The following is a 144,179-nucleotide window of genomic DNA, read 5'->3' on the forward strand; positions in this document are numbered from 1 at the left end:
TAAATAAATAAATAAATAAATAAATAAATAATTACCACCATAAACATATTGTTTGATTAAAATACACATTATAGTCACAGATACACACAGTATAGTTTTAGTCATTTTAGTACTTAAGGTTTCCTTTGCAACTAGCTGAAATAGTAATATAGTAAGTTTTAGTAATTTCTGTTTGGGTTTATTTTATGTTGAGTAACACACTTATCTTTATACTTTTAGTGTTGTGGACATTTACACTGTTTTCAACTAAAAACGCATAAAAAAACTATGTTTAGTAAAAAAAAAATCATTATGAAAACTTTTTTTTTGTTGTTGTGACATCGCCACCTACTGGCCTGGCATGACTAATTCAGTATTTTTATCAGGTTTCTTTTGTGGATCAGTGTGTACGGGATGGTTTTGTCATGTAAACTCACACTTAGTCACCTATAATAACCCCGCACTGTTAAACACTGCATACAGCAGCAGGTTTTGAAACATTCATGAAAAACGTCACTGTTTTCACCTCATGTCTCTTTCACAGAAAGTTCAGCATTTCCCCACTTCTGACACTTTCACCACTGGCTGAGCACCACCAGCGTCTGTTCATCTGCTCCTGCGAGGCGTACGGTTACAGTACATCACACGGACCGTACACCAGAGCAACCTTAAAGGGACCATTCACACAAACATTATAGTTCTTCATTTACTCAATTTACACATATTTTGAAGAATATTGGGGTCCGAACAACATTGAACTCCTCTGACTCACATGTTATGATCAAAAACACTACTAATTCTTCAAAATATCTTCTTTTGTGTCCACAGAAGAAAGTCGACATAAGGGTGAGTAAATGTAGACAGAATGATCAATCAATTTAATCAATGCCAATCAATTCAATTCATTCACTTTCTTTATTGCAAAGTTATTCTGTGGCATGTTTTGCACATTTGTGGTGACGTGTGAATGATGGCGTTTGAGAGGAGTATGTCAAGGTTTATGGAGTGATAGCTGATGTGTGCTTGGAGAGATGCATGATGGGATGCTCCTGAGTGCAGCTCAGTGTTATTTTATTTTAATTTAATTTTTTCTGTCGGCCTCTTCTTACTTTCGCTATTTCCTGCACAAGTTTTCATTTTTAAGAAATCATTCTAATATGCTGATTTGCTGCTCAAGAAACATCTCTGATTATTATCAATGTTGAAAACGGTTGTGCTGCTCAATATTTTGTGGAAACTGTGATACATTTATTTATTTATTTTTCAGAAATCGCAAATGTTCACAAGAACAGCATTTATTTGAAACAGAAATAATTTCTAACATTATAAATGGCTTTGCTTTCACTTTTGATCAATTTAAAGCATCCTTGATGAATAAAAGTATTAATTTATTTAAAATTAATTTTGTCTCACATTTGTCAAATATCTCTTGATTATCCCCAAGACTTTTGGGCAAAAATGCTGTGGACTGATGAGACAAAGGTTGAACTTTCTGGAAGATGTGTGTCAAGGTTTTGGAGTGGCCAAGTTCAGACGTAAATCTGATTGAGATGCTGTGGCACGACCTTAAACTGTCCATTCAGCTCAAAAACCCTCTAATGTGGCTAAATTAAAACAATTCTGCAAAGAAGAGTAGGTCACAACTCCTCCACAGCGATGTGAAAGACTCATTGCCAGTTATTACAAACACTTGATTGCAGTTGTTGCTGCGAAAGGTGGCATAACCAGTTATTAGATTTAGGAGTCAATTAGTTTTTCACATGGGACAGGCATTTGTGCACTCTTTTGATTTGTAAGCTAAACTGCAAATGCTGTGGGAGTCAAAGCATTTCTCCTTCATCGTTTCTTATATTCGCTGCTTTTAGGATGTTGTAGAGACACAGAATTCAGTCGGTGTGATCACTGGGGTGTTTGTGAGTGAAACTGTGGCCCTGACAGCAGCGTCTCACACAGGACATCAGGACACAAGCATCCGTCATTACAGAAGCTTCCAGCACACGGCAGGAGCTCACAGAGAGAGCCCAGACGCCCCGCTGATGCTCCCCACGACACATACATCACCAGCGCTCAGACACGCATGTATGTGTGTGTGTGTGTGTGTGTGTGTGTTTTACATTTATTTTTTTTATTTTTTTTTACTGTGAAGTTGTGAAAGTGTCTCATAATCCATGTTTACGTTGTAGAACACGTCAATTATTCACATTTGTGTCCTCATAAACCATATATACTTGTACACACACATACACACACACACACACACACACAAAAAAAAAAATATATATATATATATATAAACTAAAACTTACATTTAAACTATTCAATAATATCTTTGTTATAGTTTAAATAAAATAAACATTAAGTAAAAATAACATATTGAATTATTTATAATTTTGTTACATTAAATAATCATTCAAATTAAAAAAAAAAACTAATACTACAAATAACACCATCACAGTATTGTTCTTTTTCCATGGACAAAAAAATACCAGCATGCAAACAACATGAGAATGAATAAATAATGACATTTCTGGGTGAACTATCCCTTTAAACGTGAAACGGATTGTTTGTGTTTTTTTTTATTTTTATTTTATGTAGTTATTTATTTATTTTATGTGCTTCAGATTTTACATCCTGTATTTAACATATTGAGTCTTTGATATAAGCACCTTTACAGCATGTGTGTGTGTGTGTGTGTGTGTGTGCTCTTGTTTATGTGACATATCAGGACACAACTCTGTATAATGACATGGGTATGACACAGTTCTTAAAAGGAGAGGGTGACAAAACACTTATAAATCATACAGACTGAGTTTTTTTGAGAAAGTAAAAATGCACAAAGTTTCCTGTGAGGGTTAGGGTTAGGTGTAGGGTTGGTGAAGGGAGATAGAATATACAGTTTCTACAGTATAAAAACCATTACACCTATGGGATGAACACACTTTACACAAAAAGACATTGGAATGAAGATGTTTCCCTTGATGTGCTTGATCCAGAGAAGCTCAATGCATCTCTAATGTGAGCGATTATCTGGTCAAATCTACATCACATGAATCAGTCTGAGCACGAGAGAAGATCTGTGTGCTGAGTGTGATACAGCAGATGTTTAAGCAGGTGTGACAGGTAAATGAACAGATGGTCTGTAAGGTAAAGCATGTGAGAAATCATTCAGATCATGAACATATGTCGCTGACGGAGCCGATGATATCTGACCTCTACAGTGTTCACTCGTCCTGATTCATACTGAATAAATCCTGATAATCGGCCTCATCAGATTAGACTTCAGCATAAACACAAGCATTTTTATAACCTATCTGTTGAAAAGTTTACTTTATTATTATTATTTTTTTTAATCAAAGGTGCATACAAGTTAATATAAGTTAATATTGTCCATAAGTAATCAGTGTTGTTAACTTAAACTAAAACTATTAAAATGTATCAACAGTCATTGAAATAAGGCTCAATAAATGAGAAATTTAATTTTATAAAATGTAAATCTAAATTCTTAGATGAAAATACAGCTTTATAGTAATATTTAAAAGCAAATAAAAATGACAGACAACAAAAAATATACAACCAAATATATATTTTTTGGTAATTGAAATAAAGATATAATACAATTTAAATACTGGATGTTTTATTTATTTATTTTTTTTAATAATATATACATATATTATATATAAACGGAAGCAACAAAATGACATATATAAATATTTAGGAAACAAATAAATAATGACTAAAGCAAATAACAAAGGTATAAACTCATTTTCAGTAATTTAAATAAAATAAAAAAACTTTATTAAAAAAAAAAGAAAACTTAATGAGAAATGTAATCTAATACAGTTTAAGTAATGTAATAAAATAAATAGGAAAGCTTGAATGTACAAAAAAATTAAATAAAAATTATAATAAACTAAGCTAAAATATAGAAATAAACTTATATGGAAATATTTAAATCTAATAAAAATGTCAAAAGCAGAATCAATTAAAATGAAATGATACAGATAGTACTAAACAGCACTGTAAGCAATACGCACTTTCCAGATGTACAGAAGTGCATGTTTTGCATACACACGTGTTCTCCTTGTTTAAGGAGAAGGTCAAAGAAAGTCTGGATGGATGTGCTTCATAAAGCAGCAAACTGCAGCAGACTGGTTAGCGTTATCTGGTTACAGCTGGAAAACAAAGATCACACACATTTCCAGAGGAGAAGAATAACTCCAGTAATCATTCTTGTCACTTGTGCTGTAATTTTACTCCTGAATGCCTTGTTTTAGACAGGAATTAATAAAAATCGCATTCGCTTCAGGTGCTTTGTGTCTAACCTCACTTTCTCTCTCTTGGTCGCCCCTGGTCATCCCTCTCTCTCTCTCTCTCTCTCTCTCTATTATCAGTTCATAATTCTCTCTCACTCAGGCGAGTGTGGGCCGTCCGCCGGCGATCTTTAGGGCACTCAGAGGTTTAATGGCAGAAACTCGTCTCTGAGCTCCGAGGCACGAGGCTCAACATTGAGTCCAGCACAAAGCTCGTCAGTACCTCTGATCGTGGCTAATTTAATTAGTCTGAGAGTCAGTCCACAGCAGTTCCTCTGATGCAGAAGATTCAGACCAACAGCCATTCAGTGGCCCACTTTAACCAGAACGGAGCCTCGGCTCTTCTCATAACCCTCATTATCTCTTGTTAGTTGAATCATTTCACACTTTCATTTACCCTTATAATGGACCCAAAGCTTCATTAGGGTCAAATGCATATAAATAAATGAATAAAAAACCTGTTTCTACATGATCTGACTCTTAAAAATCAATGAGTTGGAATAATAATTTTAAACACATAATTTTGTACAATGTAAATCCAATATTGGAGATTGTTTTATATTTAAAGTTTTAAGTTTAAATGTAAAACTGCTGGAGCAGAATTATTGTCTGTGGTCATGTCTTTAAGCTGATAAACTCCTTGTGAACACATGGACATTGATTATTGAATTATTACGTTACATTTTAACGCTGTATTCTCATTTTAAAAACAAAATCTAAACTGATGCATCAATCCGCTGACCTTTTAACCTTAAAAGCACGGCTCACAGCAGGTGAGGCCAATCACAGCCCACATCAGAAAAACTTGTGCATGTTTTAATCCCCGCTAAAAATACCAGACTTTACGAAGAAGAGGGTCAGAGCCTTGTCATATCAGGTTATGTCTGCACCGGGATGCTTGTACAAGTGTATCATGATCCATTTTGTGAGAGCATAGCTCATGAATTATAGATGCTGGCAGCTCGGCGGTCTGCGCAGGTTAGTGCCTCGCTTGTTTTCTCCTCGTTCGTTCTGTGTTTTCTCTTCCCCGAGGCCAGATTCCTTTCCTCACCGTGTCTCCTTTTTGTCAGAGGTTGAAGGTGCATTTTCAGCGGCGAGGTAAAAGCAGACCAACACGCTGAATAATTTAACGCGGCGTGTTTGAACAGGTACAAAAATAATCCTGTCTCCGTGTCTCTCTGCTTTGAGAAAGCGCTGCCTGAGAGAAGCTCTCCTCGCAGATCACAGCCAGATATGAAATATTAAAGGTTATTGGTGGGGTGAGAGCGAGTGCTCCTGCGAGAGCAGGTAACTGCGTGCCATCAGATGCCTTTGGGTTATTCATGCCCAGAAACAGAGCGGAGGATACGGACGTTTCTCTTCTCAGAGAGCCACCGAGGTTCAGACACCTGAGGGACCTCGAGTAAAAATAAAGGTGCTTCACGATGCCATGGAAGAACCTTTTTGTCTAAATTGTTTCTTAAAGAACCTTTAAAACCTTTCTGTTTAAACAAAAGCATCTTTGTTGTGAAAGAAAGTTCTTCAGATTATGGAAAAGGCAAGGAAGAGATGGTTCTTCAAAGATCCTGGGCGATCTGGGTCTGTGCTGCGGTCAGTGGGGGTCAAGCACCAGCGGACAGGCCTCGGGTTTGAGGTTAATTAACACAGAGAGCGTCTGAGCTCAGCCTGGCTGCTAACGATGGTGATCTGATAGCAATTAAAGCTGTGACGAGGTCTGCGCCCCTAACCTGCCTGCAGGACCCGGGTCGTGTGTCGCATCTTAAATTATTCTGATTCAGTAGAGTTTGCTGATACGACGCACTAATGACTGGAGCCTGTGTAATCTCTGCCCTGATAACGTCTCTCTGACCGGTGGAAGATTATTTCTGACACCAAATAATACTTTGAAAAAGAGGTAATTGTGGCTTTGTGAGTTTGTATCTCACAACTGCAAGTAATCAGCTCATAATTGAGATGTATCATATTTTTCCCCTATAATACTTTTCAGAATGACATCTGTTTCTGGTACAGAACAAAAATAAAAAAGATAATCGTGATCTCATGTTACAATTCTGACTTTTTTTTTTTATTGTGAGTTTACTCCTTGCATTTCTGACTGTTATCTCCGAATTCAGTATTTGCATCTCACAATTGTATGTTTTTGTTATCCGCTTGGAAAAATTCATTGCACATTTTTAATCTCGCAATTATGTTTTCCGTCACATTCTAGCTTGTAAATAAGAATTACTTAATTATGAATTTTATTGTTGCAACTTTTTTTTTTACATTTCATTTTTTTTTTTACAATTCTGTCAGAATTCTATCAATTCATTTTTTTTTTTTTTTTTTTTTTTTAGCACATAATAAAAATCAAACAAAATGCTAAATGTGATGTGCTGGAAATAGGCTTCCATACAGTACATCACCTCTTTGTGAGCATGAATATTGTAACATTTGGGAGTTTCTGTGTGTCTTTTGAAAGAATTGCAAAGATTTTCTCAGTGAGTGATAATAACTTTGCAACACATTTCTAACACTATTTATTTATCTTATGCATCATTTATTCAAGTACTGTTAGTGTAACATGGCACTTGGAAGAATATCACGGTGCTGCTTTTTCACACTGTTTTATTGGTGCCACATGCATGGAAACACACAGGTTATGTAAGCGTGTCCTGTGTAACTGCTTGTGGTTAGTTCTCTCCCAGGTGTGTCGATTGCGAGCGGTCAGAGTTACTCAAGATCTTCCTGTTGAACTCTCTGCTCGAGTCAGGGCTTTAGTCTCTCCATCATGAGCTGCTTATCTGCTTCTCTTCACGTCTCTCATCTGTCACTCTCCTCCACAGCCGATAAATAACTCTGGTTTTAGGCCGGTGTGTCTATTTGAGCGGGATAGATTGGGCATATTCAAGGTAAAAGACTCCTGATGCCTGTATGTCTTAAAACACACTGATAAACCCAGATAGTTTTCAGACAAACTGCTCTTACTGGATGCCAACTCTCTGTCTATTTTTATTCTTCCTGATGGAATTTCAAGGGACACCTCGTTGATACTTCAATGCACCACCAGCGAGAGCTCCATTAATCTGAGCACTGAAAGTGTTTCCTCTGCAGGTGTGTGAGCTCTGAACGCCGCTCTGTTGCTGGTGCACTTAAAAGAGGCGGATTGATCTAGACCTGTAGTGAAGAGCTCAATAATCTCGTTTCTAAAGGACTGCGTGTGGACGGCTCCAGCAGACAGCCTGTTTGCTGCCGAGCGGCGTCGGGCGTCCCGTGGCAGCCTGATTGGATCCCCGCTGAGGGAACGTGCTCCAAAACCTCTCCGATGCTTCGACACGTTATCGAAATCCTGCCAGAAACTCACCATGAAGACGCGCTGTCCTTTTGCACCGGAAAAGCTCAGAAATAGTAAAAGGGGCTACAAAGAAACCCGTTGAAGAGAGCAGCGGAGTCCAACCGTGTGATAATTGCCCCGCCACGGAGGAACCTGCTCCGCCTGTAGTGAACGCCATCTCCAGACCTCCTCAGAGGTGACACGTCCAATAAAAGAAGGAGGAAATCAGGCCTGAATTGATAATCAAACTTTATTTGGACTTCAATGTGACTAGAGAGCTCAAAGACGTCGGAGCAAAGCAAAAGGTGTTTCTTTTCTCGTGCTTCACTTGCCATAATCATTTAACCTTAACAATTTAGCTTGGCATTGAAAATGGCCAACATGTGACCGAAATGTTAGCCTTGTGTTGTTGTTTTTTTCAGTAAATTGCTTGCACTGGATTCATCTCGCATGTGACTTTTTGATTTGTGTGTAGACTCTTTTAAAGTATTTTACTTCTTGAAACTACATACAAACCCTTGTCAGACCAACAAATTTACCCCCAAATGTTCTCCCAACTAGTCAAACACAGTTGGCCGAACAAAGAATTTCACAGTGATGAAATGTGAAGGCTTTGTGAGTTCCCAGCATGCATTGCAGCATGAATAAATGATGCAGATTCTGTTATAGGATTATTGTTTTGCTGTTTGCTGACTTAGTTTTTTGTTGTTTTATCATTATTGTTAGTAACTTGTTGTACAGCGATGGAAAGCGCTCATCTGCAGTCGTTGATTGCCAGGTCTTTATGTCTAGTTTTGAGGCCGGGAGTATGTTTAACCACTTTTGTCCATTTCTTTGGATATCTTAGTCTTGTTAGTGGCTTTACAAGCAAAGACGATGTTGTCCACTTAGTAGACTAAGTTATTAATTAACATCTGTCATTCGCAAACAAACATACATTTCATAATGTGGTGACTTTTTACATATTATTATTTTTTTTTTTTAAGAAACATGTTGTTTCAGTTGCATACGACAATCAATTTTCTATTAGCAAAATAAGACACTCAGCATTGCATGAACAAACATTTGCACTGGCTTAAAGTAGATTTACTAAGAAGAAAACTCAAAAGCATTTTTCTGCATCAAGTTTAAGTTTCTCAAATATTTGTTATTTACAGTGTGAGAGATCCATGAGTTCTAGCTTCAGAAACGCGTTAGATATTATAAAGCCATCAGAGCTCAGGCCCGAGCTCCCATCAGACTGTTAACGCGCCACAGAACCGTGCGTGAGAGCGTCGGGAGCGTGCGTCTTCACTTCCGCTCGTCCCTGATCATTATCTGATGACACAAATGTGCGCGCATTACGGTTTCTGAGCAACGCGCCAGTGATATTCCAACAATTTCATTAAAGTGTGACACCTCTTAGCAGAGAGCAGATAAACACAGAGGTGCAGCGTCGGCGCTATTTGCCAACATCACAACTGATAACATCAATTCAGCAACGTGTTTACAAGCCTCTGAAATGAGTCGCTGAACCCCAGACGCCCGCTGTCTGTTACCCAAACACACCCGAACTCAGGTAGTGCTGCTATTCAGATGGAAAACACCTGATTTACATCCCAATACATTCACCGCGTCCTGGGACCCCACTGCCTCTGATGTAATGACAGATTCATTCAATTTCATAAAACACTTTTTGCAAAAAAAAAAAAAAAAAACATTTATCTGTGTAACACACAAATCTAACAGAAATTAATATTATGGCAAAGGTGTTTCCTTTTGAGATCTGTTTGTGATATGTTGAATGCAGTGCTTCATTTTGCAAGAGATGAGAGGCATTTTGCATTGTCCAATTCTTAGAATTTTTTTTTTTTTTTTTTTTTTTTTTTTTTTACATTTTAGTGAAGAAAAAAAAAATTACGCTTCATGGTTTAAAATAACTGGACATGCTTTTTTTAGTACTAAAATGTAATTGATTTATAAAATTTAAAAAGTCCATAAAAAGTTAAATGTAAAAGAAATGGAATCTTTGAAAAAAAATTAAATAAAATAAAAAATGAATTTGGAAAAAACTAAAGAAAAACTAAAACAGATTTCATAGTGTTCTATAGTGAGCAAAAGTGCTTAATTATTATGAAAACAACATCATAATGCAGGGGGGGGGGGTATATATATATATATAACTTTTTTTTTTTTTTTGGGGGATTAAGTATGAGCTGGGTGTGTTCTTGACAGATTTCATGAGATTCAGCTGTCTATTTATAGAAGTATCATCTGTCTCTTCCAAACATGTTTCAGGTTTCATCTGCTTACCTGGTGAAAACCTGAGCCGGCCGAATGCACCGGATACATCTGCCAGTGATCTGATGATAAGATGAGATTGTGTCCAGGATCAATAACCAACCTGAAGTTCAACAGGTGTTCCTGTGGGGGGTGATGAAATCTGCCGACCTCTGACCTCAACACGGCTTCTCCCGCACATGAGTCTTTTCTTGTCTTACACCTCCTGTAGTCAGATGGAGGAGAACGCATCCCATGATTCTGTGCTTCAGAGACAAAACAACAAACAAATGTTCAAGCTGCACAGAGAAACACACACACACACACAGAGAGAGAGAGTTTGCTTTGAGTGAAAATAAGCTTGCACTTTAACCACAGAATGGTTTGTGTGGTGTCATTTTCTAAGAGAATATAGTCTCAGAGGATGACAACATGAAATGTTCATTAATAAAAACATGTTTAATTATAAAATACCTCTATCACAGCCACATTATTTAAAGCACAAGTCAATGTTTTGACAACTTCAGTGTTTCACTCTTCAGAATGTGAAGAACATTAAACACACACACACACACACACACACAAACTATTTTAAAGAGCTTATTTCATCAGAGATCAAATTTAAGTTCATTGTAGATTGTACTTATTAAATCTAAACTGCGCAGATGACAAATTATTATAATCTTACCGAGTATTTCTGTCTCACGTTCCAGTGCAAATATCTAAACATTCTTAAATTGAATTAATTTACTTCAGAAGCAAAATGACAAAATGCCTTGTTTTCTAAAAAAATAAATAAATTAAAAAATAAATTAAAAAATAAACTATATGGCAACAGCATACAAAGAAGCATCTTGTTTTCTCTTTGTAATACTTTTTTCTGACCCTATTTGACAATATTAGAAATGCAAAGAACACATCGACATCCTCCTGCAATAGTGCTGATCATGAAATTGCAATGATACAAGACACTTAAATGCAATAAATACCAATCAAAAATGAGTGTTAGAAATCTTCATACAGCATACACTTTTACGTTACATGCTATTCATCTTTGGTTTCCTCCTTTTATGTAATGTTTATGTAAATGTGTGCCTTTTTATCGTTTGAGTCACTTATCAAAAGTGCTAAAAGTTGCCAAATATTTTTTTTTTAATTGCTACAGTTGCATTTTTAAGAAAAAGTCATTGAATCATTTTTTGTCAGTTTGTAACTTTTGTTAATTAAAAGTCTTTCTTTCACAAAATACTAATCAGATTGAAAGTTATGTTGAGAACACTGAAAAAAAGTAAACAAACAAACAAAAAAAAGTAAATATACATAATCAATGGCATATTTCTGATTTTTTTAGTTTTTCATGGTAGAAGTTACTGCAGCAATCGGACGAGACAAAAACAAACAGCCATACACAAATCCATGAATTAAGACTGGTAGAAATGACCATTGTTTTGACATGGAGGCTCAAATAAAGAGATTAAGTTTTCCAAAGAGAGAAACTATCAGGTTTAATTTGATGAATGACATGTTCCTGCCGTGGCATTTTGTCAGTCTGCGCTTTTATCGCATCACATTCATCAAAACATTTCCTCAACACTCCATGACACCATCATTCCCTAGAAGAACATCACTCAGAGAGAAACAGTCGAGTTCCTCTGGGATTCATGGCTGAATTTATGTGAATCATCACTCGTTGCACAGCTGACTCGCACAAACAAATAATTGAATCGCTGCAAGTGCATAAAACACCACAACGGCTGATGTAACGGCATCTAACTGCTTTAACTGAGACCAGGATGGAGCAAACGTAAATCTGAGGTCCTCCTCCTACCCTTTATCTGTTCTAGCTGCGGCTGTTTTCTGTGTCATTGAAAATTAATGTAAAAAAAAACCATTTATATTTTGAAATCGTAAAAATTGTGGCTTTATCTGAACTTGATGAAACTTGGTGACTTTTATGGCATTTGTCACACACACACACACACACACACACACACACACGAACAAATTAGGGCATGATTTAAAAAAAAAAAAAAAGGATAATTGATTGTAATAAAGTTTAACTTGTGGTCTTCCTGGTCAAAAATGACCACCAAAACAAATGAATAGGAAATACCCATGATGCAGAAAAAAGTGCACAGCAAATCTCTTTTAGCCTTATACTGAATTAACAAAAAAAAAAAAAAAAGTAAAATAACATTTTACAATTATTTTCAATGGGGAAAATGGATATTCATTTTTGCATAAATATGGATTGGTCCTATAAAATTATCTAAAAAAAAAAAAAAACCTAAAAAACAACGGGCCTCAGATGCAATCCCAATAAGTCATGCTATTCTAAACCCTCTTTCTTCTTAAGAAGTTCTAAATTAATCTTCCTATATTGTTTCTAAATATTTCAATGAGACAAACTTGATGCTTCAACGAATCAGAGCTGAGAACATTAAGTGTCATGAGGTAGAAACGAGTAACTTCTGAGCAATAAAACATTCCTGTGGTTGTGTTGAGATGTTGTTAGAGAAGTGTTGTAGTTTGCTGTAGCCTTTAGCGGAGCGCCGTGTTCCGCTGGGAAGGATTTTTTCATCGATAACATGCCCATTACTGTGGTAAGGTCAGTAATCAGCTTTCTGATATGAGCCCTGTGTTCTGGGCCATGGTCAGACAGATGTTGACATACTGTTCACAACGGAGTTATGAAATATTAAATATGTGTCAGCTAGACATCATTCATACGTTAATGTCCTCCTGTACAGAGCAGCGCTCTATTATACCATCCATCAATCCAGCGAGGCTAGCGAATGTACGGATATCTGCGCGTATACCTCATACTGTCAAACACGGCCGAGATCCAACAACAGCTACAACACATGATAGATCATTTCCAGTTAATATAATCAGATCATATTTATTCCTGTTACATTGTTTGTGTTTTAAAATATGATGAAAAACCCTGTTTCTTATGTATTTTACTCTTCTACTGCAAATTGCTAAGTGATGCCAAATTAGAAGTAAAATGCATTTTATTAAACTGATCAAAACGCTGATTGGATGAGTTTGAAATTGTGGTAAAAATGCTGATTAACACATTCAATATCAGTGCACCAATTTGCATTGCAAACATTATCATTGCAACACTTTTATCCAAAGATACTTATAATGCAAGAACATTCATTCATTCATTCGTTCATTTTCTGGAAATTAACCATGCAACCTGATTATGCACTATATTGCTTATATTACTGGATTAACTGATCTATTTTAATACAATGTCAATATGTGCATCATCTTTGTACTTTTCTCATGTTGCTGTTGCTGCCATTTTATAAAACCAATAAGCCGTAGGAGGTCACGCCCAACATTGATTTTACCACTTTCTGTAAAAACAACCAGTGGTAAAATCACAGTAATACATGACCTCAGTTGGCTTTTTATCTGTCAATAGGGCATTCTCAAATAATGAATAGCAAGTGTTGTTTATTGCATGCACTGTATGCACTGCATTACCAGCCGATTCACTTAAGAAATTATGCAAATCTGGTAATTCTCGAACACTTGAAAATAAAAACCCTGTGCCAAATGCAATTTGCATGGTGCAATTCCCCATCCAGACACATGAATCAGTTCTTTAAAATGTAGCGTCTGCACCATTAGATTATCATTTGCAGCCACGATTAGTAGAAAATGTTCAAAATTCTGTTTACTGCAATTTTACCAAGTTAAACTACATTCAACCCAGGTTTAGTGCTGAAATATAGCAGAACTTACTTCCAAGTGTTTACTCCAGATGTTTTTTTTTCTGCTGTGCAACCACAGACGTTTGATAAAAAGTTCTAGGACGAAAAAAAAAAAAAAAGACTATGAAGTAACAGAACTGAAAAAAGGGAGAGGAGAGAAAAGCAAGCAAAGTCTTGCTCCTACACTATGACTAATTTACAAGTTTTCTTCCTGGGATAAAAAAGAACAAGGGTGAAAGGAGAAGAGATGAGATGAGAGGGGCGTTTGATATGTGTCTCTCAGGACTGCAGCGATGACAATTACACCAGGTTGAGGCTCGTGTCTGCGGTCAGTTCCAGTGCTCATGCTAACAAGCCCTGTTCCTCCGCTGGCTGCGCTGAGGAAGACTCCACACACAAACAAAAAAACAGAAGAAACACAGCTGAGGCCCTAAAACAAGACCGGTGGAGTTTGCTAAAGAAAATGCATCAATGACAGCCAATGATCAAGGTGAAATATTCCTTCTCTCTCTCATTCCCTGTGCTTTTGTTCGGTAGTAATGACCTGTTTTGATTCATCTTTCGTTTTGCTCCACACCTTTTCTCTTTGGCCTTCAGTCATAAACTCGCCACGGCCCAGTCGCCCCATTTTCTTCACATTATTTCCCCCCCTTTCTTTCCTTTCCCACCATCCCCCTTTTTTCTGCCAGAGCCGTCTTCCAGAAGCTTCATTCCACAATGGGCATCTAAACTCATTAAGTAAATTCTCAGAGAGTCATTAACGAGGCTTTTCTCTGGGCCTGAGATCTCATCCTTAATTAGGTGAGTGTTTTTGACAGGACACAAAAACAAAAGGCGAGCCGCGTTTTTGAAAAGGAGCAGGTCCCGCCAAGGGCCTCACGTTCTCTACCGCTAATGAATGGCTTCTTTAAAAGAAAGAGTGAACGGGGAGGGGAGGAGAGACTCCGAGAGAAGCTGTGCTCCAGACAATGGTCACGCTGCTCTGCTCTCCCTCACCAGGTGACTATGTGCCCTCATTAGAAGACAATGGCTACTCGGTCAGGCCGGGGTAAACAGAGTGGGCAGAGGGGATGTACCTGTGGGTAATCAGGGTCTGTTTAGATGATTCTCTAGGCTTGTGTCTCTGATTAGTTTGTAGGGTGGAGGGTTTTGGTTTGGTGTTGAATTGACAATTAATTTGTAGGGGTCTGATTGGTAGAAAGTCTTTGGTTACTTAAATTGTTAATATTTCATTGGTAATGGGTTAGGTTCAGGACCATAACCACCATAGACAGTGAAGGGGAAAAGTGCCCCCAATAATTAGAAATGGCCAAATTATCCCCAGCAATGACTGCAATTCTTGCACTGATCTGCTGCACTTCCTTATGCTGCGCTCTCTTTGATGTTAGGATGGTTCAAAAGTTACATTTTTAGCCTGGTCTGATTTTGCGCTCTTACAGTGCTCGTCAGTTTCAAAATGACTGAGCTTGCCAGTCAAATGAAAGGAGGTGGGGTTTACTGGTCACATAAGCATAAAAGGATTCCAGCACAAATCGCTGAAAGATAGCAAGGTAAGATGGAAGAAGAAAAACATGTAATATGTTAAATTACTGACAGTAATAGCCAGGGAAACAAAATGCTTATTATTATTTTATTTTATTTTATATTTTTCAAATATGGTCAAATAAAAAATCACTTATGCAATTCAAGTAATTCCTGAATTAAAAATGCATTTAGATTTTTTTGACATTAGGCATAGAACTGAAATGACTTATGTATTTATTTATTTTTTTTATATAACTTGCAATGTGTGTGTGTGTGTGTGTGTGTGTGTGTGTGTGTTTGACCACTAATGTGATTGTATTTGAGTGTTTAGATTAAAGTTGGGATTATTATTTGCAAAGGGGCTTTGTTTGATGTTTTGCTGACATTAAGTTTTGGGTATGTGTAGATGGGTTTGTTGGGTTTTTCAATTAAATTCAATTCAAGTTTATTTGTATAGTGCTTTTTACGATACAAATCATTGCAAAGTAACTTTACTGAAAATTATGTTTCTACAATATTTAGTAGTAGCTTATAAGTGGTGATCATTTTATGTGCAAATGACAGGAATTTTCAGAAAAAAAATTATACAACACATAGTCAACCAGACAATGAACACTTGCAACAGCAATTATAATGTGATTGCAAAGTGAGTAGCAATATTTGTTAGTTCAGGGTTAGCATCATCTGGGGTCCTCTGAGGGTCAGCATCATCTCTTCTCAGGTGTTCTGGATCCAGACTGGAGCTTGTGTAAATCCTTGGCGAAACAGAGAAACAAATAGAGACATAATTAGCATAGCTGATGTTTAAACAAATTACAATTAATTAGTTTAACCCAAGCTAAAGAATAATAATGTGCATTTGATCAGAAACAACTGCAGTAACAAAATATGAGATGCATTATTCCAATGCTTGGCGAAAGAGATGTGTTTTTAATCTAGATTTAAACAGAAAGAGTGTTTCTGAAACCCGAACATTATCAGGAAGGCTATTCCAGAGTTTGGGAGCCAAATGTGAAAAAGCTCTACCTTCTTTAGTGGACTTTGCTATCCTAGGAACTACCAAACGTCCAGCGTTTTGTGACCTTAGGGTGCGTGATGGGTTGTAACGTGGTAGAAGGCTAGTTAGGTATGCAGGAGCTAAACCATTTAGGGCCTTATAGGTAAGTAATGATAATTTGTAACTGATACCGAACTTTATAGGTAGCCAGTGCAGAGACTGTAAAATTGGGGTAATATGATCATATTATCTTGACCTGGTAAGGACTCTAGCTGCTGCATTTTGGACTACCTGTAGCTTATTTATTGAAGAAGCAGGACAACCACCTAGAAGTGCATTACAATAGTCCAGTCTAGAGGTCATGAATGCATGAACTAGCTTTTCTGCATCAGAAACAGATAACATGTTTTGTAGCTTGGCAATGTTTCTAAGATGGAAGAATGCAGTTTTTTTAACATTGGAAATATGATTTTCAAAAGACAAATTGCTGTCTAATATAACAACCAGATTTTTGACTGTAGAGGAAGTAACAGTACATCCGTCTAATTGCAAACTGTAGTCTACTAGATTCTGTGTACTGTTTTTTCGTCAAATAAGTAATATCTCTGTCTTATCCGAATTTAATAGGAGAAAGTTATTGGTCAAACAATCTTTTACATTTTTAACACACTCTGTTAGCTTAGATAATTAAGAAGTTTCATCTGGTCTCGTTGAGATATATAGCTGAGTATCATCAGCATAACAGTGCAAACTAATCCCCTATTTTCTAATACTATTACCAAGGGGCAACATGTATATTGAAAATAGAAGGGGACCTAGGATGGATCCTTGTGGCACTCCATATTTTACTGGTGATAAATGAGATGACTCCCCATTTAAATAAACAAAATGGTAGCGATCGGAAAGGTAGGATCTAAACCATCTTAGAGCCTGCCCTTGAATACCTGTATAGTTTTGTAATTGATCTATGATTATGTCATGATCTATGGTGTCGAACGCAGCACTAACATCAAGTAAAACTAGCAATGATGCAGCCTTGATCTGACACAAGAAGCAGGTCATTTAACAAGTACAGTTTCTGTACAATGGTGGGGCCTAAAACCTGACTGAAATGTTTTGGGGGTTTTATTTGAAATATTGTATGTAGAGGGGTTTGGATTGGTGTTTTATTGACAGATGAATTTTTGGGGTAGGTATGTGTAGTATAAGGGTTTGATAGGGTGATTAGTTGATTAAGGGCTTTGGTTTGGAGTCTGACTGGTAGAGGGGTTTGGCAGATGGGTTTACCTTTGTGTTTTATTGGTTTTAGCTGACTGTTGGACCACTTAAAAGGGTTTAGCTGGGTGTTTAGGGCTTTATTTTGGAGTTGTGTGTGCAGATGGGTTTGGTTTTTGATTGACAGATACATCTGGATATGTCATGTAGAGGGGTTTGATAAGCAGATTGGTTTTGTGTGTTTGACTATTTAAAGTGTTTCAGTTTCAAAGGTGTAAGGGTTTGGTTGGATGGGTAACTGATGGAGGGTTTTGGTATGGCCTTTGACTAGTAGAGATTTTGGCATTTTAATTAAGTATATCCAATCTGATTTCATGAGAATTTATCCACTTTCATGGAACTGTGTTGGTGTTTCATCGGTACAAAACATATGTGTATTGTGTGTAGAGGTTTGGTTGATTGACTGGTAATTGTCTTTGGTTGGGATGGAAAGCATGACATCTCTCTCTTTCTCACCCACATGAACATCTACAGGGCTCAAACAGATGGCAGGTGTATTGTGTGCTTCAGCTGTCTGTTCTTCTCTCTGTCTGTCTGTTTCTCAGGTGTACGGGGGTTTGTAAGGAGGGCTGATGCGACATTCGGTTATTTCTAACTGCTTCAGTGTGTGTGTGTGTGTGTGTGTGTGTGTGTTCCTCTTTGTACCTCAGAGAATTAGCACTTGGTAATTACCAACAGGTGGATTGTTTGAGCTGTGCTGCGTTTCATTCTGTCATCAGGAACAAACCTGTTCCACACACACAGGCCTCCCATAAGCCTCATTATGACTCTGACTTACAGTGTTTTCTTAATTTAGGTAATTAAAGTTGCTGATGCTGAATCTCGCTTTGACTTTATGCATTTTATTTGCTTGTAGACCTCCTCTCTTGTGGAAACATTACATTGGCAAATGGAAACGTTTAGAATTGTGTGTGAGTTGGTTTTGCTGTTACTGTGAGGGACAATTTTCTGTCCTCAAAAGGAGAAGTAAATCCTGATGAACATAGCTTGTGGGAAACAAATAAATAAAAAGTGTCAAAATGTATTATTTTATGTCAAATGCTACCATTAGTTGTTGTTTTTTTGGGGACAGGCAGAAGGTGAAGAATAGAATATGTAAGACAAACAAAATAATTTTAGTTAGGTAAGAGTGAGTTACACTGACAGACTGGTGAAACAAAAGTTCTCTTCCAACATGTAGTTGATCTGCTTATGTAGAAGCATTTTAATGCATTATACGAGTGACAGGAAGTCTGTTCCAAAAGATAGGAAGCACAGTTATGCAGTCTTCTAAGACTTTCATACGGCATTGTATATGTCCTTTATGGAGAGAGTAATCCCAGAATGAATTGCAATAAGCACTGTAAGTAGATGGCAGATAATTTATTTTTTATATAATATTAATACTCTCAATCTGCAAGGATGCATAAAATTAATTAAAAGTGGCAGACATTTATAATCTTACAAAATATTTCCATTTCAAATAAAAATTGTTTTTATTTATCAAATAATCCTAAAAAAAAAAAAAAAACATCTTACAATTTCCAAAAAGATATGAAGCAGCACAACTGTTTTCAGCATTGCTAATAATCAGAAATGCTTCTTGAGCATCAAATCAGTATATTACTGAAGGATCATGTGATACTAAAGACTGGAGTAATGAAATCACATAAATCAATTACAGTTTAACAGATATTCGCATAGAAAATCTTAATAATATTTCACAATTTTACTGTTTTTGCTGTATCTCTTGATGAAATAAATGCAGCTTTTGCGAGTAGAAGGTACTTTCGTTTCCTGTCATTCTGTGTCTCTTCAATAAAGAGGCTCAAGCTCAAGCAGAGTAGTTATAAGAGTCTTATAAAACGTAAATGAGCAGTGTAGCTGAGTTTGCCAGAGACTGAAGCGTCTCTCCTGGAGATTGTTGAAGTCACACTGTGTGCCGAGGCCTGTTAGCGCTGCCAGCTCCAGTGACAGATCCATCACAACTCCTGGAATTAAACCGGAATTACAGAATGCTTGGAGAACCTGACAACAGCAGAAAATACTCCTCGGTCCTGCGTGTGTGTTCGCAGACTTTGCTTTAGTAATACCCCTCAGAGTGAGATTTAGGTGAGCTGTCAGCGAGCAGAGAGAGAAAGAGGCGAGTCTCATCCCCAGACGCTCCACAGGAGACTGTGCCTCGGCTGTATTTTATCCCAGGCATTAGACGGCACGGCTGCCAGTGAAAACCGCGAATAAATAACATATTATTTGCCATGAGAATAGAACACATTTCACTTCATTCTTGCATTTGACTAACAATGTACGGCCTATCCCCTGGTTACGCTGTGAATATCACCATCAGCAGCTGCTAACAATGCATGAATTATGACAGCATTGAAAGCAATCAAGCATTTTACCTTGAGTGCCGAATTGCTTTTTATTGTAAAACTGCAGAATTGGTGAGTTAAATGACTGGTTGAGTTGGTGAACTCTGGGCTTGGTGTTCTGGGTGTTTGTTATGATAGTAAATGAGTGTTATTGTGTGGTCTGTAAAAGCTGTCACAGCTCTTTTTCTCCATGTTATTTGGTTTGTTATAGGTCTGTGTTCCCACTTCTGATTTTTCTGACCTAAATCTGAAAGATACACAATCGGACACAAAACACGACAGTAACTTTCTGTCTCTAACTTAATGTAAGTCACTTTTATATATATATATATATATATATATATATATATATATATATATATATATATATATATATATATATATATATATATATATATATTACCTGAAATGTTCTGTGACTTATATTCTGAAGTGTCTTATATAATAAGTTAACATTCCACAATATTGTTTCCCAAAAGCATCTAAGGTAAAAAGTTCCATCATTACCAACATAGTTCAATGATTTCAAATGAACATTTGCAAACAGCAACACAAACTTACGTGGTTGGAACCACCACTTTCAGAGTTTATTGTTAGTTTTACACATGGACTCGAACAGATCACGCTCTTGGGCACAATAAGCAAGCTAACATGGAGTACATCCTACATCTTTCATTCCAGTCCAGTTAAATATATGTACAGTACGTTTCAATCCATATCTTTTAGCATGTCAGCAATCAGCACCATTTTTGAAAATGTATAAAATGCATAAATGCATTGGGAAGCTGCGAAGAATCAAACATCAAGTAAAGCAAAATGACATAATAATACATTTGCAGCATTTCGGAAATTTCAAATTAGTGAATTAGCAGAAGTTATTACTCCACCACTTCATGTGACGTCAGTAACAAGGGCCCTTTAATGTTGAACCAATATGTTTCAAACGGCAAAGATGTGACACGTGTTCAGGGAATAGTTAGTTTCCATTATACACTGATGCAACTTCTCTCAACAATGCAGTTTTAACCAGGTGTGATTTGTTTTCTGGAAAATATAGTACTATCATCCTCGGCACATTCACTCATGGTCTGATGTATATTGCATGCAAAACATGAAAGCTTGTGAAAATCAGATGCTCCAGTGACCTCGAATCTCAACTTGAGGTTTTTATTAATTCACTGGAAAACAAAATTGTGTTTAAATGATAGCTGCTTGATATTAGATATTATATATGATATTAAATACATATGTTTTGTTTTGCCTTTCGGAAAAAATGCATTTTGAACATACAGAAATTTGCATGAATATCCTAAATTTCTTTAATGTTTTCTGCACTGTTCTCGACACAAGTTTGCAACAGTCTAATCATCAGTTTCTGATGTACCCGACTCTAAAGGACCAGATGGTTTCTTCTTGTATAAGAATAATACATTTACTTTTACTTTTACATTTATTCATTTAGCAAATGCTTTTATCCAAAGTGACTTACAAAAGAGGACCCCCCCCCCACCCCCAAAAAAAAGGAAAGCCAAAGGTTTTTATAATTCAGTTTAGTTCCAAATATAATGGACCAAACTTCATGCCAAAAGTTTGGTTTTATGAAACTCGGACCAAACATTTCCGCCCAGTACCTTCAGCGTATTAATTTTGGAAAGATGTCGACATGTTACACTTGATGGCAAGCGCTGCCAGTAATGGATCTGTGTGTTTGGTCTGATCTGTGAATGAGAGCAGAGGGAGTATCGTGTTGTGTTATATCACAGTCTCCGAGCAGAGTCTTGAATAATACTGTAAGACATGCTCAGCTGACACTGACTCATGAAGCTGAGAGCACACGAATCAGGAGAGAAATACAACATCTACAGGATGTTTAAATAGAACATAATAATATTTCATAATATAAGCCTCCTGTGTGCATTAGCACCTGCACTGGAGTCCAAGAAATCACCTCGTTACCATAGTAATGCCAGTATTAGAATAACGCGGCAATAAAACGAAAGAGGTGCATGTGTGTGTGTGTGTGTGTGTGTTTGTGTGCGTGCTGATATTGCACATTTATACACATCCTCACACAACATAAACATTTAGCTGTGTTGGCAAGCATAATTTTCTGTTTTTGTAAAGTATGAAAAAACACTAAAAATATTTTGAATGGATAGAACACATAACCAATGACTTATAAAGAACATATAGGCTACTCGTATCATGATAACCAATGGATAAACCAATATTGTTACTACAGTAAAACTAGTCAAGTCACCTTTATTTATAGCACTTATATACGTATAGCACACAAAACAGATTGTGTCAAAGCAACTGAACAACATTAATTAGGAAAACAGTGTGTCAATAATGCAAAATTACAGTTAAATGCAGTTCATCTTTGAATTCAGTGATGTCCTTGGTAACTTGGTGTTTGCCACAACTGTCATGAAAAAGCATATGAGATTGCATATTAATTTATTGTGATGTACTTTAGTAATTATAGTATTTTTGGCAGAAACTATATGGTACAGTTTTGCATGGGTCATGTGTGTTTGATATGAAATGTTGATTTAAATGCCTTAAACTACACATAAAACAAGTAAACTAAAATTGCCAATGGGATAAGTCTTAATTCAAATAGTTTTTATCTTATTTTATTTTTCTTGTTTAAAGCCTAAGACCAAACACCATAGTTTCAATTATTTGTACTACAGTAAAACTGGTGTGATTTGTCATGTGAACTGTCATGGAAAAGTTATTGATACAAGTTTTGCATTAGTACATACCATTAAACATGACCAGTCTCGTCACAAATATTGCAAACAATAGTGTATTGACTGTTGAATAATAGTGTCTTGATGTGCATGCTGACATTGGTTTGCAGTGACAAAGGTGCCTAATTTATTTTCATTTATTCAGTTAATTTATTTTTAACAGCCGATGACTATTTTCAGCAAAGAGTGCTACTGGTATTTGGTGGTGTGATGTGGGTGTCAGGATATGCATGGGAGACAAAGGTAGGTGAATTCAGTACAGTGTATTTACTGAATATATTTAAGTGCTCTGTGAATACTTCGTGTCTTCAAGTGCTCTGTGAATACTTTGTGTTTTCAAGTGCAGGTAGTACGACAAACACAGGGGACTGGATCGTAGACAGGTGAGCACGTTTGATTCAGGAGTGTCAAAGCCACAGTCACAGATCGCTCATATATGTTCTCTTCCTTCACAGAGGGCAAAGACAATACCAGCTCGGGATTTACACAGGAGACTACAGAGACCATTGAATCACAGGAAACGATAAGGTGATCCGTGGTCCTGAGGGCAGCAGAGCAAAAGGGTAAGTATATGTTACGTCTGGTTGGCAGTGAAGAGTCAGGAGCTCAGGAGAAGGGTCTGTTCCTGTTGGAGGCTTGACGGAGAACTGAAGTTGTGGTGAGTGTTTTATAGTGCTCTGATTGGATCATTGATGCGGGGCAGGTGTGGCTGGTTAGTACTCAGGGGAGCGTGAGCGTTGTGGATTGGTTGAAACCAGGCTTGCCAGACCCCTGACACTACTCCCCCCCTCAAGGGTCCACGCCAGCGGACCTAGCTCTCCGACGTCGTGGGGGCCTGCCTCGGGGTCGTGAAGAGTGTCTTTACGGATGTTGAGCATGGAACTCTGTGAGCAGATTGGGATCGAGGATATCTTGATGAGGTACCCAACATCTTTATTCTGGTCCATAATCCTCCCAGGGGAGTCTAGACATCGGGAGTCTAGAATCTCTCTTACTGTGTAGATGGGTTCAGCGTCAATGGGCGGTAACGGGCGGTTGTCTTCAGGGACCGGGTCTGCAGAGGGAACAGAAACAGTTAAGTGATGGGGTTTTAACAGGAAAATGTGAAAGGTGGGGTTTATCTGGTATTGAGCGGGTAATTGGAGGTGGTAAGTAACTGGGTTTATTTGTCGCTCCACTGGAAAAGGTCCTATATACTTAAGGCTTAGTTTTTTGCAGTGTTAGTGACAATTTATGGCCTGCTGGAGGTGGTGGTGTGCCTGGTTCCATACCCTCTCACTGTTCTGGAACACGATGTCCTCCGGAATTCTAAAGTTCCGAAACACATGCTCGAATACAAGCTCTGCGGTCTCAAAAGTTCTGGGCAAATCTCTCAAAGGAAATTCATTTGCAGGCTTTAGAAAATCTGTCTATGGCTACTAGGATACAAGTTTTACCATCAGAAACCTAAAGGAATCTCCCCCGATGTGGGACCAAGGGCGATGTGGAACCGGCAAGGGGATTAATTTCCCAGTGGGTAGTTGTCACGGGACTTTTGTCATGGCACGAAAGGCACAGCCCCGGATGAATTTCTGGACGTCCCTTTTGCATTCCTGGCCACCAGTATTTGCACTGTAACGAAGCAAGAGTTTTATTTGCCCCGGGATGACCTGTTCATATGGAGGAGTGTGCAAAAAAAGGGGTCTACGATGGTCTTCGTATACGTACACCTTCCCAGGTGGGCATGCAGGTGGGATGGGCTGGTATTGTGCTTTTTCATCTAGGTCCCACTGGATGGGATTAACAAATAACCTGTTGGGTAAGATGGGTTCTGGTTCCTCAGGGATCTCCTCAAGGGCATGGAATAGGGGACAGAGTATCAGCTATTTTTTTTCTGTTAGCACACAAAATGGTTGTCTGGCCCCCTCCAACCAGTATCTCCACTCTTCAAGTGCAAGCTTTACGGTAATATAGTTTCGTTGAAGCACTTTGGAGATGTGACACTGGTGATCCTTTTCATTGGGAGAGTAAATGAGGATGTCATCTATGTAAACTAGAGCAAACGGTTCAGATACTCACAAAGGACTTAATCCATGAAGCTTTGGAAGACTGAGAGGGCATTTACTAAACCGTACTGCATCACCAAGTATTCGTAGTGCCCAGCGGGGGTGATGAACGCCGTTTCCAACTCATCTCCTTCCCGAATTCTGACCAGGTTGTATGCGCTGCGTAAATCTAGTTTAGTGAAGATAAGGGCATCCCGGAGCTTTTCAAGAAAGGTTGGGATTAGAGGGAGTGGATAACTGAACTTTACCATTATCTAATTTAGAGCTTTGTAGTCACTACATGGTCGTAACCCTCCATCTTTCTTCGGGACGAAGAAGAAATTTGCAGCTGCTGGGGAAGTGGACGGTTAGATGTACCCTTGTTTTAAGGCTTCTTCTACTTATTCCTTCATGGCGTTTTGTTCAGGGATGGACAAGGAGTAAATTCAGCCCTTAGGAATGGTCTCTCCAGGGACCAGGTTGATAGCACAATCCCAGGGGCGATGTGGCGGAAGTTTGGAGGCTGCTAGGGAGTTGAAGACGTCTGCAAAAGAGGCATAACAAGATGGGCCATTGACAGAGGGGAAAGTGAGCATTGTGGGTTGGTTTAAACCGTGCTTGCCAGATCCCTGACAGTGGGTGTGTCCATCAAATGCACTATATAGTAGAAAAGAGTGATTTTTTGAGAAAATTTGAACTTTATGTAAATTAAGTAATGGTGTGATTCACCTTCCGTGAGATTCTGGAGCTGCAAATGTTCCAGAATCAGAGCATTTTAAAGAATCTTTGAATTTAAAGGAAACTGATTCCTTGTCAAGTTGTAAACAATGTCTTATTTTTACTAGCAATACAGCTCATTTGTGATGATACTGTTATCCATTATCCAGCAGTAGAAACACCTGCCATGACTAACAGTACAGTTAGTGGAGATCTCCAGCTGTAAGAGCGGTGTTACTGTGCTGTGATCTGTAGAGCTCTTACAAGAGCCTGAACTACAGAATTGTTATTATGAACTGGATCTTATTAGAGCAGATTCCACAAGCTGATCCAATCATCCACCTCAGCTTCCAAAGACCCGGAGGGAGAGCGGACGTACGTGTGTGTGTGTGTGTGTGTGTGGTAGCAGCTTGTTCCTCCTTGTAACAATAGCAGAGGTGACTGGGCCTACAAGAGCACTGACAGCTTTACGACCCTTGTGCCAAAGCAAGGAAAAGAATTCTGGGAAAAGAGTGCTGGACTCAGTCCCAGACAAGCAGGTAGCTGTGTGTGTGTGTGTGTGTGTGTGTGTGTGTGTGTGTGTGTGTGTGTGTGTGTGCGTGGGTGTGTGTGTGTGTGTGTGTGTGTGTGGTCAGGTAGTGTTTCACACAGGCTTGTTTGAATTTACAGGAAGACACTGAAAGCTGCTATCCAACCTCAGTTTGTTGTTTAGTATGATACCTGTGGGCATTTCATTTGGAAATTGGACAAAACTTTGAGAGCAAAATGCAAGCAATGATAGCAAAGGTCTTTAAAATAAACATAAGTACATTCAACCCAGCCCTTGAATATCTTTCAAAGATTTCATGTCATAAACCTCACAAACTCAATAATATAGTTACTTCTTCATTGGAAGCACTCCTAGGTTTTTCTGGCTTCCATTGGCAGAGAATTTCATTTGGTCCACACTTGAAACATGACAGTGGCTTTGGGTAAATTGTAAGGCCAAACTAGTCTCGTTTGATGCACATTGCACCAAAATCAGGAAGCTGACTACAGCTGCCAAGCGAGGCTTCCAGGAGTCAAGGTTTACTGGTTTTTATTAACATTCTGGGAAACCAGCTTGTGTTTAAACAGTATGTTTATTAATATGAGTGCTTTGATGAAGACCTAGCCACAGAATATGTGAGGTTCCCTAGATTTAATATTTTGGAAAAAAATATTTATAATTCCTTTTCTCATTTGGACAGACACTTTTTTTGCAAAGTTTGGGTTTAATACAAAATGTCTAAAACTATTCTGCATAATAATAATAATAATAATAATAATAATAATAATAATAATAATAATAATAATAATAATAATAATAATAATAAATAAATAAATATTTTCTTACTCAGTAGTGATGTCTTGCTTTCCAGTCTATGTAAATGTTTAATTTACAAGAATAAATACTTAATTCGAAGTTTTTTTTTTTGTTGTTGTTGTTGTTTTTAGTTTAAAGCAAAAAAAATAACTTTCTTTCTTTTTTTTTTTTAATCTGTCAAAGACGTTTTACTTTTTTTTCATTTCACTTCTCAAGTAAATATATGAAGAACAGTCAAGAACAGTAAAATCACTTTCTCACTGAAAGCACTCCTAGCAGTAGTCTAACACCTATACCTATAAGTTAAGTCTGTAAAACCTAAAATCTTGCTACCATATTTTCAACGGTGAAGTTCTGGCAACCACAGCTGCCGGTATTTTACCGTAAATGTCACAGATTTTTTTTTTACAGTGTGGTAAGTTATAAGCACACTGATTTCAGAAGTTGTGTAACAGTCATCCAATGCATTTCAAATGGATGATTTTTGCAGCTTTTGTTATTGTGTTATTTTCCAGGCTTTATTCAGGCAAGCTCCACAGGTGAGCCACATGAGGCTGAGACAACACAAAAACTGCTTTATTAATGACAGCAGATCGGTTTGGCCCTTCACCCCTGTCTGGAGGAGGAATACTAATAATGAAGACAGCTGTGCATTGTTCCCAAAGAGCATTACAGAGAGGAATAAAAAAGCCCTGTTAACATGAAGGATTAACATCCCTTTAAAATGCATTGCCAATGATGACATTTGATGGGATTTAGTTACTGTTTTGTTATGTTACTCTAGTTCTAGACTAAATATGAGCATGCATTTAACTCATCTCACTTCCACGAAAACACATTCACTATATCTCATAATTAATAATAATAATAAATAAAAAAACTCAGAATGATGCGAACCTGCAAAAATTAGATGTTAAATTACACAAATATCCTTCAAACATATCATCCCATTTTATTAACCAGTGTCTGCTGAACTGCGACGATCCAATTTTCATGACTTTAGATGTACCACATTAATTTTTTTTAGGGAGTAATGCAATATTGTAATGCATTACTTCTAAAAGTTACTTTCCCAACACTGATCTGCAAGAGCTCTGCCTACTGTGACTTTGAATGTTTTTTCACCGCTCAACCTTTACTAACCGGGTAATATTTAAGAGCAGATCTCCTCGAACGCACATGAAACGATGCATTGAATAATATAGGAGATGCTAACAGTGTTAATCTTAGAGAATAACTGCGTCTCCTCGAGCTGGCTCTTATGTAATCGTATTTGGGTAAAAACTGAGAGAGTGTGTCAGATTGATGCTTTCTCCTGGAAATTGATTCTTTTCTGAGGTGAAGCTGAATGTTCTTACCTCGAACGTCTGATTCAGAGCGGGGATAAAGAGATCAAACCAGTGTTACAGAACAATACAGACATCAGGAGTAATTGCCAGAGCGAGGATAGCGATCTAACCTGTCTCTCTCTGCTCCACACAGGTGACAGCTGATAGACTCGTAATCTGCATTTCAAAGACGCTCGGAGCGCAGGAACACGAGAGCCGCTTAACTCTGGCACACTTTCACAGCGCTCCACACTGATGCTCCGCAGATATTTATAAAAGCCCTCCTCTGACATTATGCAATCGCTTAAAAGACAAGTTTCTGGGTGGAGAAGAAGGTGAGTGTTTTATTCTGACTGAACTTGCCACACACGCAGATTTGCTGTGATCCTTCTGTGTGTGACGAGGGTTTATTCTGGATGAACACGGATCCGTCTGCACCTGTAGTGCTGGAAAGAGCTAGTTTAAACCTGATAGGAATCTTGGTGGATGTTCACACTGTAGAAAACCTGACCAATCTCAAGTTATATGTCCAGAAACACTCAAAGGTCAGAACATTTGAGCTTCTCAGCTTCCTGTAGTGGACTTATATTGTTTTCTGGATAACTAGGTGTGTTTTAAAATCGTTAAGCTGGCATTCAAAAAAATGTGGTTGTTAAATACCTAAAGTCATTACATCAGACTTGTGTGCCTCTAGAAGCTTGTGTTCTGCAAGTGAATAGTGCATTATTGTTAATTCCAAAAAGGCAAATAATCACTTTCACAGACGTTTACATTAACTGTTCCCTCCTGGTGGAATGACCTGCCCAACTCAATCAGAGCCACTGAGCCATCTTCGAGAATCGGCTAAAAACACATCTCTTCCATCTTTATTTGACCTTCTAACTCTAGCAGTCTCTATTCTAATTCTATACTTTTAGACTTGCACGCTGTTCATTTATTAACTGCTTGTTTTCTTAAAAAAACACTAGCTCCTTTATTCTTTTCTTTAAACTAACTGTGACTTGTTATAGCACATTCTTAGTATTAATCTTTTGTTGATTTTAATGGCTTCCATTGTCCTCATCAAGTCAATCTGGATAAACTGTATTTATGACCAAATAAATGGTGCCTTGTGAGCAGAAAAGACTTCTGAAAAAAATTTAAAAAATAAATAACTTTTATGATTTGAAAACAGATGAACATCAATCATTTGTTTTTTTCTTAAGTTAGAAAAGTCATCTAGAAAGCTGTTTCTGTGGTTTAGAGTCAATAATGCTCTTCATGGACTGTTGAGGAAGATTTGAGTTCTGAAAGTTACAGTGTATTTACATTGTCCAAAGAACTCTGATCTCAAAAGATTTGATTCCTCCCCATTTGACTCCTTTGAATCAGCTCAGCTTGCAGAGCTGTTTAACCGCGGGAGGGCAGGTGATGTATGCGTTCAGGAGTGATTCTGCTCCAGGGATTTCTCTTCACTGGTGTCTGTAAATGTTCTGGACTGATGTTTCTAATTAGAGACGAGTCCAAACGGGGTTCTCTGCCCTCAAGCCTGAAATAAGCACAGGCCTTTCTGAACACCGCCGTCTGCTCCTGCCGAGGTTTCAGCAGGCAGTAATTCAGAGGTGATGTGAGAAATTATAGTTTATGAGGCAGGAGGTCACAGCAGCCAAACACACGGCTAACTGGGACCACCGACAAACACACACTTTTCCACTCTTCTATCACACACTCTTTAGGGCTCCGCCGGGGAGATGTTTAGTGTGAGTGGCTCCTGTCCAGAAAACCATCCCGCTGTGAACAAATCCAGGCGTATTTTAGTCGTATAGTTCACACAGTAATTCTTTAGGGAAGGATGTGCAGATGAATGCTGATTTTTTTTTTTTTTTTTTTTTTTTTTTTTTTACAATGCCTACAGAATCAATAAATGGGCAAATCAGTTCAGAAAAGCTTCTGTGTTGCTGTTAAGATCTATGAGACGTTAAGTTTCAGTGAATGGTCTGTATGGACTTAGAAAGGGTTTTACATTGTAAAAGTTGCAATTAAGTTTATTATGATTTGATCACTTTAATGTTAATGCAGGAGATTGTCCATATGTTGTAAACCACAACACCATTAAAATAAACCATAATTCTGTTCAGTGTTATAACACTCTGAAAATAATAATAAATAAATGCAATTAACACATTTAATTAAACATGAAAGACTGAAATTGTATTTTCTAGTAAAACATACTCAAATAACCATTGTATTATTTACAACTTAGATTTGAATTATTATTATTACTAAATTATTTTATTAATACTTATTACATACATACATATACATTAACTACTATAGTTGTCAATGCATCATTTGTCATTTTAATTAAGTTTAGATTAATTCAGTTGATGTTCTAAAATTACAAAAACTAAAATAAAAAGTATTATAAGATAAGCTGAGATGGATGTGTGTTTAAATGCCTTTGGAGACAATGAATGGAAAAATCATTTACAAACGTAAAAAAAAAAAAAAAAAAACACTGCTATGCTGTTATGGCCTGTACGTTTCAATAAATGGTTGTATGTGTGCATCTGTAATTGTGTAGATACAAAGGACAGCAGAGAGGCAAGTGTGTGTGTGTGTGTGTGTGTGTGTGTGTGTTATAGAAAGTCCAAGTTTGAGTCTGAAGAGTGTGTTCTCCTCGTCCTCAGTGGTCTGAGTTGTGTTTTGGGAGTGAAGTTCATTTCTTTGCTGGAGTTTGAAGGTACTGAGTTTATCTGTGACCTACAGCTGGCGTCCTCGACGGCCAAACACTAACTCACACAAAGCTGAGTGCTCCGATCCCCTCGTGGAGATGAGGAAGCACTGGGCCGACTGCAGCGCTGGTGACAAACGTCCTTCTCCCCCACAGGCCTGTCAGACACAACCTCATTAAACACACAGACTACTTAACCTTCACTAAATCACTAAATCAGGGATTAACTTGCAGTGTCACTTTAATACTGCCATCTGTAATTTCCACAGGAAACAGAGTTAAATCACCTGTTTTCATATTATTGTCTATTTATATTATAAAAAATACTACAATTGTTTACTTATCAGTAAGCTTTTTTTGTTGTTTGTTTTTACTTCAGTATATATATACTAAATATTGTAGAAATGTTATATTCTGTAAAGTTACTTTGCAATGATTTGTATCGTAAAAAGCGCTAGAAAAATATACTTGAATAAAATGTAATACAGTATAATACACTTTACTATAGTATGGTTAAAAAAATGTATAATAAAAAAAAAACGTGTGTGTGTGTGTGTGTTTGTGTGTGTGTGCTTATTACCAATAACACAACATCGGTGAGTTCACACAGTGTGAATACACTCTGACACACATCAAATTGACGAGTTAAAGACACCATGTGACATCGGTTTAATGGTCAATCACAGTCTCTACTGGATCGGGGTTTCATGTCCGTTAAATGTGATCTTTCCACAGTCGCGGCTCTAATGCGCGTTACTTAAGGTGTGTTTCTCACGAGCGCACGGATCTTTAATAATGTCGACTTTAGTTGAATCTGACAGCCGAGAGAGAGAGTACTGTTCGTTAAACCGCGCTCCTCTGGCAGGCTAATCGTAAAGGTCAGAGGTCGTGGTGAGACAGTATAAGGGTCGGTTCTGATGAATCACTTACAGGTTTGTTTTAACCAGTGAACTGAGACTCTGATCTCTTTAGCATGGAGAGCTGGAGTCAGTGTGTGTGTGTGTGTGTGTGTTTAGAGGAGCATGAGGAGATAATGAGATGTCCTCCTCTCGCATCACCTGAAATATAAACCAGCTCTCTGTGAAAGATTTAAAGACCATCTCAGTGTGTGAGTGTGTGTGTGTGTGTCACAGGATGTAAAGCATTAAACCTCCTGCCTTGCTTGGTAAAATATTGCATGACAGAAAAGTACGTTCACAGGTATGAACAATCTCTCACACACACTGAGTTCAACAGGTGCTGAAGTTCACATTTCAACATTACATAAATTTCCCCTGCTCTCTTCACATTCACCATTCGGATCTCTCTGTATTCAGTTGTTGCAAACGTACAAAAGTTCCTGTAAATGAGGAACTGCTGATGACTAACTGACTAGTCAACCAACAACTGACTAGATTATTCAGATGTTAGTACGCATTGTTATTTTTATTTTACATGATCATGCTGACAGAGTGTTGAGCATAAGACACAGTTTTTGTTCGGGAAATTCGTTTCCTGAACCTCATCCCAAAAAATGCAGAATGTTTCCTGTGATAGGAACCTAACAAACCTATGATGGTTAGCTGGAATTACAGCCAAAAGCATCCAGACATATGTTTTGAATGTCCCACCATAAATGTTGTATCTTTTAAATCAAAATGTTTTTTTGTTTGTTTTGTTGTTTTTTTATATTGTGATGTGCATTCGAGTAAAATTGATTATTGAAAAAGTAACAAATTCATAGGTTGTTTAATAGTTGTTGACCTTTCCAATCGGTACCATTTTGTTTATTTAAATGGGGAGTCATCTCAATTATCATCAGTAAAATATGGAGTGCCACAAGGATCCGTCCTAGGTCCCCTTCTATTTTCAATATACATGTTGCCCCTTGGTAATATTATTTGAAAATATGGGATTAGTTTCCACTGTTATGCTGATGATACTCAACTATATATCTCAACGAGGTCAGATTAAACTTCTCAATTATCTAAGCTAACAGAGTGTGTTAAAAATAAAAAAAAATCAGATGAAAAACGATTTTCTCCTATTAAATAAGGCATATATATATATATATATATATATATATATATATATATATATATATATATATATATATATATATATATATATATATATATATACATATATATAATTTAATTTTTAAAATATATATTGGACTAAAAAAAAAAAAAAAACAGTACACAGAATCTAGTAGACTACAGTTTGCAACTAGATGGTTGTACTGTTACTTCCTCTACAGTCAAAAATATAGGTGTTATATTAGACAGCAACTTCTTCTTTTGAAAATAATATTTCTTATGTTACAAAAGCAGCATTCTCCCATCTTACAAAAATTGCTAAGCTACGAAATACGTTACCTGTTTCTGGTGCAGAAAAGCTAATTCATGCATTCATGACCTCTAGACTGGACTATTGTAATGCACTTCTAGTTGGTTGTCCTGCTTCTTCAATACTTCAGCCCACAAACTAGTCCGTTTTTCAAATGAATAGTTGCAAATTCCCACAGTAAAAAAATTTAATAAAAATAAAAAAGTCCTTTGTTTTAAAGTTTGATTTGATCTTCCTCTCAGATGTACAGTAGCAGGAAATTAGCCAATCACGTCTCAGCTCTATAGAGTAATGAATAAATCAGCACTCCGAGCCTGGAGAGGGTGAGTCGGCAGGGGGCGAGTCATGTGACGTTCAGCTCTAACCAATGAAAACTGTGACGGTTTTAGGGATTCGAGCCGATCATCCTGCATCTGTTCCCACTCACTCCTGTCTGTCTGTCTGTTTCTCTCTGACTGTATCTGTCCCTCATACACTGCCAAATCTCACACAACCCTCTGTCTGTCTGTCTCTCACATCTGAAGGTGTTTATCTGCTTATATGGCCACATTTCATAAACTTGTATTGTTTTTGTATTAAGTTAATGTTGTACATTACAGCCTAACTAAATCAAACACCTTAAGAACACTTGTCATAATAACAAAAATATAAAAATCATGCTGTTTTGTATGTCAAGAAACTAATAAAAAATTAATAAATACCAAAAAAAAAAAAAAATAATAATAATAATAATAATTTATTTTAATGTAAATGCTAAACAAAAACAGGGAGGATCTTTCAAATGTGGTTCAGATGGATCAAATCCAAACACAATGTGACATTCTGGCCAATTACAGAGAGAGAGAGAGAGAGAGAGAGAGAGAGAGGGAGAGAGAGAGAGAGAGAGAGAGAGGTTAAACTAGCTCAAGGGTTTAGTTGAACTCCACTGAGCAGTAAACACACACACACACACACACACACACACACACACACACATGCTGCTCTGTATGACAGCCAGTAACTGATGGTTCCTTTTTCTGTGTGTTTCCTCTTTAATAATCATGTGAATACACACAGATATTCCCACAATGCAGGTGTGAAATGAAAGAGTATTAACTTCTGCCGATCTCCACTTCTTCACTCTCCAAGACATGTCAGCAAACGATGGAGGATAAACTGATCAAATAAAAGAAACATCCCAATTATTAGAACTAAGACATTATTACGGTGTGGCAGCCTGATGCCATAAGGAAACGTATTATTTTATGTTTTAGTTTGTGAAAACAAATAATAATAATAATAATAATAATAATAATAATTGAAGGAAATGGACTGTTTAGCTGCAGCTCAAGAACGCTAACGTGCTGAATGTGCTTCATAGAGACAGGTGTGATTTTCTCAGGATGCCCATTTGTTGAATTTCTCAGGTAACAGCAACATGCAATAATAAAAAATAATAAATAAATAAATAAATTAAATAAATGTTTGCTGGAGTATGTAACAGTCCTCCAAAGAGGAAACGTGTGTGTATGTGTGTGTGTGAGAGAGAGAAAAAGAGATGCCCTATAATACTCTCTCTCTCTCTGTCTCTCTCTCTCTCTCTCTCTCTCTCTCTCTCTCTCTGGTTGAGTGTGGACAATAGTCTCAGCAGTGGCCCCTGATTGCCTCTTTTCACATGTTAATGAGCATCTCCGCGTTCCTCCTCTTTCTCAAATCTGCACACATTATACAGCAAACACAGAAAAGGAAAATCCTACGGCTTTTTTTATTCAACAAACTGACATGTAAATGCGAGAGTAAGTGTTGTCCTCCGCTGCTCTGATCGGCAGCTAATTGTAGCCGTCAATTGTATAAGATGCTCTTTTACTTCAACACAAGGCCGGATCAAACACAATCAACTCTCCCGCCTGGTTAAGAGATGGGGGGGGGGGGGGGGGGGGGTGCGTCACACGTTTGAATAGAAATATTTGTTGATTTGCTCATCATCGACAGAGATCTGAACACTATCTGTCTGAACGTGACCGGAGAGAAAGACAGACAGACACCTCACACATATTCACAGTTCATCACTTTATTGCATTTATACTTGACAGTTCTTAATAGATTATTAAGGGCACAAATATTTACTCAGATTCCAATTTATTCAGTATTTATGCAAATATAAGACGAGGCATCCAATTGGTTTCATGCTGTTATATTGTGTATTTTTGAATGACTGATGAGTAATTGACCAATCAGCATCCAGGAGTGGGAGGATCTGTTTTATAATGCACTTTTATATTGTTTACTCATCACATATTATGACATTTGACATTGCATTTGATTGTGAATCATTTGTCGTATCTAATGTAAAGCCATATGCTCTTCCTCACAGCGGATTTTGGAATAGAAACAGAAAAATGTGAAGAATCACTCACACACACGTACACACACACGTACACACACGTACATGCACACACACACACGTCTCTGATCCGGCGTACACTTCCTCAAGAGGGCCGAATCCTGCAGGAGAAACTCACGTTTTATTGAATAGGATAAATTAAATTTCACACCCCTTCGAAGTTTATAGAGTACATAGAGGCAGTTTTTTACAAGATTCTTATGCAAATGTGCGTCGAGATTAGAGATACAACAATTATTCCAGTTTGTGATAAATTATTCATTTAACAACCGTCAATTATTAATTCCACAGAAACAATAAGCTGTTTCTGTAGGCAGAGTTTCCTATTTTAACAGACCTTTACCTTTCTCTCGCTCTCTCTTTTTCTCTCGCTCTGTGAACTCTGTTAATGTCAGAATTAATCATGAATGTTTTCTGTTTCCTTCTCTGTCTCAAAAAGCCAGAGCATCAAAATAGTTAAAAATATGTCGTCGCACTGCTACTCCATCCTCACTGGAGACCTGACCTCTTTACCGAGAGATGCTCAGAATCATCTCTCTTCGCCGAGCGTCTCTCGTTCGATGTGTGCAAATGAAGAGAGTCTGCTAATAATCAGATCACTAGTGTTCAGAGTCCTTCCTCTGCACAGAACAAGTGCTACGTGTGAAAATCAATAGCTATTTGATGCATACGGCATCTGTATCTGCGCAGTCGGTAGCCCAGCGTGCTCCTGTATACAGTAGACAACAGCTCAGTTTATATGTTTGAGAGACTTTGAGATCACTCTCTCTGCTAACTCTGCACTATAACTGTCCATCAATCTGCCGTGCTTCTCCTTTTCTTTTCTTTTGTCTGTGCGTGTGAGATACGCTCGGCCTGTACAGCTGTCACTCACATTAAAATGCATCTGTGAATGGAACAGGTTTGTTGGGTAAATGCATAATTAATAAGTACAGATGAGAAATCACTACCGCATGTAATGCATGTGCATGCTGTGTTTGCACAGAGGTGGATCTGTGAAGAGTCGGACGGGCTTTTTGGCTGGCGATGTACACACACACATGAAGATGTGATAATTATGATAATGAAATACACTGTTGTGTGTGACGCAGTGTGCTTTAAATTGACTACCAAAATTAACTAGCAACACAGGACAGGGACCCCAGCAGTTCATACAGGAAAATGACATGTATACTGATATATACTGATATATGTAGAAAATCTTTTCACTTAGAATTTGCTAGTAAATTTCACAGATTATTTCAAAGAAATAGCAAATAATGCATTGGTTACATGTGAAATATCCAAGTGTTTTTTTTTTTTTTTTTTTACAGTGCACTTGTATTTTTCCCCCCCAAAATAAAAATAATAAATTAACATGTTTTAAAATCCAAACTGCTGCCGTTCATTTTAATTATTTGTATGAATTATTTTTAAATGCATACTGTCATATTCAGTTTTCTCGTATCCTTATCGTTACTCATTTTACAGGGATTTGCTTGAATGATACATTTTTCATTTACAATAATAAGTACATTATAATTATAAGTTAAAATGCACCACTGGCAATGATCATTCAGAGAAACCCCCCCCCCCCCCCCCAAAAATCCTTTAGATGCACAATGTTCTCGAGCTGAACGTGTGACAGGGCAGAACTGAAGGAGAGGGTGTAACAAGAGCGAGCGCAGAGAGGGGGCGTCTGTCTCCTCCACTAAATGAACACATTCATGAACCAGGAGAGTCACTGTCTGTCTCACACAACACTTAACAACATGTCAAATACTGCTTATAAACAGATGCAAAGAACAACATACATGTGCAAATGATAGATAGATAGATAGATAGATAGATAGATAGATAGATAGATAGATAGATAGATAGATAGATAGATAGACAGATAGACAGAATATAATTGTCAAAAAATGCTTTATGTGATGGCATACAAATAAGCTGATTTAGTTTTTAGCCAAAAATATGATTTAATTTGATTGAATCAACCTGATTATATCAGTGGACATCAAATCAAGTAGAAATCACAGTCTAACTGATTGATTCATTATTGTGTGACTGATTTGTGTCACTCACCCCACAGGGATACAGCAGAGAGCACACCCTCACAATTTAATACAATATGACATATTATAATATAATAACAATAATCATCATCATTATTAAATCATTTGTATTTGTATTTTATTTTTTAGTGCACAAATACATACCTGACAGATTGAAGATCGCAGGAGTCTGATGCTGAACAAAAGCATCAATCAGTGCAGATGGCAGGAGACTGATGTCTTCATTATCCTCACAAATACTGAGAGAACAGAAAGTGTCTTCACATAAAGCGCCGTCGTCCTCTGAAGACTTCAGCACTAACGCGTAAAACACAGTAGAAGACAAGTAACAATAACAGTGAAAGAATGCAGAGAGAGAGAGAGAGAGAGAGAGAGACGGGGAGCTCGTTCACGCCCTGAAATGCGTCGGAATCCCTCAGAAATCTAGTCGAAAAAACATTTATTTTTTTTTTTATTTTTTTTGGACTGAGAATTCTGAAAAAAGATCATGACATGCACTAAAACCCCATTGCGCTGCATTGCCTGCCTTAAGTGTATTTTTTTTTAAGTCTGAGATCCGCGTTCTCACCTGTGCACCTGCAGACTCACCTGTCACAGGAGCGCGCGCGCGCTCCCCGCTTCTCCTCCTCAGATTCGTCTTTATGATTGCTCCCTCCTTTATTTCTCCTACAGTCGTGTTTGTCGCCGGCGCTGAAGACAGGGAGCGTAACCGTTCCTGAACTTTCTTCAAACGTTATTCATGTCTTCGCTATAAAGGTGCCTGATGCTCTCTCTCTCTGCATGTGTGTGTGTGTGCGCGCTCATAACACACACACGTTTGGCTCTATTATCCCTCCCTGTGCTGATAGGTGGCGTGTGTTTCTCTCTCTCTCTCGAAAAGAAAGGAGGAAAACAGTGTCATTCGAGGCGTGTGAGCGCGTCAGTCCGAGCGCAGGTTTGAGTCCTGGAGTGTGTGAGAGGATCAGTCAGGAATAACGCGCCTCTGTTTCTCAGGCTTTATTCTGGACCCAGACACTATAACACACACAACACACACTCCTGCAGCCGAGACCACAAGGTAAGACACACTCTTTTACCGAGCGGCATCTTTAAAATAGTCCTAATGCGAGATAAAGCCGCTTTCTCGCTGCTGGAATCAGGATGCTCTTAGATAAAGTCAAACACAAAGGTGTATGTGTTTTTTTCCTCTCACCTTCACGTTTACCTGTGCAGGTGCGCTGAGCGAGGGCACCAACTTATTCGAAACCGACGGTTTATTTTAGAAAAGAAACCAACGCTGTGTTTGCTTCCAATAACCATTTTTTAAATGCAAACATTTTTTTTTTTTTTTCTGTAATGTTGCAATGCGTGAGGTCAGTGATAGAGACAATCATGCCACATCGCTACAAATTCAGCTGTAAATACATCGATTTTATTGAGCTTTTTATAACAAATACAATTTTAGCACGCAGTCACTATATATATATATATATATAAAGTTTGCTCAGAAAATAATAATGCAAAGTAAAGGTATTTATTCATTTTTAATCATGAATTATTATATCTGTATGCGTTTTATTTCATTATCAAACACTGTGTATTTATTTATTCAAACATGCAGATACATATTATAAAGATCAAATATTTTCAAAGTGTTCAAATACTGCGTCTTCGCTAATACTTGAAGATCTCAAACACTCAGAAAGTCAAAGGAAAAAAAAAAAGCAATATATCTCAGATACACGTGTGGTTTATTCCAGATAATAAGCTATTTAAATGTTGATGCTCATTATACCTAATGCGTTAAGTAATGTTTTCTCATTTTATTATTTCACGATTATGTCTTAAAACAAACTACAGAAAAAATTCGGTGATCTATAGCTAATTGGAAGCTCTCCCAAAAATGCATTAGACAAATAAAAAACAACCAGCTATTAAAGTGTCTTTATAGACACGAAACATGTCAAATGTAAATCCAGCCTCTGTTCTTTGAGACTAGCTGTTATTTCTCTTCTCGGGACACACATGCACTGTGAAGCTGCTTCTGTAGATGTCTAAAAGTCATAATGCATGCGTCTCCCGTGCAGTCTCCCCTGATCAGATGCATGGACAGCGGATGATCTGTCTCTTTCACTCATGTCGGTGTTTTTCTGTGTTTCTCTGTTGTGTGCTCGGGCTGATGGGATGCCAGAGGGAGCGGTTCACCCTGCTGCTGTGTTTGCTCGGGTCTGAGTCCATGCAAACTGCCATCTGATCCACGTTTATCAATGCGGGAGCTGATCATGGCGGATGGCCCCCGGTGTAAGAGGCGAAAACAAGCCAACCCGCGGAGGAAAAACGGTAAGAGCGGCTTGGGAAAGTGTCCTGGTGCGGTGCGTAAACGGCGGCGTGACGCGGGACGCAGAGAGAGGAGACCGGACAGATCAGAGTCCAGCTGGGAGCACGTTTAGAAGAGCACAAGTAGAAATCGGACTGAACAGGCGCGATGTAAATAAAGGCCATGTAGCGGAGCTTCTCCTTTCTGTATTTTCGCGCAAGTTTGGAAATTAAAGTTGTGCGTGATTCTCAAGAGCGTCAAACGCGCTGTGAACACGTTAGTTTCCCGTGGATTCGTTTGTTTAAGACGCTGCTGACCGCTCAGAGACACCGACTGGACAGTCCCAGTGCAGTATTTCATTCATTCTCAGATGCATGAATGAGAGGTGCTCGTGCTTGTTGTGTTTTTGTGTGGAGCTCTGTTAGTCGCAATGTCACACAAGTGTCTGGGAAACACAGTTTTGCATTAATGCAGCGCGCCTGCTGATTACGAAGAACAGAAGATTTGATTTTAGAAACTTGTGCTGCTTTCAAGGGTGTTTTAGAACAGTGTTTTGCATTTTAAGGGGAGCTGTTCTGGCGTTTTACACGCACATACACACTATAGTGTTTTATATGAACTAAACACACCAGGCGATGGGTCAGGTTTGCTCTGAAATTGTGCTGGGTTTTGTTGTTTTAATTGTGCCCGAGTGCTGGGTTTGTTGGTTCGGATGCCGCGCGCACGGTTGAGTTTTTAATTCTTCTGCTTCACGAGGATTAAACGCTGAGAGCAGATCAGTTCCATCTTCCTCTTTCCTTTATGAAATGTTTCATATCGATCCGCTAAAAATCAATACGAGTACGAGAGTCTTTTCACCCTCACGAGTGTCTTCTAGCACTAAAGTTTAAAAAGGCGTAATTCTGTCCTCCCACTACTTTTGGGTTTGACTAATAATGCATTTCATAAAATCTAATGAAATGCTGTGTTAGAGTCCATGCATGTGCGTTTTAAATACAACGTGTGAGTGATTTGCATAAAAATAACGGTACTGAAATATTCATATGCAATGTCAGTTTTGTGTTTATTATTTGTGGAGCTCGTGAGCGCGTTTATGTGTGCATGAAAATGCTAAATTAATTGTTTGGGTAGAAAATAAAAATGCACCAGTGAAAAAAAAAAAAAAAAAAAAGCATCTTGATATGAAGTGACAGTCGTTTTAAAATGAGGACACAGATGAAATATTCAGTGATTCTGGAAGACTGTAGATTTGAGCTCAGAGAAATGTGTTAATGTTCTCACACACCTGATGGATTCAGCGTGTCCAGGTGAACTCAGGTGTGCTAAGACATTTACCATTGGTGCATGCTTCCAAAAATATATTTATTAGATAACCATATATTTTTTTTTTTTTTACATGCACCCTCTAGATATGTTTTTGCATATTATATGAAGATAATCAAATCCAGCAAGTGTGGTGTTTTATCACTCTAATTCGTGCTCAGTTTTGCACGGTTTGAAAGTGCTGTATTTTCTGTAGGAAAGGAAACTTTTAGTTGAGTCAGATTCATTGCAAACATTTTGCTTGGGCTCTCTGATGAGCTCAAACCCAAAGCGTGGAGGGACTGTGATGTGTGAAGAGAAGAGTTTGTCTGTGGAATCGCAGAAGAGAACGCTGCTGTCTTTCTCCTTGTGTTAAATGCTTCTGCAGTCTGTGAATGTTCAGTGCAGTTAATCAGAGTGGCTCGTGAGCCTTTATTTTTCATGCACTATTTTTACAAAATATCTGTAGTGTGCGAGGAGCAGATCTGATGTCAGGGGTCACGCGGAAAGTCTTTTCTGTTTGTCGTGCGTGCATGCACAGGAAGTCTTTCACAAATTCACTGCTCTGAAATCACAGGAAGAGCCCTTTTCCTCCCGAGCAGTTGACGGCCGTGGGGTGCCCCGAGATGCAGATTTTCACAGGTTTCCTGCAGCACAAAGACGTGCTCCTCGTGGTGCATTCAGCCAGATTGATTACATCATTTCAGGTTTGGAAAAGCTCCTGCGTGGCGAGGAGAAGCCTCTGTGTTTGATTATGGCAGCTGAGCCGTCGTTGCTGAATTAGGAGGGGGACGATTCTTTCGCTCAGGCTCTTTCATCCCCAACAATGGCAGATTCCGCCCCGTCTAAACTGTTTCTGCGCCCCCATTATGCCGCACGGCCCCTCCTCTGCCTCCTGTGTTTGGGAGGAGCGGGGCCGCTCACAGCTGATTGTCATTCACATGTGCTTCAGGTGAACCCAGCGTGAGCGTGCACCTTCTCTTCCCCTGCGCGGAGGGAAACTCCTGAGCTTCTCAGAGTTTAGGTTACACCGCGACGAGCGAAGAGAGAGTTTTAGAGGAAGAGGAGGATGGCGTTGGTCTCCTGAGACATTTCTGAGCTCGTTTTTGCACTCTCGTGTGTGTGATTTGTACTTGATTATATTATCTATGCTCTTTATATGTTGTGTAAGAGGGACTCTGTGTTGTGGGTCAGTAATTGAAGACCTTTGAGGGTAAAAACCACCAGTTTTTGCTTTTAATCATGTTCAGGGCAGAGTTGGTTGTGGTGCATTAGTCTGTCTCTGTCATTTCAGGATTTTGTATTTTTTTTGCAAGATTATTTTAGCACTGGCTTGAAACGTCTTCAGTGCACGGATGCGTGGAAGTATCTCTCGGGTTGTGTACAACACATCAAGGAATAATTGTTACATTTAATTGTTAATTGTTACAAGTGTCATTTTTAAAGGAGATGGCAATATTTAATCAATTCAGAATGAACAACCTTTAATATCAAAATAATATCCTTTAATAATTTTATTTAAAAAATCCTTAATTAAGATTAATCTTAAATGTGCATTTTTAGCCAGTTTTCTTGTCTCAACCTTTTTTTTTTCTTGAATATGCATCCCTAAAATATACCCACTGATGCGCCTGTCAATCAAAAACATGCTCCGCCCCTTGTGTTTGTTTATGGAATATTTGATCTAATTTGATAATGTGGTCTTCCACCGATACGATCTCTCTGAAAACATTATAAATCCTTTAAACAGAAATATTTCTCCATGCACAAGAAACTGTGGATATCCCATGGATTCTAAATGCATTGGTTTTATTCATGTCAGAGTAATTATTTCATGCGGCTACATTAAGATATGCCGTTGAATGTCATTTTTAAGGTCCTTTCAGTTCCTTGAGGTGTCGAACTCATGATTTCACTTTGCACTGCTCCCAGTTGTATTTTATGGTTGTGTTTCTTCTGCGATCGCGTCTCTGAAGATATTTTGGCCTGTCGGAGCGAGGGGGAGTCAGACCCAGAGCTCTGTGGAAATGCCTTAGGTGTGACTTCACTTTCACTCACATCAGCGCTGACCCGACTGCCTTTCATATCACATCCACCGCGTCTCCACCGGTAAACATCCCCCGAGGGCCGAACAAAGAACACGGCCCTTTCTCCTTAATCACAACCCAGCCCTCTCTCTCTCTCTCTCTCTCTCTCTGCCAGCATGCAGCATTTGCATTCAGCTTCAGAAAGGCGCGCATAAAAAGGGGGAAGAGCGACAGAAGAGAGAGAGAAAAAAAAAAAACAGAGAATAAAGGCAGAAGAGGGTGGGTGTCGAGAGCAAAATAACTGAGGTGTTTGTGAATGTTTGTTGGGCCTCCCCTGGTTACAGCCCTTATATAGACCCACACACACACACTCACACACACACACACACACACACAGAGAGATAGTGTTACGCAGCGACATGTTTGCTCTATTCATGGCTGCACACTTTCACACTTAAGAGAAAATCATCTGTGTGAGCCACGGCTGCTTTAAGACGCAAGAATAGTTTGGAACAGGTGTGTGTGTGTGTGTGTGTTTAGATCATTTAATTTTTGGCATGATCTTTAGTTTAGCAAGCCTGCAGAAATCAGACTGTAAGTGCATTTGTCAAGGCATTTTTTGTTTGTTTCTACAGCTGGATCTCACATGTGCAGTCCATAGAGCTGGACTTACTGAGCATGGGAAATTATTTAATAGATGGCTGATAATAAATAAATAATAATAAAAAAAAAATAATAAAAAAAAATAAAAATAATAATAATATTTTGTTGTGTTTAGTTTATATAAAATTATATTACACATGTCAGTATTTTTGTTTATTTGTATATTTAGTAACATTTTTTTATGTTGCTGGGCAGCTGTTTTTTTTCTAAACATTTTTTTTTTATATATATATATATATATATTCAGACATGAAGAGGATGCACATGCAGATCTTGTGCACACACTGAAGGTGTTGATCTGGATTGGAGCAGATTATTTATTCTCTCAGAGAGAATCCCACAAACTCTTTTCTCCTTCAGAACTTCAGCCGAGAGATTATCAGACGGCTGGATTTATCCCCGTTTACTTCAGCAAACACCTTTGGACTCCGTGAGAGAGAGTTAGCTCACTAAAGAAGTTTGCTAAACCTTTACCGTCTGCTGTCAGAGCATCGTGCTCGCAACGCCAGTGTCACTGGTTCGATTCTGCACACACTGATAAAAAGAATGACTTACATGCAGGATACTTCAGAAAAAGTCTTTGTTGTTGTTAATGTTGTTAATTGTTGTCTGTGATTTCTCTTTTCTGTGCTGCTGAACATATGTAAGCTTCTTCAGGTGTGTATGGATATTATCTCCTAACAGTACAGTAACAACATACAGCTATAAAATGCAGCTCAGATCATTTGATATTTGGAGAATCTGATGAGAAGTGTTTGAGTTTATATCAAGAGCAATGCCTTGGGAAATCCTAACACAGTTTGAGACGTAGCTGAGTGCTTTCTTCTGTTTAGATAGCGATATTTCATCTCTGTGTTGTCTAAAAGGATATTAAACAGATCTCTCTGGTGATTGTTCTTTCATTGTAGTCCGATGTAGATGCTGAAACTGTGCTCATTTTGGAGGAAGTGATGTCGTGTATTTGACTGGTCAGTCTAACCCTCACAGTTTCTCTGTGAGCTCAGGTTTTTTTGCTGGATGAAGTTTCTTTCGACTGTGTTGATCGTGAAGTGTTTGTTTAATGTCCAGTGTGTGTGGGAGTGACATAACTTCATAGTTCACATGCTTATTTTTTAGTTGTGCTGGTTTAATGTGGAGAAAGCGTGCATCCAAGCTGAAGCTGTAGATCTGAATCGCTCAAGTATTGCATCTGCAGTTTCACAGTTTCTAATAAACCTACAAGCTAACAGACAAGTGATCGCTGTTTTATTTGGGCACCAAAGCCAGTTTTACCTTCAGTTTGGAGCCTGGACAACACTATACCCTACAGACACACGTCATATGAAGCTCTCTGTCCGTCCATCGCTCCGGTCGGCCGTGTGTTCGCGTGTGCTTCTGGTTTCCACGTATCGTGTGATGCATCAGACTCGAAGCTCCTGGAGAAATATCACGGCTCATTTCAGATCTCAGACACGCGATCCATCTCCCATTGTCTCTGTTTGTGCGTCATAATAATGTGTGGAAGATTTTGCATGAAAAAGAAAAAAACAGCATCTCAGGTGTCAACATGTTCATTTGCGAGAGGAGTGCTGGTGTGACTGGCACCCGTGTGCTGCTCAGGTGTGAAACACGCGTGTCGTCATCTGGACACGCTGCCGTGCCGAGCTGTATAAATTAGCCTTCTGGAGAAGAAAGAAAGATCCAGATAAAGAAACGGATAACATTTGCATCATTCATTCTCCAAAGATGATTTCAAGAGTCTGATATTTGTGATATTTAAAAAATTAGTCTCACAAATTGCCCTCAGAGGTTTTAAATATGTATATGCATATATTTAACATGTTACATTTCTATAATAATAATATTTAAATAATGAATTAATTCATTTGTTTGTTATATATCAATTTATTTGTTTATATAGATAGATAGATAGATAGATAGATAGATAGATAGATTTGCCTCGTTTACATCCACAAATATAGTATATATTCCTTACATAAACTCTCTCTTTCAAGAATTGACTGTATAAAGACATCACACACACACACACACACACACACACACACACAGACATCTCACACACACATACACAGACATCACACACACACACACACAGACACACACACACACACACACACACACAGGCTGTTCTCTCTTTGATGATTGTCGGTTTTCTTCTGGCAAGGTCAGGCAATCAATAAGAGATGTGAAGATATCTGATCATGACATCAGGAACCCAACACACACACACACACACACACACTCCTCCATATTTCAGTTCATTTATTTTCATAGCAGAGTTGAAGATGATTAAACCATCATATCAGCCCTCATGTGTTTCTGAGTCTTCAGAAAAGCAGAAGTCCGTGTGTGTGAGATGTTTGATGTGTGAGATTTTGACGTCGGTTCTGTATTTAGTGTTTTAATCATCTCACCATCAGCTCGGATCAGGAAATTGTTGAAATTGCCGTGTTGGGTTGTTGCTTTAACCTTAGGTAAAAGTGTGCCAAGGAGACACACACACACACACACACACTGGTTTCCCTCGTCCAGAAGGCTGGCGTGTGTGTTGTGGTTAATGGACTCTGACTGCAGATAAAGCCTCGTTCTTCAGCGTCTCGCCGCTGTCACACACACACGTCAAACAAACACCTCCTCAGGTAGAGCTGAGCTAATCATACAGACAGCGTGTCCTCAGCCTTTCCACAGGACGAGCCCCGCGGCTGCACTTCACCTGCCCCTGCGTGTGTGTGTGTGTGTGTGTGTGTGTGTGTGTGCTTTCAGTCGCTCGGTGCATCACAGAAGTTAACCTGCACTGTTAATGCTTTATAACTCACACCTGGTGTAATGAACTCAGACGAGCTATAAAATGAAGACGGGTTGCAGTTCATTCGGTGTTTGATGAGAAATGTTTGAGCTTCGATCTCTTGCTTGTGTGGAAATGTGAAGCTTCTCTGTTTCTGACAGGAGGAGCGTCAGATGATCGGCTTGATCTCTAGAAACAGTTGAGCCGTATTTGTGCCTTTTCTTTCCTGTGTGAATGAAACGCTCGCTGACGCTGAGATTTGATGGTTTGTGTAAGTTATTGGTGTTTCTGAGTGTCTTTAGCTCTGCTTGGAGCAGTCACACTTCACAAACGTTATCAGTGCTCACGATTAGTGAAGGGACGGCCGGTGAAAGCGTTTCTCTCAGTAATTAAAGTCATGAAATATTCATCTCTGCCTTTTCTGAGAGGAGTGGGCAGTTCTGTTACAATAGCAGACAGTCTCGTTTGCAATTAGCACACACACACACACACACACACACACACACACACATACACACAGTCTTTTTAACCTTGTGTGTGTGTGTGTGTGTGTGTGTGTGTGTGTGTGTGTGTGTGTGAGTTCCCTGTCCGACGCAGAGGTTACCTTTTCCCGACGGTGCCAAATCGACTTGACGTAAGTGTTCATCAGTCGCAGGACTCGGCCCTGGAGGTATTTGCATCAAATCAACTCAGTCAAGCTACGAGAAGCTGACAGCAGAGAGACAGACAGACAGAGTGTGTGTGTGTGTGTGTGTGTGTGTGTGTGCGGGTGTTTGGGGTCAGCGTGTGTGTTCAGAGGTGTGAGAGCTGCACACACGTCAGGTCGCTGGGTGTAAACTGAAGAACACGCACACTTCGTTCTGTGTCTCTATAAAGAGGTTTACTTTCATTTCACACCGGGTCGTGAGAGAGTGTGTGACTGTGGTTTGATTCATGTGTCGTGTGTGTTTCAGGGGTTACTGAGTTTATCATTTGGAGCCAAAATTCAGTTTTCATCAAGGACGCATTCAATTGATCAAAAGTTTTTGAACTTGCAAAATATTTCTATTTCAAATAAATGCTGTTCTTTTCAACTTTCTATTAATCTGTGAATCCTGACAAATAAAATGATTCACCGTTTCCACAAAAATATTGTGCAGCACAACTGTGTTCAACACTGATAATAATCAGAAATGTTTCTCGAGCAGTAAATCATCATATTTTCATGATTTCTGATGATCATGTGACACTGAAGACTGGAGGAATGATGCTGGAAATAATTTATTTTTATATGTACAGTACAATCCTCTTAATTTAAATAATATAGTTATGAAGATGAAACAGTGGGGAATGTTTAGTGGGAAATTATTATTTATGGCATCTTTAGATTTTAATTCTGCAGCACTGTACAATCAATATACAGAACAGTTTATGAGATTTAGATATTGGCTCCAATGGTTAACATAGTTTTTAGTGTGTGTGTGTGTGTGGATATTTACTGTCAGGTATTTCATCTGTCTTGACAAAACACAAACACACACACACACACACACACACAATGCATAGCGCTTACCTTTGTATTGCATTACAGCAGAGAGCTTCTGTTAGGTCTCTTTGGCTCAATGAAAGATGAAAAGGTTTGTGTTTGACATGGAAATACTGCGCAAGTATTTTCTGGAATATTGTTGAGTTCAGCTTCAGAGAGCATAGATATAAGTCCTGAAGTGTTGAACGTTTTAGTGAATATCTGCTCCAGTTCTGTCTCTGGCACACTACAAAGCCCAAATACTCGGCAAGTTCATCGTGAAAATGCTTCAAATCCTCCAAGAGGAGGAAAGAGGAGAGAGAGAAACGGCTTCGTGTGTGGCTGTATTACACTTTTATTCATCTCTCACGTGTGTGTTTCGTCTCAGGTGCAGCTCACCTGAACATTAACCACTTCAAGAGTCACATTACTTCAGCTTAGACGAGTCTAAAGCTCAGACGCAGAGCGTGTGTCCGTGTCGATCACAGTCACACTAATAAAAGAAGAGAAACCTGTTCAATCCTGAAGAACACAGCCGGTGGTGTTTCCAGACAGCAGATCCACTGCGGCACACACAGAGTTAACCCAATTAAACAATTTGCAAACAGATAAAGTCAGTCAGTCAGTCTAAGACTTGTTTTTGATTTTTTGTGCAGTGCAAAACAATTAGTAAATTGCAGTACATAAAAACTGTTCTCTGACGGTATTTATGCAATCAACATAACCAAGAAACAAAACAATTTAATGTGGAAAAATCATCATTCATCTGCAATATAATTGCCGCTTTTCCTCGTGTACACGGCGGTTAATTAAAATTGTGATTAAATCCATCTCTGCCGACTAAGATGTCTTTCCCCAAACAGGTGGTACGGAATTTAAAAGTAAAGAGAAAAGCATAATTAGCATTGGAAATTGAGAAATTGCCTGCAAGAATCGGTGTTAATTTCATTCTCTGATGAGGTGATTTATAACGGCGGCTCAGACGAGACTCATCCGCGCCTTTCCCAGCATGCACTGTGAATGTGTTTGCTAAATATTTGAAGTGTTTTAAGGCAGAGAGCTGCACAGTAGCTCGTCTCTTCTCACACACGTTCAAGAGAATGTTTATCTGCCGTCTTCAGCGAGGAGACCGTAATAAAGCCACCGCGCTTTCTAAGACGAGCAGATCCAGCATGTGTGTCTGGAGAACAGGACGACACACACTGATACACTTTCATCTGAACTCTCTCGGCTCTAATTACTCAAGATCTCGTCAGATGGAAACGCTGATTACACACACACACACTCCGACAGCTCCGTCCAGTTCTTACTTGAGCTGCTGAGTCTGATTTTGTCCAGCAGAAAGTATTCGGACACTTAAAATGCTGAAATGTCATTGTAATAGATGTCAGAATATATCAACTGATGCATTCATGCATTTCTTTACAATAAATAGCCTATAGATAAAAATAAAACTATGTTTTTAAACTATTTTCACTCAGAAATCTCTTGTAAACTGCACAAATAATTATGAAGAATTGGTAATGCATTGAATTAAAAGTGAAATTTAAAAGTAAAAAGACTGACATAGTATTTTCTTTTAAAACCTACTCCAAAAATGCATTAGCACTTCTAACTTGTTTGTTTGTGTTTTACATTGTGCACATATAAAATTATATTAAAATTATTTTTAATTTAAAAATTGCTAGTGATTTTCACTATACAGTGTACATTGGAATACAATGCACTCAAAATCATTATTACATTTGAAAATTAATTGTATCATTGAATTAAATGTGATTTTTAAAGTATGAAAACTGAAATAGCATTTAGTAAAAAATAGTAAAATAAATTTTTTTGTATTGAGTACAGTGACATCATTTTTAAGCATGACTCAAGTGACTGAATACTTTTTGGATTCACTGTAAATCATTTTATATAATGCCTGTATGTTTAGGAATGGATATATACTCATCAGTACAGTTATTTAGTGAGTGAAATTGGTATTGTTTTATTGGTAATACAAAATGTCAGAGTAGAAAGAAAACAACAGTTACACACGTTAGCATTTTCAATCTTTAATTTCTCGCGCAGAGAGTTTCCTAACACACACACACACACACACACACACACGCTCGGCCACAGAAGCGTTTGCAGCCGTGTGACACATTGTTGCAGTTTTCTTCGGGTGTCAGGGTGTGTTTGTAGTGCTGTGTGTTTGCTGTGTTCTGAGAGTCAAGGTGCTGCTTCTGTTCAGCATGTCAAACGTAGCCCACACACACCTCCTTATCTCCAAAGACCCCAAACACACACACACACACTTCCCAGGATTTCCCTTTATTATGATTTCATCCTATTCCTCTTGGAGTCACTCGACTGCTTGGGTTGTGTGTGATCTGACAGGTATTCCAGAGCGTAGTGACCCTTTACAAGCCCAACATACTGCAGCTGTCACACACACACACACACGCACACACACACACACACACACACACTGCACGTTCTGCATCGGTTTAGTTTAGTATTGAGATGATTTGTTGTAGCGTATAATAGGAGCCCTGTGTTTTGCATGTGAAGATGTTTTAATTCAGTGATTATTTAAACAATATTTGTAGATCACTGTCTATCACTGAGATTGCAGGGATGTTTTTTTTATTTTTATTATTGCACAGGTTGCCAGTCATCCAGATCCAGACCATGAATTGGTTTCGTCTGTGAATCACTTCTTATTAATTGATATAATTAGGAACATTTCTCCGTGTGAAATAATTGACTTGTCTTTACAGTGCCAAGGCTTTGCATGACAAGCTGAGGTGAATATATTTACACAATCAATCGCGAGGAAGCTATTTAACTCAATGTGTGGATCCCCATGCATAGAAAATAAGACACTGATTGTCGAGACAATAGTGAAGTGTTTTATATGCACAGAATGTGAATCTGTGTTCTGCTTTAATCTGACGCTGCATTGATTAAATAAATAATAATAATAATACAAATAAAAATAAAAATACTGCATAGATTCTAAAGCAGTAATCTTTAATATTTTTACTATTTATGTATAATATTATTTTTTTTTTTTTGCCTTATTTTCTTTTACAAGGCACTGCTTAATAGTTGTTGTTAATATTATGTCTTCCAAATTAAAACATTTTGATTGTAAGTTCGTAAAACACACATCGCATCTTTAATTTCATAGAACATCAGATCTGCAGGCTTATTTCATTTTATGAAATATAATATTAAGTAATTGGTGACATACTGTTTAAAAAGATTTTTATTCATGTATTTATTTATTTAAGCAGAATGTTAATAATCAGAAATGTTTCTTGATCAGTAAATCTGCCTATTAGTATGATTTATGAAGATCATGTGACACTGAAATCAATTACATTTGAAGAGATATTCAAATAGAAAACCAATATTGTAAATTGTAATATTCCATAATAGTATTTTTTTTTTTTTAGCAGCCTTGGGAAGCAGAAAGAGACCCCAAAATCCTTGAAAAAAAAAAAAAAAACACTTTTTGCCGACCCTTTTACAAACTTTTGATTTGATTGAGCTTTTTCATGTTTCTTTAAGGGTATCTTGACACTTTTTTAAAATGTGATTTTAATCAGAAATATCCCAAATGTTTAGTGCAACAGCGTGCGTTGAACTTTCTGATTCTGTGTGGGTCTGTATATCAGCAAACATACACTATAGAGCCCAAACAAAGAGCAGACACGCTATAAAACAACTATAGCCTGGTGTTGAGTTCATTCTCTGGACATTTTTCAAACGCAGTAAATGTAGGTGAACATAATTCATCCTAATCCTGCATGAGCTCCTGCTCAGTGTGTGATAGACACACACACACACACACACACACCTTGAAGTGTGTGTCTGTGGTGGAGAGACACAGAGAGAGAGAGAGATTTCACAGGTAACTGGATTACGTGGGCACATAATTGATCCATTTGGGGGGAAAATGACGGAGCTCTAAGCTTTGGAAATGGAGTTTATGAAACAGCCATTCGTAAATTCAAAGGAATCAATATGTCAATTTTATTACATCTTCAGGGCAGATGAGTTTTAACAGAGCCCTGTCTTATTTTCCATGTGTGTGTTTCACACTACAGGTCCTGGGTGTTTTATTGCAGACGTGACCGTCTGCAGAAGAGATGTTTGATGCCTCGGCCGTGAGAACGATCTCTATACGCCGGAGCCTTTTAGTGCGTCGAGAAAAGACAATAAAGCATTGCTCGCTCGTCAAGCCATCCATTTATAACGCAGGAAAGTGGAGTAAGAGCATTTCTGCATTTTCATCAGTAAAATATTCACATTTCATTTACACCGTCGCGCAGCCCAACTCGGTTTTATTACTCAGCCAAGCTTCTGCTCTAATTTAAATGAATTATGCAAGCGAAAACTGATGCAAACGGACAGAAATGCAACGTTCGCTGCGGTGTTGCTTTTGTGCTGTCGAATTAAAACAGGGCAGGAGAAAGCAGGATCCTAAAACCTGAAGAAGAAGAAGAGCAGGTGGTAAAGAGGGAGGCATGCAATTACTCGGCCTGGTTTGCTGGCATTTGTCGAGCACTATTCTATTCTACTAGTTCATTTTCCAGCAAGTAAACAAGCAGAAGTTGGTGATGCTTGCATTTTTAATTCTGCGTTCTCTTGCTCGTTCACTGACTGACATCTGCTATCAATGTTTGGCAGATGTGTGTGAGGAACGCCCGATTATCCGCCCCTCGCCCGCAGAACGGATGACTGCTCGGCCAGATCACGTTTATACGCACATGTATGCGTCTGCTGAATTAATTACATATGTTAGCATCGTGTCTTCTCATTCACAGATGAACGTGTCACTCTTTCACAGCGGTCGAGAGCAGATCCTCCAGGCCTGAAACACATCACAACACACAAAGACTCGGATCCTGATCGTATCGCCCAAGATCCGATCCGCCGGCGTTTGGTGTTTCACGTCGGATTGTTCGCTGTCTGTTCTCAGATAGACTTCAGTCGCTGCTTGCCCTCTCTTTCAGACGGCACAAAGACCTTATCGTGGATTATTCTCTGGAAACGAACACATCACACGCTGCGAGACGAGACTCTTCCAGACTCTTGGAAGTTTGACAACAGTCCGAGGCCCGTAGAAAGCCAGCATCCCGCTTGAAATCGCTGTAATGTCTCAGTTGTCGAGTTGCTTTCTTGACAAAAACAAAAAGGCTCCTGTGATGTCATTGATCCTGTGAGGATACAGGACTCGATCTGTGCTCAAGTTAGAAATAACCACATGAACTGAGCTTTGACACTAAAAACATTTGTTGTATATTCACTTTTGAAACGAGACATTCAAAATAGTTTATTAAAACAGTGCTCAGATTTGCTCAATTTCACAATCCAAGTCGGAGACCGCAATATGAAATCTTTCATATAAGAGATCTAAGCTGCACAGAGGAAAAAACAAAACACATATATATTATATTATAATATATTGTTATATTAAATATAGCATTGAATCAGAAAATATGTGAAGACACAGCAAATAAAAGACTGAATTATACATTACAAATTGAAGTAGAAAGACTAAAATAGTATTTTGTTGTACTCTTTGATAATTGTTGTTTGATTAATTCTTTTGATTTTTTTCAGTGTATCCATGTTCATTTTAAAACTCTGTTAAACTCTGTTACTGTCTGACAACTATTGACTCATCTGTCTCTATTTTTGTCTCCTAAAATCCTTGATGCTTATATGAAGCATAACTTACAGCATCAAAGGGAAACCTCTGAGTGATAACATGCACCTCTGTGGGCGGATGGTGAAGTGTGTGTGTGTGTGTGTGTGTTCGACTGTACTCTTGTGAGTCGTCAGTAACACGTTGTACAAACGAAACACTTTTTTTTCTCTCACATGGAGCAGAATGAAGTGTTCCCCTCCCTCCGTCTGTTGACGCTTCAGTAGCCTCATGTCTCTCACAGATCGGTGTGTCTCCTCTCTGCGTCACTATGAGCCGATCCATGACTGACTTTACACTGATAGTACACGCCTGTCATTATAGTACCACTGTGTTACGCTGCCCAGGCCTGGATTCTGCAGTATGTTTCTGTTCTGTTCTAAAAATAAAAATAAAAAAAAAATGCATTTTAAGGAACTGATTTCAAAAGAAAGATTAATGTGTTTAAGTGGCAATTCTGATTTCTTTTCTTTTTTTTTAGCTTTTATTATTATTATTATTTTACATTTGTCTATAGGTTTTATGTTGTACTATTTTATTTTATTTTATTTTTTAGCACTTCAACTTAAACTAAATGAAAATTAAAACTAGCTAAAGTTTAGTTAAAAGTAACTAAAATTTTACTTTAATTTAATTTGCTTTTCTTAAAGTTCAAATAAATTAAAAATAGAAATATGGCCTGGCAACTAACAGGATTTTATTTTATTTTATTTTGTTTTGTTAAAATGTTTTGTTATGATTTTAATTTTAGTTATCAGTAATAAACTTGGTGAAAAATAAAATCATCATCACATCAAATGTGGTGTGTACTGCGTAGACTAAACCAGTGGAGATTATAGTGTGTGTGTGTGTGTGTGTGTGTGTGTGTGTGTGATCTGTGTGTGTGTGAGTGTGTGATCTGTGTGTGTGTGAGTGTGTGATCTGTGTGCGTGTGCGTGTGTGTGTGTGTGTGTGTGTGCGTGCGTGAGCTTGTGTGTGTGTGTGTGTGTGTGTGTGTGCATGCATGGGCATGTTTTTGTATCATATCAGGACACAACTCTGTATAATGACATGGGTATGACACAGGTATAACAAGGAGACGGTGACTTATGAGGACATAACCCATGTCCCCATTTTTCAAAACACTAATAAATCATACAGAATGAGTTTTTTTTGAGAAAGTAAAAATGCACAAAGTTTCCTGTGAGGGTTAGGGTTAGGTGTAGGGTTGGTGAAGGGACATAGAATATACAGTTTGTACAGTATAAAAACCATTACACCTATGGGATGAACACACTTTACACAAAAACAAACATGTGTGTGTGTGTGTGTGTGTGTGTGTGTGTGTGTGTGTGTGTCTCAGGGTGGAGATGCTGTTGACCTCAGATGTGTGTTAAATGCAGATTGAATGAGAATCAGACAGTGATAATAATGGTGTAGTGTCCAGGGGTCAGTGGAGACGCTCTCCTCCCGCTGTCTGTCTCTCTGTCTGACCCTCTACACACCTAAACACTGTTTTGGTAAAACTACCTTTATTTGCATTTCTGTCATCTGCTCATTGCTGTTTCCAGATGCTTTCTAACGGTGCTCGAGTCACTCATCAGTAGTGTAGTGTTGTTAAAGTTGAGTGTGAATGATTCCTCACATCATGCGTGTCGTTCAGGAGATCGTTCTCTATTTTCATCTGCAGGATCATGAACACAGATGCATCTAGCTTTGAGACTTTCTCTCTGGCTCAGAGTTGTGTTGTCCGTCAGTGTTAAATGTGATCTGGCTGTGAGATCTCTGTGAGCTTTTACAACAGATATAGATAACAGAAGACACCAGATTAATCAATACCCCCCCTCTCTCTCTCTCTCTCTCTCTTATATCTCTGGCTGCTGATTGGCTGTGGATCCGTTCTCTTCAAATCAACAGCAGGTAAACTGATTTTAATATTCATCAGCTTCCTTTATATATATATATATATATATATATATATATATATATATATATATATATATATATATATGCACACAAACACATTCAGCAAATGCATGAATGTAAATGCATGACAGTGTTCTCACACACACACACACACACACAGGTTGTGTTTTTATCCATGTGTGTCTGTATCCGGCCGTGTCGAATACCTCTCACTTAATTACTATTTATTGAAGTCCTGCTCATCCTCTTTTATCGCTCCTCTAAATAATTTCCACAAATAAGAGGGATTCGGGCTCCTGCGTCTCAGCTTCCACTCATCAAAGTTTAATCGAAGCCGCATTTTAGTTTTTGAATAAAGAACACTTAAAAAATGTAGATGCAAATGATTCTGCATTATTCATGCTCTCGCGGTCCTTGTAGATTTAAACATTTGCGAGGCCACCTTGATTTGAGTCATTACCTCGACTCGGCTGTTCCGTCATGAATAAGGTATTTCCTACAAGTACAGCACTCGCCTGATGAGCTTTTAAAGTGCCTTTACACTCCGTCTGCGGAGCGCATGAGCGAACCGAGCCAATCCGTCTCAGGTGCTGAATCCTGACAGGAGAGAGAGACTCTTTGCTCTGCGAAGTCTCCGATTTCTCTCCTCTTTTCGGGAACACATGCAACTTTACCTGAAAGCCAGAAGAGATCCTCAGAAATAAGCCAGCTTTGTGTGAGCAAACTGCTCAATTTGTGCTCCCTTTGTAGTGACGAGGGGTGAAGAGCCCTCGAGAGGCACATCTGAACGCCTGGGAGAGAGACAGACAGTTCTTTTTAATTACTCGACACAGATTGTCGCTGCGCTCGCGATCCCAGATTATTGACTGTTACCTGTACGGACTGACATGTGGGATCAATTGTAATTTGCTTTAGCATCTCTTCAGATGTGGCTCGAGGATTCTTGAACACACACACACACACACACACACACACAGAAGATGAAGCGGTGATGATATGATCTGAAACATCCTGGCTCTTAGCATCACTTAAATCTACCTCGCAAGAACAAACCGGAGTCTTTAAATTATTCCTTTTCATCTGCACGCAAACAGCCATAAAATGATGAAATCTGCGGATCCCAGAAGCTTCTGCTATTAAAGTCTTAAGCGCAAATCTGCTGTAATGAAACCGTTGTTTGTTTGTTTGCCGAGAGAGCAAACCTGAGAGAAAGAGAGAGAAAGAGAGCGTTCCTGTGGCCCCTGCAAGAAAAATAAAGTAGTTGACACAGTGTCTCGATCATCTTTACTACCCGCTGGAAGAATTAATATTTAAACATTCTAATAACGCGGCTTGCCTTGCATGCACTTTTAAGCAAAGCAACAATATTTTTCACCTGGGGTAACACAATGATTTTTCATCCTGCTGAGTGCAATTTCCCTTTCTAATGCGTCTGTGGAGCTCCCACCATTGGGCAGGCCGACTTTACTCTTTATTATTTCCCACTGAAAGACAAAAAAATATTCATAGAGGTAAATATATTGAAATGAATTTTCGTGTCCATGAGCAAAGAAGAGCTCAGCCCGCCGTCTCTCCCTCCAAAGCGGTTCTGCATTATGGGAGAAAGGGTGCGGAAAAATCTAAATATACATGCGCTGAAATCGTCTGCTATTTGAATATCCATAAAACCGAATATCTAGCCCTTTCCTTTTATTTATTTATCTTCCCCACAACCGCTCCAGACAACTGGGGTGCCAAAAAAAAAACAATTTTGTTTGAACAAATCCGTATCACCTGGTGCACGATTTCCTCTTTCTCTCTTTTGCCTTAAAACCGAGCTCTTTGATAAGCCACTAAACAGGTGATGCACCTGCGACACGATCACACATCCCAACAAACGATTTTTTTGGAATCCATTCTCCGGACACATCCCAACAAACAAACCCAAAAGAAACGACGTTTAAATATGAGTGTAGATATTCCCGGTGGAGTCGAGCAGAACGGATGCGTGCGGAGAATGGATTCCTGAAGCCTGAAGCCTTTGTAATTGATCACGAAAATGAATTGTTGAGTTGTGCCGGCAAATTGAACGACATAAATAAGAGTTATGATCTCCTCCTTGGTTTATGTGTAGCTGTATAGTTGAAATAGACAGAGGCTGTGTGTATCTCTGACCTGCACTAGTGCTGGACGACATGGTGATATACATTAAGCAACACTATGAGAAAGAGAGCTGGAATACAGATTAAAAGTGAATGCATGAATTAATTAATTTTGTATTTAAACTTCATCTGAAAAAAATGCATTAGATTTGTTTGAATTCATTTTAAATCAGTTTAAGTGAACTGATTCAAAAACACAATTCAGTGATTCATTTGCGTCATGCATAACTGTACATACTTTACATGCAACATTTTCATGTATTCTTTTTGATATATGTGCATAAATAATGATGTTTGTTTTTATGTATCATATTGGTGCGTGCAATGGTTAAATATAATGAAATAGGTTCACTTATGTATCAAGATTTACAGTAGTCAACATCTGGATCAAAACCTTTCATCAAAGTCGTCCTAAAACCTAAATCCAAATGGCATTCTTGTCTTTGATGAACTTTTTTGATCCACTTCAAATGTTGACTAGTGTACATTGAATATCTCCAAAAGTATTAAATGTCAAGTCCTTCTCTGCGATGTGAACGTTTCACTGCAAATGCAGGTGGAAATGTTCCCCGTCAGCCTTTCATGTCAAACCTCCGGTGAGCTTTACTAAAGCACACACATACGAGCTTTTATGCACTTATTGCTCTCTAGAGCTCTTCAAAGAGATGCAGTTTTTCCTGCGACGTCTCACCTGATTGAAATCTAGCAGCTGCTGCGCTTCGTCTCTCATCTGTCGAGGTGGGAAAGAAACAGACGATTAGTTTCCACTTCACTCTGTTTAATACTAAAGGGGCTCTGACAGGGCAAGGGCAACAGCCTCGGGTTCATCTCTACCCCACGGCAAAACAGAGCAGCGCTGCTGGCTACACACACACACACACACACACACACACACAGGTGAAACCAGAGATGGGATGTAACACTAGAAGACAGATTAAAGCAACAGATCACTGAAAAACAAACCTCCTCATGTTGTATGAGACATTAGACTTTCATCTGTGGAAGACGAAAAGAGATGTTTAGCAGAATGTCAGTGCTGCTCTTTTACATATACAAATGATACAATAAAAACCTGTTGAAATTGTGTATATATATATATATATGTATATATATATATATATATATATATATATATATATATATATATATATATATATATAATAAATCCCAGAAACGTTCTGTTTTCTATTCTGCTAAACATTTCCTTTTGTCTTATGGGTTTGCAACATGGTCTCATTTTTGGATGACGTGGCCCTTTAAGGCTTCGGTGTAAGCGCAGAGAGAGACTCAGTCTGTCGTCTCTGGAGGAGTCTGTGTCTCACTCTCTGTTATAGTAATATGGAGAGGCTCTGGAACACCTTTTTAAAACTTAATTGATTCTTTTAAAGCAGCGGCCCGTGGTGACACACTGCATTATGATCAGGAGAGCAGCGGTCGGATGGAGCGGCCTGTCCCTGTGTGTCGCCAGGAATTACTCTGGACTGCTGGGAATGTGGGTTAGACGGATGGGGATTTGCTGTGGGTTGGTCCAGATGACATTCAAACAATTAGATAAACTCATATCTAATTTAAGTCCGACTGACAACAGCGCTGCACTGGAATGCATCACACATGTGTGCGGAATGTTTGTCTACCTTTCTTACATAGTGTGTGTGTGTGTGTGTGTGTGTGTGTGTGTCCATCTGGTGTACATCAGTCAGACTCATCATTGCACACATGCATCATTAATTGAAACTCAAAGCTTGAGTTAGACACTTTAGGAAGGCACTTACATTTTTTTGTGTAACTTTGTTTTGTCATGATAATTACAAAAAGAAAAAAATACATAAATAAATAAATTTCATATAAAAAAATCAATATATATATATATATATAAGATTAATTTTTTTTATATTTTTTTATATGAAATTTATTTATTTATGTATTTTTTTTTTGTTATACTTGATTTCCAGGACATATTATCTAAATTTTTAAATGTCAAGGATGTTGTTTTTGCTTAAAACAAGAAAAAAAAAACATTTTTTCTTTTTTTTTTCAGAACACTTTTTTTCTTTTTCTTTTCTTTTCTTTTTAAATAAATATGGCAGAGCAGCTAAGTTTGGAAACATTTGAGTTCACATTGAGATATCTCAGAATTTCGATTGCAGACTGATCACAGATTTTCAAGAAACATCTTTTTTTTTTGTTTGTTGTCTGTTTTTTTCACTCCAGTAAATGTTCCCCGTGCATCAGGAGATGTCAGTCTAATGTCAAGTGAGTGAGAGGCTGTATTTTTTAGATAGTTGACCTCAGATTGAAGGACTCAAGAAGAGGTATACGTGTACTAATAAAGACACGCTCTCTGAAGCATGCATCTTTCTGATCGTGAGTTTGAGACGCAGCGGACGACGGGATACAAGACGCTCTGAATGAGTGACAGAGAGCCGCACGCTTCAGAAAACACATGAAATAAAACCAGTAGAGGATGAGTCGAGACTGTAAACGCAAAGCCGTCTCTGTCTCTACGTACAGTGACCTTGATAATTGTGATGTCATTAAAATAAGTGCTCATTATTCTTCAAGGTGCGTCTCAGCATTACACTGATCAATGTGTGTCACACACACACACACACACACTAATGAAACCTGTTATTGTGATTGCATCCTGCTCCGTCTTACCCACCAATCAATATTAACAGCTCGTAAAAAAACTGCACTGAAGAGATTAGCCGCAGAAATGAGCAGAGATACTTAAACAAAGTGCATCGAGCACATGGAGAGTTTAAACCTCACGTGATGGAGAGATGCAGTGTCTGACTCGCTCCAGAACAGAGAAACTCACAGATGAGTGTGAGAAGATCACATTAATAAGAGCAAACGAGCTGTTTTCTGTGTGAATCTGTGTTAAAGTGTCATGTATTTCTGTGATGCTCCGCTGTATTTTCAGCATCATTCCTCCAGTCTTCAGTGTCACATGATCTTCAGAAATCAGAATAATATGATGATTTACTGCTCAAGAAACATTTCTGTTTATTATCAATGTTGAACACAATTATTTTTGTGGAAACTGTGAGAAATTGTATTTTTAAAGGTTCACAGATGAATAGAAAGTTGGAGTTGAAATTTGGAAGTTTGGAGTTTCCTTGCAGTAATCAGCGCAGAGTGTCTCAGATAGAGACTGTTCTAAAACAAGGCCTGTAATTGTGCCAGTGACCTGATCTGTGTCTGCGCGCCGGAGAAGCTGTAATTATCGCCTGTTAACCAGGACAGAGCACCTGCTACACTGAGAAAGGTTTGAAGAAACAGAGCTGGCAACCTCTAGAGCTGCCAATCACGAGAGAGAGAGAGAGAGAGAGAGAGAGAGAGAGAGAGGGCACGTCTGAGCAGTCAAACGCGCGCTGTGTTTGCTCTGCTACAATAGAGTGAACATTACCCAGCACAACTCGCATTATTACACACACACACACACACACACACGCACGCACGCACACATGCATGCATGGGCCTCCGATACACACACATTACCGGCTCACATTGTTGGGTTGGAATGGCGCTCCTGCATTTCTGAGATTTGCTCATTATGCGGCGTATTAAAGGCGTGAGTCAGTAATCAACCCGCGCTTCGAGCCAAAGAGCGCCGCCGCTTCACGTCTCCCAGCAACAATGCGCGCTCCCACGATCCGCAGCGACACGAGAAACGGTTTAGTGAATACAGGACGGGTCGTGTTTTATTAAGCGGGTCTGACACCGGAGAGCGCGTGCACCTGCCTGATAATCGCGAGCGTTCAGATGCGTGTCGACACAATGAGAAACACACCGGTATTCATCTTTCTGAAAGAAGAAGAAGACAGAATAAAGAGGTTTAAAATCACTGAACGGAAACAAGATACTACCGAAAACATGACACATCACTCACATATTATCTTTTTTTTTTTTTTTTTTTTTTTTTTTTTTTTTTTTTCTGGCCTGCTTGCTGAAGTTGAAGTCTCTTCTGCTCACCAAGGCTGTATGTATTTGTTTAAAAATAAACATTACAAACAGTAAAACTGTGGAATAATCAGTGATATCAAACGATTAATCTCGATTAATCGCATCCAAAATAAAAGTCTATATAAATACACACACATGCAAGTGTTTTTTTTTTTTTTTTGTTATGTTAATACATTAAAAATATTTATATATGCAATATCAATTATATTAATATAAATATATACATTGAAATATTTCCAAAATATATATACTGTGCGTGTGTATTTATACAGTATGCATAATAAATATACACCATACATGCAATTTTAAATATCTGTTTTCTATGTGAATATATATATATATATATATATTTTAATTTGTAATTTATTCCTTTAATCAAAACTGTATTTCCAGCATCATTCCTCCAGTCTTCAGTGTCACTTAATCCTTCAGAAATAATTCTAATATGCTGATTTGCTGATCAAATAACACTTATTATTATCACCAATGTTGACAACACGTGTGCTGACTGAAAGAACTGAATGGAAACAAGATACACCCGATAACACAGCTCAGATTCTCTCTCTCCACTCGTCTTTGTTCTGTTTTCTCTGGCCTGCTTGCTGAAGTTGAACTGAAGCGTGTCAGACGTGGAGCCGAGAGATGGAGGTTTTAGAGGTTTTGGAGGAGATCGGAGGGCCGTGGGTTCACCTGTCAGATCGCGGTGTGTTTGATGGCTTTACTGGAGGATGATGGGAGAGTTTAACACGCTACACGCTCGTAACTGACAGATAGCGAAGCGTGATCCATGACACAGCCGTGTTTGTTTCTTTAAATGACTGAGCACACTTTACATGGGCTGGACATGATCACCAGCAGGGTCATTACAGTTCACTAAAACTAAAATCAGGAAGCCTAAACCACAAGGCTTTAACCTTACCACCCCCTTCCCCCCACAAAAAAAAAAAAAAAAAAAAAAAAAAAAAATCTTAAGTATATTTTGTTTCAGCAACTTGCCAATGCAGCGTTTCTATTTTTTTTTTTTTTTTTTTTTTTTTTTAGTTTAACTCAAAATACTCAAATAACTTTAACTGAAACACAATTTAATAACTATATGGAAACACACATATATATATATATATATATATATATATATATATATATATATATATATATATATATATATATATATATATATTTTTTTTTTTTTTTTATTTTTTTTTTTAAACAAAAATAGCAATAACAAAAAATAACAAAAACAATGTACTTACTAAAACTTTCAAATGAAAATGCACACAAGTACAGAAATAAAAACTAATTCAAAATATTAAAATATTTAAAATCGAATACAGAAAATCTTAACGTAATTTTATTTCAGCTAGATGCAAAAAGAAACACTTCCCATTTTATTTACTTTGATGCTGATATACTAAAATAACTAAAACTAAACTAAAACAACAAAGTTAACAACATTAGTTAACATGAGCTAGGAATGAACTGGATTATGTGGTTATGTCACTACTGTAGTTACTGCCTGCTTTAGCTCATATTACGCTTTGTGATTTTCTTTAGTATTAATTATAAATGCGATTCAAAGAAGTCCAAGTGAATGCTCCGAGATCAGGACTCGATCCGATCCCCTCGGGAACGCCGCCGCTGTTTAACCGTGTGACATGTTGTCATATTGGAGAGCGGCAAAAGAAAGAAAGAAATCAATTGGCAATTAAATGCTGCTCCTTGTGACGATGACAAAAGACATTTGGTGTGGAGAGAGAGAGAGAGAGAGATAGAGGGAGAGAGAGAGAGAGAGGGAGGAGAAGGTAATGAAACTCTAATGACTATTCATAAGTGATTTGCAGGCCTCTGATCCAGCTGAGTGGAAGTTGTGCCCTCTGGTCTTAGAGTCTGTCAGCTCGGCTCTCCTCAACCCTTCCCTGACATCACCGAATTACCCAGCATGCCCTGGGGCGCGACTCGAGATGCCACTCTCTCACACATCTGCCGCTCTAAAGGTGCCACCTTAGGACAAAACAGCCAGAATCACCAAAGTGTAAATACCTGAAATTGACAAGAGCTGATACCTTTTCCCCCGCGCTCCACATCGCCCGCTTCTCTCGTCTTTTCATTCTCAGAGCGTCTTTTTTTTTCTGCGAGCTATGGTACGCTGGGCTTTCTGCTTGCACGTGTGTGTGTGTGTGTGTGTGTGTGTTGATTTTTTGACCCAATACATTACTTACTTTGAGTTTAAATGTGCCAGGCAGTTAAAATAGACAAGGTAAAAAAACTATTTATTGTGTCTTTGCACATTTTTTGTGTGTACAGTAGGCATGTTTCAAACCCTAGCGAGTGCCCTTAATAGTCTTGTTTTTAATGTGTATGTGTAGCTAGCAAATTAATGTGCCACATATACAGTCCATAAAGCATAAATAAATAAATGTGTTGTTACTGAAAATAAAATGTGAACTGAAAATAAATGTTTTTTTTTTTTTTTTTTGATTTTAAGTAACAATGGTTTAATGACATTTCTAATTTCCGCGTAGTTTAAATAGAGGTACTGAAATATCTAAATTTGCAATTAAAATGTATAAAAACTATATAGGCATATATAGAAACTGACACAAAAATGAGAAAAACACAACAAAACTACTAAAACTTGGATATAAATTATTGCTTTGCTGAATATATTAGTAGTAGTAGGCTAGTATACAGGGGTTTTATTGTTAATTACAGCAAAATGTCATTAAAAGTAGTCACTTAAGTAGTGCACTATAAATACTGTATTTTTAAACAACTCTGCTGGCTGCGCCACCATTTTTTTTTCTTCTTCTTCTTCCATTGAGCTGGTGGCAATGTATTCTGTGTTTGTGTACTCCACGGACTTAGATTTCGGCCAGAAAAGCATGCAAGGCAGCAGGCGTTGTGAAACGCTCACTAGTGTTTGTACGAGAGCTGTAGACTGATCTCATATTCATACAGTATGAATTAATCTAGATAAAAGCTACATCAGAACTAGAGCAGTCTCATTATATTTCCCTGCGTATCGACTGCGGTGTGGGATATTCTGGACTCGTGTCATCAGAACCGGACCTGGACAGATGTGCCGTGACATTTTTCAATCGTACCAGTATAAGTGAGTGTATGTCATGTAAAAGCTGGAGTGAGCTGGAGCGGTTGCTGTTGTTTTTTTTTTCTTTCTGGCAGCTGTGGCCGGTTTGTTCTGACCTCCAGAATCAGGGGAAACTCAGAAGAATAAAACCGTTTCGGCCCAGTTTTCCTTTTCTCCCCAGAGTCCGAATTCATTTCAGCTTTCTGTTTGTCTGCTGGACCGTAAATCTCTTCAAGATCCTGTTTTTAAAAAAGCTCCGCGTTCCTTCTTTTATTCAGGAATAATCGTCTCTTTAAGGAGCTGTCAGTCAAGAGCAGAGATCTGAAACATCAGGACCAGTATGACGCCCACTGCGGCCGCTGACCTCTGACCTCTGACCCATTTCATAGAGGAAAAAACGGTGTGGATGTGCTCTAACTCAAGAGCTTTACAGCCACCATCACTCCAGTGTGTGTGTGTGTGTGTGTGTGTGTGGGACACAACTCTGTATAATGATATGGGTATGACACAGGTATTACAAGGAGAGGGTGACTTATGAGGACATAACCCATGTCCCCATTTTTCAAAACACTTATAAATCATACAGAATGAGTTTTTTTGAGAAAGTAAAAATGCACAAAGTTTCCTGTGAGGGTTAGGGTTAGGTGTAGGGTTGGTGAAGGGCCATAGTTTATACAGTTTCATAATATAAAACACCATATTATAATACTACCTATGTATTGATCAATTGTATTTATTACATGTAAAGTTGGCTTTATATGCACATTTGTTGACCATATCCTATTAAAACAGAATGTTACGAAATCACACACACACACACACACACACACTATTTTTTTCAAAGATGTTTAGTAATTATTTCGATTTGTATGTATATTGTTGGTGGTGATGTTTGATAATAATAATACTAATAAATGATGTAAGGCGTAGTTGTTGCAGTACTGTTAGGACTAGTGCTGGTAATTCGTCATTAGTGCTAATGAAATCTCTGCGGCTGTGGCTGATGAAGGTAATGATGGGACAATGGCATCTATCAGCCACAAGTTTAATTAGAGAACTGAAGCATTACGCTCAAATATTAATGATGCCGACTGTATTTATGAGCCCTGCACTCATATCTGCCACACAGTTTGACCAAATCTCTCTCTCGATGTATCCCACAAGCCCTCGGGGCCAAAAACAGACCCTCACCCCACATCTCACACACTCAAAGATTTGATGTGTGTGTGTGTGTGTGTGTGTGTGTTTCTTGTCTGTGCCTGTAAGAGAATCTAAAGTCTGTCCAGTGTTCATTAGTCCTATGTTTAATTCACAAACTCATTTTCTGGTAGAGACGTTGTGTTATATCGTGCATATAGTCACTCTGCTGTGTGTCGTCTCTAAAAACACTCTTTATCTGTGACTATATCCACAATATCATGTCACTGTGAGCGTCTCGTAGTACTGAACAGGATACAGCACTCCTGGGCCAAATAAACACAAACTAACTGTACTCTATAAACCATAAAACAGACGTTTATATACATGCATCTCATAATAATGAGTTCTTATAACCTTATTTCATGAAGAGCCGTTTCTGAAGGCAACAGGCCACATGTAAACGCGTGTGTGTGTGTGTGTGTGTGTGTGTGTGTGTGTGTGTGTGGGCTGGTCCTCTGCAGAATCCCAGAAGGTTTTGCTCTCTTGTTCTGATCATGGCGTAGGCAGAAGCCTTAGAAACGTGATCTATGCTCACACACACACACACACACACACACACACACACACACAGCGAGAGGGCCGATGCAGGTGGGGGTTTACTGATGTATTGATTTTTATGATGGTCTCTCAGCATATCAGTCTTTGTTTAGCCAACGTGGCCTGTAAATATCCAGCACTAACCTTCACGATGAAAGTTAACACACATTCGACTTCATCTTCTACGTCTCTTCCTCCCCCTCACTCTGTTCATCTCTGCTCGACTTCTTTTCTACCCTGCTAGTATTTTCTCTACGAGTATTTTGCAGTTGTTCTATGATTTCAGAATGAGCGCGTTTAGATGTTCCTGCCAAATACTGTGCAACACACGCACAGATCCGTTCGCTGACCGTTCGACCTCCTTGAGCGCAGAATGCCCAGTGAATCCTACAGGAATTCATGATTGGAGAGGTCATGCAAGGTCAAGTGCAACACCTGTTACATCCCTTCTGTGTTTGCATGGTTTGCGTTTGGCAGATATACAGTACATTCAAGATATACATTTGTTTTTTTGCAGTTATGCAGTAGGAGAACTATTTAGAAGAACCACCTTTCAGTGAACAGCGCTTAATACACTAATTAATTGAATTATATAAAAATAAAAATAAAAAGCTTCTTTGGCAGGTGGTTTCACGAAGAAAGTCTAACATCCATGGAATCACTAAAGGTTTTATTGTAGTGCAAACAGGTTCTTTAGATTATTAAAATGCTTTTCACACTAAAAACATATTGTTAGCTGAAAGGTTCTTTGAGGAGCCAAAAATGGCATCGCTGCATTTCTAAAGCCTTAAAGCCTTTATCAGTGTAGAACCATCTTTTTTTTTTCAATGGATGTTAAAAGTTCTTAAAAATAAAGGTCCTTTATTGGCACATGTGGTTTCCACTGCATACAAGGTTCTTTATAGTGAGGAAATGTTCTTTAGATTATTCAAATCTTATAAAAAATGGTTTCACTGAAAGCTCCTTTGGGGAATCTGGTGTCCATATGAGAAGAAGAAAAAAAAAACTCTAAATTTGGAATCTTTATTTTTGAAAGTGTCAGACTTTCAATGCTGATGAAGACTATTTATTTTTAACAGTGTATGCATGTTCCCAGGAAATCGAACCCACAACCTTGACATTACGAGCATCAAAACTGTGGGACATCATTGTCTTCACTTCCTTTTGCATTTCAGTGCACTTTGATAAAAGCAGGTTTATGTTTTGTTCTCCTGCGATCCGAGGGCCGGCGTTCCCTCGTGGTTTGGTTCAGAGCGCTGACAGGAAGCCGGAGGGGCTGTTGACTCACAAATCCCTGCCGAACGGAGCTCGGAGGAAAACGAATCTGACCTTCTAATGTTACAACACCTCCAATTTCCTCACTTCTGTCTGCCGCACATCTCTTGTTCTCTTAAACGGGCCACACGGGTTCATTCAGCTAATCAGATCTGTTCCTCAATGAGTCTGATCACATCTCTGGGCCAGTCTTAGTGACTTGAGAATGTGTGGATGCTCATGTTTCAGATATAGTGGTAGTGACCCGACTCAAAAAGCATGCATGGATGCACAAAATATATATATATATTGCTTCTTCTGGAGCTTGCAAAATTATTTTATCAGAGTTCCTTTAGTTTTTTGTTGTTGACTACTTATTTGCAGGGTAATTATAGTTAAGATACACTTCTAATTCTAAAATGTTTGTTACTTGAAATAAAATAAGCTGAAATAAAATTCCTTAAAACTTTTCATTTCAGTTAGTGTTATCATTTATATATATTTTTATATTAACTTGATGTGCTAAAATAACTAAAACTAAAATAACATTTAAAGCCAAAAATACAATTTATGTAATATTAAAATAAAATAAATGTGAATTAAAACTATAATAGTATATCAGTCATACTAAAATTACTGCTTAATTGATCAGACTACAATGTTTAATGATGCATTTTTAGACATTATCATTTATGCATTAATTCTAAGTGGCCACTTCAACTTCTGATAAGTGTGTTGACATTGTGAGAAAATCAAGCTCTAAATTAAATCCTGAGTAAGTGAAGTAACACGACATGCAGTATACATGGGCTATGGACATTCAGCAAGCTAGTATTGTATTCTGAACGCAGTCATTGTGAGTGTTAATGAACCGGACACTGCTGTGATCAAGTTCTTGGGTCACTCCCTTTCTAACAGTCTGAGAATTTCCTTCATGAGGAAAAGTAACATTTCTCTGTTCATCTTGTCTAGAAGTTTGAATTATTCAGATATTCAGGAAGTCTTGCTCCTGTTCTCTATCTTTCACCCTCTTTAGTGAGTGTGTGTGTGTGTGTGTAGCTGTACTAGCTAAAATTGCTTCATCATGCTAAAGTGAGGTGAGCGTTAATTATTTAGTTAAACCTGAGGAAATCACTCCTCTCTCTGGGAATTTGTGTCAGTGTAGGCTGCTTAAATTTCAGACAGATGGACACTTTCTCTCCTGCTTCAGGAGCGTGTGTGTTTTCAGTGCAAAATAATGAAATAAGGACAAAAACCGACAGTGAAGATCCAATGTGAGGGAGCGCTGTCAGAATTCACTGTAGTCAGTCTGTAAAACACTTTAAAGCTGAGGGTATTCATTTGCATATGATTTGACACAGATAAACTGCACAGGGCTTGTAAGCGTGCAAACACACGCCGCGGTGGTTGTGAAGTGTCGTGTTCAGATGCTCGTTCATGACGGCTGAATGCATGATTCCACCTGATTTTCCCAGGAACAAAACAGCATGATAAGACGCTCGTACCTCGAACCTCTCTGCCCTCACTCACACTGAATCTGTCGTTCTCTTATCTCTCACCTACAGCTCAATGCCTAATACAATAAACCCCGCAGACCCACCTCCCTCTCTCTCTCTCTCTCTCTCTCTCTATTTGTGTTTTACATTTTTACTCAGGTTAACCACTAAAACTGTAACTCACACTCTTATAACACGTCTAGTTTCTCATGAAGTAAATTATTACATTTATTTGTTTTTAAAAGCACTTTTGTTCAGATAGTGCTAGTTCAGAGGAGTCCAAATATTTGTATATGTGTGTTTCAGATATATATCGTTGCAGTGACCCAATATCCATAGTACTACAGTGCCATAAAATTAAATTTTAATACCACTGAGCCCTTTTTGTTGATAACATAAGTCCAGAAATCATGCACGGGTGCACTCTTAAAATCCCTAACAAAGTAAACTTTAAGAAGCAAGACAGTATGTTTACTTTTATTGGGTGGCAGTAAATCTAAACTCATGCAATAATTATGATGTATTGTTCAACGTTATTCTGAATAGTTTGTTTTTATAATCATCTCCAAGCTTTTCAGTAATCGGTTCCTCTTACGGACCCTTTTCACAAGACAGTGAGGACACATTTAACGCAATCATCAGCCTCATGAATCCTAATTTTATTTATTTTTAATGTACATTTATAATGCTATAATTTGTATTATATCACCTTTGCATCCAAATACATATATGACGTTAACCAACTATGACAACTTCTGCTGCACTGAAACCCGGAAATATGAAAAAAGTCAATTTTTTCAACCACCATTCAATCAATTCATCAGAGATAAATTCAAGTCTCTGCCTACATCCCCATCCTTCTTTATTGCATATTTTGTTTTGGAAATGATAAATTAATATTATTTAGCTCTTGACTTTCAATTGTAATTGTGAATATTTACTATACATTTTATATACTGCATTAGGAAGTCATATTTATAATTATACGTATTGAAATAGGTTTTAAGCCAGCTATAAAATTGCTCAACCCACACATTTTATTCAGACCAAAGTCACTTGAATACATTTTCAACTTCTTAAAACTCATACGCTGGAGGACTTGAAGGCAGCATAAACCTTGTGAACTAGTTAACATGTCACATGAAATAACAGAGTGGAACCCGTGTTTTCCATGTTGGCGTTGGTGAGAGTTTAGGTCACATTTTCATGTGTGTTTACAGAAGGAATGAAGCGCCGGGTGCTTGGCCCAGTGGAGGGAAACAGTTTCTCAGGGCGAGAGATGATTAACTGTTATCTCAGCACGGATTTGACGTGCGCAGCTCCGCTGACTCAGGTAGAGTCTGCGAACGCTGCACAGGAAATGAAATTTCTCCCCCGTCCCACCAGGACAGAGTATAATCCTCTCGACACAACCAGATTAGCACTGCCGCTAATTGGTGACAGCTTCCTCTTTGTCAACCTGTTTACTGTGTGTGCAGGTGTGTGCGTGCATGTCTGATTTATTTTCAAGCCATTAGAGAATAAAGCCACGTTTGTGTAGTGCTAAAAGGAGCTGCTTTTTTATTTACTCTAATATTCAGGTTTTCACTGCTAAAAAATAATAATAAAAATAAAAAAAATTAAAACCCAAAACCATGTATTGTGTTTTGGGACATATTCCATAAGGATTTATTAGTTTTAACAAGCCACCAATAGAAGGAGACCAATTACCAGTAGAGACCCACAGGCATCATTACAGTTTCCATTAAAACCAATACAATTCCCATTATAACCAGTAAAACCATTACAAATTCTGTGATTCTTTCTATAGGTTTTTTTTTATTATTTTTTTTTTACACGGTTGTAAAGACATGCAAATATTTGTTGTTGATTCTATTGACTCTGGTAGAACAGAGGTATTCCAGATCCCCAAACATCCCTGATCAGGAGCAGACAGTGTGTGTTTTACTTGGCGGGGAGGAGCTGTTTTCTTTTTTTCACATGAGACGCAAGGGAAACTCTTGCTTTTGTGCGTCTAATGGTCCATTGGCACCTTGAGTTCTGTAAGAAGCCAATTTGTAGCGGTGACAGAGCTAGCATGTGTGCGGTTAGTGCAAGGCTACCTAACCGCCTCGGTTCAAGCTGTAAAAGGCTGATTAGTTTCTTTGTGCCGTGCCGCAGCTGAGTTCCTGTCACCCACACGGCTTTCATCCTCTCACACCTTACACATACACCAGTACAGATAAGAGCCGCGGTAACAAACAGTTTCACACACACACACACATAAACCAAAAAAAGAAAGAAAGCAGTCACAAATAAAAGCTTTCAGTATCAGCGGCCTTTCTGTGTGTCCTCTCACCTCACGGCTTTATCCTGCTTTTCTTCAGGTCCCCAGGTGGATGTCCGTCTCCGTCCTTTAGCCGAATGATGGAGCTCTGGGTTATTATGGGTGTCAGTAGATGCTCTTTAATAAAGATAAGCTGGTGGGAGGCCTGTGATACTGAAAGAACACTGTCCTTCTGAAAATAGCAAAACAGCCAGTGGAGTCTGACAAATGGTGTACACTTTCTGTTTCAGGGTACATGTTCTCTTCATTTAATCAAATTGATAGATTTGTCTTTGGCCTGAGAAAGTATTTAATGTGGCAGTTACTCTTGAATAATAACAACCACATTCCAGTCATAAAAAAATTACCTAGTACTGATATATATTTCTGCTGCAGGTTTAGCAGTGGAGTAACTTAACTCCTGAATTACCGTGTTGGAAACACCATTATGTGTTTCCTCAGCTCTAATGAACTGTTTTGCATTTGTTAATGGTGATAGCGGGAGTTTATAGTTTGGATGAAAAAGTCTCATATCTACTGCTGAAAGAGAAGAGGTTTCATTATCAGCTCTGTGCTTAAAAGTCTCCGGCACTTGGAAGTTGAGGAAAGCAGGAGAAGATGAAAGGCTTTTGTTAAAAATCTGCATAGTCCAGGTTTCCTGTGACCCAGTGAAACCCCCGGCCCAGACCAAATCATTCCCGTCTTCCTCTCTCTCTATCTTTCTTTGAGACAGAAAAGTAAACCATACCGTCATTTGATTCTGTTCCGAGATGGTGACAGGAATCAGGAGGGGAAAACAAAAGACCTCCAGGGAGAGGGATGGAGTGAGAATTATCAGGTTGGTGATGGAAAGTGCCAGTTTGCCCGACTGCCTTTTTCTCCCCATTTCAGCTAGAAGTCCAAATACAGTTTTTCTTAGCTCCGGCACAATCTGCACCCATTCCACCCCCCCACCCCATCCGTGATGACACAGTCTCGCGTCCTTCAGCGGGCAGAGGGGTGGGGTAATTAAAGCTTTCATTATTGTGTTGCTTATCTCTCTGGAAGGAGAAACGTGAAAATCCCCAAACAAAGAAAAGCGTGTATAAGATGATTATGGTGTGGTCTAAGCGCAGAAATATAGAGAGAAAAAAAATGGTTACTTGCACTTTCTTAAAGCAGGAGGAGTGTGTTTATGGAGTTTGTTGGAGGATTAGATCCCTGTTGGCTTAGTTTGGAAAAAGCAAAAACTTAACAGTTTGGATTTTAGCTGGACTTCCATCTCAAAACTCTGTGGGGTGAATTTACTAAATATTTTGTAGCCCTTTTGATCATTTTTCAGTATGGCACAATCAACTTGAAAATGTATATATTTTTTTTCAATGCAAGTCACTTTAGATAATAATAATAATAATAATAATAATAATAATAATAATAATAATAATAATAATACACTTAGAATGTGACCCTGGAGCACAAAAGCAGTAATAAGTAGCACATGTATATTTGTAGCAATAGCCGACAATACATTGTATCTGTCAAAATCATAGTTTTTTTTTTTTTTTATTTATGCCAAAAATCATTAAGATATTGAGTAAAGATAATGTTCCCTAAAGATATTTTGTAAATTTCCTGCCATACATTTTTGAAACCTTATTTATTCAGCATGTCTCAATCTCAATAATAAATAATAAAAAAAAAAAAAATAAATAAAAAAAAATTGTTTTGTGTTTTGTGGTCCAAGTTCACAAATGCATAAATAGTCATTATCTAAGAATTATCTTCAGCACAAACATGTCTCCATTCTATATGAATACGGATTTTATATTAAAAAGTAAACAACATCATCAATAGGCACATATCAATGTTAGTAAACCCCCACCCCCCATGTGCATTTTCAGGGTTAACAGACCAGAGTGGAAATTCTTTCTGTTAGCACATTTCTTCAGGTTTATTCAGACCGAATAATGAAGGCAGTGCTTAACAAAGACTTCCGGTCTGAATAAAGATCTGAAAGCAGCTGCAGGGAATTCAGTTCAGACAGGAAGTGCATCGAACGGGCAAGGAGAGGGAAACCTCTGACCCAGACACCCGTCAACTGTCTGGGAGAACACACGGATGGCTCGCAGGCGTAGACACAGCCCCGGTGTGTGCGCTTCTGTTTGTGTAGAAGCACTGAGAAAGTGGGAGTCCATAATCACAATAACGTGTTTAACACGTAAACTAGCAAGAGACGAATTATAGCTGTCCGTGGGAACTGCGAGGAGGCGACAATTCAACTGTTCACCTTTTTCTCTCCACATCCGTCCTCATAATGACCTGTCTATTCTTCTGCTGTCTTGCCTTACCTCCATTTCTTCATTGCATTTCCCAATTAGGCTTGTACTCATTGTTAGTTTATTAGCAATGGCAGGGGCTCCACAAATGTGTTTGCTGATATTCACTTGTTAATGACCAAAATCAAACCCTATTGAACGGATACGCAGCTGTGAGAGGCCGCTAATAATAGCCTCTCTGAGACAAAAGATGAAGGAAATGGCATTACTGAGTGTAACAATAGAACTCCATTGGTACTCTAATGGCACGGCCTTTCATTTCGAAATTGTTTCCTTTTCAAATTCTTTGAGATGCCTGCATAAATCCCTGCGCTCATCGGAAGCATTTCTGCAGGTCAAGAGCGTACATGTGGGAGCGCATCTGTGCACGCTCCCTCTGAAAGGTATTTCCACCTGAGGAAAGCCTCCCCCCACTTCTCGCTGTGCATTAGCGTGGTTTTAACGAAGTAGGTACTATTCATTAGGGCAGAGGTAAGGGGGGAGTAAAAGTGAGAAGAACAAACAAGTCGAGGCATTTGTTCACAGTGTAATCTACACATCAATTATCCTGCTGAGCTAATTAGCACCTAGCTGTACCCCAGGTACCTGCATTCTAGCAAGAAACGGCTTTCATGCCTGTGATCAAAAGAGAACGGCTCGGAGGGAAACGCTCAGAGAACTGAGCCAGAGAGGTGGACAGGACATCAAAACTTCCACCTTTACCAACTGAACTGTGCTGCACAACTCTCTGTGGCCCCTCTGTACATCTAAAGAGAACAGGGAACGCTTAGTTATGTAAGGAACACACGTGCATTGTGATGCACCACTGGCAGAAAAACTGGAGCTTTGATGCTACCTTTACACTTAAAAAAAAACAAGAGTATTGTGGCAGAACTTTACTCTTATACATTAGGCAGACTCGTTTTCATTTTGTGATAGATCTTTTATTGCATATTGAGATGTGCATCTGAGTGTAGCAAATTACTGAAAATGAACAAAAGTAGGACAGTAACTTGGTTGCATCAGTTGTTCATTGATATGTGAGAATAAGGGATGTGCATCTCATAGCTGAGGCAGATACGATATGCATCTCGATGCATAGCCAATGATACGATACATTACATTTACATATAAAGAAGTTACCGATGCGATGTGATACAATTTACCCCTGTTACGATGCAGTGTGAAACGATTTCGATTTGATTTAACACTATGCAAATCGATGCAATGGAGAAAAATATGATGTTATGCAATTCAATAAGGAACAAATAGTTCACTTTTATTTCTTTGGTTCATTGAAATTATTTGGTAAACGATGCAGCTCTACCTCTTCCATGTTAATCTATTTTCTATTTGACTCTCAGGACAGGCCTCGGTCTCAGTAGTATTATGATACGTCATATTCAAGTAGCAGTAGTAGTGATGATCGACACAGTTTAGAGAGGAGAAATAAATCTTCATATACAATACTGGTTACAAAATTATTGGTCACTTTCTGAATAAAAAAAAATATTTAATGCATCTACTAATAATTAGGTAGAAATATTATTATTATTATTTTTTACCAATGCTAATATGTTAGAAACGATGCATCGCAATACAATGCCAACTTATTTCACATGCACACTTTTTTAAACTGATGTATCGCATCATTAACTTTTATGCCTATGCACCGATGTGAATCGGTGAATCTTACCATGCTTAGTGAGCATTATATGAGCCTTTCATTTAGTGGAGGCAGATGAGCATGAGCTTGCAGAAAAAATGATTGGAGAAGTCCTGCATACATCACCAGAGAGATGAACAAAGTTATTACACTTTAATTACAGGGTCTTTTTGAAACATATGCATAGATGAAATGTTTCCAATAACATGCATTTTGAAAATAAGTGGAATTTAATTTCATGATGACTTTTTTTTTTTAAATGGTGCTGTAATATAGCCGGTCAGCATGCATGTTGGGTTTTGTAAACTGATGTTGTATACCAGGACGTGTTACTCTGGAAATTTTACTATTTTCGTTACCATAGCATGACTTTATATAGTATATTTAAAACAAAATTACTTGCCTCTTTTGAGTTCAATATTTACTTGATTTCATTGCAATTTCTGTATTAAATATTTGCAATATTATTATTTTTTTTTTCAGATATAATCTATTATGCAGTGTAGGTCATTGTCTCAACATTCAGCATATGAATATAAGCGTCTTTGTCATGCTAACGGCCTCCGTTCTGCAGTAAAGGTGCAGTGTGCTGTTGTGTTTAAGCGGCCCAGCTGAAGATTAGGCTTAAGAGAGGCACATTTAGCATAAGAAAGCTTGGCGGGGGGTCCGCCAGCGTGCCGCGGGGCTGTCTGTCTCAGGTCGTTATTTGGGTTGAGCTGCACGTGAGTCTTGTGTGACAGAGCGTGGGGTGATCGCAGCATCCATCTCTAATTAAACACATCGGTGTGTTTCTCAGGATGGCAGTGAAAAGGCAGGTGAGAGAACTCTAATGTCTTTCTGTGTGTTTATGCCTTGCATTAGTAATGCACAGGGACGTTTACCAAGTCGAACTTGTTTCCAGAGCAAATAGATGATGGAATATCGTGTTGGTGAATGGGTGTAAACCGACTGGTTGAGTTAAACAGCTTGCTGCTGGTGATCTTCAGCGAGCAAGGGTTAATTGGGCTGTGTAACTGTGTCAGGTGTGTGTGGGGCATCAGTGGCCCCGTTGGGCTCTTGGGGGCCCCTGTTGTCAGCAGTGCCTCATTTGCTGATTGGAGAACGGAGGTAACAGGATGAAAAGGGGCTGTTTCCTGCAGCTTGTTTGATACCTGGTGGGGAGCTTTTCAGGTGACAAAGACCCCGAGCGGTAGGGGGGAACAGATGTGTTCTACCCTCTCATTAGCATATGAATGAGCAGCTCAGATTGGGCAAGCCAGGGGGTTTTACCTCTCACCTGGATAGTCCTGCTCTGATCTTTATACCATCTGAGGACCTCTGCCCCCCCACCCCGTTCTCTCTCTCCATCTGACCCCCAGCTGGGTGCTGGCAGAGTTTTATGACAGTAATCGACCTGAGCACAGATGCGTTTCCCATAACCTGCCCTCACACGGATTTCACTCTCTCATTGTGCTCGAAACGCATCAGGAAAATTCGGCCCCACAATGAATTTGACCCCCCCCCCTGCCTGTGACCCCCCTCGCCGAGGCCTGGAAGACGTCCAAGAGGCTGGTTCCACCCCGGCCCTGTGTGCTTTATTATTTTATTAATTTTCCATTCATGCGGACAGAAAGGCCTCCGTATTTTACAGCATCAGGTTGATAAATGGCGTTTCCTTTTCTTCACTTCTGTCAGACCCAGAGAAAACAAAAAAGCCTCTGTTGCTCTTTCTTTGCTCGTGAGATATGTTTCAGTATAAATCTTGTTACCCAAATAGACCCAAATGAATGAGTATTGCATTTGTCATGAGATCTCTGACTTTGGATTGCAGACTCTGAGCACAGTTTGAGACAGATGTGACATTACTGGGACTTTTCTCAGGAGATTGCTCTCCATTTGTTCTCATTGTCATCTAGGAGAAACTCTTGAGATCTCGTTTGTGACTTTTTTCCTGTAAGGAACAATGTTTAGGAATGACTTGGTGTGTGTTCTTGTTCTACAACAGTTTTATTTCAGTGTGTTTGATTTGTAGAAAGTCATGCTGATCTTCAGGTGGGACTCTGTCGGACAGAGATAAAGGTTTTCTTTCTAAAGTTTGGAAAGCGAGCCAGGAATGCAGTACAACCTTGAGTGGTTCAAAACGCTGCTCTCAGCTTGAACTTATCTCAGTGTCCGGCTGAACAGTTTGACACTACAGAATAAGAAGGGAAACATATATGTACGGAACACAGGACAAAGTACTGCTCTATTGTTTCTGCTGTCTGTAAAGACTCACTCTATTTTCTTTGCCTAACAGACGTTTCTGCTCTTATTGTGAATGATTCATCAGCGCAAATTATTCCAAAGAAAAGAAAACACACCTTACCTTTGTCTGCCATATGCTCATTCTTTATTTACATCAAAGCAAATCACAGTCAAATGATCCCGTTACAGAGTATAATTACATCTCAGATTGTGTTTAGCCATTATTAGTCCAAACACACCGTAATCTGCTCTGACAGAGCTATATGTTATTGAAGCGCTCCTATTAATCTTGCACGAGGCGAAATACGTTTGTAAAAGCAGATTGGTGAAGTACTCTATATAGATTTATTGATGTTTTAATCAGCTGTGGCAAAATTAATTTAGCCATGATTGCTTACATTTGAATTTGCATGTACTTACTGGATGCTATTTATTTGTATAGATTCCTGCTTTATTAAAATAGGCCTTACAGTCCTTTATCTGCAAAACATGCCATGTTTCTGTTGAGAATATCTCTTTGTGTACTTTGTTTTTTTTTTTTTTTTCAAGAGCTGTGACATTGTGAACGCGATCGGTTCTCCAGTGTGTCATGAATCTGTGTTTCTTAGTCAGGGTCACAGATTATAATTTTCACAACACAGCTGAAATGAAGGTGCACATATAGAAGGCTCAGTGAAAGAGTGTGAGCGATGCAGAGCAGATCAAATGCCTCACCCTTATTAAATAGTTTGTCTGGAGGATAACACTGCTCTGTGACAGCCGCACCCTTACAACCCCACAACACAACATACTGCACCCATCAGCGCATTCCACTACCTGCCTGTGTGTGTGTGTGTGTGTGGGAGAGAGAGAGAGAGAGAGCAGGGGGCAGGGAAGGAGGCGTCCACCGCTTGAGTGTCTTTGTGTCTGTCTGTTGTAGAAGAGCGTTTGGGGAGGGCAGAGAGGCGTTTACCCCTGGAAGAGACCTCGAGTATTCCACTGAGAGAAGATCAACTGCATTAACACACCTTATTACACGGCTCTCTGGGATGCTCAGTTGTGATTGGTCAAAGTCAAATATTTGAACTGTATTTTGATTCCGCCGAATTGTATCAAGCGATTTCCTTCATAACTTGTTTGAACAGTTTATGTAAATGAATCAGTTCATAAATGATCACCAATTCATTTTCATCATTCAAAGTGTTTTTCTGTAGAAACGTTATACCAGCTAACAAAAATATGTTCTTAGAACATTTTGTTTACAGTAATGTTATGAAAACATCATCTCTGAATATTCTCTCAAAAATCTAAAGTTGTGTGTGTGTGTAATTGCTATATGAACATTAAAAGACCATTTCATATCATTTTGGAAACATTATGGGAATGTTACATTTGAATGTAACAAGTAGTAACATCAAAAAATGTATGAGAAATAAAGCATTCCATGAATTCGGTATACATAATGTTTAAAGTGCTAATGTTTTGAGAACATTATTAAGGACAAAATAACTCTGACCGAATGTTCTATTGATCTTACTTTATGTTGATCTTACTTTATGTTTGTTCATAACATTGGCGGACACATTTCTGAAAACGTTCCTTTTTAGCTGTTGTCTCTGCTGTGATTGTAAAAATAAATTCTAAACTGTTTTACAGTATATGATTAAATAAATAGATATGTATCATTTAAATAGTATCATGTTAATTACCCCTGTATAGTTAATGAACTACTTTTAAAAGGACATTTGACTGCAGTTTAAGATGACTAGCCCCAGAAACCGCAGGTTCGTGTTGCTCTACGGATAATTCTTACCGCATCAGACGTCTGGAAGTGTGTTTTTCAGGTAAACACCAGTGAAAGGCTCCTGTGTCTGTGTGTGTACTTGAATGAATGTTTTAACAGCGCTCAGAGATCAGCTGCAGTCAAATACACACTAAAGCGATCACAGCTGAGGACTTTTTGGAGTTGCATCAATATTTGATGAGCAACCTGGTTGAAAAGAGTCGAGGAGCATTTCCACGTTCCCTCATCCTGTTCATTCACCGCAGCGGTACGTAAACGGCCCCATCTGAACATATTTAGGTGGGAAGACAGCAACAACCCCGAGAGCAGGTGTCGTTCTGTTCCTCTTTTATATTTATACACGTTTATGGAAAATATAAAGCGGCGAGAGAAAAGTGAAGCGTGCTGAACGTTCGCCTCATTCACCACTGAAACGACCGCCGCATAAAAGGCCCTTTCAGATGAGGGAAAATAAGAAATTGTACGTCTTTGTGTGGGAGAAGTGGCGGTGTGCCGGGACTGGGGCAGAAAGTGTTTTATCCCGCTAAAGGTTTTGTGTGTATTTGGTTAGTTACGGCAATTACGGTCACTAACTGACAGCCAAACGCATGCAGGAGAGAGAACGGGCTGCCTCTGTGCACAACACTCACTGTCGAACATCTGCTGAGAGATTTGCATATTAATTAACCCATATTAACTCTAATTATTCTGGGAAATTATCAAATAAATTAAATTTTCTAATTTTAACCTTTCCTTTGCTTGACGGATGTGAGAGCCGGAGATACCCCTGTTACCCCGCGCTCACCTGCACAGATGCCCCCCTTCCGATGTCACTCCTCTCAATTCCCCTTTCACGCCTTGACATGAAGGATTTGGGTCTTTTTTGGGCCAGAATTTCAGATTTGGGCTTGCCCAGACACTATTTCGATCCATTGCCCCCACCACAAACATGATAAACAGATACTTTTAGAAATGCATTTGTATGCATCAACATTTTTAAATATATTTTAAATTTAATGCAGTTATTTTTGTTTTTTATTATTATTTTTACGCTTTTAATGTATACTTGAAGAGTTAATTTGCAAAAGCAGATAACTCTGTATTTAACAATTCTAAGAATCATGTTTTCAATCGTTACAATTTTAAATTCATTAATTATTTTATTTTGAAAATTATTATTAATTTAAGTTATTTATATACTGCTTTTCACAATGCACATTGTTTACAGAAAATGCATTTAATACATAAATACATTTACAAACAATTATATACAAATACTTTATGACTTATTCTGAATTTTGTTTTTACTTTATTTTGAAAATGTTTTTTTTTATTTTAATTTATTTATATAACAATTTTCGCATAGTTTTTATAGTTAAATTTTGCAAAGATAAAAGCAATCAAGCAGTTGAGATTTGCTATATATATATATATATATATATATATATATATATATATATATATATATATATATATATATATATATATATATATATATATATATATATATATATATATATCACTCTATGCAAGTATTCTGTATGTTAATACACGTTTCCAACTATATAAACTATATAAAGAGCTGGGTGAAGATATAGTTACATTTTGCAGCTAAATAAAAAATCATGCAATGAAAAAAAAAAAGAAAAGTAATTTATATCATCCAGGGACTTAAATTGTTTTGGTACAGTTCACCACAAAAGTGTTCAATATATATTAAAAAACAAAAAAACACATAAAAACTTGTTATTTTTCAGATTTGCAGTGATGCGTCTTCGGTCAGTTTGGCCGAATCTCTCTCATGTTGGCTCTGGGTTTTCTGTATTGTTGCCCTGTGCACACATATTCTCTTGCATCATTTACCCGGGGTGGGCGAGAGATCTTTTGTGTGCGTGTGTTTTTTTGGTTGGCTCATGGATCGAGATGGGGCGACCCGGAGCAGCACAGATGGTGGAAGCGAGCGGGTCGGGCCGGTTTCGAGCCGAGCAGCTAAACCTTCAGGCTTTCCAGCCTGTTGCTCCAGCCCCGCAAAATAAATGGGACTTTAATTCAATTAGAATCCAGCTACTGTGGCCTCCTCACGACAGAAATTATTGAACATATCCACCCCCTTCCTGAAACACACCCACTCGGGCCGTCCTGGATCCACACACACACAGACACAGGAGTTGTTTTACACATCGCTGAGTTTCTCCATTCACCGGCCTCTCAAAGCTGCTTCACTCTTTCACTCCTCTTTTGTTCGCTCTCGGCTGCTGCCCTTCTGTCCCTTTCTCTTCACCACACCACCCCCTTTCCTCTTTTACTCCCTTTCTCTTTCTTTAACTCTTCTTCTTTTTTTTTTTCTTGCACGGCTTCCCCCAAACCCCCATATCAGCCTGGAAGAGTTTCATGAACAAACAGATCATGAACGTAAAAGCAAACAACATGCAAGCTTGCAAAACAAATACACATCGTAGTTTCAAATCATGCTTCTCGTAAAAAAAAAAGATCTCTGTAATCTCACGTGTCTCCTCTTTTAAATGAGAGCTCAACTTTGTCTCAAACATTTCTCTCTAAATACTTGTTTGATATATATGGTCTTACAGTATTATATGAAACATGTATGTCTGCTATTTTATTTTTTACTTAGAAATATTAGGTAAAGGAGAGACTAAGTTGAGATGCACAGCTGAGTTCTCATCTTGTGAGACATGAAAGAGCAACAAATTGAACCTTGTTGTAAAAGTGTTATCAAAAAAAAATCATAATTCACATATAGATTCTCATTGGATTTTGCGATCTCTAAAAGCTGAAGTGAAAATGTGAGTGTTTAAATGTGTTGTTGGAGCTCAGAGCCTCGCGGCGGAGGTGTTCAGGTGATCTGCATGTGTGAGGCGGCATGCAGAGGGCCGGTTATCTTCAGCACGGTTCACGTCTCCTCCCATTAGCTCTGACGACTCGAGCGCAGTGTGTAGGTTTACCTGCGGGGAGTCTGTCACCTCCACACACACACACACACACACACACACGGCCACAGGCTCGTCTCTGCTGTGAGACCCTCAGGTTGAGCTTGTGTTGCAGCCAGAGAGAAACCAACCCTGAAGCACTCTGGGAATCTCAGAGACACTAAACTCCTCAGACTCGTGTGGATTATTGGATTCGATGGGGAAAAGAGAGCAGGATACTTTGTTTCATTTGTCTGCCTGTATTTCTGGCTTCATTTTGAGGCCCTTCTGAAGTTGACATGAGAAGCCATTGGGTTTTAAACAGATTCTCCTGCTGATGATGAACTGGAGAAGACTGGAGATCTTTCTTTAGGGACTAAAGGATGGTATTTGTGGTTTGATGAGCACAGATTTCATAACACACTTCCTTTTGAAACAGGAAGTTGAGGTGAGGGATATAAACATGCTTGCCACTTTTTATGTACATAACAGATAGTTTAGTGCATGCCAGATGTTATTGTGTGGACAGCAGTGTTATTTCAGTGTATTAGTTTTTGTTAATATTTTTAATTAGATTGAATATGTATATTTTCAGTTTTCACTTCAATTTTAAAGTTTAATATATTTGTAAGCTTTTTTTTATTTTTATCTGTCTTAGTTTATTTAGTTTATTTCCATTTCAATTAACACTTTGTTTATTTTTTTTTTATTTTTATTTTATTTTACTGATTTTAGTGTTAGTTAACTATAAAACCCCTGAATTCATTTTACGGGAAGTTCCTCTGAACAAAAATGTGGGTGATGTGGCTATTTTGCCAGAAGACAAACACTCTTTTAAATGTGCTATTTTTTTTTTTTTAAAGTTAAGAGTGCAGATGGTTTGTCACACTTTTAAGTCTTTGACTAAGTTCCTCTGGTTTGTAGTTGTATAAGTGTGTGTTTGCGTTGAGAAAGCGGCGATCGAATACCGTCTCGCCTGCGATTATCAGCCGTAGAAATGACAGGCCTGTCTGCGAGCGGCGCGTAGGTTAAGCCCAGCATTAACGGTGACTGGGGCAATTAGGAATGTCATTTTAATTATCTGTGGCATCGGAGTGAGGGATGTTCCTTTTATTTGTTTGAAATCAAAAGCAGAGGAGCAGGTAGCATCGGCGCGAGAATGGCAGCCGTAATCGCCTTTGTTCCCTTTGACACTCGCAGAAGACGCCGACGAATAGAGAGTGTCATCAGAGGAGAACTTAGCCGGCAAGTAAACATTATCGTTTCTTTGTGTCTGCGCTCTGGAAACACAAAAGACTGATTAGAGATGAGGTGAGGAATCACTGTAATGGCTGCCGTGACATTAGCAGGTTGGAATTATTGTGTTGAAGAGCACAATACCGGCGTGTGATAGGCTGTCTGTCAGCCAAACAATGCTCTCGCTCCAGAGTTTTTACTCCATCTGAAGTTCCTCCCAACCCATCATTATGTATCGGCCTTTTCAAGTCTTCCAGCAGCGAGTACAAAGTTGATGGATTTTGTTTTTAACTTCTCAAGATGTCATTTCTACTTTGTAGAAGCGCCGTCTCTCTCTCGTTCTGTCTCTTTCTTTCTCTCTTTCTGTCTGTCGGTACCTGTTCATGAGCACACGGTTATTTATTTTGTGCCATCACAATCTGCTCTGATGTGATGATAGTCAGAAGGTATTTAAATGTCCACTTCCATTCAAAAACTTGAATGTTTTTTTTAAAAGAAGTCTCTTCTGTCTGTCTTTACTTGATTAAAAAAAAAATTAAAATGTTATTTACATTTCAAATAGCTGTTTTCTATGTGAATATATTTTAAAAATTAATAAATGTATGTGATCAAAGCTGAAATTAAATAATTAATATAATGTGTTCTAATATGCAGATTTTCTGATTAAAAAAAAAAAAAAATCGGATTATTATCAGATTATTATGTTGAAAACAGCTGCCCATTATTTTAATGGAAACCATGATACATTTTATGTTTTAGGATACACAGACAAATAGAAACATTTTATAACATCAAATGTACTGTAATTTACTGCTACTTTTGACCGTCCTTGATGAATAAGGATTTCTGGTTTGTGAGCATGCAGTTAAAGCATTCAATGCGAATCTCATACTTTCACTCCAGAACCACCTTTTCTGCGATCAGACTCGTGGAAGTGATGCAGCCAATCCAGAAACATTGTGTTCGGTCACTGGGCGTGTGAAGGGTGTTTTGAATGTAAATGTGTTAAAGGTATATCTGGACCACACATCAAGTCTGAACGTCTCACTTATTCTTTTGGCTTTTCTATTCTTATTTCCTCCCTCCCTCTTTCTCTTGTCTCTTTTCTTGGGTTCTTTCTCTCACAGAGAGCATTACTCAGTCTGAACTTGCCTAAACCCTTGTGGTCACACCTCTTGAAAAGGTTTTGTTTCCCCTGTCAATTGGTATTCAGCCCAGGTCACATACGCACACACATGCACCGTTTTCATTTTAATTTGCACCTGTTGTGCAGTTGTTCGGGAGGCAAGTGCAGACCAGTGGATTAGCCAAAGATCATGTTAGGAACAGATATGCCTAGTGTAATCTTTTTGTCTACAGGGGAATGTTAAGATAGACTGTGCTTTGTGAGTGTGTCTGTGTGTGTGCTGGCATACTCTCGCTCACCAAACAAAAAAATGCACAGATAAAAAAATAATAATAAAATATATATATATATATATATAAATGACAGCAGGCATTCCTTTAATACTCATTCATAGTTTATGTTTCACATACATGCACAAGCTAAGTGATAACTAAATAATCTGTAGTATTGATCATCTGTTTGTATATGTATTTTTTGACAGTGTTGGAATATGAGAACGTTGTAGAAACCGGATCAGAGACGGAAGAAGAGGACAGACTTCTGGTGTCGGAGGAGGACGGATTGCTCAATGGGGCGGGGAGTCCTGTCAGCCTCGTCAATCAAGAGTCTGTGGCTCCGCCCTCTCCGACCCAGGGTCACACACTGCTGAGGAAGACTGTGGATGATGAAGATGATATGAAGGACAGTGGAATAGAGAACGTCTGGCATGAAAACGACTTGCTGAGTGCGTCAGTCGATGGTACCGGTGAGTTATACACACTTCCTTTATGAAAGCACACCCTTTTCCATCAACGACAACTCCCTGTTTTATCTTGGATGCACCCATCTTCACTAAGATACATCCTCTTTTTTCCTAGGCATGCACATCTTCTTTTAAAAACACCCTTTCATCTCTTAGACACACCCGTCTTATCTTAGTCACACCCCATCCTCTCTTAGTAACCTACATGTTCTCTTAGACACACCTTCTCCCCTCTTAGACACACCCTCTCTCCTCTTAGACCCACCCACCCCTCATCTTGTAACCAAACCAATCTTCTTATAGACACACCCTCTCAACTCGTAGACACACCCATATTCCTTTAGACACACTGTCTCTCTTCTAAAACCTTTACACACTGTCATTCTGGAAAATACATGGGTAATGTATCCCGGCAATTGTTCCCGGGTTGCTAGATTTTGCATTTTCACACTGCCAGTGATTACCCGGAATATGTTTTTTTTTCATATTTTGTTCACAAATTGCTTGTTCCAGGACTGAACCCAGCAATGTTACTAAGTCCCTGACCTGGGATCTATCCCCAAATCAATCTCGGGATTGGTGACCCTGCATTGTTCCTGCAATTTTCCGGGTCCGACGTGCAGTGTGAAAGGGGCTTTAGACACTCTCTCTTCTCTTAAAAAAATCCCATCTTCTCTTAGACACACCCCCTCTTTTTTTGGACACAGCCTCTCTTCTCTTAGACATGCCCATCTTATCTTAGACACACCTCGTTTTCTCTTAGTCATGCGCATCTTCTCTTAGACACATTGTCCTCTTAGACCCAGCCCTCATCTTGTAGCCACGCCCATTATATCTCAGACACAGCCTTTCATCCTTAGACACGCCCCTCTCCTCTGTATGTTGTCCCTGATATTTTGTTTAAGCCGGCTCTCACTTCCAGTGCAACTACAGCAGAACGCTTCTCTTTAATTATCACATAAGACCCGTTTCTGCCTGTAATCGTCGTAGGTGCATTTGGCCCGGTTTGCAGAGCATCATTGGTAATTGCAGTAATAGCAGAGTGTCGCGTGTCCTTGTAAACGCGGCTCCCGGTTTCCTCTTGCAAGCATCATTGGTGCGGGAGGCGCAGTCAGAGACGCAGAGAGATAAATACTCTTAATGAGGGAGAGAGGTAATCATTAAGGGAGGCCAGGCTGCTGCTCAAGTCATTAAGAATCTTAAATGAAATTTTTATTTTTATGATAGCCATTTACATGTGTAATAAGAGTCAATGATTCTTAGAAGCGTATGACAGAAACATAGGAGTGTGAGAGCCCATGGAAGACAGACCATCTAAATGAGCACTTCTTCGCTATTCATTTCTGCTAATGAACTAGCTGTGCACAGAGCCGAGAGAAAGAGGGGGCGTTCAGTAGTCTAAAAATTTAATATGCCCCCAAAAAAGCCGGGGTAGTGGAATTAGGAATACTATGAAGTCTGATTTTCCTTCAGGAGAGCTGCTGGCTTCATTATTTACAGCGGTTCGGAGAATCCAAGCATTTTTGGCCGTCTTTAGTCCAGGATTTCTCACACTTCTTTGAACTAAAGACCTCTTTCATGACCCCAACTGTTTGAGATGCCATAGAATATCACAGAAATGGGAATCGTGGCCACCCACTTTCATAAGCCCACATCCACTGTTACATATGAGAGTAAATTAACACTGAATGTCGTCTTACGAAGTGGGGATATGTTACTTTTATTTCATTTTATTTCTTTATTTTGTTAAAGTTAGCATTTTTAATTCAACAAATGTTTATGGTTTTAGTTTAGGAAGTACCTGAAATAAAATAAGTTAATTCGGGTGCAAATGACAAATACATTAATTTTTTTATATACCGTATTTTTTGGACTATAAGTCGCACCTGAGTATAAGTTGCATCAGTCGAAAAATACGTCATGACCATCGCACTGGACAATAAGTCGCATTTATTTAGAACCAAGAACCAAGAGAATACATTACCGTGTCCAGCCACGAGAGGGCGCTAATGTTTTCTCTTCGTTCATTTCTCTCAGTTCATGTCAAGTTAATTCGCACCTGACTATAAGTCGCAGGACCAGCCAAACTATGAAAAAAAATGCGACTTATAGTCCGGAAAATATGGTATTTTATTATAGTTAACAATTGTTTTATTTTAGATAGCGTTTTATTTATTTTTATGTATTTATAGTTAACAATGATAACCCTGCCCCACTAAACCAACTACGGTCCTGTGTTTGCAATTAAGGTTCTTGTATATATTTGAATATTAAGTTAACAAGTTTTTAAAGTATTATTTGATAGCCAGTGATATAGTTGTTGTTATTATTTTCAACATGATGCCACAAATGCTGTTGATAGAGCTTAACTCATATTGAACCCGGAACATTCCTTTAATTTGATAAACCCTTTTGGAGCCAGAATGTCTGTGAATCTGTTGCAATTCCATGATGTGTGTGTGTGTGTGTTTCTGCACTGCTGAGGTGACATTCATTAGCTCTGGAGGAAGACGCCAAAGTTTCTCTCTTTTTCTCTCTTTTGTGCACTCTTTTCAAACTTGTGGGCTCTCCGTCTGCGTCTCTGTGTTTTTGTTTGGTGCCGGAGTGTCTGCACTGGTACCTCAGCACATAGTTCTGTCCTGAGATAAGCCCAGCACGCTCTCCCTCGCTCTTTTCTTCTCTGTTTGCTCCAATCAGTCAGATTGCTGCGTTGGTGTTGTCCTTGACTTGCTCTCATCTCCCATGATGCCCTTCACTAATGTGTGACATTGTTATCACTGACGGAGACTTTAAGTAAATCACCTGCATTCCTCCCCGTCCTTGAATTTCGTTTTTTTCCCATCTTTTCTTGTATTTTGGATCCTTCCAAGGGCCTCAGAGAGTCAGGAGGTTCAGACGGGAGCCGTGTGTTTTCACAGAGCATGCTAACGGCCCTTACAGATGTGAATGTTTTGAGGGTAAACCGAATGGATGGAGTGAAATCATCAGGAGGAATAGATTCAACACGGGTCTCCTTCAGACGCCTGTTTACTCACCCACCACCTCCAAACTGATTTATCAGCCTCAGACGAGAGCACAACTCCCTCGGCTCTCCAAACTGAGGAGGACTAGTTCACCTCCTACTGGAATATTTGCCCCTGTCCCCCCGAAACACTGATAGTAAAACTGAGAGAAACAAGACGGAGAGAAGAAGGTGGATTCCAGTAAAAGCTCTGTGTAGCAGAATAATAAAAAAAATAATAATAAATGTCTGGAAAAGGTCGAACCCCCCCCCCCCCCCCCCCCCAAAAAAAATTTATATATATATATATATATATATATATAGTAGTATTATTATTAATTATAATAATAATGTATAACATATATAATAAATAAAAAAAGGAACATTTAAATATTTATTTGAAATGTATAGCTTTTAAAAATATATTGTAATATAGTTCTACAGCATTTTTTTATTGTTGGAATAAATTACAATATATAAATTATAAACATAAATTCTAAGGTGTTGACATTTAACACATCATATTTTATGTTTTTAGATATATATTTATAGTTTCATTTTATCAATGAATGGTGCATTTATATTTACATAACAGTATATATATATATATATATATATATATATATATATATATATATATATATATATATTTTTTTTTTTTTTTTATTTTTATTTTTATTTTTTTTTTTTAAGCACTTTGATGACAGTGATCACCAGAGAAAATCTCGAGAAGTCAGTGGTTTGATTAGAGACTCAGTGTTTCGTTTGTGTGACAGAGACACGGAGCACTGGAGATCAGAAGACTCATCCTCTCTCTCTCTCTCTCTCTCTCTCTCTGTTTGTCTCTCTCTCTTGCACTCTGTTTGCTTGTTCAGGTGGATGGAACATTCTTGAGCTGATCTCTGAGTTTGCTCTCGCTTGTTTCCCAGCGCGCTCTGCTCTGCTGTGTGTGTGTGTTTGTGTGATTGTGGGTCATTCAGAGTCCTACATGAGGTGCAGAACAAGATGTTTTCTGTCCAGATGCAGTGTGTCAGAAAGCTAATAGACTCTCCTCCTGTCTGTCTCTCGTTCACAGATGAGCTGAAGGGAGACTATGACACTATGGGGCCTGATGCCACTTTAGAGCCGGTTGGGAACAGTACAGGTGAGTCATGTGACCATGTTGATTTGCTGTACTGATGTAGAGTGCATTAGTCTTATTCAGCAGCCCTGGAAGTATTTTCCCATTCATTTTTCCCAAAGGGATTTTAAAAATAAATCTTTAAGCCATGAAGTGTTATAAGGTTTTATTTGAAAGTCAAAGAAAATCTGACAAAAAGACAATGGCTTAAGTGAGAGAATGAAAGTGTCCCACGTCCCACGCATGGAATTAAAAATGGTTTAAAAATCTAAAACTATTAATTTAAAGTTGATTGAATCCATAGAAACAATATAGTTGAAGTTGATTGCAAAATATGTATGGGAATGGTGCACTTTTCAGATTGGTGGAATTTTTCTACCGCTTCATGGGTTAAACAAGGGTACTTAAAAAAAAAAAAAATATTATGACCAGATGGGTTCAATGCAAGCATATATTGTTGATTTACAACCTCAGAGCTCACAACAGGTCTGTCTTTAAAGGTTTATCAGTTTTTGTTAAAAAAACATTTCCCTATGGAGATCGTTGTTCTCTATCATCATGTCTATGATGCAGAATTTCATGCAAACTTAAAAAGGATTCCACTGTGGAGATTTACACAGCAGAAGCACATCGACATTGTTCATATGAATCCACAAACATCCGAGAGATTCCTGCTCTCTGTTTGACATCATCATCACACACACAAGGGTTTGTTTTATGAGAAACAGCGTTATGCTGTGTTTGAGCTGTCATCGCTGATGTAGTTCAGGAGGAAGGATGTGTAGTTTTAATAAAGCTTTCTAATGTTAGACACGCACTCCAGAGATAAACAGCTCCGCTGCGCGGCCCACGATCCTCCTCTGCAGGGAGGGATGTTCTCGGCTCGAGCGTCAGGAGTGGAAGGAAAACATTAGGACGTCGACTTTAGAGTGCTTTCTTCTGTGAGCACCAACTTCCCCAAATCGCATTTCAGGCCAAAATCTAATTTGAGCGCAAACTCGATTTGTTTAGATCATGTAAGCCGCAAAACCCACAGCAGCGAGGAGCTAAATGTGTTCATTTGTCGGGCCGCGGCGTGCACGCGTGTTCACGTGAATGATCGCGAGGCAGGTCTAGTAATGAGAGAGGAGGGAAATCATTTGCTCTGTTAAATAATGTTAAAGGGCTGCTGGCTCTCTGACATTTTCAAGACATTTTTGACAGCGACACAGCCCAGCGGCTCGACCTTTTCACAAATGAGACGATCAAATGTTTACTGTCAGACAAACCTCAGTGCAGAGTTTATACCTTACACAAGCTCGTCCTAATTAAAAGGTAGCTGATAAAACTCAAGCCGAACATGCGTTGTCTTTCTGCTGTAATTTATAACTTGGGTGAGAGCTATTTATTCTCTGTTAGATGATTCTGTTACATAATAACGTAAAACACCTTCGGTTTCTTGTATCTGTTCTTGTAGAGAAATGATGTGGAGAAACAATTATGACGCTGTCTTTCTGTCTATTTTCTACATACACTAATTTTCCATATGAGCAAATTTTATTGCTCAGAGGATGTTTTTTTTCTTTTTTTCACAGCTCAATACTCACTTCTCAATGATGTTTCTTGTTGTTCTCAGATGCTTCTCATAAAATGTGCAAATGAGTGACTAGTTGTCATCCATTAAGAGTACAGAGCAATAAAATGAATGTGGAGCAGCTCAATTATTTGATGAGATTCACACTGAGATCTGCAGCTTCTGATCGTTGAATGATATCTTGGCAAATCTGAGCACATTGTTCTGAACCTTTAGAAGAGACACAAGAGATTGCCTTTATAGTCTTTTTTTTTTTTTTTTTTTTTCCTCAGGAGAAACATCTGAGGAGCAGGAAAACTCTTTATTCAATCTCACTACTGTCTTTAAAGAAACAGTTGGGATTTTAAAGACATCTGATTTGTGATATTTATTTATGTGGGCATTTTCATGATGATTTTCAATTTTCAAGAAACACATAGCTTCAGTCCTGTTGACAAAATTTCCCCTTATTGTTTATGTAATTATCAGAATCCACAAAGTTAGGAGTTCGATTAGAGATCTAGGATTTGATGTTGGGATTACAGCATATGTTTCCACTTCTTGTCTGACTGCCTCAAATACATTTTAAAGTAGAAAAAAGGGTTTATCGTTAAAAGCTTTTCCACAATTCCAACGGTTCTCCTGTTAGATTAACTCATATTTCTTATTTTAGTGGCCGTTAGGTGGCTAGATAAGGCAGTAATTTAGACGTATCCCTCCCTGAACGTTTCTCGTATGTTCCTACATTCTTTTTATCACAGCTGCTGCCGCATGTTTCCATCACCTTCCAGTGCACCATATTTTTCACATGCAAGCAAGAATCCAGGTTATTTAAACTCTCTCTCTCTCTCCCTCTCTCTCTCTCTCTCTCTCCCTCTCTCTCTCTTGCTCTGTGATTCTAGTGAAGAGCGTTCACTGTGCTACTGAGTTTGAGGATTTCTTTGGAAAGCGTAAACTGGTGGACAGTGAAAGTCATGTGGTCAGCATTGCCGAATACCTCCAGAGAGGAGACACAGCCATCATCTACCCCGAGGCACCGGAGGAACTGTCCCGTTCCCGCCTCGCCACGCCTGAAGCCAACGGACACGAGGAGAACGGTGAGAATGCAGGGCAACTGTTGCTGCCGTCTGATTGGCTGCATGCCGGAGTGTTTACCTTTAGAGCGACATGCAGCTGTCCGAGTGGTGAAATCATAAACCCTAAATTTCCCGTCCCGAGGGGGGCAGCCGGGGCACATTACGCCGCATACCTCTCTTATGAAGAACGTGTGAAAAATTAGATGTGCGAGCCACCAGAAGTGATTACAACAGAGAGAACACAACTGGTCCACAAACGCCGTCAGCAATTGCTTTGTGTTCAGGTTTAAACCATTGTAAACAACTGCTTTTATACAGTAAGGGGTTATAGCATTATGATTCAGACACAATCCAAAAAAGCCAAGGCCAATTCTGTGGCTCCCGGACCCGGATTTAATTTTGAATACCAAGTGGCGACCCATAAACAAATACCGTAATGTTACCGTAAGCTGCGTATAACTGACACAAAAACAATGTAAACATTTTACTTGATGCCTTAATGTTTAATGCAAAGTATGTTATAATGTATTATATCTTTTCAGAAATAATGGTAATGAAAATAATTGCAGATATCTTATAGTTTTTATATAAACCAACACATTGTTTTAATGCATTATACTTTCTAAAGGTGTAAAACATAGGTAAGAATTATAATGCATTCTGTCTGTGGTTATAATTATTCATGAGATAATGCAATAAATTATGAGACCCATTATAAGGCATAATAAATGCATATATATATATATATATATATATATATATATATATATATATATATATATATATATATGGCTTCAAGTAAAGTGTTAACAGATGTTTTTATATTAATATTAAATATGTATATACAGAGCAGAGTTAGTGGCTTAAACAATGCTATAACTACAATTATAATATAAATAAGAAGGACACAATTTAGAACATTTATTTTCAGCTTAATGTCATCATCTATTTATTTCAAATTTGTGTATTATTTATATTATCCATTCCCAAAATGCTCGGTGGCTATTGAAATTGACCAGCTTTATAAGTTATTGGCCGATTCCATCATCTTGAGATGGCTAAACATCATCCTTATTATGAGCCTGGCTAGCATATCTGTCTGTCACTAGTATGTTCCAACTTTAGGAGTGGAAAATAGTTTAAAACGTGAATGTGTTATATTTCCTCTGTCACATAAAGCCTATGAGCAAAACTCAGCGAGTTGTGTGAATTCGAACAGACCTACTGTGTGTGTTAATGCATTGGCGTAAGTGCATGTATGGGTGGCATTGCCAACTTTGACGGTGGCACACAGTGGAGCAGATTGTACAGATACATCCTCGTACCACCCTGGGCACAGCGCCCATTGACTGCCAATGATTTGCTGACCTTTTGGCCTGCTGCCCCTCTCTCTCTACTGCAGACCTGCCACCTGGAACTCCAGATGCTTTCGCCCAACTGTTGACCTGCCCCTACTGCGACCGGGGTTACAAACGCTTGACTTCCCTAAAGGAACACATCAAGTACCGGCATGAGAAAAACGAGGAGAACTTCGCCTGCCCTCTGTGCAGCTACACGTTTGGTTACCGCACTCAGCTGGAGAGACATATGGCCACACACAAGCCAGGACGAGATCAGGTGAGCCGCACTTCCTCTCTCGCTCTCTCTCTCCGCCTCGCTCTAGCTCTGTATCTAATGTGCTGTATTCCCTCAGAGAAAAGATATCATTTTGATTGGCAATCATTATTAATTTTTCATGGCATTTTGAAGATGCAGATCTTTTAATGGTTATAGCCTTAATTGAGGTCTAAATGGTTTTTTGATGGCCTGCTCTGATATGATTCTGCAGTCTTATATTCACGATCGAATGACTATGTTAATTTCCAATTTCGAAATTGTATCCGCTCTTTAGGTTTTCTTTTTTATGTTCTTTAAAAATCAGTTTGTCTGTGGTGACAGAGTAACACATCATTTCCATGTGTGTAAATGATAAACCTGAGCCGAGCACTCAGAGTTTTTTCTCTTAACAATCTATCGCAGCATTATTTACACACATTATATAGGTTGTTGTTGCTGTCGTGTCTAATACAAGGCACATTCCCCTGTATAAACAAGCAGATACACTGGTTCTCTACTGGCAAATAAAACAGGTAAAAGCAAAAGTCAACGTGATCTCTCTAGAGACTGAACCACTTAAAACGTATCTTTACTACTCAAAGCACAGTGTGACATCAGAATTTCTCCTGTAATCATCCGATATGAGGTAGAGCAGCTTGTTTATCTCTCAGACATGACGTTCTGACTAGAACAGGCTGATTTGATACTCGACGAGTTGCCAACTTCTTCACCTGATGCCACGGCCTGCTCAAAACATGAACAGATGGCCCATTCTGCACCCGTGACCTCTCTAATCCACAAATTACTTCCTATTTGTTGGTCTTTGTTTGTGTGTTTCATCTAGAAAGACTTTCCTGTTGTAAATTTGCTGTTTTCTAAAAATCCAATGGCCATTGAAATCAGTCTGTGAGTGCTCTACGTGTGTACATGACTCCGGTTCACTGGTATTTCCTAAACCCAATAACTTGCAAATACCCAATCAAATGCCCCGCCCACATCATGCTTGACACACTTAGTGCAAGTGGAAGTGGATCACTCTGGGTGGAAAAATCTGTCTCCTCTCGCTGCTGCCAGTCACAATTAGGCCAACGGAGTGACTGAGGCTGATGGTAGGACTAAAACCTGCCTCTATCCTCAGAGGGAAGGTGGGGGGCGTAAAGCAGCTGTTGCTGTTTGTTTATGCGACTCAGCAACATATGAGCGAGTGGTGGGGTCCCTCCCCACTGTGGGCCGCCCGGCTCCCCGCTTGATGTTTGAAGGTTGCCGCTGTTTGAACAATCCTCCCTGTGTCCTGTGCTTTATGCCATCTGTCTCCAGTGGAATGCGGGCCTCTCTCTCTCGCCACCAGTTGTCGAAGCCGATCATGGGCGGCACTCACAAGCCTTTTGTGTTCCTCTGCCCGTTCGACATACTCACCTCCCACTCTGAATTAATTGTGCTCGCCTGGTGCGCTCTCTGCTTCTCTGCACTGTCGCCCATATTGTTGTTGTTGTTATTGTTATTATATTTTGATTTTCGAGGCTCTGCTTTGAATTGCAAATGCGAGGGGCGCAGCGCTCATGTTCTAACTTTGAACAGCAAATGAAGTGCCTGCCTACGAGCCGCATTCACGCATTATTAAAGAGATGTTTGAAGCCTTTAAACAGTCTACAAATTTGTGTCCAATTATGAAATTGCAACATTTATTCGAGCCCACCTTTTTGCATAATTAACTCTTTGCACAGGTATCTGAAGGATGTGTTGGTTAAATATGCATGATTCATTTGGAACGATTATGCTAAATTAGATGAAGTGGATCATTTCTGCTTCCCTAAAGAGAAAAAAAAAGTCTTAAAAATAGGATTCTTTTTTTTTTTTTTTGCTGCCAATGCAGCGTTTCTGGCTCTAGAGTCAGGAAATGAAAAGGTATGAGATGCTCTGTTATCGCTGCTCAAATGCACCCAACCAAAGCAAGATGCCGCTTTACAACGGGAGCCATTTGGCCCGTCATGAAATTATTCACTGAAATCTTGCCTGTTGTGTGTTTGTGCAAGAGAAACTCATGTGAATATTTTCTCATCCACAGCACCAGATACTCAATCAAGGTTCTGGCAACCGCAAGTTCAAATGCACTGAATGTGGCAAGGCCTTCAAATACAAACACCATCTAAAGGAGCACCTGCGGATACACAGTGGTACGTCCTATTCTGTCTTTCATAACTCGTTGCCTTAGAAAAGAATGTTCTTGATTCAGCATTGAAATGAATAGATTTTTTCTTTGTCATCTCTTCATTAAAGAAGTTTTATTAGATGAAAAGAGGGTACACACTCATTACATTGGAAGAAATTGTCAATATCATTGTCAATAAGAACATATCTCGCTTCTTGATGTGATCAAAATCTTTGTCTGTCTTCTCTGTAGGTGAGAAGCCATACGAATGTCCAAACTGTAAGAAAAGATTCTCACACTCCGGGTCCTACAGTTCACACATAAGCAGTAAGAAATGCATTGGACTGATCGCTATCAATGGCCGGGTAAGGAACAACATGAAGACGGGTTCATCTCCGACCTCTGCATCATCCTCTCCTACGAACACCGCCATTTCACAGCTACGACACAAACTGGAGAATGGCAAACCCCTTGGTCTGCAAGACCAGTCCAACCACCTCAACATCAAATCTGAACCACTTGACTTCAACGACTATAAGCTGATGATGGCCTCTCATGGCTACAGTACAGGCAGCCCCTTCCTGAATGGTGGTGTGAGGGGAGGAAGCCCACTGGCCATTCATAACTCCCACAGTCCCCTTCAACACCTGGGCATGGGGATAGAGGGGCAAATGCTTGGATATCCATCACTGGGAAACAACCTGAGTGAGGTACAGAGGGTCCTGCAGATTGTGGACAACACAGTTTGTCGACAAAAGATGGACTGCAAGCCAGAGGAGATCTCCAAGTTGAAGGCTTACATGAAGGAGTTGGGTTCCCACATAGAGGAACAGAAGCAAGCGCTCACCTCTCCCGGTGGACCCCAGAACACTCTTCCACTCATCAATCACAATGGTGCCACCAAAAGCATCATAGACTATACGCTTGAGAAGGTCAACGAAGCCAAAGCCTGCCTTCAGAGCTTGACTACGGACTCTAAGAGACAAATTAGCAATATCAAAAAAGAGAAGGCAAATCATATGTTAGATATAGGTATAGAGGACAAAACGCATGAGAATAATAATCTAATGTTTACACCCTTCTCCTGCCAGTATTGCAAAGAGACCTTCCCTGGCCCCATTCCCCTGCACCAGCACGAGCGCTACCTTTGCAAGATGAATGAGGAAATCAAGGCTGTGCTTCAGCCCACTCAGAATGCCTCGACCAACAAAACCGGCTTGTTTGATGAGAAACACGGCCTCTTGCACCCCTCCATCATCCCTGAGAAGGGTGTCAATGGCCCTATCAGTCCCTACAAGGACCACATGTCAGTGCTGAAAGCTTATTTCGCCATGAACATGGAGCCCAACTCGGAAGAACTACTGAAAATCTCCATAGCGGTCGGCCTTCCACAGGAGTTTGTGAAAGAGTGGTTTGAACAAAGGAAAGTCTTTCAGTACACAAACTCCAGGACTCCTCCTTTAGACAGGCACCATGTGGAGTCTGTTCATCCAGTCTCCATTCACACACCCTCTAAAGACTCGTTAGGCATCCGGTCTCCAATACCCCTGGTCAAAGGTACTGACCTCATCACATCCCCCTCTATCCCTGAGCTTCATAACAATATTAATAACTTTGACACCCCACTCAGGCTCTCCAAAACCCCTCACTTCTCCAACCACAAGCCGCTGGGGGATAAGCTGGACCACTCCAGAAGCAACACGCCATCTCCTCTAAACTTGTCATCCACCTCGTCCAAAAACTCCCACACTAGCTCTTACACACCCAACAGCTTCACCTCCGAGGACCTGCCGGCTGAACCTCTTGACCTCTCATTGCCAAAGCTCATGAAGGAGCCAAAGCACATCTTGACTGTGAAAAGCCGACCCAAGCTAAACAGCACCCCCACTGACCATAACCACATCTTGACGCCCCGGGAGAATGCAGACGAGCCGCTCAACTTGGCTTATCTGTCCAAGAAGGAGTTTGGCAACCCCAATGCAAACAGCAATCTGGACAAAAGTTCGAGCCCAATGTTTGGTCTGAACCCCTTCGCTTCCAAACCCCTGTACTCCTCCTTGCCACCCCAAAATGCATTTCCACCACCTACGTTTATGCCCCAGGTGCAAGCCAGCCTCCCGGGGCTGAGACCCTACCCGAGCCTCGACCAGATAAGCTTCTTGCCGCACATGGCCTACACGTATGCAGCAGGGGCGGCCAGCTTCGCCGAGATGCAGCAGAGGAGAAAATACCAACGCAAGCCAGGGTTCCAGGTAAATAACGGACTCACTGTTTCATAAACCCTCAGGCCTGTGTTTCTTTTTTCTATCCCTCTGGTGAGTGGTGCTTGGCTTCATTCAGACACTAATTAAAAGCCACTCAGAGTGGGAGAGGGGAGCTCACCTCACGCCCAGCGGCTGATGAGGCGATGAAAGAGAACCGCGGTTCTTCTGGTAGATGTCGATGCCTCTAGTGCCATAAGCTTTTTTTCTTTTTTTAGTGGTGAAGGTTATGTTGCCAGTGGCTCGTCCAAGATACTGAGAGCAGGAAAACGTCAAAGTGTCAGGTGTTCGGCGTTCTAGCGTTGATGCGCCTGTGGCTCCGCTGCTCTTTTTCCCATCTCAGGTGTGAGAAACATCAGAGACAAAGAGAGTCAGTGAACCTTAGACATATCTCTTTATTTCTATCCCTTTTTCATTTTGCCTCTTTTTTCCCCTATATTTCTACAGCGAGAAATACTGAAATGAGCTTGAGCATAAAGATTAATAATGCACACTCCCCATGTTCATTACAGCTCAGCGCTGAGGGCTGTTTAACATCGGGGAAACCATTCTGATAAAAAAGTATTAATAATGTTTCCTATTCTAAGTTATTAAATTAGATTTTAAAAATACAGCTAAGGGCATTTAGCTCAAATTGATTGTGGAACGATAGCACAGAGCTTTTTAAAAGAGAGTGCACAGAAGTATTGTCAGGCCGGAGCCGGCTGTCCTTAATGAGGGCTTCGTCGCTGCAGTTTTGGCCATTTTGTGCCCCTCTTGATTTAATCATTACCATTTGAAATTAGAGGACTGTGGCAATATTCCCTACTAAGACAGTCTCCTTATTGTTATTAGCTTCTAATGTAATAATATTTTTCCCCATTAATTTAAGTTTAAGCCTATCGGTGTAATCTCTGCTCAGATAAATACTGCGCTAACACCCTTTCATGTATGAAATTAAACCAAATTTGAATGCAAATATATGGAATAAGGTGTGATTAAGAAGAGAGAAAGGCCTCATTTGCAATATCCTGCCGTTACATGCTTCTTTTTTTTCAGGTCCCAAACATTTTAATGTTTAATTCGTATATAATTGCTACTCCAGTTTTAGCTGAGAAATGTGTATCTTATTTACATGGTACATTTTAATCTTGTCATGTTTAAAAAAAGTAATAATATATATATATAGAAAATCATGAAATGCATAAATAAATTAAACAAGCAGGTTCTCTGTTGATCCATTCTATCATTTAAAATGTATTGTCTATTTTATCTGTGTGTTTAATAGACTTTCAGAAAAAGAGTTTTCATTACAAATAATCATTAAAATATTAATACATTATATCATTAGATTATGTTGTTTATATTTATGTTAATATATTCGATTGTATCGTAATTGTAAGTAATTGTTTCTGACAACAGAGGTTTTTTATTTTTAATGTTTGTTTTATTCTAATGCTTATTGATTTGTGATTTCTTGTTTTTATTACTGTTGCACAGTAGAATGAGACACTTTGTGTGATGACAATAGAAATGATATTAAGCTGAAGGAGCTAACGATCGGCGTCTCTTTCCAGAGCGAGTTTCTCGACGGGCCGGCAGATTATCTGAGCAGTCTAGATGATATGGCCGACCCTGAGGCCTGTCTGTCCAGGAAGAAGATTAAGAAAACAGAAAGTGGTATGTACGCGTGTGACCTTTGCGACAAAACATTCCAGAAGAGCAGTTCCCTCCTCAGACACAAATATGAACACACAGGTATATATACTGTTCTAGACACCATCATCTAATAACTGTCTGTCTAACTCCAGAATATTCACGCTGCTTCTTGATTTCTTTCTTTCGCTCTGTCTTTTTCCACTACCTTAATCATGTTTTCTTTTTTCCTTTTTTAGTAAAAACTAACATGTGTCTCTCCTGTTGACAGTCAGTGAGAGGATTTGTAAATGTAATTAATGTGGCAAAAAAACATAACACAGACATTGCTCTAAATTAAGAAAATAATTAAGCAAAATTAAACAGTTAGAAAAAACAAACAAACGAAGCTGGACTAAATAATCTCTGGAATTGTCTGGGAGTGAACGGGAGCATGAACCTCTGTCCTTTAAACTGTTAGTAGAGGCTACATTCACACCACACATTTATTTAATTAGACTTAATTTGATGACTGTATGAACAGGAAAATTTGCATTTATACGTGAAAATAAATGGGCAACATTTTTGCTAAATGACTTCAATGTAATAATTTTTAGGTTGTAAATGTGTTTTTTTTTTCATCTTTTTCATGACAGTCTAACTTAACAGTTGTCAAAACTGGATGCTTGATTTACTCTTGAAATTAATATAATAGTGTATTCACTGTGTTAATAATTACACTGAGAAATGCAGCAATATACGTTGTAATTTGTATTAGATCTAAGAATGAAGACAAGTTCTTCTCATTTTATTTTGAAATAAAATAAGATAAAAATTTGATTTGATTTGGGTTGTGCAGTAAATCAGGATTGGACACTTTGTTGTGTGAATGTAGCCTGACACCATGTCTACACTGGATTGTTTTTTTTTAACACATCATTCAATCATTTTAAGAAGAAATCAATTTGTATAAACATTTATTTAAAAATAATAATGCAGAATGTTTGTGCATATACATATAAATCAGCATATACATATGATGTGCAACTCATGCCGGCTGTAGACATGGAGCTTAAGCTCACATTATATTCCAGAGACCAGCCAGTGTGAATAAAGGAGTAAAATAAAAGTGAATTAGAGGAGGAGAGTAACTGCACACACACACACACACACACACACAGTTTCTTTCTCTTGATTGCATCACCGTTTACAGTCAGTCTGGAAGGACATGGGAATTAATCCACTGACGTGAATACAACTATTTCATTTCCCTGTCTCTCTCTTGTCTTTGTGCTCTCTCTCTCTCTCTCTCTCTCTCTCTCTCTCTCTCTCTGCGAGTGGGTGATTGTTTATTATGGCGGTGCGTTCCTGTGCTGTTTGCGCTCAGCTCTTGGCCAGTTACAGTATATGTGTCACACAGTAAATTTCAAGTTCTGACTAGGATTGATATTATAGTTTATCAGTGTAAATGTATTTCTTTTTCAATCAGATAAATTATTTTTTTTTTAACCTAAGGATGTATTTTCAATATTTAATGCAAGCAATACATTTCTGAAAAAAAAAAAAAAAAAAATGCTAAAATAATTAATGCAAGTTTTCTCACCGTAAAAAATAAATAAATAAAGAAGCATATGCATTCACGTTCATTTATACACACAATAACAATTTTTTTTTGTAATACAGCACAGCAGTTACATCATGTCTATCTGATAAATTATTTAATATATGAAAAATGCTACAGGGGTGTTTTGAATCAATTTATTTAAAATAAGTGCAATTCAAATAAATAATGTATATATCATATATTCAAAGAACATTAAATGTCAAATATGACGTGCATTAAAACAAACACAGTATACACAATTTCCTTCAAAATTATCACATATAATCACAACATGCACGTTAATTTTAAGATGTTAATGTAATGTATAGAAATTATAGTTTTTATTAAGTTACTTGTGTCCCGTGCACCTGACCACAGCATCTCCACTCGCTCTTTCCCTCTTTCATTCATGCCATCCCTCTCTTTCAGCTCTTGTCTTTTCTCGTGACGTTAGATCATGACACGTCATCTCACGCATAAAGACAGAGAAAGAGTTACGCAGCAGGAATCCGCCAGTGCATTTCACTCTATTTGTCCCAGCGCTCTGTGTGTTTGTTTGGTTTGCGCTGGTTTATTTATGTTGCAATGTTGTAGCGCTTGGGCCCTGCGCTGCCTCACCGCTTCACGCTTCACTTCTGTGAGGGAATGTTACAGAGTAAATACACAAACCAGACGGCGGCGCGTCAAGCAGAACTGCAACCAGAGAAGGCAAACATTCATAACACTAGATTATTTTGGCGTGTTTTCATCGGAACCCTTTTATTTGGTGTTTATTTTGATCTGCTGTGTGTTTGTGAGAAGTGCATATCCGCTCTCTCACCGCGTGTGCGTCCTGTCGTTGTGTGTTTCCGCAGGTAAACGCCCGCACCAGTGTCAGATCTGCAAGAAAGCGTTTAAACACAAGCATCATCTGATTGAACACAGCCGACTGCACTCCGGAGAGAAGCCGTATCAGTGTGACAAATGTGGCAAGCGCTTCTCGCACTCGGGCTCGTACTCGCAGCACATGAACCACAGATACTCGTACTGCAAGAGAGAGGCGGAGGAGCGCGAGGCGGCCGAGCGAGAAGCCCGAGAGAAGGGTCACCTGGAGCCCACGGAGCTGCTGTTGAACCGGGCGTACCTGCAGGGCATCGCTCCGCCCGGATACCCCGAGCGTACACCAGAGCCTATCCTCAGGGACGGCCTGAACGGGAGCATTCGGGAGCGACTCAAGGAGGTGGAGGGAGCTTTCGGGAAGATGAGCCGGCGAGACGAAGAGTTCGAGGAGGAGGAGGAGGAGAGCGAAAACAAAAGCATGGACACCGACGGAGACACCCTGAGGGACGAGGAGGAAAACGGCGAGCACTCGATGGACGACAGCTCCGTGGACGGCAAAACCGAATCCAAATCGGATCACGAGGACGGCGCGGAGGACGCGGTGTAGCTGCATTATGCAAAAACAAGGACAAAAAAAGGAAACTAAAATAAATGAAGTTTTAAAAATTGTACAGTATTAAGGCCTAAAGTATGTGTGGTGCTACCATCCTAAAATCACGTGTTCCATAGTATTTATAGCACAAACTAGTAACTTGTACAAAAATTGCACTCTGCTTCTATAATCAGTATGAGAATAATGAAATTATTTGCTGATGTATATTTATACAGTGTTAAAGAGGGGATCAGTATTTAATGTGTTTTTCTGCCCTCGCCACACACTCTTTTAGGCCGAATTCATGTGAAGGACCGTAACAGTATTCCGTTTGCGTTGACGATTTCGAGTCTTAAAGAGACTGTTTGGAGAGAGAACGACCGTTCGACCGGGACAGACGCATGGACGGTTGTTGCCTTATATGCAAACCTGTTAATCAGCGCGTTTCTAAAGTGCCAACCCTGTTCAGAAGAAGAGGATAGAGCTGTCTCTCTCCGATCAGCACGTTCTCTCTGTTAGCACAACAGCTCTTTAGTTTACAACGACGTTTGTGCAATTTTGTTCTCAGTATTACACCAAACCGTTTTGCAATGACAGGATTGCATCCTTTTATTTGTAGGTTTAAATAACATCTTATTTATGTGGCCCATTTTGTATCTCCTGATTTTATTTATTTCATACTGTACAGTACAGTATTATAGTTCTTCAATAAATAGATCTATTTTAGTAAAATGGAACCTGGAGTTGATGAGAGCATTTATTGTGTTTTCAAACATTAATTGTGAAATGCATTTTTTTTTTTTTTTTTTTTTTGGGGTTGTTCTTTTATTTTCTTTTTTTCAGTTACTGGAAATTCCAAAATTTGGGAACATTTTATATACAATATTGTGAGAACACTGTATTTTCAACTGAGAAAAAAGAAAAGAAAATAACTGAAAAGAGATCCACTTTCATGTCTTTTGTCGAAGTGGAACAGGGACAGTTGAAATTCAATGTATGATAATATCATGACTGAGAACACACAGATCTTTCCTGAAATGTCTTTGTAAGAGTACTTTTTAATTTGTAATTTCTCTTGGAAATGACCATGCTCAAATAAAAGTAGCCAAATGAAAGAACTCTTCCAGAAGGCGTGTGAATGTGGAGTGAATTATCATGCGTCGTCCGTATATTCATGTGTTTTTGTTTTAGAGGACACTCGCCGCTTCAGTTCTGGCTTTGACTCGATGAGAGCGGTGGAAATCTCACCTTTCAAAGGTGATTCTCAGCCTCCGTCATTAGATATTCCTGCCACTTCACAGCCGATGAAGGCCGAGCAGGTTTTCAATGAACTCTTCAAATAAAGAGCAGAGAACCTGTCGAAAAAAGCCACAGCGAGACAGACAGACAGACAGAGAGACAGCTTAAAGTGTCTTGAGTTTCTACAGCGTATGCATATGAAAGCACAGATCAAACGCTCTCACACACACACACACACACACACTGAAGATGTCCAGCCATCCACGTCTCCTCACCTCACCTGATCAATTGAGTTTGTGCAAAAAAATAAAAATAAAAGGAATAAAAAGTCTGCTGAAGATGCCACATCACAACAGCTTTCATCTTTTCAGTTTCCAGTTTCAAATGTTTATTAAGAGGACAATTATAACAGAATTTAATCAGTTCATTTAAAATTTAATAATAACACTTAGAACTTAATATATATATATATATATATATACACACAATGGCATACAAGTAGACAAATAATAGATTTCAGTCCAGTGAATATTTCTCATGTCAGTTTGTTAAAAAAAAATAAAAATAAAAAAAACTATTCCTGTATGAACACAAACCATGTATATATTTAATGAAAAGCTACTGAAAATTGGTAGCAGAATTATTTCTCATTGAAGCTGAAATTAAATAATAATAATAATAATTAAAATTACAACATAATTTCAAAGAAGGGTGACATTTATCATTAAAAAAAAAAAACAAATATGCTGCATAGTTCTAAAAAATAAAAAATACTGGAGTGTTAGCTTGATGTGACTAAAAACAAACAATCGGTAACACTTTAGTATAGGGTCCAATTCACACTAATAACTAGTTGCTTATTAGCATGTCTATTATTAACATATTGGCTGTTTATTGGTGCTTATAAAGTACATATAATGCATGACATCCATAATCCTACCCAATACCCTAAACTTAACAACTACCTTATAAACTATTAATAAGCAGCAAATTGAGGCAAAAGTCATAGTTAATGGTTAGTTAATACTGAGAATTGGACCCTAAAATAAAGTGTGACCAAACAATCAAAGAGGATACAATAAATAAATAAATAAGACTCAAGTTGTGACCGATTTTGGGCGCTAGTCCTGGTTTTCCCTGTACAGTATATGTGTACTAACATACATAATTAGGATTGAAAGTATTGTGCCTCAGGTTATAGTTCAGTGTGACATTTGGCAGCCAAAGTGCAATTTTAATACATTTTTCATTTGTTCATTATAATAAAAAAGAGGCATAATTCCAGTAGACAGTAATATCAGCCAGTTCCTGTATTTATGTAGAACAGCTTTCAGTGTTGACACTCTTTATTAAATGATGTGTGTTTATGTTGTTTTCAGCTGTTGTTGTTCTTTTTCATGTGTTTAATGTCTCTTAGAATATCAATTTGCTTTTATTTTTTTTATTTTTTTTGTATTAAGATGATTAGTCAGGACTCAAACCCAGTGCTGCCCACGGGGCTATCGGCTCTGACAACCCTTACCTAGAATTGAATATGACTGTACATGCCATTGTGTTATTTATTAATGACAACATGAGTTCAACATTGTCTGATGTGAAGGAGAAACAACATTCATGCATACCAGGGTTAATAAATATTACAAATGAAAGGCCTTAATAATTCTGTGAATCACTTAAACGACTCTGAACAGTCACACGGCTGCTATACTGTTATTGCAGTGTGTGTGGTGTGTGTGTGTGTGTGAGTGTGTGTTGGTATGTTTGGAGTTTCTTCTGTCTAATGATTCACTGCTGCTCTTTCACCAACTGTACAGAGCACTGCGAGACTCTCTCTCTCTCTCTCTCTCTCTCTCTCTCTCTCTCTCTCACTCTCAGTATGTCTCTCTCTCTCATGAGCTCGTATTGCTGTTGGCTCGGTCCTTTTCTCAAACATCTTTCTCCTGCACAGTTTAAATCTTCCTATGCAAAAACAAACATCACTCTTACAGATAATATAACAGCACACACACACACACACACACACACACACACACATACACACACTTAACACACACACACACACACACACACACACACACACACACACACACACACACACACACACACATACACACTTAACACATGCCTCAATATAGACAATATATTTTCAATTTATCAGTATCAGTCTCTATGAATTACATAACAAAACAAAAGATAATATGAATTATTTCTTTAAATAAGTATCAAGTTTCCAAATAAATGTTTTGAAGAAAAAAATGTATTCTTTATATTATTTGTAAAAAATACAATGCATGTAGGTTTTTTTTTTATTATTATTATTATTTATTTATTTTTTTGTTTTTTTTTTAATGAGGCTGAATATGTTAATGAATTTCTAAGTTTTTCAAAATACATTTTAAAACTTTTTTTTGTATATACAATGTTACAAAGGTATTTGTATAAGTGAAATTCATCATCAACATTTATTAATAAATACTATAAAGAAAAAAAGGCAATACACTAAAACCATATTAATGATAATGGAACTATATTAATTAAAACAAATTCAAATTAATAAGTAAACATATTTATGCATGTTACAGAAGTTCTAAAATCTTTAATTTAGAGAAGTTATTTTATATTGAATATATATTTGAATCATATTCATTTACACTGATAATAAATTTAACGTACATACACTGTTCATCAAAGTTTAAACATGCCTGACTACATAAATTGTCTATATATTCTATACATCATCTAAAAACTGTTTTGGTCATTTACATTTTCTGCTGAAATATTTAATATTAAAAGTTTTCATGTGTGTCACATTTCAGTAACTACATAATTCCCATATTTCCATGTATTTATTTTTTTCATGACTTTAATGTTATTTGGACACACTATATATTTATTAAACATTTCATAGATATTTTATTTTCAAATTGTATTAGTATATATATATATATATATATATATATATATATATATATATATATATATATATATATATATATATATATATATCATTATGTATATTAGTACATAACATTATAGAAAATAGTGTTAAAATAACTTTATTTTACATCATATTCAACATAGTTCATAGTGAAAATGTTAGACATATTTCTGACACACATTATTTAACAGTCAACATTTCTGATTCATCCTCAAGTTTTCCTGGACTCAGACTTTTGACCTAACTCAATTATTCATGTCTCCCATATGCTGTCTGTACAGTGTGTGTGTGTGTGTGTGTGTGTGTGTGTGTGTAGGGCCTGGCACTCATAAAGAGAAATGGTTCAATGTCGTACAGTCAGAGAGACAGACATACAGATGAGCAGCGAGAGGTCAACAGCTGCTCTGTCCAGAGAGAAACACACACAGAGAACCTAATCATAAACCCCAAAACTACCACACAATCATAATTACACAAAATGTAAATATATAAACAATGTATAAACTAGAAAGAGAAAGAAACAGAGAGAGAGAGAGAATGCAAAATGTGTGTGTTGCCATTGTTGAACTCTGGACTGCCAGCAGTGTTGTGCTGACCTATACTTACAATACTTAGAATAATTGCATTATTGCATAAAAGAAGATAATGTTTGAGATGCTAATTTTAGGCCAATTAATGATTATTTTTATATTAAATAATTTAGCACTTATATTATTATTATTATTATTACATTTTATAATGTATTAAGATGTTTCCATAAACTTTGACCCCACCAGTAGTTACCTTTTAACCTTTATTTGTCACTGAACACACTAACATGCATACATTCGCATCTGCCTTGAAAACACGCGCACTAAACACACACACACACACACACACACATACCTACAGTAACAGCCTATTTGGGCTATTCGTCTTAAAGAGGAGAAAGGTAATTATAGGTTTTGCCAGCCCGTTTTATGGAGCCTTTGATATGCAGAAACACAGATTTGAGCGGCAGGCAGCAGGTTGTGCGTGTGTGTGTGTGTGTGTGTGTGTGTGCAGCTGAGTGCTGATTAGATGCCTGATCAGGGCTCTGACTGCAGGGTCTCAGCTGGGGACCAGGAACATCCTTCATTACGTGTTTCCAGGGGAGAGGAATTGTGCTCGCGTCGTGGTCTGTCGCATGGGTTATAATCATATCTGTTTAGATTAGTGGTCAGTTATCCTGACATAGATCCCCCTTCATAACGTGTTCACATATACTGACAAACAGTCAAAACAGCGAATCTCACTTGGGCCCAGGACAGAACCCTGATGGACACCGCACCACTGTGTGGTAATGCAGCTGATACAGTCATGTGACTCCACAGCTGTCTGTCATAGTAAATAAGCTACAGTTTAACAGTCAGTAATTTAGACTTAATACCCTCATACTTACTCTTTAACTTGTTCAGCATTTATAGGCCGACTGCTGCCAATTTACTCGACGGGTTGGCATTAACACATGTTTGTTATGACCAGGCTGTTTATAATAGACTCGCCACCGTTGCCCCTCGCAGTCAGATAATTGCATGTTCAGGACTCAAAATGCAAAGCTGAATGTGATCAGACCTGTTTCAGGGACATGGAAACCTATGCCTTTTTTCAGCTTTCCTTCTATATGTAATTTTTTAAGGCAAGCATTCACACACACAGCCGTTGGGGATTAGGCCTAATGACAGAAGTTAATTATATTAAGTGTAATTTTTAAAAACAGTTCATGAACTGCAAATTATAGTTAAGAGCCCCTTTAATGCTCTTTGTGTTAATTACATGTCTTAATATCGCATAAAAAATAAAGGATCCAAGGAAAAAAAAAAGGAGGGGGAGAGAAAAACAATTTGTGAGTACATTAATTTCATTCATCACTCTGTTTAAAATGGTCGAATTGAGTGTTTATATGGTTTTTAGCCAGAGACTTTACTGAGCTTTCGCAGTGCAACTAAATACTAATACAATTATGCAGTTTTAAAATAAAATCGCAGTAATTTTACATAATGCTAAATATTCAGTTCATGATTATATTTTGCATTGCCACAAACACAGAAAACTGCATTATTTAATATATTGTTGGGGCGTCTTTCTGAAATCTTCATAGGACAGTTTGAGATAAAGCAGTAGGAGAGGCATCTTAATGCATGTTCGTGATTTTGTAAATGATTTGATAGTGTATATTATTTTTGCTCAACATCTGAAGTGACTTTCCTTTTCAGCTGACATCATCATTTTGTAGCTACCCCTCATGTAGAGACTCTTTTCGAACAAACACAATAGAACATTGTTTTACTCCGAAAATGTTGCAGTAAAAAAGTGAATGTTCATGCATATGCAGATGCAACACCTTCCTCTTTCTGTAATGTTCAAGTCTCGTCTGCTCAACGTAAAACATTCACAAATGATATTCGGTCAGCATTCGCACTTTGACTCATACACAAGCAAACCTCCATGTCTCTGTCATTCGTGTGGAACAGAAACTGACACTACAAGTCTAGTCGAGTTCATTTGCCTTCTCATAATTATCCTCCAGGCTCTTTGGAGAGATTTCCTTTTTTTACCGATCGGTTATGAAGTTCGGCTCTTGAGAGGCAAAGAGACTCTTGACTCACTCAATTGAAATAAAAGAGGGAGAAAAAGGTCCTGGCCATTTTGTTGCTTTGAAACCTTAATCTAGAAAAATTCAACTTTCCTTTATCCTTTAATACCAGATCAAAGAGCCGAGAGTGAACCCGATTCAAACCCGTCCATTATAGAGGAAACAGCAGCAGAGAGGCTTTGAGAAAGTGTGAAACGTCCTCACACAAAAGAACAGGTTTGGAGGCTCAATTACTCACTTATTCAACGGCCTAATTTTATGCATGCTTCATTTGCATGTCATTTTTGAGGGCGAGGCACAAATTTTGCCCTGGTAATTACCCCACAAATACATTAACGACCCCAAGAGCCACGAAGCAGTCTACACGCGGCCTCCACAGGTCCTGTCGTGGGGGGAAGCGGTCAGGATGCCATGATCTTTTTGAAGTTGGTTTTTCTCTTTGGAATTGCTGCAATCAGTTGAAAGATTTGTGATATGTTAAAAAGACTCCTGGTGAGCTCAACTTCAAATGCCTCGCTTTCAGACCTAACACACCGTCTCCTGTACGGCATCGTCTTTGAAGACCTGTGAAATGTGATGTTTCAGATCTGGACTAAGTCCAGGACTGTTGTTTTTTCTCTGCCTTCGCATTTTTCTTGTGCGACGGTTTTCTTGTGGACATGTTTGTTTGCTCTTGTGTGGCGTCGACTCGTTTAATTATTTCATTTTAGTGCAAACGCAGATTTGGCGAGAAGCCACGTATCGATTATGAAAGAAGGCAGGGTGATTAAAACAGCCAAATTGGTGTGTGAAAAACTGAAAAATAAATAAATAAATTAACAGGAGAAAAGAGAGGAGGAAAAAAAACCAGTAACTTTTCCTCAGGAGTCAGAGACCACCCTCGGCTCGCTCACTTGTAATCATCTCAGAATTTGCTCAGAAACACTTGCGAACTTGTGTGGGAGTTGTTTTTACTTCATTAAAAGCAGAGTCTAGAGCCCACGAGAACTCTCACGCTGCAGAAATGAACCCTTACCATGAGAAAAACAACCGGGAAAAATACAACCACGTCCTGGAGTTCTTTTACAAGTTGACAAAATCTGAATCCGGGGAGGAATCACTGATGAGGGAGGCTGCTGATTGGTTATTTGTGCTTAGAGGACAGACAATTGAATTCAGTTGGTGGTTTAAAGCATTGTGTCTCACCTTTAAAGTCATCTCAAAACTAGCAGAGAGAATCATGGGAAATGTGGGTGAGAGGCCCCTTGCCAATCTACAGAACATTGCTGCTCATATTTTTTAGACATTAATCCTCATCAAATATGTATATATTGAAATACAATATAAACTATTTTTAATTCGAATTTAACCTTTTGATCAGACTATTATTTTTATTTTTTTTCTACCCTAAATGGATTAACATTGCAAAGTAACAGTTTTAGTTCCAATAAGAAAACTGAATGGACTCACCGATTTAAACATGCAACTTGAGATCATGTGACACATGTAGTGAGGTCATGTGACGGTCAACATGCTACTCTCTAAAACAAGTTGGCCTGCTGTTTCACTTACTTTTTTTTTTTTTTTCTGAAGTAGTAAACAGTTTATATTGTATACATTAGCTGTAATGGATTATTAGCAAAGAAAAACACCAAGAAAACCGAAAATAAGAAGATGTCAATCTGCAACAAAAATCCACAGAATGAGAAAAACTGAAAATTCAATTCAATTAATTTCAAGTTTATTTGTATAGCGCTTTTTACGATACAAATCATTACAAAGCAACTTTACAGAAAATTACGTTTCTACAATATTTAGTAGTAGCTTATAAGTGGTGATTGTCAGTTTGTGCGCAAAAATGTAACATTATTAACAGCAATTATTATATGATGCAATCACACTTGTAGCAATATTTATTTCTGTTTGTTGAATCAGGGTTAGCATCATCTGGGGTCCTCTGAGGGTCAGCATCTTCTTTTCTCGGGTGTTCTGGATACAGACTGGAGCATGTGTAAATCCTAGATGTAAATCCTGTGGCAAAACAGAGAAAAAAAGAGAGACTTCATTAGCATACCTGCTGATCCAACAAAGTACAAATAATTAGTTTAATCCAAGCTAAAGAATAAGAATGTGCATTTGATCAGATGCAACTACACTCACAATTTAAGATACATTATTTGAATGCTTGGCAAAAGAGATGTGTTTTTAATCTAGATTTAAACAGAGAGAGTGTGTCTGAACCCCAAACATTATCAGGAAAGATATTCCAGAGTTTGGGAGCCAAATGTGAAAAAGCTCTACATCCATTAATGGACCTTGCTATCCTAGGAACTACCAAAAGTCCAGCGTTTTGTGACCTTAGGGAGCGTGATGGGTTGTAGCGTGGTAGAAGGCTAGTTAGGTACGCAGGAACTAAACCATTTAGGGCCTTATAGGTAAGTAATGATAATTTGTAACTGATACGGAACTTAATAGGTAGCCAGTGCAGAGACTGTAAAATTGGGGTAATATGATGATATTTTCTTGACCTCGTAAGGACTCTAGCTGCTGCATTTTGGACGACCTGTAGCTTGTTTATTGACGAAGCAGGACAACCACCTAGAAGTGCATTACAATAGTCCAGTCTAGAGGTCATGAATGCATGAACTAGCTTTTCTGCATCAGAAACAGGTAACATGTTTCTTAGCTTAGCAATTTTTCTAAAATGGAAGAATGCAGTTTTTGTAACATGAGAAATATTATTTTCAAAAGAAAAGTTGCTGTCTAATATAACACCCAAATTTTTGACTGTAGAGGAAGTAACAGTACAACCATCTAGTTGCAGATTGTAATCTATGAGATTCTGTGTACTGTTTTTTGGTCCAATAATTAATATCTCTGTCTTATCCAAATTTAATAGGAGAAAATTATTGCTCATCCAATATTTTACATTTTTAACACACTCTGTTAGCTTAGATAATTTAGAAGTTTCATCTGGTCTCGTTGAGATATATAGCTGAGTGGAAACTAATCCCATATTTTCTAATAATATTACCAAGGGGCAACATGTATATTGAAAATAGAAGGGGACCTAGGACGGATCCTTGTGGCACTCCATATTTTACTGGTGATAAATGAGATGACTCCCCATTTAAATAAACAAAATGGTAGCGATCGGACAGGTAGGATCTAAACCATCTTAGAGCCTGCTCTTGAATACCTGTATAGTTTTGTAATCGATCTATGAGTATGTCATGATCTATGGTGTCGAACGCAGCACTAAGATCAAGAAAAACTAGAAATGAGATGCAGCCTTGATCTGACGCAAGAAGCAAGTCATTTGTAATTTTAACAAGTGCAGTTTCTGTGCTATGGTGGGGCCTAAAACCTGACTGAAATTCTTCATACAGATCATTTTTATGCAGGAAGGAGCTCAATTGAGCAGACACAACTTTTTCTAAAATTTTAGACATAAATGGAAGATTTGAAATAGGCCTATAATTTGCCAGTACACTAGGATCTAGTTTTGGTTTCTTAATAAGAGGCTTAATAACTGCCAGCATAAATTGTTTTGGGACGTGACCTAAAGATAACGACGAGTTATTGATATTGAGAAGTGGTTCTTCTGCTACAGGTAACAGCTCTTTCAGGAATTTAGTGGGTACAGGATCTAATAGACATGTTGTTGGTTTAGATACAGTGATAAGTTTATTTAGCTCTTCCTGTCCTATAGTTGTAAAGCACTGCAGTTTATATTTGGTGGCGATGGATGAAACTGAAGTGTTAGACGCTGTAGAATCTACATTCGCTATTGCATTTCTGATGTTATCTATTTTATCAGTGAAGAAATTCATAAAGTCATTACTATTAAACGTTGGTGGCATATTTGAATCAGGTGGCATCTGGTAATTTGTTAATTTAGCCACTGTGCTAAATAAAAACCTTGGATTGTTTTGATTATTTTCAATGAGATTGTGAATATGAACACACAAACACAGGTATTTCTCTAAAACTCATGCAAATGTCATAGTCTGGTGCAAAAAAAAAATTGTTTCCAATATTCTATATAAGCAACATGGATTTGTATGAATGGAAGGTTTCTGCATTTGTTAAATAGTGGTTCTTATAAATGGATTTGATGATTGTAAATGAGAGTGACTGAACTGGTATGAGTTCATGAAAATAAATAAAAAAATAACTTTTTAAAATAAATAAATACAAAAATAAAAAATGTTCATGTTTGATTGTTTTTCATATTTATTTGTTTGATAAAAAAGCCCTTTAAATGTAGCAATTACACTAATCAGTATTACCTGTTAACTGCATAGACAGAATAGTAAAATGAAATGAGCAGAACTGATTTAGTGATTTACCAGTTTATCATAACAAACCTGCAACCCAGTTTTTGGATAACAACTAACCAGTTACGATCCAGTAACTAGCAAAATTCACAGCCGAAACTCCATCTTGAGCAGTTTTCCTTTATTTCTTTATTCTTTGTAGCACTTTGTAAAGGACACACAAAATCTTTCTAGTGTCATGTGAAACTTTCTGTACCTGATTAAATAGGTCAGGTCAAATGTGATGGGACTAGACATTTGATGAAAACGATGATGATTTGTTGTTGACCTCAACATTGGTCAGTCTTTCTCCTTCAGATGGTCATGGGTGACTCAAATGTTTGTGCCCAGAGGGACAACCAGTCAAAGTCACAGTGTTTGTACGGGTGGCAGGTCACTTGTGGCCAGAGGGAAGATCTAAGCTTGAATCCATATGGGTCTTTATGAGGTTTATCTGCTCATGTGCTGTTAGAGCAAACCTGACATGACCAGACATGATGTTTCGCTGCACCTGACCAATGGGCATGTCTGATCCGTGTTACATGTCTCATGATTACAGTGCATGACCCGTCTGACATCCGTTAGACCCTTGTAAACCCACAAACTGCCAGCGTAAGATTATCCTGTCTTGTCGAAGTAAAGGCCGACCCATGACACGTGCCAGCTGAAGATGATGAGGGAATTTAACGTCCTGTTACATGAGTATGGATACAGAAAGTGTTTAGAGCAGATTAAAAATTCATTTTATTTTTATTTTCTTTGATCCATCTTAATCTGGTTGGAATATTACTTCTTACCATTCTTCTGTTGTATTCCATCTGTGACTATATGCATTTTAATCTACTGTGAAATCTGATAAGAACAAAAGTTAAGACATCACAAGTCATCTTCTCTATCAGAGGTCACCAAATGCTTTCAGAAGATGAATCCTATAAAATAAATTACTTCTGATCTGCTGTACCTTCATTAAAGGATCACTTCATCATGTCAGTGAAAAACAATACCAGGTGGGCGACTATCCACAAAACTGTTAAGATCATACCTAACAAAATATTAAGTAATATATTATATTTTGCATGAATAAAATGTGTATCAGGACCAGATTTTTTTTTTTTTTTTTAACAATTACGTATTATTATTAAGCCTATTTGCACTTCTGTAATGCAAAAAAAAAAAAAAAAAAAATAAAATAAAAATAGAAAATCATATATTGTTAGTATTTATTTATCATGGTAATAATTGTTTTACTACAATTTTAAGTTATGCATACTTAAATGAAGCATCATGGTCAATGATCTCGAGGTTTAAGGTGTAAAAACACTTTAGTCTCCACATACTCCGCTATGCCCTGCCTTTCTGAAATGCATAGTTTTTTTTTTTTTTTTTTTTTTTTTTTTATAAAGCTCACAGGTCTGAAAAGCAAGGTGTGCTCTTATTGGCCAGCTATTCAGGGCTTTGTGATTGGCCGAATACCTCAAGCGTGTGTCGCATTTGAATCATCTTTGGCAAATCCTTTACATATGTAAACTAAACGTACTTACTGTGAGTCAGAACAGCCAGCACTGTAGTCTTCTCTCCCAGGATCAGGAAACAGTTCTCCTTAAAATGAATATTTGGGTTAAACTGTTCTGGAAACTCTTCGTCTTTTGTAAGGTCAAACAATGTTTTTTCACTTTCACAGTGAAACAGTATCTCAAAAACATGGCGCCAGCGGCAACAGCGATATTAAAAGATTATGCCTCCTTTATTTGAGTGAACATTTGGGCGATGTTATGCAAATCTTCCCACATTGTGACATAGACATGTGAGGGCGTGTTAGAACCAGACGTTTTAGGGGGGTGTGGTTGACTCTTAACTTTAAGAAATAATGTCTCTTTGGGTTTGACACTTTAGTCTTTGAAACGTTACAGATCTTCTTCATGCACTAAGAGTTTGTAACACTCCAAAGAGAAAGAAAAACTTGAAATCGCATCATATGACCCCTTTAATGTTGTCACTATAATAGAGTGAACTAGATTTTGATTTGGGGCTATTTAGGTTTTAGTCTTTGATTCTCTGTGAGACATTTTATTCTGATGTTTGCCTTGATTTATGCCGAGTGTTTTATAGAATATCACTATGAAACAGTCTTTGTAGTGTAAAGAAAAATTTAGATGATTAAATAGATTGCAATTACTATGCAAATAGATTCAGGAAGAAAGTCCAATCAGAATTCAGTATGCAAATGTCATTATTACTGTTACAGCTGAAATATGATAGGTGTAAGTCAATAGGCGATTTTAATCTCACATATAATCTCATATTTCTGAAAAATTGAGTAAAAAGTAAATGCATTTCAGTAATGATTTTGTAAAGATAAATGTGCTTAATTGTCATAAAGCCAGAATGTAAAAAAAAAAAAAAAAAAAAAAAAAAAAAACACCTTTTAATGAGAATCACTCTGGAATTAATTTCTCCTAATGAGTTCAGTTGATAAAACCACTGAAACTTTGACTGTTTGGTTCATTAGTTGTGGGTGATGGAGTTATATGGTGAAGTATCAGAGTAAGCCAGTCTAATAGTCCTGAGAATAACAGACTTTGAAAATATGCTTTTAATTTGTATATTCTCTCTTGACTCTGATGGGAACACACTGAGGACTTCAGAATTCCAGTCAGAGCACAGAGCGTTCAAACCGCGGTGCCCGAATCCACTTAAAGAGCCACTCACGCCTTTAATATGTAAATGAAAGGTATGCAAAGATCTGATGCTTTTATAAAAGAAATCTGCCCCGAGGCTCACAGCCGCCCCACTGCTGCGGAAATGCAGTTACACGTCGAAATAAACAGTTGTTAAAAAGGATCACATGAGTTTGTATCTGGGAAGATGAAAAGCTAATTGACATGAATAATTTATCGTGATGTGATATTTTATATAATTCAGACAGGAGAGAGAGTGAAAGCAAATATGTCTTATATTAGCAGGACCTCCGAATATTCATAAGAAATGATCTGGGTGTTGAGCTGCCGCTCTTTAATCTGCTGTCTGAAGGTCAATGAACTACATCCACTGGCTGACACACGGAGAACTTTCAAGAGCTATTAGAGATCCATAAATGATTCAAGCACAGAGCCGTAACACACCGCTGAATAAAATTGTCTCATTTACCTTCATAAAGGTCTGAGTGCTTCTATTATACCTACACACACACATTGATGGAGGTGAGGATAGACTGATTTAGCCGTCTACATCTTTAAAGACCAGAGAGATAAAATCACATCAGTGAGTAGCAGAGAAAATGATTAGTTTTATCAAATGTGATTTGACAAGATGATAAAATAATCTCTATTCAGGTCTCATCCTGTTGTTGTCAGAGCTGCTTCATATCCGAGATGTGAAGTGAATTCTTCTGTTTCATAATTAATGGCGTGAAGAGTTTCTGGGCTCTTGAGTGTATGGGTAGATTATGGCGCTGGCAATACCAAGGTCATGGGTTTGATTCCTAGAGAATGGATGAACTGGTATAATGTATAGTTTGAATGCAATGTAGCTGTGGATAAAAGCATCTGCTAAATGCATAAACGTAAATGGTCAGTTTGCATTGCCGTTATTTGGTTATTGTTTTCTTTTTATTCAAAAAGAAAATGTCTGATAGGGCGTGTTCCTGGATCAATATCCTCCAAAAACAAAACAATTTTAATCCAACCATTAACTACCATAATATTTGATTGGATGACAGAAATGTTGCTCCAGGATCATCAAGACATGGTCATTCTACAAATTGTGTTAATAAACTCTAAGTCTCTGTGGTGTAGCAAGCAGACTTCATTGGCATCACTGGCATCGCATCTGGGGTTTAAACCTATAACTTTTAGGTTTCTAATCAACCACTCATTTCCACTGTTGTATCATTTGTGCTCATGGGAATCACATGGGAATCACTTCTGAAATTACAACCTTTAGTTTACCAGTCAACCAATTTAATCCTCTCCTTTGTTGAAGCTGAAGTTTGCAAATGCATAATAAACATCATGTAGATTTTGGAGCGTTTTTTTTTTTCTTTGAGTTTTGAATAGTGCTCATGGGAATCACTTCTGAGATTTTCGTTTGCAAGCAAACCCTGTAATTGTGGATTGAGTCACCATGCACATGTCTGGACTTCAGAACATTAGGCTGATGTCAGGAGGAAATGACATGTCCAAATTGTCCATTAGGAGTGTCCATCTCAGATGAAGGAGTCCATTCTTCTTCAGGAGCGATGGCTTGGACAAAGGCGATTCTTGTAGTGCTGAACTTTTGACAGCTCTGTTTCGGTTCTCCAGATGCTTTGGTGGCTGCATTGCAGTGGGTGAATTCCTCGCATTTCTGCGTGTTTTCTGCATTGATGTTCCTCTGTAAGTGTGTCTTTGTTCAAGCCCTCCCATGGTGTGCCCTCCTCAACCCCAGACCCTTGCCCTGCAATGCTTCTACAACTATTCACCTCCGTCCCCCTCGTGAATTAAGCATCTTTGCACTTTTGATGGATGAGGGCCTCCTCTTCACCCACGATGTGGTATGGAAAGCAGTGATGCGTAGTGTAATTTTGCATCACATCTCTTTGGTAAATGCTCAGGGAATGTGTCATTCTGGACTGGCTATTTATGTAGGCGACAGCCGTGTTGAACTATGATGGAGTCCTGTTTGAAATCAGGATCATTTGCAAACGTAGAGCGTGTTTGGTAATGTGGGCATTTGGGGAATCCTTGCAATTCACCATGACGTGATTTGTGAAGTCTCAGGCCACAGGAAACTGACCAACTGCAGCCTGTGGAGACATGGAGAATCTCACTGGACTTGGAAATGGATTCTTATTTAAACATCTGGAGTCTCTGGACTGGAACACCATTAGAGAATGATGAACATTAACACTCTGATAATTACTTCTTCCTTCTTTTTTTCAGAAAAGACATTTTAATTTTGAGTGACTATCAAATTATCCAAGTGTAAGATATTTTGGGAAAGAAAGCGGTCATGTTTTTGAGCCGAGATTCAATGGTGCGGCCCACTCAATTTCCAGCTCCTTTGGTGTATCTCAATGCAACTCTCTTAAAAGAGAATTGAGAGGAATATTATGAGTGAAAACGAATCAAATATGGATCTGTTTATGAGCAATTATAAGACTTCATTAGTCTTTCATAACCCCTTTAACGTATGGACTCATTTTATTGTGCTTTTCTGCGGACTGACTGTATGATTTTTGTGTGGAAAAGAGCAAATTCTCCCTTTTGTTTCTCAGAAAAATAACATCTCTATTTTCCAAGAGAGCGAGAAAACACTGTCGTTGTTGTATGTTGCAAAATGTCCTGGTTCAACGCGTTTGGCCACTTTGCAAGTTTTGCAATCGTTTATTAAGGGTTTTCTTTTTCGTTTATCAGAGCCATTTATAAAATGTTTTTGTGGCTCAGTTTTAATTTTCCCGTGTCTGGCTGCATAGCATTTCATTAACGTCTGGTAATTCGTAAATATGAACATGTGTCTAGTGACGAGGTTCTCAGCTAAACAGAAGTGATCATGTGTGACAGGAAGGAGTCTCAGTCATTCACATGGCCCTTATCCCATCAAATGCTTTTCACATCAAGACAATATTGAAGCTGAGCGATGCGAGCTCTCCGAGGTCTGTGAGCTAATGCAGGGTGAAGCCATGCCATCTCCCCCCTGAGCTCTTTGTGTCCTGTGCCCACCGTGGCACCGTATGGGTCCCGTATGGGCTTTTACAGATGCATGCCCCATCCTCGGAGAAAGGGAGGTGCCGTACGTTCATCTGTGTGTAGACACGGATAATTCAGGGCTGATCTCTCGGCGCTGCGGTAATGAGGGTGATTTAAAGAATGTTCGCACATCCCCGAGCGCTGATAAATGTTATTATTCATGCACAGGTGCTGCTGCGAGCTGCCTCTGAATTATAATTAAGATAATCTGTCTCTTTCTTCCCACTCGCCTTTCACACGGATCACTTTGTTCTGCACTTTCTCTGCTCTCAATAGCAGGCGCTGCGGCGGCCCGTCTCTGGCCCGTTCTATTGTCTCGTGCCTTTTCCAGCACAAAACCTCACCAAACAACTGGGACTAAACGTAGATTTTCCCTCGAGCTCTTCCTCTGCAGAATACGTGCCAAGCTAAATTCAACTCAAATGAAGAAAGTGAGCAGTCCTGTGGGACTAAGACTGTGATATTGTGTGTACACAGCGCTGGGATACGCTTAGATCATTTGTCCTGCGCGTGCATCTGTATTTTACTGTACATTAGCCAGAAACAGAGATTTGAGGGGAGAGACAGAGCCTCTCATGCAGTAGAGCGTGGCATTAGTAATTCTAGCAGGTCATGGGTTCGATTCCCAGGGAATGCATGCACTCATATTTGTACCTTGAATGCGATGCAAGTTGCTTTTGGATAAAAGTGTCTGCCAAATGCATAAAGAGTATGCAAGGCTTAAGAGATCTTAGTTACAGTTCATGCAAACATCAGAATTTGTAGAGTTGTGCGTTTCCCAAAAGCATCGTTAGCTCCTATAACTATGGTCACATGTTCCACTGAATTTCATTGAACTCTTGTTGCTAACAACCAAACTTGAGACCATAGTTGCTTTTGGGAAGCATATCCTAGATCGTTTGGTCCCTGCAAGATTTTGAGATTTGATCTTAGCCTATCAGAGCATATGCAATCTTTTTTCTGAAACCCATACAATTTTGGGGATCAATTTATTGGGAAAAACATCTGAAAAGGAGCTGCCATTTGGTTTCAATTTGCTTTCTAGAAGGATCAACAGCTATATTAATAAGACCTCATTTTTGAGTTTGCTTTCCAGTGGGTTCAAACCTGCAAAAGAACCAAAGGCAGAACGGCATCCTTGCTGTGTACAACACACAAAAAGAGCAAAAGCTAATTGCATGTGTCTGTCTAGAGCCATTTTGTCCAATGCTTGAGTGCATTTAGCTTTAACTAATACCAGTGTGTGTGTGTGTGTGTGTGTGTGTGTGTTTTAAGTTCTAAAGGTTAGAGTATGTGAAGGGTTTGTGTGTAATTACCTGAAGTACAAAGGCTCTTCCCAGAGGCCCAGCGAATGGAAGTGTCTACTGTCAAACACCCTCATTAGAAAGCAGCTCTATATCATTAATCTAAGTGAAAACTCTCCTGCAGACCTCAGCTGAACAGGTTTGTAAACAATTAAATTAAAACTTAATAGACCTGTCAAAGTTGAACAGGGTCATGGCATCTCAGGAAAGCCCCTCTAAGTAGGTTTCTCCATGTGAAATAAAGAACGTTTTCACACCAGACTTCTTGATGAAGTCCATTTGAGTCATTTTGGTTTGCTTGTTCTTTTCTCAGTTATTAATTTATGGATTTTTAAAAATAATTTGGAAATATCAAGGTTTTTTCAATCTTTCAATCAACGTAAGCAGGATACTATGGCTTATGAAGAACTTCTGTGTTTGACCATCCAAATCATTGTTTTGGTCAGGTCTCAAACGTGCTTGTGTTTGCCGTGTGAGCAATGGCGATGTGGTTGTGTTTAAGTGCGACTACAGCTGTGTCGTCTCAACATGACTCCTGTTTACAGGAGCCGCTCTACAGCAGACGGATGCAGTTAATCCTCTCTGCTTTTGTGTGCAAATGAGTTGTTTTGTTTATCTTTGGTTAAGTTTGATTTGCTGTGTCTGTGTGCTGATGTTGAGTTGAGTAACCGTGTGTTCTCTGCTCTCAAGAGGGGAACATGAGCACCAGGAAAAGCTTTTCACAATGTCGCCAGCTGGTTTTCATGTCCCCAAACCTACAGCAGACCGGATAAACTGACAGTGCTACTGTGAGCTAGACACTTAGGAACATCAGCAGACAATCCAAGCTGGAGTTTGCATGAAGAATTGTCAAAGTTAAGCCAGAATGTATGTGAATGTGAACTCGTACAGCAATGCAAGTAGGGTGGCAAAGGGGTGGAAAATTAACAGCAAATTTCCAGAAACTTTCCAAAAATATCGGAACTTTCCAAAAAATAAATAAAACCTACAATAAAGAATAAAATGTATTGTTGTCCACCAACAATAAAATCCTATTTGTTAAATAGTTGTGTATTATTTACCAAACATTTCATAATTAACCTGAGTTTTGTGGCTTTCTGCAGTATTTTGCTTTCAATGTGAACCGAAACGTCGCTGGAAAAAGATGTGTTAGTTAAATAGTACATGGTGTAAGGAAATAAAAACGTTTTATTTGAGAAGTCACAAATATTTCATACATTCCTTGTTGAAAGAGTCGTCTCAGTGTGTCTATTCTTGTAGTGCTCATGATAACTGTAACATTCCTGAATAAAACCCAGATTTCCCTTCTGAAAGCCGGTAAATGACATATATTTAAAGCATACCTCCTGGCTACCGTATGCCCTGAAATGACTTTAATAAGGATGAAAGAGCTACTAGTAAAGCTCTGCTTTTAAATTAGAAATGACCCAACTGCAGTACTGACTTCAAGGAGGTTAGAATTAAACACCACACATCCATCTTTTCTGATGTCTGCAGTTAAAATCCTGATTATAGCAGCTTCAGAAACATTGACTCCCATTAAAACTCTACACAGGTTCTGTGTATAAGATCTTCAGGTCTGCAGTGTCTTGATTCAATCAGTGCTCTAGAACAATCATCATATTCAGAATGGAATATTGCGGTTCTTTTACTAGATATCTCACCCGATATATGAAGCATATATGTAGTACAGTATGTTACATGACTTCACTACATTGCAAGCATTTTTTTGCATTTTCACAATAAGATGTTTTTCAGTCAAAGAACGTGGCTAAACAATTGCACAATTGCATACTTTATGAAGTTAAATTGTCACATTGTAAATTGAAGGTCAAGAGCCTTGCATTGTGGCTTTCGAAAGATTTTTGTCCGGATGTTTGTTTTGGACTTTAGTAACCAGTGTTGGTTTCAAGCAGCCATATTTTCTTCTCTGTTGTGTCGTGCGTCAGGTTAAACACGTGCAAAGTGATGATGATTATATCAGTGTGGTGTGCTGAATACGTCTGTGTGTGATTTTGGTGTTAAATGTGTTAAAACAATCTGAAAGTGTGTGGTTGAGCCGAGTGTTGCCAGGTGTGTGTGTGTGTTTGCATGTGTGTGTAATGCACTCAGAAACCCACTGCACCTACTGTCAACCTGACCACAAACCTCAAAAACGTGCAGAGGCACCTTCTTCAAGCCAACCTTTTATGTTGGTTTGACAAGACTTGCCTGAAAGTAAAAAAAAAAGCTTTGAAGTTTTTGATTTGACTTGTGTACTCATTATGCTATTAATATATGAACATTATCTAGAGCGCTTTATCTAGAGTATGCAGTGTTAGGATGGGTGAATGGATAGATGGATGCTACATTTATTAATTTTGGTTCTGATTTCAACCTAATTATTTTTGCACAGTAATCATTTGTTGATTAACATAGATAGATAGGTATATAGATATATAGATAGGGTTTCCATCCTGAGCGCAGGAGTTTCTAAACACAGAACGGCTCTAATCAGGATCGTTTTCAAAGGCTCCAGAGAGAGGAATGCCTTTGTTTCTGAATGAAATGTGGGGTTCTCCGAGCGTCTCTGCATACAGGATGTCTCCGAGACTATTCTTGGCAGCGCTGGGTTGAAGCAGGGGGGTTCATCTGGTTTAACTCAGGCATCTGCACAGATTCGGGAGTCTCTTTTGTTCTGGAGTTTTGATTGAGACTTAGAGAGTGCAGTAAATGCAGATACTCCTGGATGGGACGATGTGTGCTGACGTGATTGGATCGCCGATGCAGACTCGTGGACTGAACCACATGAAAGCTCTGGAGATGAGGGGGATCTGGGGGCCACTAAAGAGACGCTCAGTCTTCATGTCGCCGGCCGCAGGATGCCTTTTATTAATGGCACTCATTGTCACATTCAGACCCAGTTTCATTCTCTGGTGTGTGTTCTTAAATTGTCTGTTTTCAGCTACATCAGTTTTTGATGAGAAAAACCATAAACTATTTTTTTTATTTTTTATTGAGAAACCATTTAAATGCTAAGTACAGACACTTATTACTTTACTAGCGAGGAGAAGTTGGGTCGCTTTTGTGAAGTTATCACCGCGAGCCGTATATTTGTGGACCTTAACCTTGTATAGAGTTAAATTGGGTTAAAGCGCCATCAGATCTATTTTCAGAGGTTATTCATCAGCGTGGAGGAACTGTCTCGTTTCTCCTTAAATGTCTGGATAATCACAGCTCCGTTTCAAATGTCTCATGGTTGAATTGTTGAAGGTATTAGTCTTTATTAGAGCTAACTGGATCTGTGTCTAATGTACTTAATTGTTTAGAAATGAAACATGCATGAAAACAGCTGTAAAATACAGTGGTTCTTGTATTTCGGTGACATTTTGGGTTCTGTCATACATAGTGAGCTGACTTGCTTTAGTTTAGTAGTAATTTTATATTAGCATGTTGCTAATGCAATGACATTATACTTTTTCATGTTACACTGTTAAAATATGTCATTTTTTACAGAAAAATGTAAAAATGCTACGGTAAAACCCTGTTAATTGGTTAACTGTAAGTAATCATTCCTAAGGCTGTATGATGAGAAACACACTATTTGTAGTTTTACTGAAAAATGCTGTTAAATTAATGCTTGTTGCAAGGAAAACTATGAATTGCCATACAGCTTGTGGTGAAAAATACTAAAAGTCCATCGAAGACATTTCACATGTGATTAGATATGATATAAATCATGCTTGTTTCACATTTTTGTATATACTGTATTAGGCTGTTTTGGAAAACATTTTCTGTTAATATTTCTGTTGATATTTATTACATTATTTTAGTATGATGTGTTACACTGAAAGTTTTTTTGTCTTTGTCTGTACGACCTTGTACAGACACGTTTTATGGAGAGGGCACTTATCATGAACTTTAATTCATCATGCAGCTTTCAGCAATCTGTTTTATTATTATAATAGTTAGCAGTACATTTTAAATTACAATTCAGATTTTGGCAGCTCAATTAGAGATTACCCATTATTGAAAGGAGAAGAATCATCTTTTATGTGATTTTTTTTTTTTTTTTTTTTGTAAGTCTGACTGTAAAACAGGTTTGACATACTTTACTTTAAAATGATAATCAAAGCTTTTACTCAAACAACATTAATGCACATAAAAACAGGAAAAAATATTGTATGTCAATGTATATAATTATTTGATTTATGTTTGTTTTTTTGCTTGTTAAAATAAAAATGGTATACAGTTTTTTGAAGTGTTGTTATCTACGTTTATGCTATTTTAAATGCTATTCTTGAGTTTGAATGTAGCCTTTGATGTTGATATGGTTTGAAATGGTGTATATATATATATATATATATATATATATATATATATATATATATATATATATATATATATATATATATATATATAAATGTCGAGCATGATTTCACCAAGTATAACATGTACCCGGAACAACATTCCAATCAACCAATCAGAATTGAGATATAACTTTTCAGAAAATAACTGTTTCAGGCTTACAATCAGGGTTAGGTGCTTCTACACTCTTCTTAATCAGCTATCATTTCCTACTGATTTTAGGAATAAATTATGGCTAGGGTTAGGTTTAGGGGTATGGATTGGGTTATTGACAATAATATGGATCCAGAAACATGTCTTACTATGTCTTATATATATTTTTTAAATAGATTGGTGTATTAACATTATGTAAGTGAAGTATACAAGATCATAAAATATACAGGCTCAAGCATTTTACCTTTTGCTTTATAAGAGTCTACAATGCTCACTAGGATTTGAAGCCAAGCCTGTGTGTTTGAACACGAAACACGCTCGAACCTCTTCTGCTCTCTTCTTTGGAAATCATCCTGTTTTAACTGTAATGATTTTTTTTTAAGCATGTTTTTGTGTGACTTCCAGCCGTCGAGTCCCGATTGACTCATCTCTCGCCCAGTAAAGCCACTGTCACTTCATATTCAGCCTTCCGTAATATTGAAATAACAAACAGCAAACGCACGGCACAAAGACGCTCTAATGAAAATGCTATGATTGACTCTGTTGTGGGACTTTATCATTAGTTGGGGCTTGATTTGGAGGCATAATCTGCTTTTGCTGGTGGCAGTCTCTGTGCAAGCGGGTGAACGTGCTAATAAAGTAGCAAGCGCTAATGCTCAGCTAATGCACTTGTAATGGTCGTGTTTGAAAACTGGAAGCTTTATCATTGTGTTGCACAAGAGCCAACAAATCTAAAACCTTTAACAAGAAATAATTAGGGTCTATTTAAACTATGCGACGCTGACCATATTCTTAAGACGCGGCTAAGCTTGTTAACCACCGCGGATGCAATTAAAGGCTTTAAGCCTGCTAAACTTATCCAGGAATTGTATTACCTGAAAACGTATTATCGTTGGCAGGATTGTGCTGGTTTGTCGCCCACAAAGCCAAAAAGTTTATATCAAGCGCCTCCATTAGTGACATTAACAAATGCTGCTGCATTATATAATGTTTAACAGATCGTTAGTCGATGTACATCCAAATAGATAGAAATGTCAAGAAACTTTGATTCATATATTTCACATGTATTCATATCGGCATGGACTAGTGATCTGTTAAGCATTAGGCTGCATAATATTTGTTAATGGCTTATTAATGAAAGTTATTATGAAGTGTTACGCAAGTTCTTTGCATAATGGCACATGTTTAAAAAATCTAATTATGAAACAGATCGTTACTCTGAAGCCGCTGTGAAATTCGGATAAACACAAACATGCTATATTGATGCACCAAACAGCTTAGAATATTAAATGATGAACACATTGTTAATTACACAGAGATGTAATGTATTGGACACTGGTGTGTTTTATCATATTAGTTTTATTAAAGCAATAAGCTTCTTGAGGCCGTGCATTACACTGATTTTACCAGAGTGAATTATTGCTGTATTTCTGCATGGCATGAAGTGTTTTGTTTGGTTTCAGTGCGTCTCTGTTATGGGTGACTTTAAAACTCGTCCCGTGCAGACAGAGATTGAGCTAAAATTAGTTCAGTCTGCATATTGTAACGTGTTCTGCCGCACTCTTTAATTTCTTCAGAGTTTAACATTAAAAATCAGGTCAACCTTTAAGATTTCTGAGCAGAAGAAATTAATGGTATGCTATTTTTACGCCGAAGATCGACTGTTAATTTGATATGACCTCAGTCAAAGGCGCCGAAACAACAAACTCTCTTACTTCCAAAGACAAATGCAGGGTCCCCAGCGCCGGCGCGCAAATGAGCCGATCTGAGGGCCCGGCTCTTATCTGCACGTTCACAACACACACACACACACACACACACACACACACACACACACACACACACACACACACACAAAGGCCTTTATGAAAACAACACTACTACTTTCTGTTACAAGCCACACAGGGCTGATTAAAGGAGCATTTGAACTCAATTTTATGGTATTATTCACTCCCCTTATATTGCTCCAAACCTGTGTGCTGCTGTTTTTACATGGAAACACATTCCTGTAGCTCAAAAAAAAAAAAAAAAAAACTTGTTTATGGCACTAGCCATGCCAAGGTCATGGGTTCGATTCCCACGGATTACACAAGTGATTATATGTAGACCTTCAGTACGATGTTATGTGTATGTTAATGTATAGAAGTATTGTTAATGCATTAATTAATCCTTGTAATGCATTTTATGCATTGAATGATCCTATATTAAACTGTAACCACTCTTATAATAGTTTTCAGTTACACTTTATTTGAAGGTGTCATTGTTACGGTGTAATTATACGTTTAAGTACTGTGTGATATTAATTAGCTACATGTACAGTTCTTATTGTATGATTAGGTTTTGGTTAAGGGTTATTTGCATGTGATTATGCATAATATATTGTTATGATAATAGTAAGTACATGTAACATGAACAAAGACGTGTTATAGCAACTTTTTATAACAACAAACTATAATGAATTGACAAACAACCGATTTCAGATGTAAAAAAGGAATCTATATTATAATGCATTTTTTTTTTTTTTTTTGGCTTACAGTTATTTATGAAAAAATACAATGCATTGTGATATAAATTATGATACAATATAATAATGATCTTCATTAATGAACATTAGTTAATGTGTAATATAAACATTAACTAATAATACAATACATAATTGTTACAGAGTTAATTAACCTTTCTTAACAATAAAATGCTGATTGTTATTTCATATTAGTTTGTTTAGGTCCATTGACTAATATTAACAGATACATACTTTGAATAAAATAATGTATTAGTAGCCTAAAGGTATTTTATTTTTTTTAGTTCATAGTCATTCTGTCTAATGCAGTTCTTAATCAAAACAAATGAAACTCATTGTGCAGTGTTACCTTGATATTACATGAAGGCTTTAAGTTTTACCATGTTGTTCATTTTTACTGAACTATTACCAAACACACAAGCCGACAAGTCTGTGAATCAGTGGTGTGTCCTTCACTGCTGTCTCCAAACAAGAGACTTTTTTCTCCTTTATTGCTCTGTTTCTGCTCTTTCTTGGTCCGTCTGCACACTTTTGAGTGGACTCCTTCGACAGATCAGATGTCTCCATCTGAAGCCTGGCAGTGGATGCTCAGCTCCCCGAGGAAGTCTCTCTCTCTCTTTTTCCCATAATTCCTCAATGTTTGATGCAGGTCACCTCAGTCTTGCTCTGCTCCTCTCCATTCTGACTGAACAGGTTGACCTTTGCCCTTTTGCCCTCGACCCGCCGGTGTTTGTCTGAAGAGGTTTCTAGCGCAGTCTGCCATCATGGCTGTAATTACCTCAGATTTATGAGCGATGAGCAGCACTATTTAGCCATACCTCTGTCTCTTAATCACCAAACATTTGTCCAGCATATTCTTCTTCATGTCATATATTGATACATATTCAATGAAAAGCTGTGTCTTCCCATTACAGTCATATCTGACATTTCTTTTAGAAAAATAGTGGATGAGAGTGTTTACTGTGAGAGAGAAACAAAACACACTGGAAATCACAGCAGAAAAAGACATACCTGGAAATAGTGTTTTATTTTTTTTATTTTTTATTTATTTATTTTTTTTTTGGTATTTGATGTGTTTTGGTATTTTTATTATATTATTATTTCTAGAACCCATTTATGTTTTATGAACTCAAACATAATATCATATAATAAGGTTTTATCAGGATGATTTGTTAAATCTCACAAAATCTATCTTATTGACCCCCCCCCCCCATTTATTTATTTTAAATCTATTATTTTATTTATTTATTTAAATTTTTTTAATGTGTAATTTTCCCATTGTTTTCATATGAATAACAAAAATTTTAACAAATAACAAATTATATTTTAATTAAAGAAAATAGTTTATTCTATAAACCCTATTGTCCGTATTTTGGCTCCATTAGTTTCCTAGGAAAATGGTTATCTTGTTATCATTATGTATGAATTTTGCTACTTTTTAAAAAAAATTATTAAATACTCAGAATCACATAATAATTAAGAATCTCTTAAGATTGTCTTTTTTATATTTAAAAATTACTGTAACAAGTCACACAGTTACATATTATTGCCTAAATGTGCATAAATAAAAATATGCAACCATTACTATTTTCAAAAAATAAAATAAAATAAAAATAAAGAAATAAAGAAATTTATATATTATAAATGTAAAACAATATATTTATAATTGTTGTGATACTAATAATGATGAATTTCTTATGATAACGTTTCTAAGTTTCTTGGGGTGACAGTGACGTGACAGGTCTGTGACGTTCAGTCAAATCAAGCTCTCTCTCTTCATCAGAGCAGAATACTCACAGTAAATAACTGCTGATCATTAAATGCACAGAGGTAATCACCGCAGCTCTGTTCTCCTGTTTGCTGAAGATTCGTTACTGGAGGCCACCTAATTATTCACAATAATGCTTAATTAATATGCACAAAAGACGTGTGCTCCACACACAAAAATGTTGTTGATGATTTTTAATTTTCCAAATGATCTTCATCAGTGCGCTGTTAATTATTTGACCGTTTTAGGAACCGGCAGGCCTTTCACTGCTCTGCGGCAAAAGAAAAGGACAGAATTGATTATTAACGCACAACAATAAACCAACAAATCACGCACGTAACCTTATCTGTGCCACAGTTATTGTCATTAAATTGTTTATCTGAAAACATTTGGATGCCAGATTTCTTTAAACAAATGAAGCGGCTGATTCTGCAGCGACACGCGCTCATTAATATTTGAATAATAATTCTGATTGGGTGAATCTGAGCCCTAAATAACTCTGGGATGGTGGCTTCTTCTTTCTTTTTTTTCCCAGAATCCCCTGCTGTGTAAATACACAGCGTTTAATCAGACGGCTGTGGGTTTAAAGCTCACCTCGCTCTGAATCTTCATTCCTTAAGTCTTTAAGTGTGATCCTGAAAGCTGGAGCTGACCAGCGCAGATGAAGACGACTTGAGCAGATTTCCTCCACCTTCCTGTTCACTCTTATAACACTGATCCTATTGAGTTCCCAGAAGCCTCGGTCCTGAGCGCAGCAGAAACAGAGCCACAGAGGAGAGCTACATCAGTACTGACCTCTGTAGAGACATGGAGAGAAAGTCAGTGTTACCAGTTTAACCTCTACATGCATTCAACTCAGTCTCTCCATCATCATACTGAACCTTAACATATTAAATACAACATATAACTCATAATTATTAAACCCTTATATATGAAGGGGTTAATATCAGGACACTATTTGTCTGATTTAAATGTTTCAAACTTGTTTTCTTGGCAATAAGTTCACTGAGTCATTGTACCATTCATATATATTTTGCATTAATATTCTAATAATGTTTTCTATAACATAGATTATTATTCTATGATGTTTAATATTAAAAAATATTTAATGCACTAAAACAAAATTTGATATGAATGATATATAATATTAATTTGTAAATTTCATAATGACAGTTAGTGACATAAATTATTATATACAGCTCTGGAAACAAAATAAGTGATCAGTGACCCTGGAGAGCATTGTTTAGAAAAAAATGTTGAGTCTTTTTTATTTATTTATTTATTTATTTATTTATTACAATTGGTCAAATTAACAAAAAGAGATGCCATATTTTCATATGTTTATATTCAATTTTAGAGGACACAATATCAATTTTTTTTTTTTTTTTTTTTTTTAGAACAGTTAAGAAATAAATATTTTTATAGAATAGAAAAATTTTTAGTCAAAACAAATGGAAACTTTTGATATTTTGGCCAACTGTCATTTTCTGAAAAAAAAAAAAAAAAAAAACTCTAAATGACAATATTTTTATTTGTAATTGAGAAAACATGTTATCAGACTTTTATAGAATAAAATAAATATTAATATTTTACTCAAACCCATACTAAATCGAGTATTATTATTATTATGCAAACACCATTGATTCATTTGTGTTTTCTTCATTAATATTCTTCATATTCCAGAGATTTATCTGCTATAATATACACACAAACATGCATTTAACATACGGAACATATTAAAAGCAGCAGTGACATATTTTCATATATTTTTCATTTACATGAATAACTGAGGTATTCGTCATAACAAAAGTTTGAAATAACAAGAAAATAACAAGTTATTAATTATTCTTGTTGTTGTTTTAAGTGCTTTCATTAATCAGAAGCATTCTGATTTCTTATAAAGTCACAGAGTTGAAGAGCTTGAGTAAATGTGTAGAATCATATCTTTTTTTCCTCTTCTCAGAATTGTGTGTCTATTTTACAACTCTTGACTTTTTTCCCAGTTACTCTGTTTTATATATATATATATATCACACTATTACAGATGAGGCCTGCGCGTTCAAATGTTACCAAATGTTTTCAAGATCATTGCACGCAGAAGTATGGATGAATGGATGGATTTTAGAAACATTTCTGAACTTCAGACTGACAGAAGATTATGTTTCCTGGGACACACACACACACACACACACACACACACATGAACGTGTTGCTGATTCAAACAGGTGCTTTTGGATGGAAACCTCGAGATGGATTTGAAAGTCATCAAATTAGAAAAACACTGCAGATATGATGTTCTATCAAGCACAAAATACATTTAGCAGTTATTCAGGAGCAATATTCAGGAGTGGGATTTTCACATTTTCCATTTCCTTTCTCTCCTCCTCGTCTCGAGAAGAAAAACTGCTACAGAGAGAGAGAGAGAGATGCAAGCTTCTCGCCCAGAGTCCTTTGCAGCTCATTTTCAGATGCTAATTTGCTTTAACCAAAGCAAACTCAGGGAGTGTAAGTAAGTGATTATTTGCTTGGCTGACACTCGTGCAGCGGCCTGTGGCTCTCTGACAACGCTCCGTCCAGTCTTCAGCGAGCCGAGGTGGAAATGTGAGGTGATTTTCAATGCTGCTCTCTTTGAAGTCGGTTAGTGTTTAGACACAAGCGTGAAACACACAGAAAACCTCTGCACGGGCAATATTTAACCCTTATTTGCATCATTCTATGATACGCAGCCAGAGAGGCATGCACGGTCGAACAAATGTTGATCAAATCCTCGAACTGAAGAAGAGAAATGTAAATTCATGCATGCTTCGCTGGGAATTTGTGGACAAATGCAGGCCTTTCTCTGGGAATGCTGAGAAAGTTTCATGAAAATTTTACATTTAGGTCTGTAATTTAAATACGTGCAGTGAAAAAAATAAAAAAATAAAAAAATAAAGTGTTGGATTTAGTTAGACATTTTGGAATTTCTTGTAAATTTCACAGATTAAAAAAAAAAAATAATAATAAAAATAATAGGTAGTAACAAACTGAATTAAACATGAAATAGTGTTTCATAAAATGTACTCCAATAACCTTCTTTTGCTTTTTTAAAAAATCATTTATTTAATTTAAACGAATAACTGAGAAGATTCTGGTGGCATCACTTTGTTAGGGCATTTGTATTCATTTATTTTTGAATGTGTGTGTGTGTGTGTGTGTGTGTGTGTGTGTGTGTGTGCCATTCTTAACCGAATCAGTAATGACGAACAATGTGATCAATGAAGGTTTAAAGTGAATTAAAGCAGCTTTGGCTTCAGCTCTGCTGCTCCACACAAAGAGTTTCTCCGGTCGGGCCGAACAATACGCCACTCTCTCTCGTCTCTCTGACACGGCCGTTTATCAATCAGCGGCGGCCACATTGACAAGTGCTAATTTAATAGAGACTGACCTGGCTGACAGCAAACCCCACGGACGCACAACACAGAGCCATTCATCAGCTCCAGCTCGGTGCGTCTGCAGGTGCTGCTTCAGGAAGCTGCTCTTTTGTGTCTGAAGAGAAGCTGATCATGATCAACGGAAAGGTCATGAACTCATATACAGGGGCCAAGATTAGCACTCGCCATCACTGAGTAATAGGAGTAACAATAAGCATTTATGTATGTTTACAGTGATAAGCATTTTAGTCCACACCAAACACAGAACTTCTGCATGATTAATTATAACTGAACAAGAGATATCTGATTTTAATGTGCAGCTGTGTGGATTTTTGGAGATTTCAGAGTGATCAGCTTTACTATAGAGTGAAAAACAAAATAGTGATAGTAATTGATTTATGTTTATGTCATTTGTTGCTTTACCGTGACATGCACTATTAGGACACAAACGTACTTCAGTGGCAGCAAAGGTAAAGTGAAAGAAATAGATGATGTGTCTTCATGTTTTTGAAGCAGATACAGTTTTACTGAGATGTGGAGATGAATTCATCTCATATACGAGGCTATGAGTGATACAAAACCCAGTGTGCTTCCTATGTAGGTGGTATTTTAAGGGATCATAGCATATCATGCATCCTTTGTGGAAAGGGCAACAAAAGAGAAAATAAATAATCAAAAACACAGAAATGTTGATTATACATATCCAATACAGGGTCAATAAAAACAGTTCAGTTTAATTATAAATTGACTGTTCCCTGGCGTTTAATCATGCGCTGTATTTTTATGTTTGTTTATTCTGTGCTAAAACTTCGTGTGTGAGTGCTATTTGCATGAAATGCAAAATGTTAAGGTTTTCCTTTAGTTCAGCTCAGCTTTTTCCATTAAAATATTGAGCAGCACAACTGTGTTCAACATTGATAATAATCAGAAATGTTTCTTGAGCAGTAAATCATCATATTATTCTGATTTCTGAAGATCATGTGACACTGAAGACTGGAGGAATGATGCTGAAAATACAGCTGTGCATCACAGAAATACATTACACTTTAACATATACTTACATAGAAAACAAAAATAGCTATTTCAGAATTCTGCTGTTTGTAATGTATTTTTAATTAAATAAATGCAGCCTTTGTGAGCAAAAGAGATAATCTTTAAAAACATAAAACAATCTTGACAGGTGTATTCCTTTGTCCCAGGCATGTGTTGTATACTGTATAATCAAGCTGTATTGTATTGTATTTAGTGTAGTGCAGAAGTCACAGACCATGTCCTCACATCCGTCTGTGAAGACTGATAGATTCAAAGGGACGTGACCAGCACACATCGGAGTGTCAGGACAGACTTACAGAAGCTTTGATCATGGACAGCTACAGACTGAAGAAGTCAAAGGATTGTTCCTTTTGCCAGAGGCGATTTGGTACCGAGAGAGCGATGCATACGGAAACCCTCACGAGTGAAGAGAAGAGACGCTTTCACTGAAGGCCTGGAGAACAGAGGACTGATTCCCCGCAAATCAGCTCTCCACGGGAGACACGGAGAGAGAGAGAGAGAGACGCCGCTGATAGGATAGAAGCAGACCGACGGGAAGAAAGCGTGCGCCACATCAAGCGCCGCTGACACTTTGAACCAATCAGAGCTCAGGATGCGGTCAATTCCCACAGTACGGCCGGCATGAAGGTACACAAAGGTGCTGTCACGCATCTGATGCTATTAAAGGAAGGAATAATTTAAGCCACAGAGATGGAGGGAGAGAAAGAGAAACACAATACCTATTCTTAAACAGAGAGCTTTCAGATCCACTTGAAGCTTCTTTGCTTTGTTTGTATTGTTGTTAGAAAGCGAGGTGTTGAAGGAATAGATAACTTTGTCAATATGAAGCAGAATTCTCAGTGTTTTGCTCAGAAGTGAGGAGCTGAAAAACAAGACGGATGGACGATTGCTTCTTTATTTAGAAAGCTGTTGAATAGTGAATGGACCATGCATTAATCCTCATGTTGTGTTCTGTAGAGGATTTTATTTTTCCTGAAAATACTAGTTAATGTTGACTAAAACTTACAACTCACCGAACCTCCCAAAAACAGTGTGGTGCAATAAATGTTTTTTCACTCAAAAACTGATGTGCATGAGCTCAGATCCATGAGTCCAAAAAGAAATGCAAAGCCTGTGCTAATTTAAAGAAAACGAGCTGAATCCAGTATTGCATGATCCTACACCATAATAAGAGATTTACAAACTGGTCATTTTTGACCAGGAGCACCAAAAGGTCAAGGGTCAAGCAGATAAATATGATTGCAAGCTCTGTGTATGGCTTCTGTACGCCGCTGGTTCCCACAGAAAGTCATTTTGTTTGTAAATGAGATTGATGTAATGAGATTTGAAAGCTGTGATGGAGAGGAACATTTTCAGTCAACAGCTACTTCAGTTTCTCACACAGAAGCCTTGAAATATAATGTAAATGTTTGGACCACTTTTATGGTTCGTTTTCATCCTTTCCGGAGCTCTATAGTGAAAATGACTACCAAAAGACTAGTGCGAACATCCTTAAAATCCCCCCTTTCTGCTTATGAATGATCATTTTGGGATATATCTTAAATGACAAACCTTTCTCAAACCTTGAATTATTTTTATGTTGGTCTAGCATCCTCCCCATATGCTTCAGAACAACCAAATGCATTAATAATACACCCAACTCTCTGTTATTACTTGCTAAAAATGCTTTAACATTGCAGATTATTTCAGAAAATGGTGCAAACTTTTTTTTTTTATCTCTCTCTCTCTGAGCTTCTCTGTGAATATGTTTTTATGTAAGCTGTGGTGGTGCTGGTATTTTCATTAACATGAGGATTTTGAGCAGAGAGAAGAGTATATGAGTGATATGATGCTGTCAGTCGCAAACAGATTTGTCCCTTGACATGCTACACTTACATTTAAAAGAAAACTCTTTTATGATGAAAACAACAACAAATAAAATATAAACATGTTGCAATACTTGAAGGAAATGGCTGTTTTATTAGAAAACAGAAAGAAAGAGCAAATGAAGTCTAAATTCTAATCACAAAAGAAAGGAAGAAATGTGATGGTGTGAATCTGGGGGTTTGATGTGTGAGTAATGAGGAGAAGCTGAAGATTATTGTGAGTGTTTATAGACTCGTGGCTGCAGTGATATTACGGCTGTAAACAGCATGTCGTACACAGCCTCAGTGTTCACTCGCCAAAACTATGTACACAGTCAAAAATGTAACATGCTATGCATATTTTATCATGCTGTGCTTTACCTCTGGAGAAACATATGAACACGATCAGAGATTACTGTATGGTTTTATATTTATTTTTTTACTAAGGAAAACTGCACATGAACACGAGAATCATTAAAGGATGTAAAACTATCAACATTGGTGTACACTGAACAAAATTATAAATGCAACACTTTTGTTTTTGGCCCCATTTAACATGTGCCGAACTCAAATATCTAAGACTTTTTCTATGAAGACAAAAAGCCTATTTCTCTCAAATATTGTTCACAAATCTGTCTAAATCTGTGTTCATGAGCACTTCTCCTTTGTCGAGATAATCCATCCACTTCACAGGTGTGGCGTATCAAGATGCTGATTAGACAGCAGGATTATATACTGTTCCACTTTTTCTACTTCCAAGATTTCATGCTTAATTTAATGTCACTTGTTACTTATTATTTGTGAAGTTTGTTAGTGATTTCTGAGTGAAAATACATTGTTTTACAATGTATGATCCGATGCATTCTGGAGAATTTTGCATTCTTTTGGTCTTTTGTTAAAGAATAAGAATTATTGACCGCAAATAGTTACTATCTATTTTTGGTATTGCTTTTCTAGGTGGATCGTGCTCTGGTTATGTGTTAGTTTGTTCCTTGTAAACAGTCCTTCCCTGGTTTCCTTGCACATATCATGCAAAAGTCACCGGATGTTTATTCATGCGCTCATCACAGAAGTTTATTTTGTTGGACTTAGTTCTTATGTTAATACTTAAAATGTTTTGGTCATGTAGTTTTTCACACACTTATAACTACACATGCATTGGCTTGACCAACCTGAAATATGCACAAAAGCAAGAGCATAAGAAGCAACATTCTTGGGACAGTCCATATCAGATTTTGTTGCTGATTTTCAATGTGTTGTTTAAACATGACTTTTTAAGTTTTGAAGATTTTAGATAAGAGTTTGCATGGTCAAAATATGCTTTCCTTTAAAGGACACTGGGACTCAGATATTGTTGTATTGTGTATCTAAACAGTAGTATTTTATGCAGTTCATTCTATGGTTGTTTATTATATGCTTTAGTAAAATATACTTGATCATGGACCTTGACCTCTGACATCGGGGTCACGGAGTAAAAAGCTGTTAAAGTCTGAACACCATTGCTTCAGTGCGTCTGCATAGCAAGCTCAATCGGCTAAAAATCAATGAGCGTTTTGATTGGTTGCCGCTCAGGGACGATGTCAGATTATTACCAATAAAGAGAATTAGATCAAATGATTTTTGACTTTGAAATTTATCTTTAATCCAATCAGAGATAAAGTCATCAGTGAAATTGCTGTTGATTAATAAATGGGATATTTGGTGGCATTCGTCCTAAGTGCCTCGCTCGGCTGCGAACGATCAGTTTTATGACTCAGTCAAACCTCCTGATTTCATTTTCAAATGACTATTGAGTGAAAGTCTCGGTGGAGCGAGTCGACAGCACCATCAGTAATACCTTTCTGCACATGTCTCGTCTCGTACAGCGCTTACGCTTCCCCACACATCCATCCATCTTTTGATATGTTTGAAAAGCTCCATCCTCTCGGCACTGGATTTGTGTGTGCGTGAGAGAGAGATTGTGTGTGTGTGTGTGTGTGTGTGTGTTCTTGTTTTTGTATCATATCAGGACACAACTCTGTATAATGTCATGGGTATGACACAGGTATTACAAGGAGAGGGTGTCTTATGAGGACATAACCCATGTCCCCATTTTTCAAAACGCTTATAAATCATACAGAATGAGTTTTTTTGAGAAAGTAAAAATGCACAAAGTTTCCTGTGAAGGTTAGGGTTAGGTGTAGGGTTGGTGAAGGGCGATAGAATATACAATTTGTACAGTATAAAAACAAACGTGTGTGTGTGAGTGTGTGTGTGTGTGTGTGTTGTACAACAGTTTAGCTCAGATTTACAGGTTTCCTCTGAATGCTGTGTGTTTGTGACCAGATGAGGATTTTATAACTCGGGAGACTCAGCTGAGTTCTCAATCATTTTTCATTGAACTTTGTCTCCTAAAATTCTTCATGAGAAAGAAGAAAGAAGTCTCAGAAGAGTCACTAGTCATCATCCAGTAGAGTATAAAGCTATAAAACGGATGTGGAGAGAAGCTCAGATCATTTGGTGAGAAATGTTTGATGAGTTCATATTTGACATTTGATTACAGACATTGCTATGTTGGCAAATCTGAAAACAAGTTTGCAGCATTCTTGAGACCTTTTGTGATTTTTTCATTGCTGTCTTGGAGAAGGAATAGAGATATTCTTGAGAACTCATTGTGGTCTTCCAGAGGCGACACAAACATGCTTTTCTGGTTAACAGCAACTTGTTTGGTTATGCATTAGACATCCCAAAAGCACCAAACCTTTTTTTTTTTTTTTTTTTTTTTTTTTTACAAAATAAGATTTTTAATGTCATACTCTCATCATCTAATTACTGGAAACCCAACATCACTTCAAATGCACTCATCTGTGTAGAGATTAACTGGCACCGACAACAATATATATGGGAAGTGTTGTAAAAAGTTTAACATAACACATCTAGCACTGTTATCACATGCAACTGGTTTAGACATACAGTTTATCCGAAGTCGTGCAAAGAAAAAAAAAAATATATATATATATATATATCAGTGTATCTTGATTTAGAATTTTTGGTTCTCTCTACTATTGTCTTAAATGTTATCTTAAGTAATGCTGCTTTGTTTTGGGAATCTTAATTTGTTCATTCACTAAATGGAAAATGTCCCATTCAGCTAATGAATCCATTGTCAACTAAAGATTTATTGTTCAGTTCAAATTTTTTTTTTTAGTTAGAAACAACAAATAATTTATAAGAAAAGTAAAAAGATGAACTTGCAACATCACAACGCATAACTAAGGATAATGATAAAACAACAACACATTTATAAATAAATAAAATAAAACAGAGAAACCGTAATCCAGGAAGTGCATAATTTATTCATAATCGCATGCAGTTTCAAATTCTGTGTTCAGACAAATGTGTTTGTGTTCTGCATAGTTTCAAGTAATTCATTCACTATATTTGTGATTCAAAAGGTCCCTAAAACTGGAAAATATGTTTTTCTTTTCTTTTTTTTTTTTACAGTAATTTGCAGCTGCAGATTTGCATAGTTATTTAGCTTTTTTAGCCATTACCTGCACATCTAACATGAAGTGCAGCAGTTTTGTTTTGTAGTTCCGGCTTCTCATTAGTTGTGTGATGTATGTGTTCTGTGTTTGGGTTGGAGATCTTCATTTGCATGCCTTCGTTTCTACTTGGTTTGTTAAGGAATGGAAAAACGAACGTTTTCTCCTCAAACACAGCTAATTAGAGTCGGACAGACGCCTCAGCCCCGCGTGACTTGGCCAAGATGTAAATTGTGGACTTGTCTGCTGTCATTCCCATTGTTTTGGCCGTTTCGTCAGAAACCTCTCTAATTAAGCTCAACTTATAGATGTCTTTTTTGTAAGTGCGTAAGGTGGAAACTCAGCCAAACTGTTTGTGGAAAGTGTCTTTTTAACCTTCTAGAATTAAATAATTGGGAAGAGCAAAAGCAAAGTTTCCTTCTGTGGCCTTTCCCAGCCACTTTCTCAACAAAACCCATTTGATGATGAGCTGTAGTCATTACCTGGTCAGAACGGACCCCTCCAGAGATGACTTTGAATGACTATCTCCGAGGCCTAATTAGAAACACAACCATCCTTTTGTCAGCACTCACCTAGAGCTCTTGCATGTTAAAAAGCTCCGTAACGGTCGTTCCACTTTGTCACAACCTTTAGCTGAATGACTACGACGAGCATAAATGATGCAGCGATGTACAGAACGCTAACAGACTCTCCGGCGTTCTCAAAGATGATTCTGGAAAGGCTATTTTCTGCAGCTCAGCATGAGCCCAGTAAACATTACAATCCATCAGAGAGAAGCAGAAAAAAAGAGGGTTTGTTTTCACACTTAAAGGAGAGTGTTCTTAACTTAATCACCACCTTGTTTCGCTACATTTGCATATATTTGCATATTAATTGGACTACAGATTAAAATTGGTTTTGTAATTTTAATTAAGTGTCCACAAAGGTATATGATTAGAACTGTTTAAAATAGAGGCTGACAGAGCGAGCAAGAGAGGTGCGGGGCCGTCCTCTTGCGTGGAGGTGGATTAATTTCAGGGAATGCCTGTTTTATGATAGTTATTTTTAATCTTTACTAGATTATGCCGCTAAAGTGGCTGGGTGGGGGCGAGAGGGAGGAGCGCAGGGCTATCAAAATCATTCTCATTTTTCAGCGCTCATTTGCCATTCTGTTGATTTGCTGTACTCTACAAAAGTCCTTTGTAGCATTTCCTGATTGCAAATTAAGAGGCCGGGCTCTAAGTATAAAGAACAGAATTTTGATTTAGTGCACAAGTAACCAAATTATGCAAATGTGTTTATAAGTGCAGTAAAGCATTGAGGAGTAAACAGCTGTGCTGTCCTTGGCGCTTTACCTTGAGAAACCTTAGACTGTAAAAGAAGCCCTGAAATCACAATATGACTTTTGGGCTTTTTGATTCATAGATGGTAGTGTTGAGCTCATATGTATATTAGTGAGCTCATAAAAAGTGCAAAGACTTAATATGCTTGGCTAAAAGCATAAAAAGCAATCAGAAACATAGGATAAATATTAAGTATTTTTTTTTATTTATTATTATTATTATTATTTTAATATAACAGTTTCTAGTTCTCTTTTCTAGCATTTTAGATATGTTTGCTCCTTTACAATTAAGGAAGATTAAAGAAAAAAGTCTGACACCATGGTATTATGAGCACACTCGCACCATAAAGCCCGAAAAATGGAGCACAGCTGGAGGAAAACAAAACTAGAGGTATTTCATATTGCTGGGTTGGAAAGTACACTATCCTACAGAAAAGCATTAAAAACTTCTAGATGTGATTATTTTTCGTCTCTTTTAGAAAAAAACAAACAAACATAACCCCAGGTATTTATTCAATGCAGTCGCTAAATTTACAGAAAATAAAGCTTTAACAGTTGATATCATTTCCGAACAGCACAGCATTAATGACTTCATGAACCACTTCCAAGATCGATACTATGAGAGATAAAATTGTAACCATGCAGCTTTCAGCTACAGTATCACATCAGACAGTGCACTATAGACCTAGGCTGAGGAGAAGAAGAACTGGACTGTTGCCCTGTGGTCCAAAGTCCTCTTTTCAGATGAGAGCAAGTTTTGTATTTCATTTGGAAACCAAGCTCTGGAGGAAGGGTGGAGAAGCTCATAGCCAAAGTTGCTTGAAGTCCAGTGTTAAGTTTCCACAGTCTGTGATGATTTGGGGTGCAATGTCATCTGCTGGTGTTGGTCCATTGTGTTTTTTGAAAACCAAAGTCACTGCACATGTTTACCAAATAATTTTTGAGCATTGCATGCTTCCTTCTGCTAAAAGAACTTTGACTGGCCAGCAAACTCACCAGACCTGAACCTCATGGAGAATCTATGGGCTATTGTCAAGAGGAAGATGAGAAACAAGAGACCAAACAATGCAGATGAGCTGAAGGCACTGTTTAATAAACCTGTGCTTCCAGACCACCTCAGCAGAGCCACAAACTGATCACCTCCATGCCACGCTGAATTGAGGCAGTAATTAAAGCAAAATGAGCCCCGACCAAGTATTGAGTACATGTACAGTAAATTAACATACTTACCAGAAGGCCAACAATTCAATAAAAAATAAATAAATAAATAACTTTTTTTTCTTATGAAGTATTCTAATTTGTTGAGATAGTGAATTGTTGGTTTTTTTGTTAAATGTGAGCCAAAATCATCACATTTAAAAGAACCAACGACTTAAACTACTTTAGTCTGTGTGCATTGAATTTGTTTGATACACTAGGTTTGTTGAATTTACTGAAATAAATGAACTTTTCCACAAAATTCTAATTTATTGTGATGCACCTGTAGCTCATAAACTCTGGAAACTTGACTTGACTGTGCAACTCTCATCTGTCAACTGAACATCAATCTAACAACATGAACTGCATTAAAAATGTATATATATTTCTGTAAGCTGACATATATCTGAATGAAACAGGATGCACAACAAGAACAAGTACAGGGCAGAGTTTTAGTTCATCCAACACAATTTAATCATTTATTTGCTTATTTTATTTATTTATTTTTAAAACAATTTTGTTGAAGATTTATGTGGTACTTTTCTTTCTTTTTTCTTATTTTTTTTTTTTTTTTTATAACCTGCACCAAGAAATCATGCCCAATAGAAACATTTAGTCATTATCTGTCATTTTTCCGAAGCTAGAAGAACTTCTGAACAAACCCAGATCTGCACTTCATGGCTCTGAGCTCACTGCTGTGAAACACTGTTACCTACTTGTTACCTACTGCCAAAGTTTTCCACCTTCAAAGAGCAGAAGAGACCTTAATGTTTGGTGATCTGAAGCGTTCTCGCATGTCAGATGAAAACTAAGGCTCAATTTTCTGATGCAATTACACTAAAGTCAGACAATCACGCAGGAGAATGTGGATGAAACACAATATTACCTTGGTGTTTTTTTGGTGCGGTCGGGAAAGACATTTGGAAACATTTTCGACATAAAACACTTAGCTATTTAAGCGATAGGATCGAGTTTCTGAAGAGATGTCACCTCACGTTCACTGAGCAACCAAATCACATCATGTTAACGCTTCTATCTATCAGTCTCTCTTCTGAATCCATCAGTCTATCGATCTGTCTCGCAGTTGTTCTGATGATGGGGTTTTCAGACTGTTGTTGGGAAGTCCAACAAGAAACTTGTGTGTTTTGTATTTCTCTCTGCCTTCTTTAAATGGCAACTTCTTGAATTACTAAGCTGTCCTAATCGGTCCAACCTGTGCTGCATGGAGCCGAGCGTCTCTGAAAATAAAGCTCTCAGTCGTGTGGTTTCCATTCAGTGAGCTTCTCCTTCTCAGTCTCTCTCTTCTATCTAATTGACCAAAGCTGAGGCTGTCTGCAGTGCCTCTCTGCCATGAACATTTCTGTCTCATTAAAAACCTTGCACTGAAACCCATCAGAAGCTCAAAGTGATGGAGAAAATGAGATGCAATGCAACGAGCTGATTCTGTCTTTAATAATGCAGTGAGGGGAACTGTAAGACTAGACACTTTCCTATCTGTACGTCTGTACAAGATACTGATGTTTTAGTAACAATATATATAGAAATTATTTGGTAACACTGTAGTTTGAAGTTGCTCCATTTGTTACCATTAGTTAACATGAACTAACTAACAAAGAAAAATACTTACAAGCATTTATTAAACTTAGTTTTTGTTTATTTCAGCATTTAATAACACATTATTATGAATTTAAAAGTTATATCTGTTAATATCATTAAAAGGATCTGAAACAACAGTGAAGAATTGCAAACATGAATAAATAACGTAACAAATGTATTGCTAGTTAAAATGTTAGTTATTACATTAACTAAAGTTAACTAATGAGACCTTGTAATTGTTTGTTTGTTTATTTTATTTTTATTTTTTTTAACATACAATTGGTTCTGTTCTTCACTTCAGTCTTTATTTTTAGTATCATTGCAATCCTATCATAATTTTTATTTTTATTTTTATTTTGATTCTGTTTTTATTTTTATATTTTGCATTTTCTTTGTAAAGTTTA

General features: G+C 38.0%; 1 protein-coding gene across 6 annotated transcripts; it reads left to right on the forward strand.

The window, feature by feature from the left end:
* The first annotated feature begins 38,216 nt into the window (after positions 1-38,216).
* zeb2b (zinc finger E-box binding homeobox 2b) lies at positions 38,217-104,040 on the forward strand. 6 transcript variants are annotated; one of them, XM_026256041.1, is made up of 10 exons: positions 38,217-38,447; positions 39,561-39,709; positions 85,276-85,542; positions 89,616-89,684; positions 92,115-92,309; positions 93,691-93,905; positions 95,950-96,058; positions 96,286-98,285; positions 99,851-100,031; positions 102,366-104,040. In XM_026256041.1, the coding sequence occupies exons 2-10, from the start codon at positions 39,637-39,639 to the stop codon at positions 102,935-102,937; spliced, it is 3,681 nt and encodes a 1,226-aa protein (XP_026111826.1). In that variant the 5' UTR covers positions 38,217-38,447; positions 39,561-39,636; the 3' UTR covers positions 102,938-104,040. The 6 variants fall into 6 exon arrangements, with proteins under 6 accessions (XP_026111826.1, XP_026111843.1, XP_026111836.1 ...); XM_026256058.1 differs by having other exon boundaries at positions 99,851-99,953; XM_026256051.1 differs by having other exon boundaries at positions 85,276-85,536.
* The last annotated feature ends 40,139 nt before the right edge of the window (positions 104,041-144,179 follow it).

This window comes from Carassius auratus, chromosome 6 (genome assembly GCF_003368295.1).
Source record: "Carassius auratus strain Wakin chromosome 6, ASM336829v1, whole genome shotgun sequence".
In the NCBI taxonomy this organism is placed as follows: Eukaryota; Metazoa; Chordata; class Actinopteri; order Cypriniformes; family Cyprinidae; genus Carassius; species Carassius auratus.

Bases quoted from the DNA above. Each gene is read 5' to 3' on its own strand.
- zeb2b (XM_026256041.1), top strand. From the start codon at position 39,637: ATGCGGGAGCTGATCATGGCGGATGGCCCCCGGTGTAAGAGGCGAAAA. The intron at 93,906-95,949 runs GTGAGCCGCACT...TCTCATCCACAG, and splicing joins ACAAGCCAGGACGAGATCAG to CACCAGATACTCAATCAAGG. The intron at 96,059-96,285 runs GTACGTCCTATT...TCTTCTCTGTAG, and splicing joins GCACCTGCGGATACACAGTG to GTGAGAAGCCATACGAATGT.